Below are 144,179 nucleotides of genomic sequence, written 5' to 3'. Positions count from 1 at the left end.
GGAGCAGTAACAACTAGTCAGCATATCCAAAGTTATATGGGGAACACTCCGTTCAAAAGGGTGGGCTTCCTCTTTAGTCAGGTCAGGCTCCCCCAATGGTGGGTCTGAACTTAGATAGCAATTGCCAACTGGCAAAGCAGCTGCTGAATTTCCCGCAAGTCCTTTGGCCACAGCAGCCACCATGGTCCCCAATATCAGGTGGCTTTACCAAATTAATATGACAATCTGTAACTGTGTGCCTGCATTGTCTAGGGCCACAGTGTAATTTGTATCACCATGTCTCTGTTCTACTGTAATGGTCCAGCCCAGGTAACCTGAATATGAAGGAGTACACGGCCTGGGGGTCCAACAGAGGTTGTCACGTGCTGCATGGGGACTGGTCATGTGGAGCCTGCATGCCAGTTACACGGTACAATAACCCTTTTCATACACAATACAGCCTTCACTAGGTCAGTCTAGTTTGCAAATGACATTGCAGAGACTCACCAGGGAAGACACCATCCATTAAGCTTTCTTAAAGTTGTTTCTGCCATATCAACCGCAGAGTCAATCATGTCAGGGGATAAGTTATGCTGGGTACCAAGTCACACTATCTAGATATGTATGAGATCAAATCCCCATAGAGAGGGGTAAGGAGAGAGAAACCAGGTACAATCTGAGGTGCACTCAACCCAACTCACAAATTTTCATTATTGTGTATCATAATTGTTATTGTCTAAGTGTATATCCCCAGCAGTAATGTCAAATAAAGGCTCAAATGCCCAATAACCTGAATCAATGTTTAAAATTATTGTTATTATGGGACTCAATTGTCCTTTATTAATAATAGAGCGAAATATTTAAATCTCAAAGAAAAAGAAAATTAAATGTGACAAGAAATAAATGAAATGTGAATAAAGATTAAAAAACACAAAGCTAATGTGTTGTTCCCTTTATATGTTTACTTGTATTTGTTTTAAATGTGCATACACATATATATATATATATATTGCTGCAGCACTGTGCCAGTGCTAAATTAGTATGAGACCTATAATTTTCGTGTTGACTGGAACTTATACAATGTAATAGAGGGAGACGCTACCTTGCTTTAGAATCACAGACTGATGCATCAAATTGTAACCATGCTGTTCAAATATTGCAACAATGAATCAATATTCCTGCCCCTCAGGCTATGAGTGCAATGAGATATTACTGGTATTGTAAGTTAAGGAATAAATGAAACAGTGTTGCTAAATATGTGATTCAAGCCTTAAATCCTTGAACACCACACAGTGCAGATAGACTTGCATAATACTGTGTGAGTTATCTAGGCATAGAGAGAACTGATGGGGGAGGTGTCTTAAAGATGGCAGCACACGTAGAATCATGTACAGACAAATTGTATATCATATATATCGTCAGTTCACGATGATAAACTATATCTCTGCCATATAATAAATTGTGTCTACTTGGTAAATTACAGCAGCATTGATTATCCTCTGCTTATCTTTATAATGCATTGCAGAGAAATATTCAAAAGGTGTACAGGGAAAATAAGTTGGTGTCTCCCCTATGATATAAATCCACAGTGATTAATTACCTTGCTCCACTGTATTTAATTGTGTCCATCCGATATTTCACAACAATACTCAATGTCCACTAGTAAATCGTGCACCCCTTATTCCTGCACTGCATACATACATAGGTATTTCTTATAATGTAAATTAGCAGCAATGAGCTTTGATATTGAGCAGTGTTAAATTGTATTCATGCAAGACATATTAATAATTTTTGAGTATCACTGATCATATTCAAATATATGTGCATGCAATGATGTTACACTTCATATATGAATACCAGGAGGTCATGCCCCTATATGCAGGTAAACAGCAGTGTGTATATGATTTATAAATACACTGAATATCCGCTGTGTAATACGTTGGTACTTCATAAAATATAATAAGGGTTAGCAGCAGTAAGCTCTAACGCTGAACAGTATTAAACTGTGCCCATACAAGACATATTACTGACTCTTAAATATCGCTGACCATATTCAAATATACATTTGTGCAGATATATTGTACTTCATATGGATGCCAGGAGATAATACCCCCTTATGTGGATAAATAACACTGTGTATATGATTAACAATTACACTTAGTGTCCACTCAGCATGGGGACAATGTTACGTATGAATTATCTAAAAGAGAAGTTATTTTATTCTCTTCTTTATTTGACACAATCCCCCCATCGTCTCTCTTATTGAATATTAATGAGATGGTAGCCAACAGCGTGTACTTAAAGCCCTGCTGAATGTGGGACACTTGCATTTGAAAAAATCCCTCAATAGCTTAGACACATATGGCTCCTAGTAACATGCTATAGGTCTCAATTATATATCGTGTATCATTCGCACATAGATATTATTCATAAATTAGGGAACACATAGCTTTCAAGCCTATGTGCATTTCACTCCTATTGAGCTTCCTCAGGGCATATATAGTGCCCCGAGGAAGCTCAATAGGAGTGAAATGCGCATAGGCTTGAAAGCTATGTGTTCCCTAATTTATGAATAATATCTATGTGCGAATGATACACGATATATAATTGAGACCTATAGCATGTTACTAGGAGCCATATGTGTCTAAGCTATTGAGGGATTTTTTCAAATGCAAGTGTCCCACATTCAGCAGGGCTTTAAGTACACGCTGTTGGCAACCATCTCATTAATATTCAATAAGAGAGACGACGGGGGGATTGTGTCGAATATAGAAGAGAATAAAATAACTTCTCTTTTAGATAATTCATACGTAACATTGTCCCCATGCTGAGTGGACACTAAGTGTAATTGTTAATCATATACACAGTGTTATTTATCTACATAAGGGGGTATTATCTCCTGGCATCCATATGAAGTACAATATATCTGTACAAATGTATATTTGAATATGGTCAGCGATATTTAAGAGTCAGTAATATGTCTTGTATGGGCACAGTTTAATACTGTTCAGCGTTAGAGCTTACTGCTGCTAACCCTTATTATATTATATGAAGTACCAACGTATTACACAGCGGATATTCAGTGTATTTATAAATCATATACACACTGCTGTTTACCTGCATACAGGGGCATGACCTCCTGGTATTCATATATGAAGTGTAACATCATTGCATGCACATATATTTGAATATGATCAGTGATACTCAAAAATTATTAATATGTCTTGCATGAATACAATTTAACACTGCTCAATATCAAAGCTCATTGCTGCTAATTTACATTATAAGAAATACCTATGTATGTATGTATGTATGTATGTATGTATGTATGTATGCAGTGCAGGAATAAGGGGTGCACGATTTACTAGTGGACATTGAGTATTGTTGTGAAATATCGGATGGACACAATTAAATACAGTGGAGCAAGATAATTAATCACTGTGGATTTATATCATAGGGGAGACACCAACTTATTTTCCCTGTACACCTTTTGAATATTTCTCTGCAATGCATTATAAAGATAAGCAGCGGATAATCAATGCTGCTGTAATTTACCAAGTAGACACAATTTATTATATGGCAGAGATATAGTTTATCATCGTGAACTGACGATATATATGATATACAATTTGTCTGTACATGATTCTACATGTGCTGCCATCTTTAAGACACCTCCCCCATCAGTTCTCTCTATGCCTAGATAACTCACACAGTATTATGCAAGTCTATCTGCACTGTGTGGTGTTCTAGGATTTAAGGCTTGAATCACATACTTAGCAACACTGTTTCATTTATTCCTTAACTTACAATACCAGTAATATCTCATTGCACTCATAGCCTGAGGGGCAGGAATATTGATTCATTGTTGCAATATTTGAACAGCATGGTTACAATTTGATGCATCAGTCTTTGATTCTAAAGCAAGGTAGCATCTCCCTCTATTACATTGTATAAGTTCCAGTCAACACGAAAATTATAGGTCTCATACTAATTTAGCACTGGCACAGTGCTGCAGCAATATATATATGTGTATGCACATTTAAAACAAATACAAGCAAACATATAAAGGGAACAACACATTAGCTTTGTGTTTTTTAATCTTTATTCACATTTCATTTATTTCTTGTCACATTTAATTTTCTTTTTCTTTGAGATTTAAATATTTCGCTCTATTATTAATAAAGGACAATTGAGTCCCATAATAACAATAATTTTAAACATTGATTCAGGTTATTGGGCATTTGAGCTTTTATTTGACATTACTGCTGGGGATATACACTTAGACAATAACAATTATGATACACAATAATGAAAATTTGTGAGTTGGGTTGAGTGCACCTCAGATTGTACCTGGTTTCTCTCTCCTTTCCCCTCTCTATGGGGATTTGATCTCATATCCCAATTCAAACCAGTTGGTAGCACCTTTAGGAGCCTTCACACCTGTTGCATGTACATATGTTAATCCCTGAAACGAGTGGTATTCATGTGACCGCCGGTCAGCTGACCGACAGTCACATGACCTCCTCCGTGAGCCCGACGGCTCACTATCCCGATGGTCGGCATGCCGACCAACAGGGACTATTTCCACTCGTGGGTGTCCACGACACCCATAGAGTGGGAATAGAACCCGTGGCGACCGCAGGTCACCACCGAGCCCGCAAGGGGCTTGCTGCACTCGCCCCTCCCCGCCGGGATCCCGGCATCGGTATGCTGCCGGGATCCCGGTGTCGGCAAGGTGACCGGCGGTCAGGAGACCGCCTGTCACCAGTACTACACCCCCTGAAACAGGGGCTTAATTGGATATCATGAAAGGCACCCCAACTTTGTAATACACATTAGAATATATTTATCTTGGTGCGGGTTACTCTCCAGACCTGGTAGGAGCTTTTTTTGCTTGACCAGCATTGGAACTTCTAGATACACTATATAGATATGTAGTTTATTCAAGCAACGATAGTTGGTCGGTGGGTGTGTACAATAGATATTTCTGTCATTCACATATATATCGCGACAGCGATATGTGCTTTTCCTTCTCTTACTTAGACTTTCTTCTACACCATACAATGGCACCTAACCCTCAGTTTCTGCCATCTTAAAGCTTATTTCAGAGTCACGTCTGCTGAGGCAAAAAGCAGAGGTTATGGTAGACTTACCTAGCTAACCTTCTTTCTCTGAAGTCCACAGTGTCCACAGGATCTACCTTGGGATCTAAGATAGCGACAGCGGAACGGGCAACAAACAGTTAAGCTTTTCAGACTCCCAGGATGCAATGGGCCAGTCCCCTATATCCCAGCCTCCCAGCTCAGGCAATCCAGTTGGTTCCAAAGCTCAAGGCAGAAGCAGTTTTATAGATAGGGAGACCTATTCAGGCAAGAAAAACATACACATGTTTCCATACCAAAAGACAGGAAGAAATTAGTAAGTGAACAGATTCTAAAATCAGGTGTGTCAGGGTGGGATCCCTGTGGACTGCAGAGAAAGAATGTTATCTAAGTAAGTCTACCATAACCTCTGCTTTCTCTATCAGGGTCCACAGTGATCCACAGTATTTACCTTGGGACGTCCCAAAGCATCCGCTAAGGGAGGGGACACTCCTGATTGGACAGGAGAATCCTTCGCCCAAATCCAGCATCTTGAGAGGCAAATGTGTCAAAGGGGTGGTCTTCTGTATGCCGGCGGTCGGGCTCCCGGCGCTCAGTATACCAGAGCCGGGAGACCGGCAGCCGGCATACCGACACTTATTTTCCCTCGTGGGGGTCCACGACCCCCATAGAGGGAGAATAAAATAGTGTGGCGCGCGTAGCGCGCCACCGTGCCCGCAAGGGGCTCATTTGCGCTCGCCACGCTGTCGGTAAGCCGGCGGTCGGGCTCCCGGCGCCGGTATGCTGGTCGCCGGGAGCCCGACCACCGGCCAGCCGTAGTGAACCCGTGTCAAAGGCATAATGTCTAATGAATGTGTTAATGGATGACCATGTAGCTGCCTTGCAGATTTGTTCAGCTGAAGCACCATGGTGTGCTGCGCATGAAGAACCTACCTTAAGAGTAGAGTGGACAGAGACATTATCCGGAAACAGGAGATCAGCCTGGGAGCACGCTTCTGAGAAGGTCATTCAAAGCCATCTCGCCAGTGTTTGCTTATTAGCAAGCCATCTTCTCTTGTGAAAACCGTAGAGAACGAAGAGAGTGTCTGTCCTTCTGATTGCACTGGTATCATCCACGTAGATCCTTAGAGCATGGACTCTGTCCAATGATGCATCTCCAGCACAGAGGTCCGGTCCCTGAAAAGCCAGAACTTTACTATTTCTTCATTAAGATGAAACTTAAAGACCACCTTAGGAAGATATCAAGATTTAGTTAAAAGAACTGCTCTATGTGGTTGAAATACCAGAAAGGGAGAGCGACATGACAGTGCCCCTAAATCTGATACTCTTCTAGCTGAAGCAACTGCCAGACGAAAATGCACTTTAGCTGTCAACCATTTGAGATCCACACACAAGTGGTTCAAATGGGGCAACTTGAAGTGCCCTGAGAACTATTTCTAAGTCACAGGGAGCAGTAGGGGGAACAAAAGGAAGTTGAATGTGAAGCATTCCTTGGAAAAAAAGTGTGAAAATCCTGTAGGTCTGCAATTTTCTTTTGAAACCATACAGTTAATGCTGACCCTTGTCCATTCCTGCTTGAAGAAAAGCTAGAAATCTAGAAACTCTGAAAATTTTGGATCAAAACCTTTGGCAGTGCATCATTGGAAATATGAATGCCAAATACGATAATAGATTTGAGCAGAAGATGGTTTTCTAGCTATAAGCATTGCCTGAATTACCTCTTGTGAAAAACCTTTTGCTTTTAAAATGGATGTTTCAAGAGCCACGCCGTCAAAGACAGTTGATCCAGATGTTTGTAGAGACAGGGACCCTGAATCAGCAAATCTGGACGTTGAGGTAGTAAGGACGGAGGGTCCAACGACAGCCTCTGTAGATCTGTGTACCAGTTTCTTTTGGGCCACGCTGGCAATTATAGTATCATGGTGCCACGTTCCTGTTTGAATTTTCAAATCACTCTGGTTACCAGAGAGATTGGTGGAAACACATTAGCCAGATGAAAATTCCATCTCACTGATAGAGCATCCACAAAGATTGCTTCTGGATCCTTTGATCTTGACCCATGTGCGGGAACTCCGTTGTTCTGAGAGGGCATGAGATCCACTTCCAGAAGCCCCCACTTGACTACCTGAATCTGGAAGACTTCTGGGTGTAAGGCCCATTCACTTGCATGAATGTCGTGCCTGCTGAGAAAGTGCACTTCCCAATTTTGGACTTCTGATATGAAAACTGCTGACATGGCTGGATGATGAAGTTCCGCCCAGCGTAATGTGCGGCTTACCTCCTTCATTACCATTCGACTTCACGTGCCTCCTTGGTGATTGAGGTACTCTACTGCCGTGGTTTTGTCCAAGCTAATCTGAATCGGTTTGCCATGAAGTATTTCTTTTGCCTGAGTTCCAGAATATTGATTGGCAGACGACTTTCTTCCTTGGTCGAGCGTCCCTGTTCCGACACTGCTCCCCAGCCCTGAAGACTTGTGTCTGTTGTCAGAACCTCCCAATCTGAAATCCAAAAGGGTCGCCCTTTATTCAGGTGGGACGTCTGTAGCCACCAGCTAATGACCGACACACTTCCTGAGGAAGAATTATTGTCCGAGTTCTTATTGTCTGATGCTGTCCATTCCATTTGGAGAGAATCAGATGTTGAAGGGGTCTTGAATGGAATTGGGCATACTCTACCATGTCGAATGTCGAGACCATTGATCCCAGAACTCGCATTGCTGTCTGGATGGATACTCTCCGACTGTATAGCAATTCCAGAACCCTTGTCTTTAATGTGGTTAATTTGTTCAGAGGCAGAAATATTATCTGAAGACTGGTATCCAATACAGCCCCCAAATGCATCATTCTTTGTAATTGAACTAAGGAGGTCCAATTTATGAGCCAGATGTGATCCTGTAGGCAGGCTATAGTCACTTGTAGATGGCATTGCAGAGTTTCCGGAGACTACACCAGGATAAGCAAGTCATCTAGATATGGGAAAATCCTTATTCCCTGATGATGAAGGTGAGCTGCCATCACCACCATTATCTTGGTAAATACCCTGGGAGCTGTAGCCAGTCCAAAAGGTAGAGCCTGAAAGTGGAAATATTGTTAGAGGATAGCAAACCTGAGATAGCATTGATGAGAAGATGCTATAGGTACATGGAGATAAGCATCCTGAATAGCCAGGGACACCATAAAATCCCCCCGGCTCCATAGCCAGGATAATGGACCGCAAGGAATCAAGGCTCCCAGATATATTTGTTCAGAGTCTTGAGATTGAGAATGGGTCGGTAAGATCCATTTGGTTTCTGAACTAGAAATAGGTTAGAATAGAAACCTTGTTCTCTTTGTGCTGTAGGAACCGGCACTATTACCCCCGACAACAGTAGTTTCTGAACTGCGTCCTCTAAAGCCATAGCCTTCGTTCCACTGAAGACGGACTGGTACAAAAGAATCTTTGAGGAAGGTTTTTCCTGAAGGAAAAAGCGTAACCGTGAGACACCATTTCTTGCACCCAAGTATCTGCTGTGGACTGTATCCAAATCTGTGCAAAAGGAAGAAGTCGGCCTCCCACCGGGGGATCCCCCAGGTGGAGGTCCGCTCCATCAGGCTTCTCTTCTGGTTTAGAAGCTGGGTGTCTGGTTGACCAAGTCTGTTTCTTCTTAGTCCTACCAGATTTATCTGACTGAGACTGCTTGCTATAAACCTTTCCTTTTGCTTTACTTTGAGCACAAAAGGACCGGAAAGCAGGAAAACTTGGTTTAGCCTTATATGAAGAGGGAAACTTCACCTTTTTGGAGTATACTTCAGACACAAGAATGTTATCTAATTCTGGGGGAAATTCAGACCTGATCACTGCTGTGCGTTTTTGCACAGTGGGCAATCAGATCAGAACTGCGCATGTGTATGCACTGCAATGCACCGATGTGTCAGATGACTGCACCGGGCATCGGTGCCTAGCAATGAGACGGTGCGAAAAAAGCGATCGCACAGGCGATCGCAAGGTGATTGACAGGAAGAGGCCATTTGTGGGTGGCAACCGACCATTTTCCAGGAGTGTCTGAAAAAATGCAGGTGGGATCAGGCATTTGTAGGGAGGGTGTCTGACGTCAGCTCCAGCCCCGATCACCAGGAAACCATTGCAGTGGCTAAGTAAGTCCTGGGCTGAGCAGAGACTGCACAAACTAATGTTTGTGCAACTCTGCTACAAATGCGATCGCACACCTGCACACACCATATAAATTCCCCCTGTAGGCGGTGACTATCTGATCACAGAGATGCAAAAAACACACCCTAGCGATCAGGTCTGAATTACCCCCCCCCTGTTCCAAACAGAATATTTCCTACAAACGGCAAAGATTCCAGGACCTTCTTGGATTCCGAATCAGCCTTCCATGCATGCAGCCAGATAGCTCTGCAAGCTGCTATTGAGGAAGCTACGGCCTCAGAAGCTACTGTACCCATATCCAGGGCAGGTTCTTCCAAGAAAACAGCTGCCTGCTTGATGCATGTTATTTGGGAGAACTGTTCTCTTGTAGCTGTTGAAAGATCATCTTCAAAAGCTTCTGCCCAGCCTGCCACTGCTTTAACCACCCAGGCTATGGCCATAGCTGGGCTAGTCATTGCCCCTGCTAAAGAAAAAACAGTTTTAAGAAACCCATAAATCTTTCTGTCAGTTACATAATTTAAAGATGTTGAAGGCAGAGGTACAGTAGATTTACACACAAGTCAAACTACGTGTGCATCTACTTTGGGAGGAACCTCCCTTTTTAAACAGTCCACAGTAGGGAAAGGATAGAAAAAAAACCCTGTTTATGGGAATATTAAACTTCTTATTGGGTGTAACCCATGCCTCTTGCATAGTTTCCTTCAATTGATCTGAGTTATGAAATTCTGTTTTAACTGTTTTAGGACATTTAAACACAGGCGCCTTAGATTTTAGCATAGGTTCTGCTACCTCCTCGATTGACAGAATAGATTTGATTGCTTGAATTAAATCAGGTATATCCACTGAAGAAGGAAACTCCTTCTCTCTAGATGCAGATTCAGAATGGGAGGATTCAGCTTCATCACCTGAAGTATCCTCTGATAATGAACACAGTGTCAACAGTGAAGATGTAGCTCCCTGTCTATCTGACTTCCATTCCTTGGGTTTATCATCTTGTTTTTCCTGAAAAGTAGCTGAGGATTGAGCTAAATCTAACACTGGATGTGGCATGACCCAAGTGGGATGTTGCATGTAAGGGTTAATTGGGAACCCCATACCTGGTACCGATGCAGGTGCCATACGGTATGCTAATTTAGACATCTGTGCAAAAGCTGCCCAAGGAGGTTCCTGGGACTGAACAGGTACCTGACTTGGATCTGGTTTATTCAGAAAGTTTTTATGGAAATGTAGCAGTTTGCACACAAGTCATCTTGTACCAGATCCTGGGCAGTTAACCCAGCTTTACAGGGTAAACATGATGTTAATGTAGTTGCCTCGTCACCTCTTGGACATAGCAACAATTATTAACACAATAATCAGTGTAATTCATCACATAAATGTCACCATCCTCAGTTTAATACTTTAAAGTGAGTACAATCAGATCCTACCCAGATTTGCACCGGCATTGAATATCTGAATATCATAGAGAAACAGCTAACAGAAACAGTTTAAAGTCAGCAGTCACACTAGCAATCAGTCACACAAAAGAATGTGGGTATATATATATATATATATATATATATATACATTGTATATACACACACATACACATATACAGCATATGCAATATGAGCACATTTTTCAACAACACAATACATATAAGTAGGTAGGAAAAAACATTACCTCATACTGGAAACTAGCGTATTCAGACGCACAGCGAATAATACAGCAGTAAATGTTCACAACGCTCATTTGCATCAGGCACCTACTCAACTACTCAATACCCCAAGGGCAGGTAGGAACTCAGTGCTGTATCACCTGCCTCAGGAGAGCAGGATACAGGGAGATGTAAACCCTGCTTCCGTATGCAACCATGCCGCAAACAAACGGGCGTGCAAAGCGGACACACCAGTGTACCCAGCCGCACATGTGACTCTGACCGATATAATATGTTAAGTGTCTCAGATGGAAGCCGAATTCAGTTCATGGCGGAAAACTCGGCGGAACCTGATCGTGAACTGGGGGGAGGGATGACCAGGAAAGCATCTTACTCCCCACTGCTGACATCAACCTCAGGGATCACAATCTCAACTATTCTCCAGAACCTACGATCCCTGAAGCCTAGCACTACTGCACCCGAGGTGGCAGCCTCGTCAGCGACTGTCCAGTAGTCTCCACCCAGAACAGTAATGCTGCGTTATATGCGTCTTAAACCGCTAACCAGAAAAAGATGCCTTCCCTTCTCCCCATTCTCCTGCTGCAGCCTGGGTTGTCAGTATGGACTTGCTAGCACATCCAGTCTGGTGCCTGCCGAAACAGCAGTGTACTAGGAGTTAACAGTTGTCGCGACCTGGCAGAGAGTTGTTGGAGCGTCTTTTCTATTATGCGTTTTAAGACGCATAGAAAGCTCACTCAGAAAAAGAAAAAAATACTATACAAAATAACAAAGCTTGTGGCTGTGAAAAATTGCCTCCCCAAACAAAAAACTGAATTGCCTGAGCCCGCAGGCGGGGATATAGGGGGCTGGCCCATGGCATCCTGGGAGTCTGAAATGGTTTTGTGCCCGTTCCGCTGTCGCTACATTATATCCCAAGGTAGATCCTGTGATAGAGAAATATTTATAGACCATGTACTTATCTTACATTAGGGTCTATTCATGAATCAGTGAAAAGGGTGGAAAAGTGAGCCAGTGGAGAAGTTTCCCATGGCAACCAATCAGCATTGAAGTAACATTTATAATTTGCATACTATACAAATGTAAAGAGCAGCTGATAGGTTGCCATGGGCAACTTCTCCACTGGCTCACTTCTCCACTCTTTTCACTGCTTCATGAATTATTTATTATTATCCTTTATTTATATGGCGCCACAAGGGTTCCGCAGCGCCCAATTCCAGAGTACATGAATAATCAAACAGGAAAACAGCAATTTACAGTTGATGACAGTATAGGACAAGTACAGGGTAAATAGACCCCATTGTCTATGAATAGATGAATAGTGAATAATGAATAGACCCCATTGTCTTGTACAGTAAGTTGCTCCACAGTCATTTTGAGCTTTGTAAATTAAATAGTGTTTAACGGTTTCTACTGGATGTACACATGTGCACACATGTCTGCTGGTTACAATTGCAAATCTGTAATTCTAAAAGATACAGCCAGAAAAGTCACAAAAAACAATTTTTTAATCAAATTTTAGTTTTATTAGATATTTAACTAGAATATTTGTGTGTTAATCAAGTAGAGAAAGCACATACTGGATGTAGTCTTGGAGACCCATTTACCGAGAAGGAGGAATCATGGAATCCTTCAGCCATCTTGTACGTTCCAGTTGTGCAAAATCACTGATTTCTTTATTTTTCTTTTAACAGCAACGTTATTACAGGCAAATGACAAGGGCTTAAAAAAAAAAAAGAGAGGTTGTTAAAATCGGTGTGGTTTCATAAAGCTGGAAGCTCCCCCCCAAATAATAAACACATGCATTTATGACCTTTACACAATATGATGAAAGACACATGTAAAAAAACGGTTGGATGTTAAATATGTACAAATTATTAAACGTACAAAAACTATTTAAAACATTCTACAATAGTTTGTAATAATTTAATCAGTAATTGCACTACTCTACTTGTATTTTATGGAAGCCTCCAGGTGAAATGTATTTAACCCCACTAAGAAGAACCTCCATAGGCCCACACATAGAAACAGTGCAGTTTGTAATGCTATACATTTCACACCCACAGAACAAAGCTGTAACAAGTAGTCAAAAGGGATGTAATGGAACAGAGTTATGACTTGTTCAACGAGTTTCTACTAGTCTGAAGTAGGAGGGCTCGGAAAACAAAACAAACAAAAAAGGAAAACAATTGGCCTCAATTGTGACTGAGATTTCCAGAAACATTGTAATGTACATCTGTGAATGTTACGCTAAACTGTTAGCTGCTAGAAAATGCGAATGAGCAACTTATAAGTGGCCCTTGAATAAAAACAGGAATGTTTCCGATAAATAAGAGCTATTTAAGTGCTGACAGAGTGGTAAATTACAGAACAAGCCTGTTCTAAGACTTAAGAGGCTACACACTGCCATCTAGTGACATAAATTCACTCCAGGTTTGTTTTTCTCTTTTCTTCCCTGAGGCATCTGTGGTTTGTTGACTGTAATGCTGTTGAGGAGGGTGTGTGCCTGAGGACCAATCAGAAGCAGCAACCACACATATTGTGACTTCTGATTCATTCTTGCACTCAATATATGGTAATGTAGCTTTAATTTAAGTGTCACAAAGCACTAGTGACACAACTGACTTGTAAAGGACAATCTTAATTTGAGGCATCCTTGGAAGAAGGGGGAGCCATAAAATACCCTTAACCAGAGCCTAATACTCAATTGCAGGAAGTGGTAGTTTACGCCATGGCCATCCCTAGTATGTACATCAGTTGCCTGGTCTCAGACACACTGCAAACTAATTACTAGAAAGGTCACATCTGCTAGTGCTAGGGCCGGCAACAGAAATCATGGGGCCCCGTACAGTGATATCTCTGGTGCCCTCTCAGATATATATGAAAGCGCAATGGAAGTTGAAGCACTATATAAGAAACTGTCAAATAAATATTTATACAAATATGTATATCTCTCCTCCCTCCCCCACACACACCACAGTCTGGGGCCAATGTATTAAGCCTGGAGAAGTGATAAAGCAGTGATAAGTGCAAGGTGATAACGCACCAGTTAATCAGCTCCTAACTGTAAATTTACATATTGGAGCTGACTGGCTGGTGATTTATCACCTAGCACTTATCACTGCTTTATCACTTCTCCGGGCTTAATACATCTGCCCCTGTCTCTCATCAATGATTCCATGCTGCATTCCCAACTTCCCCACCCCGGCCCAAAGCCCTGTATCCTCTCACCAATCTATGCTTACCCTGGAAAGAGACTCACCTGTGCTGCACTCACCACTATCCAGAACCAAAGGCCGCACAGCAGGAACCCCGCGGCCCTCACACCAGAAGAGGCCAGCGCATGGCATGGAAATCCTGGCCAGCGGAGCTGCTGGCATGTCCCGTTACTGCCTGCAACAGAGCTGGACCCGGAAGAGCAGGCGCACACTGCGCTGCACAGTCCCTGTGTGTGAGAGGATCCTGTCACTATGAGGCTGCAGCCACACCTCCTACAGCTCGCTGCCCTATTTGAACAAGATGGCTTGCATCCCTGCCAGGCACTAAGCAGTGTATACTTGGGCCCCCTCTGATCCTTGGGGCTCGGTACAGGTGACCCCTTTGACCCCCCCTGTCACCGGCCCTGGCTAGTGCTACAGTATATATCGTAGCTTGAGGCTTTAAATGTAATGATGGAGATAAGTGGATTGCACTACTCCCCATTTCCCAACTGCGAGACAGCCCAAGGACACAGATATAGGACCAGGAACCTTTTCATTTCTATCCTGGCCCCACAAACTTTGCAGACAATACTTATAGCTGTTTGCACAGTACAATAGTATTTAAACAGTGGACAGAAAAGTAAACTCTCTTTGTTGGGGCACTCTTTTATACCCCTTTTCCACTAATTCAAAAAACACGGGTAAATGCACGGGGGCGCGCATTTACCCGTGTTTTTTGCTAGTGGAAACGGCTCCCTCGGCAAAAACCCGGATCAAGTGATTCGGGAATCCTACCCGGGTAGCTTACCGGGTTAACCACGAGTTCAACCCGGTAAGTTGTGCATTGTAAACGGAAGCCGTCTCACAGCGACGCCCCTGCCGCGTCACCAGCAGTGCAAAAGGGGCGCTGATGTTAGTAAAAATATATTCTTTATTGAAAATCACATTAAAATAATAAAAACATGACTTTTTTTTAGTTCACAAGAATCATATATCATAGAATTACATAGAAAATATATTTGTTTGTTGACAGAAACACAATTGTGATGATATTATGTCTACAATTTTTCACATTTCTGAGAGATGAGATCGCCTTGGTATGCTCCCTTGTTAATTTGATATGTCAAAAACAGTTAATCTGTGCATAAGTACAGTATCTAAACAAAGGAATGTTCCAGACAATGACCTCTTCGATTATATTCTCTGAATAATCCCATATCCTTCAAACACGTGTCAAGGTTGTGTTTATTCAATTATGTACATAACATAAATCATAATTCAACAAGGTATTAGATTCATACTTTACAGGTAGAAATATTCATATACAGGTGAAACTCAGAAAATTAGAATATCGTGCAAGAATACATTTATTTCAGTAATTCAACTTAAATGGTGAAACGAATATATTATATAGACTCGTTACATGCAAAGTGGGATATTTCAAGCCTTTATTTGTTATCATTTTGATGATTGTGGTTTACAGTTTAAGGTAACCCCAAATTCAAAATCTCTGAAAATTAGAATATTACATAAAATCAAGTAAAGTTGGCCAAGAGATAGATGAGAGACATGAGACCAAACAATGTAGAAGAGCTGAAGGCCGCTATTGAAGCATCCTGGTCTTCCATAACACCTCAGCAGTGCCACAAGCTTATAGAATCCATGCCACGCCACATTGAGGTAGTAATTCATGCAAAAGGGGCCCAAACCAAGTACTGGATACATATGCATGATTATACTTTTCAGAGGGCCCACATTTCTGTATTTAAAATCCCTTTTTTATTGATTTTATGTAATATTCTAATTTTCTGAGATTTTGGATTTGGGGTTTTCTTAAACTGTAAGCCACAATCATCACAATTATAACAAATAAATGCTTGAAATATCTCAATTTTGAATGTAATGAGTCTATATAATATTTTAGTTTCACCTTTTGAGTAGAGATGAGCGGGTTCGGTTCCCTGAGAATCGAACCCTACCGAACATCATGTCCTGAGCCCGGATCCGAGTCCGGATGAGGACTTCCTGCCAGACTCGGAAACCAGAACAAGGCAAAACGTCATCATCCCGCTGTCGGATTCTCTTGGGTTTTGGATTCCATATAAGGAGCCGCGCGTCACCGCCATTTTCACTCCAGTCCTGGAGAGTATAGCGAGAGGACGTGTCTCTCTCCTCAGTGTCTGTCTGTGCGGGAAAGTGAAGTGGCAACCTGCTCTGTCTTATGTGTGTCATTCCAGTGCTGTCTTGTGCTGCATCAGTCCAGTGGTGGTGTCTTGTGCTGCATCAGTCCAGTCACAGTGGTGGTGTCCTCTGCTGCCATATGTCCAGTGCTGCTGCATAAGTCCAGACCAGTGGTGCTGTGTTGTGCTGCATCAGTCCAGTGGTGGTATCCCTGTGCTGCTGTATAAGTCCAGTGGTACTGCCATATAAGTCCAGTGATACTGCCGTATATGTCCAGTAGTACTGCCATATAAGTCCAGTGATACTGCTGTATATGTCCAGTGGTACTGCCATATAAATCCAGTGATACTGCCGTATAAGTCCAGTGGTACTGCCGTATAAGTCCAGTCCAGTGGTGCTGCCATATAAGGTCAGTGGTGCTGTGCTGTATATTATTTACTTCAAATAAATGGGTTATTAATATTCAATCCAAATAATTTTTACAAGGTTTGCCCTGTGTGGTGTTGAGGTACGCTCTCCTGTGCTGCATTTTGTTATATAACTCCTGAAAAATAATGGAGAACAAAAATTTGGAGGATAAAATAGGGAAAGATCAAGAACCTCTTCCTCCTACTGCTGCTGCTGCCGCTGCTGTTGTTGCTGCTGGGAGTCGATCGTCATCCCAGAGGGGAAGTCGGAAGACCACTTGTACTACTTCAACTAAGCAAATTTTCCTTTACGAGGAAGATGAAATATGACAGCAGTCATCCTGTTGCAAAGCGGATAACGGAGGTCTTCACAGCTATGTTGGTGTTAGATGTGCGTCCGGTATCCGCCATTAGTGCAGTGGGACTGCAGTGCCACTCCTACATGGGCCAGGTGTTTGTGCCGCACACTTGTGTCACTTAGCTTAGTCATACAGCTACCTCATTGCACCTCTTTTACATCTTTGCATGATGTGCTGTTTGTGGACTAGTTTTTTTAAGTGCCATCCTGTCTGCCACTGCAGTGCTACTCCTAGATGGGCCAGGTGTTTGTGCCACTTAGCTTAGTCATACAGCTACCTCGGTGCAACTTTTAGGCCTAAAAACAATATTGTGAGGTGTTCAGAATAGACTGGAAATGAGTAGAAAAGGAGATTTATGGTAGACTTACCATTGTTAAATCTCCTTCTGCGAGGTACACTGGATTCCACAGGGAATAACATCGGGGTGTAGAGTTGGCACCAACAGGCTAAAAGCTTTGACTGTTCCCAGGATGCACCACAGCGCCACCTCTATATAACCCCTCCTCCGTGCACAGGAGCTCAGTTTTGTTAACCAGCCCGATGCAGTAGCAGGTAAAGAGACGGTAGATGTTAGTCACATAGAACCACGTTCTCACGACAGGAGAATGGACCAGCGGCTAATGCCATACAAACCCAAAGAAGCCTTGTGTGTCAGGGTGGGTGCCCTGGGGAATCAAGTGTACCTCGCAGAAAGAGATTTAACAATGGAAAGTCTACCATAAATCTCCTTTTCTGCAGTGGGGTACACTGGTATTCCACAGGGAATAACATCGGGGATATCATAAAGCAGTTCCTCATGGGAGGGGACGCACTGTAGCGGGCACAAGAACCCGGCATCCAAAGGAAACATCCTGGGAGGCGGAAGTATCAATGGCATAGAACCTGATGAACGTGTTCACCGCCTTGCACAATTGCTCTGCAGACGCGCCACGGCGGGCCGCCCAAGAAGGTCCAACAGACCGAGTAGAATGGGCCTTGATAGTAGCAGGAGCTGGGAGACCAGCTTGCGCATAAACTTGTGCAATCACCATTCTAATCCATCTGGCCTAAGTTTGATTATTTGCAGGCCAACCATGTTTGTGAAAAGCAAACAATACGAAGAGGGAATCAGACCACCGAATGGAGGCAGTCCTCTCCACATATATACAGAGAGCCCGTACCACATCCAAAGACCTTTCTTTGGAAGACAAACCAGTAGAGATGAAAGGGGTCATTCCGAGTTGATTGCTCGCTAGCTGTTTTTAGCAGCCGTGCAAACACTATGCCGCCTCCCACTGGGAGTGTATTTTAGCTTAGCAGAAGTGCAGACGAAAGGATCGCAGAGCGGCTACAAAATTATTTTGTGCAGTTTCAGAGTAGCTTCAGACCTACTTAGCCCTTGCGATCACTTCAGACTGTTCAGTTCCTGTTTTGACGTCATGAACTTGCCCTGCGTTCGCCCAGCCACGCCTGCGTTTTTCCTGGCACGCCTGCGTTTTTCCGAACACTCCTTGAAAACGGTCAGTTGACACCCAGAAACACCCACTTCCTGTAAATCACTCTGCAGCCAATAGTGCGACTGAAAAGCTTCGCTAGACCTTGTGTGAAACTACATAGGCAGTTGTGAAAGTACGTCGCGCGTGCGCATTGCGCCGCATGCGCAGAAGTGCCTTTTTTGCATCATCGCTGTGCAGCAAACATTTTCAGCTAGCGAACAAATCGGAATGACCCCCAAAGGCCAGAACCACAATCTCTTGGTTAAGGTGGAAAGATGACACCACCTTAGGCAGGTAACCGGGGCGAGTACGGAGAACTGCCCGGTCACGATGAAATATCAGGAAGGGCGGATGACAGGACAAAGCGCCTAAGTCCGACACTCTTCTAGCAGAGGCAATAGCCAACAGGAACAGGACCTTAATAGTAAGCCATTTTAGGTCCACAGAATAAAGAGGCTCAAAGGGAGACCCTTGCAGGGCATTAAGGACAACAGACAGATACCATGGAGCCACAGGAGGGACATAGGGTGTTTTGCGGATACAACCTCCCTGAGTGAATGTATGAACGTCAGGAATAGACGCAATTTACCTCTGAAACCACACCAACAAGGCAGAAATATGAACCTTGAGGGAGATCAGACAAAGGCCTAAGTCTAGGCCTTGTTGCAGAAAGGCCAGAAGCCATGAGGTTCTGAACTTATATACATCGTAATTCTTAGCAGCACACCAGATGAAGTAAGAGCTCCAGACCCAGTAGTAAATCCGAGCCAAAGCCGGTTTACGGGCCTTCAGCATAGTTTGGATGACCGCCTCAGAGAATCCTTTGGTCCTTAGGAGCCACGCCATCAACGCCAGTCTGGCCAGGTCTGGGTAGACACAAGGGCCCTGAATGAGAAGGTCTGGGCATTGAGGAAGTAGAGGACGTTCCATCAATAGACCCTGCAGGTCTGAGAACCAATGCAGTCTGGACCACGCTGGAGCGACTAGAAGTAGTATTCCTCCTTCTCGCTTGAACTACCGCAGAACCCTGGACAGGAGTGACACCGGAGGGAACACGTATGGCAGTCGAAATTTCCATGGAATTGCCAGTGCGTCCACGAATGCTGCCTGAGGATCCCTTGTCCGTGATCCAAAGACCGGAACTTTGTGATTGTGTTGAGATGCCATCAGGTCTACATCTGGTAGGCCCCACTTGTCCACTAGGAGTTGAAACATCTCCGGATGAAGGCTCCACTCTCCGGTGTGTATGTCTTGACGACTGAGGAAATCCGCTTCCCAGTTGAGGACACCCGGAATGAACACTGCCGATATTGCTGGCAGATGGCGTTCTGCCCATTGAAGAATTCTGGACCTTCCATCATTGCTTTTCGGCTTTGAGTGCCACCTTGATGATTTATGTACGCCACCACGGTGGCAGACCGTCCCACTTGGATAGGATTAACCGCTGGAGAGGGTGAGAATGGAATTGAGCATAATCCACCATGTCGAAAGCCGACACCATCAGGTCTAGTACTTGCATCGCCGAGTGAACGGACACTCTTGGGTGAGAGGGGAAGTATCTGATCCTGTCCTGAAGCCTCAGGACCTTCCCTGGAGACAGAAACAACCTCCAGCTGTGCGTATCCAGCAGAGCCCCCAGGTGCACCATGCGCTGCGCAGGGAGGACTTTTTCCAATTGAGCAGCCACCCGTGGGCTGTGAGGAATTGCACCATCAGCTGGAGATGACTCAGGAGGACATTTTGGGAGCTTGCCAGGATCAGGTCATCCAGATATGGCAGGATCTTGATTACCTGGTGACGGAGATAAGCTGTCATCACGGCAATGACCTTGGCGAAAACCCGAGGGGCCGTGGTCAGTCCAAACGGCAGAGCCCTGAAGTGATAATGGAGGTTGCCAACAGCAAACCGCAGATATTGCTGATGTGAAATGGCAATAGGTATATACAGGTAAGCATCCTGTATATCCAGGGATACCATGTAGTCCCCAGGTTCCATGGCCAGTACAATGGAGTGCAGTGTTTCCATACGGAACATGGAAACTGTCGCAAACATGTTCAGTGACTTGAGGTTGAGAATAGGCCAGAAAGACCCATTGGGTTTCGGTCCCAGAAACAGGGTCGAGTAGTAGCCCCTCCCTCTTTGAGAGATAGGAGTGGTGGTGCCGGTGCCTATCTCCAGGAGGGATTGGACAACCAAGTGTAGAGCCTGCGCCTTCAACGGGTCCGATGGGATAACCGTTGCGCAAAACTGGCGTGGGGGACGTCTCTTGAAAGAGATTGCGTACCCGTGAGAGACAACGTCCTGCACTCACATGTCTGAAGTGGTCCTTAACCAGACCTGGGTGAACTGCAGGAGTTGGCCTCCCACCCTGGGGTCCCCCAGGGGGAGGCCCATCCCGTCATGCTGCAGGCTTGTCCTGTTTGGAAGCAGGCTGACGGGCAGCCCAGGAGTGTTTAGATTTGGGCTTACTGGTCTTGGAAGTACGAGGCTTGCTCAAGTACACCTGATCCTTTGATTTACCTGAAGTCCGAAAGGAACTAAAAGTAGTACTTTTAGCTTTCGGAGCAGAAGGAGTAGTATTAGGAAGGCACGCAGTCTTAGCAGAGGCTAAGTCAGTCACGATCTTATTAAGATCTTCTCCAAATAGGATGTCTCCCTTAAAAGGGAGTACCTCCAGAGTCTTCTTGGAATCTAGGTCCACCTTCCAGGACCGCAACCATATAATTCGGCGAGCCAAAATAGACGTAGTGGACGCTTTGGATGATAGAATACCTGCCTCAGAGGATGCCTCTTCAATATAATGGGAAGTGGTGGTAATATGAGACAGACACTTTTTGGCAATGTCAGAAATATCCTGAGGTAGCTCTTCCTCCAAAACCTGTACCCACGCATCAACAGCTTTTGCAGCCCAGTAGGCCACAATAGTGGGCCTGTGAATTGCCTCAGTTAGGGAATAAATATACTTCAGGCATTCCTCCACACGCTTATCTGTCGGTTCCTTCAGGGAGGTAACAGTGGTGACAGGCAGAGAAGAGGATACCACAATCCGGGCGACATGAGAGTCAACCGGCGGTGGAGTTTCCCACTTGTTACATAACTCCGCAGTGATAGGAAAATGAGCCAACATCTTCTTGGATAGGGCAAACTTCTTTCCTGGGGAGACCCAAGCCTCTTGACGTATGTCAATTAAAAGGTCAGAGTGAGGAAAAACTACTTTAGCCACTTTCTGACGCTTGAATTTATCAGGCTTTTTTGATGCAATAGTGGGATCAGCTTCATCATCATCTGGAGAACCATTTTGATAGCTTCCACTAAGTCAGGGACATTAACCTGAGTGACATGCTCCCCATCAGAGGCCGCTGAGTCAGAATCAGTCGCATCAGTATAGGCCCCATCCTCATCAGAAGTATCTGAACATGAGTGGATTGAGAGGAGGGAAACACACGGTTAGAGAGCCCCTTAGCCTCAGAGGGCTGAGGAGTAGACTTCTGATTAACCAAAGATTTATTTAAAACCTGTATCTGGCTAGATAGTGTGTCCGCCCAAGGCGGATTTGCTACAGGGACATTTGTGGCTGAAATGGCACAGGAAGTCCCACACGGGGCATAAGATGTGTTACCAAAGTATTTAACATACAAGAGAAGGTAGCCCAGGGTGGCTCCTGATTGGCCACAGTGGAGTTGGAGAGGTAAGGGACCCAGCAACCACATCCCCAGCAGAAGGTTCCCCCCCTGGTAAATCCTTGGGATCAGCACTGGCTGAGGCAGGAGAGTCTGCGTAATTCCCGTCCTGTGTGGCAGACATTATGAGGAATGTAGCCATGGGGCACACAGTACAATATAGCCAAACAATATGAATACCGTAATCCCCTGATTTATGTGCTAATAATAGCAGGACAAACAGAGAAATAAATCAGTATGGGGTTACTGAAGCACACAGATAAAATACACTGAGATGTATACACTGTGTAGCACTATATATATATATATATATATGTGCAACCTGACGCACTTATCCTCACAGGGCTCAGAATATAGTAATAGCAAGGGTGTGATACACTAAAGGAAAACACACAGCAGCTATATGCACACTCGGTCACAAACACAATGCAGGAATAATGTACACAACAATAATACTGCACTGGATAGGCAATTTACATATAAAAGTAGATATGTATATGCAGAGAGATATAAGAATGCACAGTAGAACTGGATGTATATCACAGAATAATCGTACCACCTATTCTGTCAGCAGCACACTTATTTCTTAACTAACTCAAAATGACAGGTAGAGTACTCAAGTGGATATACAGAGGAGACAGCCCCCAGCAATCCCATAGAGAGCAGCCCTTCAGTTAAAAATTGGGCCTGGTCTCAGCAGGGAGTGAGGGGAAAGTGAAAGCAGCTCCAGGGCGGGAGCATCTGCAGTAGATGGTGCCCGGAGCCGGGGGGAGGGGCTACAGGCAGCGCTCTATCCCCACAATGCTGGACTTCACCACCGGTACTATATGGAGCCCGTGAAATATATGCCTGCGCTCCGTGACTGCCCTGGTGGATATAGTGGGATCCCTGAGCAGTACAGTGTCCACGCCAGTCGCGAGATCTGTCTCCCATGGACCATGGGTGAAGGGGACCCTCTAACCCTCTTCCCAAGTCCTGCAGCCACGCGATCCTGGAGGTGAGCAGCGGCATTGTGCCAAAGTACCGGTGCGTCTCCGCTGTAATTACCCAGGAACCAGGCCGCGGGAGTATACAGCACCGCATAGGGGAGGTGAAGGAGCCGCAGCACAGCATGTCCCCTGGATATAAAAGTGCTACGGCTCAGTCTTCTAATAAAAGCTTTCTTCAATTTCTTCAGGGCTGCCTAAGGCAGCCCCCACCTGTTAGTGACCTGCTATGCAGGCACCAACTTTAAAACTGAGCTCCTATGCACGGAGGAGGGGTTATGTAGAGGATGCGGTGCATCCTGGGAACAGTCAAAGCTTTTAGCCTGTTGGTGCCTCGGATCAAGATCCAACTCTACACCCCAATGTTATTCCCTGTGGAATACCAGTGCACCCTGCTGCAGAAATTAATGTTATTGAGGTTAATAATACCGTAAGATTACAATTACCCCCAAATTCTGTTATTTTAGCTATTTTTATGTTTTTTTCAAAAATCATCCAGATCCAAATCCAAAACCCGAAAAGGATGCTTTTGGCAAAACCTATCCAGATCCAAAACAGGAGCGGGGATCCAGATCCAAAACCCGAAAAGTGCCCGCCGCACATCTCTACTTTTAGGTTGAATTACTGAAATAAATGAACTTTTGCACGATATTCTAATTTCCTGAGTTTCACCTGTATACATAACATGTCATATGAGCAACCTGGATGATCAAAAATAAGATCCCCAGGTTTTCACAATGACTGTAGCATTGACACAAAGGAAAACAAAATCTACATATTGGTAATTTCGCCCTGGTAAAATAAACGTATTGGTAATTGGCGTTTCGCCCTGTAAAGGGTTATTTACCAAGTTAGTGACTACCTTGATGAACAAGCCTTACAGGGCAAAACGCGTGTCCATAACCTACCTGGGCATCAGAGGGTCAGTCCCTAGAACTGACCATCTGATAAGTATTGGAATTCTTTTTATAATTGTTTATTATTTCTATGATTGGCTCTTTCTCTCCTTTACCTCTTTTTGACTGGATAACAGTGTTCTTTTTATTCAAATAATCTTGTCTGCAACTGCCTCTTATAACTATTTTTCATTTGAGACACCCATTTAAGTAGGATCTTAGAGAGGCCATAAAAAATATGCACTAACAGATATTTAATTGTACTTACCTTAACTGTGAAAATATTCATGCGTAAGAACCTGATTGTGTTTTGCCAAAGATAGAGGTTAAATATTTTTGTTCTTCTACTCTCATTCTTTTATACTTTGAGGGACTCTCATTGGGGTAATTCAGACTTGATCATAGATGTGCTAAATTTAGCACATCTACAATCACTTTCACATACATGCGGGGGACGGGACGCCCAGCACAGGGCTAGCACGCCCCGCATGTCTGGCTCTGCCCCCCTCACACGGCGGCGATGCATTTGTACCTGAAGAGTAGCTCGCTACCAGTGCTGCTCCTGTGCCCTTGCAGGGAGCTACCTGTCGCTCTTCGGGTCGCAGTGGCTGCGTGTGATGTCACGCAGCCGCCCGCCCCCCACACGGTCTGGGCATGCCTGCATTGCCCAGACCGTGCCCTCATTACGGTGGCTCAGCGCAGCCGAACCGCCCGCCTCTGCCTGTCAATCAGGCAGAGGCAATCGCTGGGCATCTCTGGCATGCGCCGGCGCAGTTCAGACCTAATCGCCCGAGGTGCGAAAAATGCACAGCGGCGATCAGGTCTGAATTAGCCCCATTGTTCAGTGCCCTCCCCCTTTCCTTCTCTGCGCTGGCATACCCATCAGGTTTGGAGGAGGGTTGCTGAGAAAAAGCAGATCCCTCTCTCTTTAGCTATAAATTCCTCATCTCTGACCTTCCCCTGTGTGCACCCTCACCACCCTGAACAATGTCTCAACCCAACAAACAGGGAGGCAGCAGGAGCCAGGGAGAGGCCATATGAACTCTTTCATTTCAGCCACACGAATTCTAATCATGATTTTGTCACACTGAGAAATTACCAATATGTAGATTTTGTTTTCCTATGTGTCAGTGCTACAGTCATTGTGAAAACCTGGGGATCTTATTTTTGATCACCCAGGTTGCTCATATGACATGTTATGTATATATGAATATATCTACCTGTAAAGTATGAATCTAATACCTTGTTGAATTATGATTTAGGTTATGTGCATTATTGAATAAACACAGCCTTGACACGTATGTGATTGAAGGATATGGGATTATCCAGAGAATGTAATCGGAGAGGTCACTGGCTGGAACATTCCTTTGTTTAGATACTGTACTTATGCACAGATTGTATGTTTTTCACATATCAAATTAACAAGGGAGCATACCAAGGCGGTCTCATCTCTCATGAATGAGAAAAATTGGAGACATATTATCACTGTGTTACGGTCAACAAATATTTTCTATGTAATTCTATGATATATTCAATACCATGATTCTTGTGAACCAAAAAAAATGGCATGTTTATTATTATTTTAATGTGATTTTCAATAAAGAATATATTTTTACTAAAAGAGTGCTCCAACAAAGAGTTTACTTTTCTGTCCACTGTTTAAATACATGTTTTTTTTGACTCTCAGGGAGTACCACCAACAAATTTGTTTTTGTGCAGCCTATTAGCAGCCCTACTGTGGTTTTGTTGGTTACATTTATTGTTATATATATGATTTGATCAGGACAGTACGGATGGTGTAATACCAATATATGGATATACAGCGTTACACAATCTCAATAAATAAAATGTGTTTTTATTAAGCAGTTTTAAGAACAAAGATTAATAAGCAAGTGGATTATATAATCAGTTGATAATACACCAGTAGCTGGATTTGGAATGAGCTGCACATATAGTAGCTCCCTTTTTAAATGCAGATAATCTGGTACACAGACATAAGTAAAGTCAGCCAACCAATGGAAAGTTTCAAGTGGATATGTCAGTTGTTATACACTTTACCAGTCCTGTGTTCCACAATGGGGATCCAGAAAAAGAAGAAGAAGGGTCTTCCGTATGGCAACGGCAACAAATGAAAGGATAAAATATAACAGAACATGGACAAGGTTTATAAACATTTCTGCATTAGCAGTCATAGTACCCAAATAATAATCAGCGGGGCAGCCAAACCCAAAGGTTTGATGCTGTTGTTGGCAGTGGGGAGAAGATGATGGTATAAGTGGGGGGAAAATAAAAGCACATGACAGCAAAGGGGCCTTGCAAGTGAGAGCTCACAGTCTAAAGGGTTGGTTGGAATGAAAATCTGCTAATGTATGAGAGTTGGCTAGGTACAAAATCCCTGTGCTCAGCATACCAACGGTCAGAGTCCTGGCAGTGGGATCCCTATATTCAACAGATTTTAAGTATTGCAACACTACTCCTAATCCTCCCCTCCCGCAGCCTAACCATCCCCACCTGCAGCCTAACCCTTACCCTCCACCTAGTGCCTAACCCCAATACTTACCACTGGGATTTTGGACATCGGGATTCCACTGTTGGGTATGTGAGCGGTGGGATATTGACTACATCTCATGCTGGTAAATAAAAATTGACCATTTGCTCCCAAACACTGGGAAACAGACATAAACTGTCAGAAAAAATTGTTAAATCCTTTTTTCATTTTGCGGCATTTGGGAGCAAATGGTTAATTGTAATATACATTAGGAGATTTTTGTTCCAACCAGCCAACTAGTTGGATGGTTGAAAAGATAATCTTAAAGTCTATGTTCAGCTTTATAAAGAAGCATATTATACTTACCGATAATTTCATTTTTTCAAGATACTTCATGGCAGCCATTACTCTGGGATTACATCCCACTCCCCTAGGATTAGACAGGTAGTTTTTTTCACAACATAGGGACCGCCCACTCCAGGTGTATAGTTCCACTCCTCCCCTCTCACCTGTCTTTTGAGTGTCTCCTTACATTTATGGATCCTGTGAAAAAAACACACTGAGGGAGGGTATATTATAGGCTGCCATGAAGAATCTTGTAGAAACGAAATTATCGGTAAGTATAATTCGCTACTTTCTCCTACGCTACTTCATGGCAGGTATTACTCTGGGATATACCAAAGCCAAATATATATATATATATATATATATATATATATATATAAATAAAGGGAGGGTAATAATAATTCAAGAAACTCAATTCATGCTGAAAAATAGAGAAACATTTATTTATAATGCCTCTTTAAGGACATTACTCCCAAAGTGGGTGTCTTTAACATGTAATGCATAATGAACTGATGACCATGTAGCTGCTGCACATATGTCCTTTGCTGACACTTGCGCCTTCTTAGCCCAGGAAGCTGCCATAGCACTAGTAGAGTGTGCCTTCAATCCCTCTGGGATCTTACGACCACTTTCTTCATACATAAACGTTATCAGCTCCCTGATCCATCTGGAAAAAGACTGCTTTGTAGGTGTTCCACCTTTCTTTACACCTGCATGCAATACAAACTGTTTTGGAATTCTTTAACTCTTTCCAGATAAACTGAGATTGCCCGTACCAGATCCAAATTATGCAACCTTTCCTCTTCCTTATCTTGAGGTTGCGGATAAAAAGCAAGTAGAATAATTTCCTGATTCACATGAAAATCTGAAACTACCTTAGATAGGAATTCTGGATTTGTTCTTAGAACAACTTTATCTGGCAAAAAATTCAAGTAGGGTTCTTCTGACCAAAGAGCCTTCAGTTACCCAACTCTTTTAGCTGAGGTAATGGACGTCAGTAAAACTACTTTCAAAGCTAGTAATTACACTGGAATATCCTGCAATGGTTCGAAAGGAGGTAACATTAAAGCATTCAGGATTAAATTCAGATCCCATGGAGCTAGCACAGACCTGAATCTAGGTTGTATCCTCTTTATTGCCTGATAGAATCTTTTTACAAGGTCTTCTTCCGCCAGCCTTCTATCCAGCAATACACTGAGAGCCGATATATCTGAACTTTAATGGTTGACACTGCCAATCCTTTCTCAAATCCGTCCAGCAGAAATTGTAATGCTTGCGAAGCCTCTGACTTTCCAATATCAATTCTTGAATCAGCCCAAGAAATAAAATTGTTCCAAATCCTATAATAAATATCAGAGGATACTTTCTTTCTTGCCTGCAACAGACGTGTAATTACTTAATTACAAACCCTTCTTTCTTAGTAATTCCCATTCAATTTTCATGCCGATAAGCGAAGTTGTCGCAGATTTGGATGAACTAACGGCCCTTGACATAATAATTCCGTTGTTATTGGAAATATCCAAGGCTTCTCCATTGACAATCTGGTCACTGACGGAAACCAAACTCTCCTTTATTTTAATTTAATTATTATAACATGCACTCTCTCCTCCCTGATTTTCTTCAGGACACAAGTTATTATCGGAAATGGGGGAAAGACATATCCCAGATTGAAACTCCATGTCAGGGAAAGAGCATCTATTCCTGCAGTCCCTGGAAGGTGATATCGGGAGAAAAATAGAGGTACCTTCGTATTGAGACGTGTGGCCATAAGATCTATTTGTGGTTCCCCGAACCTCCTTACGTCACTCTGAAAAACCTTGCTGTTTAACTCCCATTCTCCTGGCAATACCTCATGCTTGCTGAGAAAGTCCGCCAATATGTTGTCTGTTTTGTCCAGAGCCTCCTTTGACTCTCCGCATATCAGAAGATCGTCTAGGTATGCCTATACCGTGATGCCTTGTACTCTTAACACCGCTACGAGAGCTGAGAGAACCTTTATAAACATTCTTGGGAATGTGGACTGGAAATGTCTTTCTTGGACACAAAATCTGAGATATTTTCAGAACTGTTCTGCTACTGGAACATGAAAGTAGGCGTCCTTTAAATCTATTGACACCACAAAGTCCCCTTTCTTCACCCCTGAAAGAATAGACTTCAGAGATTCCATATGAAATTTCTTGGTTTTTACATATCTGTTGTCGGAGATCCAGGATCATCCTGTATCCCCCAGTCAATTTCTATACTAGGAATAGTTGAAAATAGAATCCTTTCTTCATCTGTGATTGCGGAACTAACTCCACAGCTCCCGCAGAGATCAATTCCTTTAGACTGTTTTCTTAAACCTTTCTTTCTAAAATTGTCCCCGCCACCCTTGTTTGTCACGATCTGGAACTACTGAAAATTATATTTGGTATCCTTGAGACTGTCACGATCCGGGTATCTGGACGCCATTTCTTACCCATCAGATGCCTCCTAAGGCTGGCTCAGCGCTCCAGGACCGGATCCCATCTGTTATCCTGATGTGTACATTCCTGTATCCTCTCCTGTCACTCTGGGACACTGTCACAGTAAACGCCATATTACACCTGGCATGGCGTCTCCCGCGGCCTCCGCCCCTGAACTTCTGCATGCAGAGTGTCTGAGTGGCGATTACGTCAGCAGTGGCCTCCGCTGTGTCCGCGTGGTTGGATGTGCATCTGTCAGCCTGGCGCCTCCTGTCTCCAGTGGCCGGCGCCGCCATTGCTGTTTTCATTACCACATGGATTACAAACCAAACTTCCCTCCAAGTGTCTGCATGGGCGCAGCCATCTTGGATTCTGTCAGCTGATCATTTACTCCAATCTGTTGTCAGTATTGTTAATCTGCATAATTTCCTAGCCAATCCCTTCCTTGCTGCAGGTATAAATACACTGTGCCTGAGCAAGGAAGGCGTCAGTGCTTTGGTTGTCAAACCTAGTTCCTGTTTGTCTCTCTCCTGTGATTGTCTTCCAGGTTCCAGCTCCTGTCTCAAGACTTCCACCATAGAGACCCGCACCAGCATTCCACCTGCGGTGTAGCCTGACTCTCCAATCCATTGTGGATTCATCTGTTTCCAGCTACAACATTACCTGCTTCCAGCCCAGCTTCCAGCAGAGTACAGCTTCTCTTAAAGGGCCGGTGTCCTTTCTACACTTTACCACTCTCCACCAGTATTATTATTTCTCCGCTCTCAAGTTCTACATTTCAGTTCATATTTCATCGCTCCCAAGTTCATTTATTATTTAACTGGTTCCAGCCAGTATCCACTCCGTGCTAACAACAGTCTGGTTCCAGCCAGTATCCACAGCAGCCGTTTTATCTTCAGCAACCCAGCTTTTCCTGGAACACCAGCTGGTACAATCCTGGGTTATCTCCATTGCTACAGTCGGGCCTGGTAAGGACTTTCCATCTAGAAGATTATAAGAACTATCTCACACTACCAGTGCCCTGTGGCTCCTGCCACCCTGTAGTACCCAGGAACTGTATTTATTCTTTGCTGACTTTTATGTTTTCTTTTACTGCTGCTGTGTTGCGGAGTTGTCATAATAAACATCATTGACTTTTATCCAAGTTGTCGTGGTCACGCCTTCGGGCAGTTATTATTCATGTTACTTACATGTCCAGGGGTCTGATACAACCTCCCAGGTTCCGGTACATCTCAGCCCCTACAACTGAGGCTGCCTCCCGTCAGCTCAGGCCCTCAGTTGTGACAGTAAGCACTGACCTAATGAATCCAGCCGGAGACCAGGATCAAGCGGCCAGGCCGCTGCAAGAACTGGCAGCCCGACTAGAACATCAGGAGGCTGCACAGGGCCACATCATCCGCTGTCTCCAGGATTTCTCTACTCGGCTGGATGGGATTCAGACAACTCTCCGTGGATCAGGCGCGTCTGGTGCGTCAACCACAGTGACTCCAGCTATAACCCCACCCACCTTACCCATTTCTGCTCCACGTCTTCATCTTCCAACGCCAGCAAAATTTGACGGATCTCCAAGATTCTGCAGGGGATTTCTCAACCAGTGTGAGATTCAGTTTGAGCTACAACCTGGCAATTTTCCCAGTGACCGTACAAAAATTGCCTACATTATTTCTCTTCTCAGTGGCTCAGCCCTTGATTGGGCATCACCGTTATGGGAGAGGTCCGACACCCTGCTATCTTCCTACACTGCCTTCGTGTCAACATTCAGGCGCATCTTCGACGAGCCAGGCCGGGTAACCTCAGCTTCATCCGAGATTCTCCGTTTACGCCAGGGGTCACGTACTGTAGGACAATATCTGATACAGTTCCAGATCCTGGCATCCGAACTGGCATGGAACGACAAGGCCCTGTATGCTGCATTCTGGCATGGCTTATCTGAGCGTATTAAAGATGAGTTAGCTACCAGAGACTTACCCTCTAAGTTAGATGAGCTAATCTCACTCTGCACGAAAGTTGATTTACGTTTCAGAGAGAGAGCAACTGAGCGTGGAAGATCATCTGCTCCAAAATCTTCTGCTCCTCCTCCTCGCCAACTGTCACCAACTAAAGATGAGCCCATGCAAATTGGCCGTTCCCGTTTAACTCCTGCTGAGCGCCGAAGACGTCTCTCCGAGTCTCTCTGTCTTTATTGTGCAGCTCCGTCTCACACCATTAATGCCTGTCCCAAACGTCCGGGAAACTCCAAATCCTAGCTCGCCAAGGAGAGGGCCGGCTAGGAGTAATGATCTCCTCTCCATCTCCTCAAGATTGTAATCTCCCAGTCTCGCTTCAAGTTGCTCAACGTTATCGGAACGTCATTGCCCTCCTTGATTCCGGAGCAGCTGGGAACTTTATTACCGAAGCCTATGTTAAACGGTGGTCCCTACCCACCGAGAGACTTCCTTCGTCCATTTCTTTAACTGCCGTGGATGGCAGCAAAATTTTTGATGCAGTCATTTCTTTAAGGACTCTACCAGTTCGTCTGAGAGTGGGAGTTCTTCATTCCGAACTTATTTCTTTTTTAGTGATTCCAAGAGCCACACATCCTGTGGTCCTGGGCCTTCCATGGCTCCTTCTTCACAATCCTACAATTGATTGGACGACTACGCAAATCCTGGCATGGGGTTCCTCCTGTGCTGAGACATGTTTGTTTAAAGTATTGCCTGTCTGTTCTTCCTCCCCCAGGTCGTCTGATGTTCCACCTCCTCCATATCAAGATTTCACGGATGTGTTCAGTAAAGCTTCTGCTGATATCCTTCCTCCTCATAGAGAATGGGACTGCCCGATTGATCTCGTTCCAGGGAAGGTTCCACCTCGAGGCCGAACTTATCCGTTGTCTCTGCCTGAGACGCATTCTATGGAGGAATACATTAAAGAGAACCTAGCAAAGGGGTTCATTCGACCTTCTTCTTCCCCAGCCGGCGCAGGCTTCTTTTTTGTAAAAAAGAAAGATGGTGGTCTGCGGCCGTGCATCGACTACAGAGGTTTGAACGACATTACCATCAAGAACCGTTATCCTTTACCCCTGATTACTGAGCTCTTTGACAGAGTTAGCGGAGCTACCATCTTTACAAAGCTGGACTTGAGAGGTGCATACAATCTCATCCGGATCCGTGAGGGTGACGAGTGGAAGACCGCCTTTAACACCCGTGACGGACATTATAAGTACCTCGTCATGCCCTTCGGATTGAGCAATGCTCCAGCTGTCTTCCAGCATTTTGTCAATGAGATCTTCAGAGACATTCTATACCGTCATGTCGTGGTCTATCTAGACGATATCCTCATTTTTGCCAACGATTTAGAGGAACATCGCTTTTGGGTTAAAGAGGTTCTGTCCCGTCTCCGTGTCAATCATCTCTATTGCAAATTAGAGAAATGCGTCTTTGAAGTCAAGTCCATTCCGTTTCTAGGGTACATTGTGTCCGGTTCCGGACTAGAGACGGATCCTGAGAAACTACAAGCAATCCAAAATTGGCCGGTACCCTTAACCCTCACAGGGGTCCAGAGGTTCTTAGGGTTCGCCAACTATTACCGAAAGTTTATACAAGACTTTTCCACCATTGTGGCGCCTATTACTGCTTTCACTAAGAAGGGTGCTAACCCGTCCAAGTGGTCTGAAGAAGCCATGCAAGCATTTCATCTTTTAAAACAAAGGTTCATCTCTGCGCCTGTTCTGAAACAGCCTGACATCGACTCTCCTTTTATTTTAGAGGTGGATGCCTCCTCCGTTGGAGTAGGAGCGGTGTTATCTCAGAGGGCTAAAGATGGCCATTTACACCCTTGCAGTTTCTTCTCCCGGAAGTACTCTCCAGCTGAGCGCAACTATGCCATTGGCGACCAGAAGTTGCTAGCCATCAAGCTCGCTCTAGAAGAGTGGAGGTATCTGTTGGAGGGAGCTTCTCATTCAATCACCATACTTACAGACCACAAGAACCTTTTATATCTGAAAGGCGCACAATGTCTCAACCCTCGTCAGGCCAGATGGGCACTTTTCTTTTCCAGGTTCGATTTTAAACTCCAGTTCTGTCCGGGCTCTCAGAATCGCAAGGCCGATGCCCTTTCCCGCTCATGGGAGCAAGAAAATGAGTCAGAGTCTTCAGACAAGCATCCTATTATAAATCCGTTGGCATTCTCCACGGTAGGGATGGACTCTACGCCCCCATCAGGGAAAAGTTTTGTGAAACCGATGCTAAGGAAGAAGCTCATGCATTGGGCCCATGCTTCCCGTTTTGCCGGACATACAGGTATCCAAAAAACCCTGGAGTTTATCTCTAGGTCCTATTGGTGGCCAACTCTGAAAAAGGACGTCTTGGAGTTTATTGCATCTTGCCCAAAGTGTGCTCAACATAAGGTATCCCGCCAGTCGCCTGCGGGGCAACTGGTTCCACTATCTGTTCCCCGTCGACCTTGGACCCATTTGTCGATGGATTTGATTACAGATTTACCCATGTGCAACAAGTTCAATACCATCTGGGTGGTAGTTGACCGGTTCACCAAGATGGCACACTTCATTCCTCTCACCGGTCTTCCGTCAGCTTCCAAGTTGGCTCAAGTATTCATACAAGAGATCTTCCGACTCCACGGTCTTCCTGAAGAAATTATCTCAGATCGAGGAGTTCAATTCACAGCCAAATTCCGGCGAAGTTTATGTCAAGTCCTCCAAGTCAAGCTAAAGTTTTCTACGGCTTTCCATCCTCAGACCAATGGTCAAACCGAGAGGGTGAATCAGGACTTGGAGGCCTTCCTCCGCATCTATGTGTCCTCCTCTCAAGATGACTGGGTTCAATTACTTCCCTGGGCCGAGTTCTGTCATAACAACCAGTATCATTCTTCATCTGCTTCAACACCATTCTTCACTAACTTTGGATTCCACCCTAAAGTCCCTGAGTTCCAACCGCTTCCAGCAACTTCTGTTCCCGCAGTGGATATCACCTTGCATCAGTTTGCCAATATCTGGAAGAGCGTACGATCAGCTCTGCTCAAGGCATCGTTCAGGTACAAGAAGTTTGCGGATAAGAAGCGTCGAGCAGTTCCTGCTCTCAAGGTGGGTGATCGGGTATGGTTATCCACGAAGAATTTGAGGTTAAGAGTTCCCAGTATGAAGTTTGCACCTCGCTATATCGGTCCTTTCAAGATTGAACAAGTCATCAATCCTGTTGCTTACAGACTTCAGTTGCCTCCCTTCTTAAAAATACCCAGGACATTCCATGTTTCCCTGTTGAAACCGCTGATCTTGAATCGGTTTCATTCCTCACTTCCTCCAACTCCGAAAGTCCAAACTCAACGAGGCGTTGAGTATGAAGTAGCCAAGATCCTGGACTCACGTCACCGTTATGGTCAACTACAATATCTTATTGACTGGAAGGGTTATGGCCCTGAGGAACGTTCATGGACCAATGCTTCTGATGTCCATGCTCCTGCCTTGGTCCGGAGATTCCATTCCAAGTTTCCTCAAAAGCCAAAGAAGTGTCCTTGGGCCACTCCTAAAGGGGGGGGTGCTGTCACGATCCGGGTATCTGGACGCCATTTCTTACCCATCAGATGCCTCCTAAGGCTGGCTCAGCGCTCCAGGACCGGATCCCATCTGTTATCCTGATGTGTACATTCCTGTATCCTCTCCTGTCACTCTGGGACACTGTCACAGTAAACGCCATATTACACCTGGCATGGCGTCTCCCGCGGCCTCCGCCGCCGTCCCTGAACTTCTGCATGCAGTGTCTGAGTGGCGATTACGTCAGCCGTGGCCTCCACTGTGTCCGCGTGGTTGGATGTGCATCTGTCAGCCTGGCGCCTCCTGTCTCCAGTGGCCGGCGCCGCCATTGCTGTTTTCATTACCACATGGATTACAAACCAAACTTCCCTCCAAGTGTCTGCATGGGCGCAGCCATCTTGGATTCTGTCAGCTGATCATTTACTCCAATCTGTTGTCAGTATTGTTAATCTGCATAATTGCCTAGCCAATCCCTTCCTTGCTGCAGGTATAAATACACTGTGCCTGAGCAAGGAAGGCGTCAGTGCTTTGGTTGTCAAACCTAGTTCCTGTTTGTCTCTCTCCTGTGATTGTCTTCCAGGTTCCAGCTCCTGTCTCAAGACTTCCACCATAGAGACCCGCACCAGCATTCCACCTGCGGTGTAGCCTGACTCTCCAATCCATTGTGGATTCATCTGTTTCCAGCTACAACATTACCTGCTTCCAGCCCAGCTTCCCGCAGAGTACAGCTTCTCTTAAAGGGCCGGTGTCCTTTCTACACTTTACCACTCTCCACCGGTATTATTATTTCTCCGCTCTCAAGTTCTACATTTCAGTTCATATTTCATCGCTCCCAAGTTCATTTATTATTTAACTGGTTCCAGCCAGTATCCACTCCGTGCTAACAACAGTCTGGTTCCAGCCAGTATCCACAGCAGCCGTTTTATCTTCAGCAACCCAGCTTTTCCTGGAACACCAGCTGGTACAATCCTGGGTTATCTCCATTGCTACAGTCGGGCCTGGTAAGGACTTTCCATCTAGAAGATTATAAGAACTATCTCACACTACCAGTGCCCTGTGGCTCCTGCCACCCTGTAGTACCCAGGAACTGTATTTATTCTTTGCTGACTTTTATGTTTTCTTTTACTGCTGCTGTGTTGCGGAGTTGTCATAATAAACATCATTGATTTTTATCCAAGTTGTCGTGGTCACGCCTTCGGGCAGTTATTATTCATGTTACTTACATGTCCAGGGGTCTGATACAACCTCCCAGGTTCCGGTACATCTCAGCCCCTACAACTGAGGCTGCCTCCTGTCAGCTCAGGCCCTCAGTTGTGACAGAGACATTGAGACACTACGACCAATACCCATCTGTCCTGAACAGACTCTAAAGTACAAAAGGGACCAGAAAAAGAAATTTGGAAAAAAGACTCTTTTGTGGGAGCACTCTAATTCAGAGGTTATTAGTATAATTTGTGGATTATTAATAAAAACAATTTAATTAGCGAAAGTCAGATTCTGGGAGTGACTGTATGTGAAAAAAATAGCTTAGCGAAAATATTGATAATTTAAATTATTCGTGATCTCCAAACTCACGATTTACAAATTGCCAGGAGTAAAATTCTGTGATGCTTTTGTCACCATAATTCTGCATATTATATCTTATGAATTGTATGACCATCATTCATTCTGCTAATATCCATTACGGATTTTTATAGATGCAGAGAATAAAATCATTGGTCATGCGAATCCCAAAATTGGATGACATAAAGTTGAGTACCACTGTGTCCAATAGCCAATTTATTGCAGTACCAGGGTGTTCAAAGGAGGTCTCCCTTCCTCGTACTGACCCGGCCTTTCACTGCTTAGCTTCCAAGTTCAGAAGAGATTGGGCATCTCCAGTGAAGTGTGACCGCAATTATTGGACTCCTCTCTTTGGTCACTCCAAATATATGCCAAGTGGCTACTATAAGTTAGGAATGGAGAGCATATGTGATTTGTAACAAATGGGTTACAAATGAAAAAGATTACATGCAATCAGCTGATTAATCAGCATGTGACACAACGATCACTGAGGTTAATTATATATGTAAAATCACTTAGATATATGGAAAGAATTCAAATGTACCACATATAAGAAAATATGTGACACGGCGGTCACAAAAAAGAGGGAAATAAATGCGTACAATCACAAATATTCAACAGCTGATGAATCGGTGTGCGACATGGCGGTCACAGAAAGATGATCATAGGTGCAATCCCTTAATTTATACAGCAATCAGCTGATTAATCAGCATGTGACACAACGATCACTGAGGTTAATTATAAGAAAATATGTGACACGGCGGTCACAAAAAAGAGGGAAATAAATGCATACAATCACAAATATTCAACAGCTGATGAATCGGTGTGCGACATGGCGGTCACAGAAAGATGATCATAGGTGCAATCCCTTAATTTATACAGCATGTGGCTAAATTTTTAATTAACGTGCAGTCAGCTGATAGATAAATATGTGACACAGCGGCCACAAAAAAAAGAAATTAGATGCGTACAATCACCTTAACAATCACCAGCTGATTAATCAGCCTATGACACAGTGGTCACAAAGAGATAATTATAAATATAATCCCTTATATAAATATAATCCCTTAATTATACAGCATGTGACATGGCAGTCACAGAAGAAATATAAATTGGTTATTAGGAATAATATATGTGGGAAAATTCATAAATGCCACATATCATCACTAATTGATTAACCTTATATTTGAGCTTAGAAAAGGTCACCAGTACGGCCGTACCAATTATCTTAAGTGCCCAATTAAGTTTATGCTGTAGAAGACAGCGTGTAATTATGGCGTAATAGCAGACAAACGGACATATATCAAACGGATACCAGCTCTTTGTGGTGGACTCCTCTGGGTCACAAAAAGGAAGGGAGGGAAAGGGGAGGGGGGGGGGGGGGAGAAGGAAAGAAAGGGTGAAGGGAAAAAGATATGTATCACAGCAGGTTATATATGAACCTGCAGGGAGTATTCATGAAATTGTTACAATGCATAGAGCTCTTGTTGTAAGGCTGATTAGAAGTTGCTGCAATGAACAGTTAATTCCTGAATGGAAAATAGAGGCTGAACTTATATAGGATGTCTCTAATGTTCAGAGTTCTATATGAAAGATGTTTGCAGGAAAGGATAAGAAACAAATAGCTGTTCAGTCAGACAGTTGCAGCCTTGCAAATTTAAACTATGGAGTGAATAGGTTTCACATTACTGTGGGGTATATACGATACTAGTGCTGGTATATATGCTGTCCGTTCCGTTTTTGGCCGTGTAAGAGCTCCGGAGACTGCAGCGGCGTGTGTCCGTAATAGCGCTCCACGAGAGCGGTAGTTTGGGGCCGTTGCCGTGGAGATACTCCGGAAGCTGCAGCGGCGTGTGTCCGTGGTCTCGCTCTGGGAGAGCGATGGCTTGGGGCAGTTGCCTGGTGATCGTCTAAGCGTTCCGGCTAGCGCGGTCACGTGTGCGCATCACGTGATCGCCGATACTGACGTACGTTTCGCAAGATAAGCTTGGTCACAGGACGTCAACAGAACAGAACAGACTCTTGCCAATATTTGTAAAACTGTTGAAATCTGCCCCCTACCGGCAGGGAATCTGTGACCTCTTGATAGTCATAACCTTCTACCTCCTCTTCTATAAGATTGGCGAAAGGACTGTCTCAATGTCCCTGAGGCATATCTGTTACCATAAGAACGACCAGGCCTGTAGCTTCTGGCCTTTTTAAACTGCTGCCTCATAGCTGGGAAATAGTATCTACTCCTCTTATCCTGTTATTATGGCTTCAAATTTATTACAAAACAACAATGAACCTTCATATGGCAGGGAAACCAGTTTATTTTTAGAATGCATGCCTGCTGCCCATGGCCATAGCCACAAGGCTCTTCTAGCCATGACTCCGGCTGCCATAGATTTTGCAGCAAAATCCAACACATCCAGTGATGCTTTCCACAAGTATTCGATAACTTTCATCATAATAGATAAATTCCTTTGCAGATATTGCCTAGAGATTTTTTCCTCTAAGTCATCAGACATAGTTGATCCCCAAATCCTTAATGCTCTTGATACGGAAGCAATAGCAACACTTGATTTTAGGGACACAGCTGAGGAAGTATGCAGCTTCTTTAAAGCACTCTCCATACGTTTATCCATACCATCCTAATCTCTTATCCATATTCTGCCACTCTTTAGACCAGTGGTAGCCAACCCTGGTCCTCAAGAGCTACCAACAGTTCATATTTTCCAGCTCACCCAGCAGGTGCACAGGTGCAGTCATTCCTCACTGACACATTTTAAAAGATCCACAGATGGAGCTAATTACCTAACTTGCTATTCTGTGAGGAGACCTGGAAAATGTTAACTGTTGGTAGCTCTTGAGGACCAGGGTTGGCTACCCCTTCTTTAGACATAATATCTTTAAAAGCCTTGTGTACTGGAAAACATCTATTTCTTTTAGCTCTGTCCTCAAAAGGAACATCCTGATCGTAGGCCTTAACAGGCTCCTTATAATTCATAGTTTTGAAGATATTCTTTGACAAACTATCAACCAGATCTAAATTAAACATTTGCACATCCTCTTAAGGTTCGTCAGATTCATTACTAGACAGTTCCTGACAATCGTCTTCATAAATGAGCTCAAGTGAGACAGGCTCATAAACAGAATCCAAGCTAGCCTGGGAACTAGACCTCTTAACTCCCTGAAGATCCAATAACTCCTCCTCAGTAACAAATAATTTTTTCATCCAGTCCATCAAATCTTATAACTGCTTGGACTGACTTCCAATAGCCTCTCCTTCACAATTATGACATAACTTAGAACTTCCTTTTCCTGGGAATACTTGATCACATGCAGCACATTATGTGTTAGACTGCCTCTTCTTACAAATCCTCTTTCTTGGTAGAGACACACTGTTTAAGAAAATAGCACTAATTATCATCTGACTAACCAGCTTGGGGAGAAGGCTCCTTGTCCATGTCAGCGTTTCCAATCCAGCGCTTTATTGCCTGAATAAAACGAGCAGTGGATATTTTCTCCTCCTGCTCCGGTGGTCAGCGCCATTTTTATCCTTTACACATGACGGCGCATGCGCGGACCATCCCGCAAAGCCTCCTGAGCCGAACAGGAGCGATAGGATGAACAAAAGAGAAATACATATAACATTATAACATAACAGACAACCATAAAGTTGACACATAACATAACGGACAACTAGAAAATTGACGCGACAATAGATAACAATCACCTTAAAATATAAACAAATCGGTGAGAATGTGTTACCATAAGATCTACTGAACCTACCACAAGCTTGGTGAAACTGCTCTGGGTGAGCGTCCAGTGACCCCTATGGATTCAAAGAAAAGGATTTATCTGGTAAGTACCAAAATCCTATTTTCTTTTTCATCCACTAGGGGTCACTGGAGTACTCATGGGACATACCAAAGTATCCCCCTTGGGCGGGAGAGCTGTTTCGCACCTATAACACTAGACGGGCAAAGCTAGATGCTGATGCCGCAAACGTATCAAACTTGTAAAAGCGCACAAACGTGTGCACGGATGACCATGTAACTGCACAGCAAAGTTGCGTCGTAGAAGCTCCACGACCTGCTGCCCATGACGTTCCCACTGATTGTGTGGAATGAGCTGAAATAGATGCAGGCGGTTGTAGACTAGCATGAAAGTAAGCCTGTGGAATGGTCAGCTTAATCCATCTGGCCAAGGTCTGCTTAGAAGCTGGCCAACCTATCTTGACTTCATCATAGAGAACAAACAATGTATCTGTTTTACGTACGGTTGATGTTCGGGCTACATAAACGCGGAGTGCGCGTACCACATCCAAAGTAGCTGGAGTTCCTGCACCTTCTGATAACACAGGAACTACGATTGGTTGATGTGAAAAGAAGATACCACCTTTGGTAAGAAAGCAGGATTCGTCAGAAGTTCCGCTCTATCATGAAACACCAAATAAGGTGGCTTGCATGACAAGGCACCTAATTCTGAAACACGCCTTGCTGATGCTAAGGCCAGGAGAAAAACTGTTTTCCATGTTAAAAACTTAACATCCACGTGTTGTAAGGGTTCAAAAATCGAAGACTGTAAAAAATCTAAAACCAGATTCAAGACCCATGGCACTGTAGGTGGTATAAATGGAGGTTGATCTCTGAGGACACCTTAGAGGAAAGTTTGAACTGTTGGCAAAAGGGCCAAACGCCTTTGAAAGTAAACCGACAAGGCAGAGACCGGCACTTTTAGTGTAGCTAAACGTAGTCCTCCAGCTAATCCAGTCTGTAAAAATAGCAAAAGACGGGTTCATTTGAAAGAAGATGTCAGAAACATCCGAGCTTCACACCACCCTATATAAGTTCACCAATTACTATGATAATGAGCTGCTGTAACCGGCTTCCTAGCATGTAACATGGTTGGTATAACCGACTCTGGAATGCCCTCTCGTCTTAAGAGAGTGGTTAAGAGTGGTTTCAACAGCCGCCCCGTCAAAAGCAGCCACGCTAAATCGGGGTAATGGAATGGACCCTGTTGTAGCAGGTCTGGACGAAGCGGAAGCAGCCACGGATCATCTGCGAATAGACCGCGGAGATCCGAGAACCACGCTCTCTGAGGCCAATGAGGTTCCACTAGTATGACTGTTGTGGACTTTCTTTTGATCCGCTTTAGCAACCGAGGAAGCAGCAGAAATGGTGGAAATAGATACACGAGGCTGTACGGCCACGCGATTGTGAGAGCATCCACTGCCACTGCCTTTGGATGTCTTGTTCTGGACACATAGTAGGGTGTTTGATGATTTTGGCGAGATGCCATTAGATCCACCTGTAGGTAACCCCACCGCTGGACCAACATCTGGAACACTTCTGGATTTAACGCCCATTCTCTTGGATGAAAATCCTGATGGCTGAGATAATCCGCTTCCCAGTTGTCCACTCCTGGAATGAACACTGCCTACAAGACCGCTCGGCCCAATTCAGGATTCAAGCAACTTCTTGCATGGCCATGCGACGCCGAGTTCCTCCTTGTTTGTTGATGTATGTGACTGCCGTTGCATTGTCTGACTGAACCTGGACTGGTGCATGTGCACTGCCTGTCGCAGCACGTTGTAAATTGCTCTGAGTTCCAGGACATTTATTGACAGTAAACTTTCTCGGTCTGACCATAGACCCTGAAGCTGACAATTTAGGACCACTGCTCCCCAACCTCTGAGACTTGCATACATCATGAGAATTATCCAATTCCAGACTCTGAATCTTTTTCCCGTGGTGAGATTGTGTATGTGGAGCGACCAGAGTAGTGATACTCTGGCCCTTGGAGACAACCGCACCAACTGATGTATTTGTAGATGCGAGCCTGACCACTGAGCGAGAAGATCCAGTTGAAAAGGACGTCAGTGAAATCTTGCGAACTAGAGTGCTTCGAAAGACGCCACCATCTTGCCGAACAGTCGAATGCACAAATGCACGGAGACTGTCCGTGGTTTAAGCATCAGCTGTACCAGATGCCGAATACTTTGTGCTTTCTGTCGAGAATCATTCCTAGGAATTGAAGTCTTTGACACGGTATCAGTCTTGATTTCTTGAAGTTGACAATCCAACCGTGCTGAACTAGTACATCGTACATTAGTAAGGCATGTTGAAGGAGTATTTGTTGAGACAGAGCTTTGATGAGAAGATCGTCTAAGTATGGAACTATTAACACTCCACGGGATCTGAGATGAGCTATCATCACAGACACCATTTTTGTGAATACCCGAGGCGCTGATGAGAGGCCAAATGGTAGTACCTGAAATTGATAATGGTTTTGTTGCACCGCAAACCTTAAGTACACCTGATGCGGTGGCCAAATTGGAATGTGTAAGTACGCATCCTTGAGATCCAGCGAAATCGTGAATTCCTGTGCCTCTAAACCTGCAATCACTGACCGCAGGGATTCCATTTTGAATCTGTAGTAAGTGACGTACTGATTGAGCTCCTTCAGGTTCAATATCGGTTTGACAGAGACGTCCGGCTTTGGTACTACAGAAAGATTGGAATAATAACCTTGACCCTGTTGGTGAACTGGAATCAAAACCGCGGAATCTACGAGAGACTGAATCGCGATCTGCAGAACTGCCTTTTTGTCTCTTGACACAGGTAGGCCTGTCTTGAAAAATTGCATTTGTGGTAGACAATCAAACTCTATTTTGTTACCTTTGAACACTAAATTGCGGATCCACCCATCTGTGGATGTCTGAAACCACGCCAAGTGAAACGTCTGAAGGCGTGCTCCCACAACTGAAGATCCGAGATGGGCTGGAAGCCCGTCATGCCACTGGCTTGTCAGCGGCCTTTATGTCCTGATGACGAATAGCGGTTTGTTGAAAACCATGTCCTCTACCACGTTTACTGTATGGTTGTTCCTCTAGCACGGCCTCGATAGGACTGAGTTCTAAAGGATCTGAACACTGGTCCAGCGTATTTCCATTTTGGAACTGGTGTGGGCAATGGCAGGAAAACAGACTTTCCCCTAGTGGCCTGAGAAATCCATTTGTCTAATTCAGGACCAAACAACATATCGCCAGTGAAAGACAATGCTTCTATTCCTCGTCTTGACTCTGCCTCCGCTTGCCAAGAACGCAACCAAAGCCCCCGTCGGACCGCAACTAGTGAAGCTGAAAGTCGAGAACTAACCTGGCCGACTTCCATAGAAGCCATGCCTAAATACTCAGCGGATTCACCGATGTGATCAGCAAGAAGGATTAGCTGATCAAAGGGAAGATCTTGTTGCAAGCCCAACTTGAGCTGTGTTACCCATGCAACTACAGTCTTGTTGACCCAAACTCCAACTAAAGCAGGCCGAAGCAACACCCCTGCTGCTGTATACATTGACTTTAGCACAGTGTCCAGCTTCCGCTTTAACGGGTCTTTAGCAGCTGGGACTGGAATGGTTAACTACTTGGAAAGTTTTGACACAGAGGAATCCACCGCCAGTGGAGTTTCCCATTTCGTAGTCATAGACTCTGGGAACGGGTTGTTAGACAGAAACCATCTAGGCATAGAAAACCGTTTATCCGGATTCTTCCATGCTTCCGTTAACTGCTTATTAATAGAATCTGAATAAGTAAAACACACAGGTGCTGTGTTTTTTTTTTTGCAAATAAAACCTCATCATTTGAAAGAGGTTCTTCAGACTCAGTAAAATTCAAAACCTGACATACTGCCCTGATGAGATTATCAATGGCCGGGCTATCAGTAACCTCACTATCTGACTCCTGGCCCAATTCACCTTCGTCTTGTTCCTCTTGAGATAACAGGTCTGGCACTGAATAGTCAGAATGCAATGTTTGCATTTGTACCCGTATGTGCAAGACACACTGAGCAAGTGGTAGTTCCATCAGGTAACACACTCTCACAGACAAGCTGCTTTTTAAATTTTGCATTAGCTTTACTCATTATATACCCAGACAGACAAGTAGACAAAGACAGATAAGTCCCACGACTCAGTAAAAATGTAACTAAAGTGTGTATAAGCCAGAAGTGCAGTGTACATTGATACACATTAAAATCAGTTAAATATGTGCTGTACTGAATTCCTACTAACACCCCTGCTCCTCCAGTGGCTGAGTGTTTTAGTATCGCATCAAACTTCCTGCAAGAAGAACCAGGAAGTAGTGTTAAAATGGCGTCCAGCCATGTGCTTTACCTTATACACAATCCCTATGTATAACAAAACAACATTGTCCTTTTAGACTAATCACAGTACATACAGATTAGTTCATATATAACATACTTGTATCTACATTGATACATAAGTGGAACACAGGCTTAATAGCCTGATAGCAGGGTATGCATGTGCTGCATTAAAACACAGCTTAGTTTTTCTGTGCACCTCTATAGCCCGCGGCGCTGCTGTGGGCATAATCTCCCCCCCCCGCAGCATCGCAGCTCATGCTGGCAGCCCGCGGCAGCAGTGAAAGCTGTCCGCGGTCCGAGTGAGGACAGAGCCGCTGCAGCTTAACAGCTGTCCACAGCAGGGAGCCTTGGCAGGTAGCGGAAGCTAACCGCGGGAGAGAGGCGGCAGCTGCTGGCCAGCACAGCAGGACCAATTTTTAATAATAAACAAATAGGATTTTAATTACCTGCCGGTAAATCCTTTTCTTGTAGTCCGTAGAGGATTCTGGGGTCCATATTAGTACCATGGGGTATAGACGGGTCCACCAGGAGCCATTGGCACTTTAAGAGTTTAAGAGTGTGGGCTGGCTCCTCCCTCTATGCCCCTCTTACCAGACAGTCTAGAAACTGTGCCCGAGGAGACAATACACTTCGAGAAAAGGAATTACACAGATAGTGGCGACATTCATACCAGCTCACACAAACATGCGAATGCTGCCAACATGCCGGAACAACTCAGCAGCAGCTGAAACATAAATAACGCAGAACTTAACTAGGAACCAGGTAACACTGAACCATAAACCCAAGGCAGGAAAACGAAGCGCTGGGCGGGCGCCCAGCATCCTCTACGGACTACGAGAAAAGGATTTACCGGCAGGTAATTAAAATCCTATTTTCTCTTACGTCCTAGAGGATGCTGGGGTCCATATTAGTACCATGGGGATGTACTAAAGTTCCCAGTACGGGAGGGAGAGCGCGGAGGCTCCTGCAATACTGCCTGACCAAACTTGAGGTCATCAGAGGCCAGAGTATCGAACTTGGCAAACGTGTTCGAACCAGACCAAGTAGCAGCTCGGCACAGCTGTAAGGCCGAGACTCCCCGGGCAGCCGCCCAGGAAGAACCCACTTTACGGGTAGCCTTAACCGATTTCGGACATGGCAATCCTGCCGTAGAATACGCATGCTGGATAGTGAACCTGATCCAGCGCGAAATCGACTGCTTAGAAGCAGGACACCCAATTTTCTTGGGATCGTAGAGGACAAATAGAGAGTCAGATTTCCTATGACGAGCAGTCCTCTTCACATAGATCTTCAAAGCCCGTACAACATCCAAGGCCTTTGAAGCAATTGAGGAGTCAGTAGCCACTGGCACCACAATAGGTTGGTTGATATGGAAAGCCGATACAACCTTTAGGCAGGAACTGTGGACGAGTCCTAAGTTCCGCTCTGTCTTCATGGAAGATCAGATAAGGACTTTTGCAAGATAAAGCCCCCAATTCCGACAAGCGTCGGGCAGAAGCCAAGGCCAACATAGTGACCGCCTTCCACGTGAGAAACTTGATGTCAGCCTCCAGTAGAGGCTCAAACCATGCTGATTGTAGGAACTGCAACACCACATCTAGATCCCAGGGAGCCGTGGGCGCCACAAAGGGAGGCTGGATGTGCAGTACACCTTTCAAAATGGTCTGAACCTCAGGGAGGACAGCCAATTGTATTTGAAAGAAGATGGACAAAGCAGAGATTTGGACATTGATGGATCCCAATCTCAGGCCCATATTCACACCTGCCAGCAGGAAAAGGAGAAAACGTCCAAGTTGAAACTCCACCGCAGGAAACTGCCTGGCTTCACACCAAGAAACATTTCTTCCAAATACGGTGGTAATGTTTAGACGTCACCTCCTTCCTAGCCTGAATCAGGGTAGGAATGACCTCACCCGGAATACCTTTCCGAGCTAAGATCTGGCGCTCAACCGCCATGTCGTCAAACGTAGCCGTGGTAAGTCTTGATAGGCGAAATGGCCCCTGCAGCAGCAGATCCTCCCGAAGAGGTAAGGGCCTTGGATCTTCCAGCAGAAGATCCAGTAGATCCGCATACCAAGCCCTCCTTGGCCAGTTCGGAGCAATGAGGATTGCCAGAACTTTTGTTCTTTTTACCAGCTGAAGGACCTTTGGAATCAGAGGAAGTGGAGGGAACACATACACTGACGGGAACACCCACGGTGTTACCAGTGTGTCCACCGCCACTGCCTGCGGGTCCCTCGACCTGGAACAGTACCTCCCCAGCTTCTTGTTGAGGTGGGAGGCCACCATATCTATGTGAGGAACCCCCCACCAACCGGTTACCTTCTCGAACACCTCAGGATGGAGGCCCCACTCCCCTGGATGGAGATCGTGTCTGCTGAGGAAGTCTGCTTCCCAGTTGTCTACTCCTGGAATGAAGATTGCCGACATAGCTACAGCGTGCCTTTCTGCACAGAGGAGGAGTCTTGACACCTCTGACATGGCAGCCCTGCTCTTCGTTCCGCCTTGTCGGTTTTATAGGCCACTGTGGTCACGTTGTCCGACTGCACCTGAACAGCCCGATCATGTAGAAGGTGTGCTGCTTGCAGAAGGGCGTTGTACACGGCCCTTAGCTCCAGGATGTTTATTGGGAGAAGAGATTCTTGATTCAACCACCTTCCTTGGAAGGTTTCCCCTAAAACGACTGCTGCCCAACCTCTTAGACTTGCATCCGTGGTTAAAAGGATCCAGTCCTGAATACCAAACCTTCGGCCTTCCAGAAGGTATGGAAGTTGCAGCCACCAGGGGAGTGAAATCCTGGCTTTCGGAGACAGGCGCATCCTCTTGTGCATGTGTAGGTGAGAGCCTGACCACTGGTCCAATAGGTCCAGCTGAAAAGTACGAGCATGAAATCTGCCGTACTGCAGAGCCTCGTAGGTGGCAACCATCTTCCCCAGAAGGCATATGCATTGATGAACCGATACCCGGGTAGACCTTAGGACATCCCGGACCATTGCTTGAATCACCAACGCTTTCTATACCGGGAGAAATACCCTCTGCACTTCCGTGTCGAGGATCATTCCCAGGAAAGACAGCCGCCTTGTCGGTTCCAGATGAGACTTTGGAAGGTTTAGGATCCAACTGTGCCTCCTGAGCAGTTGTGTCGTGAGCGCGATGGACCGCAACAACCTCTCCCTGGACGACGCCTTGATCAGGAGATTGTCCAGATATGGAATTATGTTCACCCCGTTTGCGGAGGAGAACCATTATCTCCGCCATCACCTTGGTGAAGATCCTCGGTGCTGTGGAGAGGCCAAACGGCAGCGCCTGGAACTGATAGTGATCGTCCATCAGAGCAAACCGGAGATATGCTTGATGCGGCGCCCAAATGGGAATGTGGAGGTAAGCCTCCTTGATGTCCAGAGACACCAGGAACTCCCCCTCCATCAGTCCTGAGATGACAGCTCTCAGAGATTCCATCTTGAATTTTAACTCCCTGAGATAAGGGTTCAAAGACTTTAAGTTTAGAATAGGCTGTACCGAACCATCTGGTTTTGGTACCACAAAAAGGTTCGAATAATAACCCTTGTTCCACTGCTGAAGTGGGACCGGAACAATGATCTCTGACACCACCGATTTTCTGATGGCCTCCAGAAGAATTGTCCTGTCTGCCAGTAGGGCTGGCAAGCCTGACTTGAAGAAGCGGTGAGGCGGGGGATCTTGAAACTCCAGTCTGTACCCTCTGGACACTATATCCAGTACCCAGGGGTCCAGACCCGACGACACCCAGACGTGGCTGAAGTGCCAGAGTCTTGCCCCGACCTGACCTTCCTCCAGGCCGAGCTGTCCACCGTCATGCGGAGGACTTAGGGGTATCAGAAGCGGGCATCTGGGTCTTGGAACCTGCAGGAACAGGTTTTTTTCCTTTGGCACGACCCCCTCTGAAGAAGGTGTTCGAAGGCTTATTTTTTCTAGGCCTTGCGGGCCGAAAGGACTGACGTGGTAGAGGAAAAAGGCTTCTTCGTAGCCGGTGCCGCTGAGGGGAGAAAAGGAGACTTACCCGCAGTAGCCATGGCAATCCACGTATCCAGTGCCTCCCCAAAGAGAGCCTGACCTTTGTATGGCAGGCCCTCCACACACTTCCTGGATTCCGCGTCCGCAGACCAGTTGCGCAACCAGAGACCTCTGCGAGCCCAGACGGACATGGAGGAGATCCCCACAGCCATGGAAACCAGGTCCTTCATGGAATCCACCAGGAACCCTGCAGAGTCCTGAATATCAAGTAAAAATAAATCAACGTCACCTTTGTCCAGCGTAGTCGATTCCTCCTGCAGAGTGATTGACCACCTGGCAATAGCTTTAGCAATCCAAACACAGGCTATAGTAGGCCGCAATACAGCCCCTGAAGCCATGTAAAGGTATTTCAGTGTAGCATTCACCTTGCGATCTGCCGGGTCCTTTAACGCGGTAGATCCCGGGACCGGTAATACCACCTGTTTGGACAGCCTGGAGACAGAGGCGTCGACTATCGGCGGGGACTCCCATCTCTTCCTATCTTCCTCAGGGAAGGGAAAAGCCACCAAGACCCTCTTGGGAATCTGGCATTTCTTTTCCGGAGTTTCCCATGCCTTTTCAAAGACAGCATTCAATTCTTTGGATGCCGGGAATGTGAAGGGGGGCTTCTTATGATCTGTAAAGAAGGCCTCCTCCACCTGTTCCGGAGCCGTGTCTGAAATGTGTAAAACATCCCTAACAGCCTCGATCATCAACTGCACCCCCTTGGCAAGTGATGCCGTTCCCCCTCAACACATCCCCGTTACCGTCTGCAGCGTCAGAGTCGGTGTCCGCGTCATCCTGCATAATTGCAAGTGCCCGTTTTTGAGAATGTACCACAGGGGACCCCGAGGAAGCAGGATCAGACCATACCACCATAGAGGGGTGTGTCTTTAGGGTGGAGGGGTGTCTCTTTACGTAAAGCCGTTTTTAAAACCTGATATACGGGAAGATATTCAGGAGGGGACTGTAGACACTGTCGAGACATTATGGGTAGAAATTGCATGCGGGGAAAAAGGAATAAAAAAGTTAGTATTGGGTGTATGCTATAGGCCGCCTGGTATCAACGCATCTGATGAGGAATTGTTACTAAAGCAAATTGAAAGAGCAGCAGGAGTAGGAGACATAGTAGTGATGGGAGATTTTAACTATCCAGAGATAAACTGGAAAAACGATTCATGTGATACTGCTAGGGGAAATATGTTTTTAAACACACTTAATGATAACTACTTAGTTCAACTAATTGAGGAACCAACTAGGTACAATGCAATCTTAGACCTGGTGTTAACAAACAATGGGGATTTGGTATCAGGTATTATAGTAGGGGAACCCATAGGAAACAGCGACCACAATATGGTCACATTCAATATCAGTTTCCATAAACAGCCCTATACTCGCTCAACTAGGACTTTAGCAAAGCAAATTTTGAAAAGATGAGGGTATTTTTCAGGGATATTGAATGGGAAGGTTTGTTTTTAGGAAAAAAATACTACGGAGAAATGGGAGGTACTAAAATTCCTGCTAGCTAAAAATACACTCAAATTTATTCCTACGAGCAGCAAAAAAAAAGGAATAAAAATCATAAACCGATGTGGCTTAACAAAAAGATTAAGGAATTTATGGGCAAGAAAAGATGAGCATTTATAAAATACAAATCTGACGGGGAAGCAGAGTCATTTCAGCACTATATGGAATGTAACAAAATATGCAAAAAGGAAATAAGAGTGGCTAAAGTAGAAACTGAAAAACAAGTAGCAAAGGAAAGCAAAGCGAATCCCAAAAAATTCTTTAAATACATTAATAGCAAGAGATTAAAGAAGGAGAGTATAGGCCCTTTAAAAGACAAGTTGGGAGTCTTAAGCAAAAATGATAATGACATAGCGGACACACTAAATGAGTTTTTTTCAACAGTAGTTACTAGAGAGGACCCAATTCAGGGACTAACATATAATCTCAATAATGAGAATATCCCACTGATAGGTAGTTATTTAAGCGAGGAAGTAGACTGTGACCGATTAAAACATTTAAAGATTAATAAGTCACCAGGTCCCGATGGTATTCACCCAAGGGTTCTAATGGAGCTTCATTCTGAACTTGCAAAACCGCTATTTTTGATCTTTAAGGATTCAGTAATATCAGGTATGGTTCCCAAAGACTGGCGTATAGCAGAAGTAGTGCCTATATTCAAAAAGGGAAGTAAAGCTGAACCAGTTAATTATAGACCAGTTAGTCTTACATCTATAGTGAGGAAAGTATTGGAAGGTATTCTAAGAGACAGTATTCAGAAGTTCCTTGAAGTCAATAAGGTCATTAAAAGGAATCAACATGGGTTTATGAAGGACAGATCCTGGCAAACCAACTTACTTGGCTTTTATGAAACAGTAAGCGCAAACCTAGATCAGGGTAAACAGGTGGATGTAATCTTTTTAGATTTTGCCAAAGCGTTCGATACTGTACCACACATGAGACTAATCTACAAGCTACAAGAATCAGGGCTAGGAAGCACAATATGCACTTGGGTCAAAAACTGGTTAGATAATAGGGAGCAGCGCGTTGTGGTTAATGGATCTTTTTCAACTTGGACTGAAGTGCTAAGTGGTGTGCCGCAAGGCTCAGTATTAGGACCACTATTGTTCAATATTTTCATTAACGACCTAACAGAAGGTCTAGAGAGCATGGTGTCAATTTTTGCAGATGATACCAAATTGTGTAAAGTTATAAATGCGGAGAGGGATGCTGAGTCACGTCAGAATGACTTAGTTAAATTAGAAGCTTGGGCAGCGAAATGGAGAATGCGCTTCAATACAGACAAGTGTAAGGTAATGCACTGTGGTAACAAGAACAAAAATAACACCTACCTACTAAATGGGGTAAAATTAGGGGATTCTGTACTGGAAAAGGACTTAGGTGTCCACATAGATAGCAAACTAAGCAGTAGTACCCAAAGTAGGACTGCAGCAAAGAAGGCTAATAAGATATTAGCATGCATAAAACGGGGAATTGATGCTAGGGACGAGAGTATTATACTCCCGTTTGTGAGGCCATACCTTGAATACTGTGTACAATTCTGGGCCCCTTACTACAAAAAGGATATCCTGGAGCTAGAAAAGGTTCAAAGGCGGGCGACCAAACTGATTAAGGGTATGGAGACGCTGGAATACGAGGAAAGGCTTGCAAGACTAGGTATGTTTACACTGGAACAGAGGAGATTAAGAGGGGACATGAACATTTACAAATATATAAGGGGACAATATACAGATCTTGCGCAGGACATGTTTTTGGTTAGATCAACACAGAGAACTCGTGGACACTCGCTCAGGTTAGAGGAGAGGAGATTCCACACAATACGGCGTAAAGGCTTTTTTACGGTAAGGACGATACGTGTTTGGAATTCCCTGCCTGAGGGAGTTGTTATGGCCAACTCAGTCAACACCTTTAAGAATGGGTTAGATAAATTCCTAATGGATAAGGATATCCAGGGTTACGGGGCATAGTCACGCACTATGGTTATTATAAAAAAGAGGGGTTAATCGGAACGGCAGTCAGCAACTTCAGTCAAAATTTTATACAAAATAATCGTGCATAGGAGACCACAAATAGGTTGAACCCGATGGACAATTGTCTTTTTTCAACCTTAGATACTCTGTTACTATGTTAGGACTGGAGGACCTGAGTGGCATGCTCAGTCCTAGCAACTCTATCAGAAATCTGAGAAATAGTTCCTCTCAGAGAGACTAACCATTCTGTCTCTCTAGCTGGGATCTGCGCTAAAACAGTGCAATCCTGATTACATGGAATGGAGTCTTCCTGGGAAGATAAATCCTCTGCAGCATATGAAACAGTTGTTGTCACACACACTCAAACACCCCACAAACACACAGGGTATTATGTAGACAGAGTTTCCCCCCCAAGAATGGCAGAGAGACACAGAGATTGGAGCCAACCCACACATAGCGCTATCAAAGGTATAGGGAGTCCCCAACCAGCGCTTACTGTGTCCCTTAATAGGTGACACAGCCTGTTTACAGCCTCCCCTCCCCCCTTCTACAACCCCCTTGGTACCGTACAGATAGCTGGAGATTGCTCTGGAGGGACCTGGATCCACTTGGTAGTGAGTGCAGGCAGGAAAAATGGCGCTGAATGCTGCTGGGCCCGCTCTGAGAAGCTCCGCACCCTCAATGGCGCTGTCTTCCCGCTCACTGAAAGATTATACTGGCCGGAGTTGTGCTGGCCTGGATCCGCAGACCCCGACAGACTTGCATTGGACAGTGTAGGGTCCGGCGCTGGCCCAGGGCGCCCCTCCCAGCGCCGCACCGCAGTACCGCTGAGCCATCCAGGAGCACGGTTAAGACCGCGCTCCTTACCCTCTGGCCGCCTTCTTCACACTGTCCCCCCGCTTGCAAGGGGGGACAGTGACTCACTCGCCACATCTTCAGCTCCCTGAGGGGGTGGCGGACGGCTGCCGGGGCGAGCGTTCCCCTGCAGCAGGGCACGATCAGACCCCTCTGGAGCTTAACGTCCAGTCAGCGGGAGCAGTGGCTCAAGACCCCGCAGGGCGGACACTGCTCCCCCCCTCGGTCCCTCGCTGCAGGGAGGCTGTCGCCAGCAGCCTCCCTGTAAAATAAAAAACTCTGAAAAGAAAGAAAAAAACTTTTTACCTAAGAGAACTCTGTAGAGCTCCCCTAGCTGTGACCGGATCCTCCGGGCACATTTTCTAAACTGAGTCTGATAGGACGGGCATAGAGGGAGGAGCCAGCCCACACTCAAACTCTTAAAGTGCCAATGGCTCCTGGTGGACCAGTCTATACCCCATGGTACTAATATGGACCCCAGCATCCTCTAGGATGTAAGAGAAAACCCCCATAAAGGCCCCTTACATGGCGGGGCGGCAGCATGAGCTGACCGCCCCGTTCCCCAGTAACACAAAGCAAGTGAGTTGCGGCAGTGTGAGCTGCCTGCCCGCTCATTACCTAATAGTAGTGGAGGATATGACGGGGCTTCTCTCAGCAAGCCCTGTACAGCTCCTTCTGCAGCCCCAGGATTAAATCAGCTACTGCTGATTTTGGTCTGTGCCGGGGCTCCTCTCCTGAGCGCCGACAAGCCAATTGCTGCAGTCAGCAGCCTCCACAATCCCGGACCCACGCTTCTTAATAAGCTGGAAAGGGATAGAGTGTAAAAAGAAAAATCTTAAAAAAAAAAAAAATAGAAGTGTGGAGAACTCTCCACGTGTGCCTTCCCGGCTGAGGCACAAAAATACACTGAGGTACCTTTGGGAGTATGGAGGGGGTGGAGAGTTACTAATTTAAATATTTAAATTTGCCTATCCCTGCTAATGCCTCACCCATATCCCAAGAGTGACCCCTAGTGGATGAAAAAGACTGAGGTGAGAGGGGAGGAGAGGAGCTATATACCTGGAGTGGGCGGTCCCTATGGTGTGAAAAAAAAACCTACCTGTCTAATCCTAGGAGAGTGGGATGTAATCCCAGAGAAATGGCTGCCATGAAGTATCGTAGGAGAAATTTCTAGAAGTGGACAGTCCATACAATTAGATATATGTTTGTACAACTGGGCACAATATATGTTAACATGCAGTATAACATTTTAAGGATAGCCCTGCTTGAGCACAAATGACTTAACAAGTACCGGTCTAATGATTTAACCATCTGTGCTTAAACATAGACACCTAAAACCTGGACTGTTAGGGTGCCTTGAGAACGGAGTATGGGAAACACTGTACTACTTCATAACATTCAGTCCACATCAAGAGTATAAAGTCAGGATTTCACTTTGATGGCACGGCAGCAGATTATGTAGTGTGGCAGTGACGTAGACATACTTTGTGGGCCCCATAGCAATATTCTGAAGGGGTCCCTGTCCGACAGCTTGTAGAGAGAGGGATGTAGTCAGGAGACCGCCGGTCACAATACCGCCCCCGACATCCCCCCTCACAATCCCGACAGTCGGTATGCCGCTAACAGGGACTATTCTCGCTCCCCTCCCCAGTCTGCCGCTGGTATCCCATTACCAACCCTAGAGACACGTCTCTGCAGCAATTGTTAATTTTATGCTCCATTGCCCCAGTTCATTTTCTAACATCGCCCCAGTTCATTTTCTAAACAATAGGAGTGCCCTAGTTTATTTACTGAACCATAATAGCGTCCTAGTTCAGATTATGTTACATTGTAGGGCTGCCGGTGCATAGTATGCATCACAGTACCCTCAATTCATATACAGTGTCCTCAGTTCATATTAAACTACACTATCGTGCATCCACTTCATATTGTGCCACATTGCAATGCCACAGTTCATATTATGTAACGTTATAATGGCCTCCAGTTCATTTTATACCACACTATAATTAGCAGGTCCAGGGTCATAACTATATCTATTGTAGGCCCAAAGACAAATAATTGTAAGGACCCCCAATGGTGAAAAATGTAACACATGTCCCTCTCAACTCTGGGCCCCATAGCAGCTACACTCCCTGCACCTATGGTAGCTACGTCCTTTTAGTGTGGTCATCTTGGCTTCATGGCTATTGTCCCCGGCCACAGTCCTAATTACTTTTCATTGTTTGTGCTTACTGCCCTTAAGCAATCAGTTTATGCAAGATTTTTAAAAATAATGCTCTGGACAACAGGGTGCTACACACAGTCTTTATTTTCAATTCCTGTTAGTACAAATAACATTACAGTATAAAAAAATTAACATAAACCTACCTAATCAGGTAATCGATAATACAGTCTTACAGCCAGAGCAGCCCTGATTGACTTTGTACCTAAACAAATGCTAGGAACATACTTTACCACAGTAGTCAAAAAGTACAGCGAGAAGTCATTTCGCCATCAGTAGAAAAAGATGCACATTTACTTGTAAGCAAAATCAAGTTGTTACAACTTTTATGTTGACTGTTAAGGGGGGTACACATGGAGAGATCCGTGTTTAAAATCTAAGCAATCTGACTAGATTGCTTAGATTTTAAGCACGGATCTGCCGTGTCTATGCCCCCCAGCGATAGCGATGCGCGGCCCGCACATCGCTATCGCCGGTGCTAGATTGAGCCTGCATGCAGGCTCAATCTAGCGGGTCGCTCACTTCACCGCTGTGTGAAGTGAGCTGCCCCCCATCCGTCCTCCTCGCTCAGCACATCGCGCTGTGCTGAGCAGGAAGAGAGATGTGTGCTGAGCGGTCTGTATTAAGATCGCTCAGCACACATCTCTCCCATCAGTACCCCCCTTAAGTGTATTATATTGCAATATACTAACTGAGGTTATATGAAGTATATTATTTTGAAATGTGTGTGTGTGTGTGTGTGTGTGTGTGCAAGTACATAAAATACACTTTGGTTTTCAATCCACTTAGCAATATGTAAATACAAGTAATAACCAAATTCCGGCCAACATTGCATATCCTTACTGAAAGGCTCCATTGCTCCAAGCAGTTGAACTGTTGCTGCTGTCATATGCAAGATAGGCCTAACGATTTCTCTGATAAAATGAAAAGAATAACTTTGCTTCCATCAGTCATTTCAGAACCAAGTGAGCAAAAATCAGTTTTGTTTAATATATACACAATGGTTCAAAAAGATTAATTCCCTTCTGATCAAATGATAATTAAAGGCTAAAGCAAAGGAAGGAAACTACATGTGCAATGCAAGTGGATATATTGTAAGAGCAATGGCAATTATTGAGATGAATGCATAGATATGAAAAATGCTATTATTGGTTTCCAGCAGTTAAAAAACCCCTGTCATAACACCACCAAAATTAACTTTGAAGATATTATTTTCAATTACTAATATGTTGTTGATGGTTGATTTTCTACAATTCTGTTGATAGGAAAGAAGATTATTGTCTGATTTATTATCTGATTAAACAATTATCCAACTACGCGACAGACGAGACATTTTGTTGCACAGAATGAAAATATAAACAAACGCCCCCCCATAACAAAACAAAACAAAGATGACAACATACACAATATACTCTAGAAAAGATAGTAAATCCAACTGGAAACATACTATATATTCTGGCAACTTGGATGGGCCATCCCCCTGCAGGCACAGCACCATTATTATAAGGCACAACAATTAGGGTTCTTACAGTTTTGGCTTGGTCCATACAATGAAAATTAAGGATTTAGTGTTTTATAAGTCACTTTGGCCTTTGTGATGTATCACTGAGAGGGTCAGCTCTGCCCAGAGATATCAGCAGGCTGCACAGATGCATAGCCGTGAGTGGACTGTCGAGAGAAAAAGGATGCTGCTCTTTTGGGCTTCACACGCTTGATTTCAGTGCCTGGGGAGGGGAAACAAAATGTATGAGTAGTTGAACTATAAGGGGGAATTCAATTGGGTTTAAGGCAGGCATGTTCAAACTGCGGCCCTCCAGCTGTTGAGAAACTACACATCCCAGCATGCCCTGACACAGCTTTAGCATTTTCTGACAGCAAAACTGTGTCAGGGCATGCAGGGATATGTAGTTTCACAACAGCGGCAGGGCCGCAGTTTGGACATGCCTGGTTTAAGGTTTAACAAGGTGAAAAAAAACCTTGCGTACCTCGCACCGAATCTTGGATTACCGCAGGTATGCACGCTCACGATACCTGCAGTATCCAATTTAAAAAAAAATGGCGGCGGGGTTTTCAGCCGTGTGTGGATTAAAAACACAACCCCCTACCCCCCAAAAAATAAAATAAAAAAATGACACTGCATTTGGGCACATACGCACTCACAAAACACTACACACTTACCATTGCTGCAGAAGACCCAGATTCCGACGCTGGAGGAGAAGACATTGCTTCGGACGGTAATTACAGACTAAGTAAACTAACTGGAAGCTTCCAATTTGCTTAATTAGTCCTCAGGGGGTGCCACCAGGGTCCCAGAGCAAGTCCCGGTGATTTTTCCTAAAATTAACGATTTTAGGAAAAATCAGATCTGCCATGGGGGTGTGTGAATAAGACGCGGTCTCATTTTCTCACTTTAAATTGAATAAGAAAAACCCACAGCTGCAGGAAAAAAACTCAGTGCCGTAGGGTTATTCAAATTTCGTGCTGTAAATTGAATTCCCCAATATTTCCTGCAGCCACATAGCAAGCATGGTACCAGTGATTATCAATCTCTACTTCAATCAGATATTGTGCATCATTGTGCCACTGCTCCAAGACATCAAAAGATGTGATTCCAACAAAAATATACTGCACAGCTGACCCACCATCCCACAAAACCAAAAAATATTCTGGGACACTGTCTGGGGTCTTACACATATAAGTTGTGCAGAAAAATAGAGATCACTTGTTTTGGACAAATATTTGGTTCCAAACAGTTTTATAGTATCTTAAAATCTAAATGCATAATAATAATAATAAGAAGAATTTACTCACCGGTAATTCTATTTCTCGTAGTCCGTAGTGGATGCTGGGAACTCCGTAAGGACCATGGGGAATAGACGGGCTCCGCAGGAGACTGGGCACTCTAAGAAAGAATTAGGACTACTGGTGTGCACTGGCTCCTCCCTCTATGCCCCTCCTCCAGACCTTAGTTAGGGAAACTGTGCACGGAAGAGCTGACACAACAAGGAAAGGATTTGGAATCCCGGGTAAGACTCATACCAGCCACACCGTACAACTCGTGATAACTATACCCAGTTAACAGTATGAATAACAACTGAGCCTCACTGAACAGATGGCTCATAACAATAACCCTTTAGTTAGGCAATAACTATATACAAGTATTGCAGACAATCCGCACTTGGGATAGGCGCCCAGCATCCACTACGGACTACGAGAAATAGAATTACCGGTGAGTAAATTCTTATTTTCTCTGACGTCCTAGTGCAGGCCTGGCCAACCTGTGGCTCTCCAGATGTTGTGAAACTACACATCCCAGCATGCCCTGCCATAGTTTTAGCATTCCCTAATAGCAAAACTGTGGCAAGGCATGATGGGACTTGTAGTTGTACAACAGCTGGAGAGCCACAGGTTGGCCAGGCCTGTCCTAGTGGATGCTGGGAACTCCGTAAGGACCATGGGGATTATACCAAAGCTCCCAAACGGGCGGGAGAGTGCGGATGACTCTGCAGCACCGAATGAGCAAACTCAAGGTCCTCCTCGGCCAGGGTATCAAACTTGTAGAATTTTGCAAACGTGTTTGATCCCGACCAGGTAGCAGCTCGGCAAAGTTGTAAAGCCGAGACCCCTCGGGCAGCCGCCCAAGAAGAGCCCACCTTCCTCGTGGAATGGGCTTTTACTGATTTAGGATGCGGCAGTCCAGCCGCAGAATGTGCAAGTTGAATCGTGGAGCAGATCCAGCGAGCAATAGTCTGCTTAGAAGCAGGAGCACCCAGCTTGTTGGGTGCATGCAGGATAAACAGCGAGTCAGTCTTTCTGACTCTAGCCATCCTGGAAACATAGATTTTCAGGGCCCGGACTACGTCCAGCAACTTGGAAGCCTCCAAGTCCCGAGTAGCCGCAGGCACCACAATAGGTTGGTTCAAATGAAACGCTGATACCACCTTAGGGAGGAATTGGGGACGAGTCCTCAATTCTGCTCTGTCCATATGGAAGATCAGATAGGGGCTTTTACAGGACAAAGCCGCCAATTCTGACACCCGCCTAGCCGAAGCCAAGGCCAAAAGCATGACCACTTTCCACGTGAGATATTTTAATTCCATGGTCTGAAGTGGCTCAAACCAATGTGATTTTAGGAAATCCAACACAACGTTGAGAACCCAAGGTGCCACTGGGGGCACAAAAGGGGGCTGAATATGCAGCACTCCCTTAACAAACGTCTGAACTTCAGGCAGTGAAGCCAGTTCTTTTTGAAAGAAAATAGACAGGGCCGAAATCTGGACTTTAATGGATCCCAATTTTAGGCCCATAGTCACTCCTGACTGTAGGAAGTGCAGAAATCGACCCAGCTGAAATTCTTCTGTGGGGGCCTTCATAGCCTCACACCAAGCAACATATTTTCGCCATATGCGGTGATAATGTTTTGCTGTCACATCCTTCCTAGCTTTTATCAGCGTAGGAATGACTTCAACTGGAATGCCCTTTTCCATCAGGATCCGGCGTTCAACCGCCATGCCGTCAAACACAGCCGCGGTAAGTCTTGGAACAGACAGGGCCCCTGCTGTAGCAGGTCCTGTCTGAGAGGCAGAGGCCAAGGGTCCTCGGAGATCATTTCTTGTAGTTCCGGGTACCAAGTCCGTCTTAGCCAATCCGGAACGATGAGTATAGTTCTTACTCCTCTCTTTCTTATTATCCTCAGCACCTTTGGTATGAGAGGAAGAGGAGGGAACACATAAACCGACTGGTACACCCACGGTGTCACTAGAGCGTCCACAGCTATCGCCTGAGGGTCCCTTGACCTGGCGCAATATCTTTTTAGCTTTTTGTTGAGGCGGGACGCCATCATGTCCACCTGTGGCCTTTCCCAACGATTTACAATCAGCTGGAAGACTTCTGGATGAAGTCCCCACTCTCCCGGGTGGAGGTCGTGCCTGCTGAGGAAGTCTGCTTCCCAGTTGTCCACTCCCGGAATGAATACTGCTGACAGTGCTATCACGTGATTTTCCGCCCATCGGAGAATCCTTGTGGCTTCTGCCATCGCCATCCTGCTTCTTGTGCCGCCCTGTCGGTTTACATGGGCGACCGCCGTGATGTTGTCTGACTGAATCAGCACCAGCTGGTTTTGAAGCAGGGGTCTTGCCTGACTTAGGGCATTGTAAATGGCCCTTAGTTCCAGAATATTTATGTGTAGGGAAGCCTCCTGACTCGACCATTGTCCTTGGAAGTTTCTTCCCTGAGTGACTGCCCCCCAACCTCGGAGGCTTGCATCCGTGGTCACCAGGACCCAGTCCTGTATGCCGAATCTGCGGCCCTCTAGAAGATGAGCACTCTGCAGCCACCACAGCAGAGACACCCTGGCCCTCGGGGACAGGGTGATCAGCCGATGCATCTGAAGATGCGATCCGGACCACTTGTCTAACAGATCCCACTGAAAGATCCTTGCATGGAACCTGCCGAATGGAATTGCCTCGTAAGAAGCTACCATCTTTCCCAGGACTCGCGTGCAGTGATGCACCGACACCTGTTTTGGTTTCAGGAGGTCTCTGACCAGAGATGACAACTCCTTGGCCTTCTCCTCCGGGAGAAACACCTTCTTCTGTTCTGTGTCCAGAATCATACCCAGGAACAGCAGACGCGTCGTAGGAACCAGCTGCGACTTTGGAATATTCAGAATCCAGCCCTGCTGTTGTAGCACTTCCTGAGATAGTGCTACTCAGACCAACAACTGCTCCCTGGACCTCGCCTTTATAAGGAGATCGTCCAAGTATGGGATAATTATAACTCCCTTCTTCCGAAGGAGTATCATCATTTCGGCCATTACTTTGGTAAATACCCTCGGTGCCGTGGACAGACCAAACGGCAACGTCTGGAATTGGTAATGGCAGTCCTGTACCACAAAACGGAGGTACACCTGGTGAGGTGGGTAAATGGGGACATGCAGGTAAGCATCCTTGATGTCCAGTGATACCATGTAATCCCCCTCTTCCAGGCTTGCAATAACCGCCCTGAGCGATTCGATTTGGAACTTGAACTTGCTTATAGAAGTGTTCAAGGATTTCAAATTTAGAATGGGTCTCACCGAACCGTCTGGTTTCGGTACCACAAACATTGTGGAATAGTAACCCCGTCCCTGTTGAAGGAGGGGAACTTTGATTATCACCTGCTGGAGGTACAGCTTGTGAATTGCCGCCAGCACTACCTCCCTGTCCTGGGGAGTAGCTGGCAAGGCTGATTTGAGGTAACGGCGAGGGGGAGACGTCTCGAATTCCAGCTTGTATCCCTGAGATACCACTTGTAGAACCCAGGGATCCACCTGTGAGCGAACCCACCGGTCGCTGAAGTTCCGGAGACGGGCCCCCACCGCACCTGGCTCCACCAGTGGAGCCCCAGCGTCATGCGGTGGACTTGGAGGAAGCGGGGGAGGACTTTTGCTCCTGGAAACTGGCTGTATGGTGCAGCTTTTTCCCTCTACCCCTGCCTCTGGGCAGAAAGGACGCGCCTTTAACCCGCTTGCCTTTCTGGGGCCGAAAGGACTGTACCTGATAATACGGTGCTTTCTTAGGCTGTGAGGGAACCTGAGGTAAAAATGTCGACTTCCCAGCTGTTGCTGTGGAAACGAGGTCCGAGAGACCATCCCCAAACAATTCCTCACCCTTGTAAGGCAAAACCTCCATGTGCCTTTTAGAATCCACATCACCTGTCCACTGCCGAGTCCATAATACTCTCCTGGCAGAAATGGACATTGCATTAATTCTAGATGCCAGCCGGCAAATATCCCATTGTGCATCTCTCATATATAAGACTACGTCTTTAATATGCTCTATGGTTAGCAATATAGTGTCCCTGTCAAGGGAATCAATGTTATCAGACAGGGAATCAGACCACGCTGCTGCAGCACTGCACATCCATGCTGAAGCAATAGCAGGTCTCAGTATAGTACCTGAGTGTGTATATACAGACTTCAGGATAGCCTCCTGCTTTCTATCTGCAGGCTCCTTTAAGGCGGCCGTATCCTGAGACGGTAGTGCCACCTTTTTTGACAAGCGTGTGAGCGCTTTATCCACCCTCGGGGATGTCTCCCAACGTAACCTGTCCTCTGGCGGGAAAGGGTACGCCATCAGTAACTTTTTAGAAATCACTAGTTTCTTATCAGGGGAAGCCCACGCTTCTTCACACACTTCATTCAACTTATCTGATAGGGGAAAAACCACTGGTTGCTTTTTCTCCCCAAACATAATACCCTTTTTAGTGGTACCTGGGTTAATGTCAGAAATGTGCAACACATTTTTCATTGCCGTAATCATGCAACGGATGGCCCTAGTGGAATGTACATTAGTCTCGTCATCGTCGACACTGGAGTCAGACTCCGTGTCGACATCTGTGTCTGCCATCTGAGGTAGCGGGCGTTTTTGAGCCCCTGATGGCCTTTGAGACGCCTGGGCAGGCACTGGCTGAGAAGCCGGCTGTCCCACAGCTGTTATGTCATCGAACCTTTTACGTAAGGAGTTGACACTGTCGTGTAAAACCTTCCACATATCCATCCACTCTGGTGTCGACCCCGCAGGGGGTGACATCACATTTATCGGCACCTGCTCCGCCTCCACATAAGCCTCCTCATCAAACATGTCGACACAGCCGTACCGACACATCGCACACACACAGGGAATGCTCTGACTGAGGACAGGACCCCACAAAGTCCTTTGGGGAGACAGAGAGAGAGTATGCCAGCACACACCACAGCGCTATATAATCAGGGATTTACACTACACAAAGTGATTTTCCCTATAGCAGCTATACAAATACAGTTTGCGCCTAAATTTAGTGCCCCCCCTCTCTTTTTTACCCTTTGAGCCTGGAAACTGCAGGGGAGAGCCTGGGGAGCTGTCTTCCAGCGGAGCTGTGAAGAGGAAATGGCGCCAGTGTGCTGAGGGAGATAGCCCCGCCCCCTTCTCGGCGGGCTTCTCCCGCTCTTTTATTAATATTATGGCAGGGGATTTTTGCACATATATAGTTTATTAGACTAGATTATGTGCTGTTTGCCAATTTAAGGTACTCTAATTGCAGCCCAGGGCGCGCCCCCCCCATCAGTGACCGGAGTATGTGGTGTGCATAGGGAGCAATGGCGCACAGCTGCAGTGCTGTGCGCTACCTTAATAAAGACCGGAGTCTTCAGCCGCCGATTTCCAGGACGTTCTTCTTACTTCTGGCTCTGCAAGGGGGACGGCGGCGCGGCTCCGGAAGACCGAGGCTGGGCCTGTGTTCGATCCCTCTGGAGCTAATGGTGTCCAGTAGCCTAGAAGCCCAAGCTAGCTGCAAGCAGGTAGGTTCGCTTCTCTCCCATAAGTCCCTCGTAGCAGTGAGTCTGTTGCCAGCAGATATCACTGAAAATAAAAAAACCTAATAAATACTTTCTTTACTAGAAGCTCAGGAGAGCCCCTAGTGTGCAACCAGCTCGAGCCGGGTACAGATTCTAACTGAGGTCTGGAGGAGGGGCATAGAGGGAGGAGCCAGTGCACACCAGTAGTCCTAATTCTTTCTTAGAGTGCCCAGTCTCCTGCGGAGCCCGTCTATTCCCCATGGTCCTTACGGAGTTCCCAGCATCCACTAGGACGTCAGAGAAAATAATAATAATAATAATAATGTTAAGGTTATGTAGTCCTTTAGCACAACTTACTGACTTACCATCATCAACATAATCTATAGTAGTGAGGTGTTTCATGCGGTTACACAGGACACTGTCTTGTCTACGTAGTTTGTTGCCTTTCTCAGAAACTTGAGGATTCCTGGGAGCAGAGTCTGCAGACATTAACTCTGTACCTTGACCAAGCTCTATACAATACTCAATCAGTCCACTCATCAGCTCAGCCTGGAATAAGACATCTAGGTTAATGTATTTAATCAATTAAAATTGTGTATTAAGGGTTTTGTTTTTTAATCCCCCAAAAAATAAGACTAACTTACAGTATATGAGGTTCAACGGGGGCAAAGTTTGGTAAGTGTAAAGTAATGGGCAACATTTAACAGCAGATATAACTCGTAATATATTCCTTAAAACAAAATACATGCTAATTATACCTCCAATTGGTCAAAGTAAAACATTTTAATACCCCAGCCATGGACAACTGTACAGCTGACTCCTTGATGGTTTATAAACAGAACTTGACCTACTGTACACAAGGATGGTGATAAAAAGGTTAAGAAATATCACCTGCTTGGAATATATTTTAAGCAATTTGTTAACTTGTGTTCCTTCATTGTCACCATCAAATTCAAGCCATAGTATGTGCTCTTCTTCAGCTGGATATGTGTGATCCCAGGACAGCTCTGAAAACTTCAAACTTATCAAAATATGCTGAGATAAAGAGTAGAAAAGACCTCATTAGTAAAAGGGTGGAATTACCATAATAATAATAATAATAATAATAATAATAATAAGTTTGAATTTATTTTGAAAATTATATGGACTACACTATAATTAAAATGTTAAAACACATTAAAGTGAGGACAATATACACCATAAAATAAAATAATGTGTAAAGTCTGCGAAATATTACAATAAATAAAATTACATTTTATTTTATATTATCTATATATATCTATATATCTATATATATCTATATATCTATCTATATATATCTATATATATATATATATATCTATATATATATATATATTTATATATATATATACATATACATACACACATATACAATTTCCAAACAGTCCACACTCTGGCCTTTTGAGTATATGCTGGGGTGACTTCCATATAGTGATAGATAACTCTGACCCATCAGTTCCAATATAAATCCACAACAGAGGAGCACTCACCAGTCTTCAAAGTAGTTTTTCTTTTCTTTTCAACAAATCATGAGTGAAGGGGGTGTCGACGTTTCGGTCCCAGCTGGGACCTTTGTCAAGATCATATGGTAATGTGAATAGCCCCCATTTATACCCATACATGGCCCTCCCCCTAATTATCAAATTGGAGGAATTCCATATAGATACATTAAAATCACAAGTATTACAAAACATATACAGACATGACATACTTACATATAACATCTAGTGTGCAATAATATCATTATAGGAAACATAGATCCACTGTAGAACGCCGCTTAGGATGATACGATAGCGGCAGAAGCGGCGTGCGTTCCACTGCGTACCGCACTTCCGGTCCTTGGAACGCAAGTTCCGATCATATGACCGGAAGTACATAGGTCAACGTAGCTGCATAAAAGTAAAGTGTGTTACCTTAAAGCATCGTGTTTCCGGTCTCTGGAACGCAAGTTCCAGTTGCGTAACCGGAGGTGTAGAGTGTAGCAGTTTGTATTCATAGGCAATATATGGTAACACGGTTGCCATAGTGACCAGCGATCACATTGACAAGATAATGTCTGTAAAAGGAATATCAGTACACTTGTACATTGGATATATGTATCACAGAAGGAGCCATATTTGGCTAATGTTACATGGACTCTGGTATAATCTTTAATTATATTGTTTGGCTATATTATTTGACAAGCTCTAATGATTTTGGGTACAGACACAGACCATCCTATTTTGGAAATCCAGAAAAGCAAAAAATTTAAAATGAAAAATTTATAAATATGAAAATATAGATCATTCTAGAAAAACTCCATATTGGATGCCTTCATTTAGGCCCCGTGGGCGTATGGTGTCCAGTCGGTAGATCCATGATGCTTCTCGTTGAAGTAATAGCTTTGCTCTATCACCTCCCCTTTTCAGGGGTAGTATCCGATCTATAATCATGCATTTTAGTGATGCCAGAGTGTGTTTTGCCTCGTAGAAGTGCCTCGCTACAGGCTTGCCTAAGTGTCCAGCATTTATTGCTGTTCTGATGGATAGGCGATGATTCGCCATTCTGTCTCGGAATGGACGAATCGTTTTGCCCACATACATCAAGGAACATGGGTACATGAGTATGTAGATGATGAAATCAGAGGTACAGCTTACTCGCTGATGAATCTTAATTTTCTGTCCAGTATGTGGATGATGGAAATATTCACCAGAGTTCATACTTCTACATGTTGTGCAGTTTACACATCGAAAGCACCCCTTTTTCTGTGCTGGTAGCCATGAATCATATTCTGGTTTTAGTGGTCTATCAGGTTGCATGAGGATATCTTTTCAATTCCGCCCCTGTTTGAAGCTGATGAGAGGCTTAGCTGGTAAATGTTTGCTAAGAGCTGGATCACTTTTGACCACTGGCCAAAGATTTTTAACTGCTTGTCGTACGACTGGGCCTGCAGTGTCAAATGTTGTAGTGACTACAAATGGATTTTGTAACCTCTGTTGTTTCTTTAGATTTCCAGACGAGAAAATCTTTTGAGCTTTATGTAGACAGTTGTTGATAATCTGTTCACTATATCCTCTCGAGGAGAATCTCCATTTAATTTCTTCAAGTTGTATACTGGCTGTGTCTGGATCTGAATTGTTGAGGAGTACTCGCAAAAATTGTGAGACCGGCATATTTTGTTTAAGTGAACCAGGGTGATAACTTCCAAAGTGTAACAAAGTGTTGCGATCCGTGGTTTTCCTGAATAGCCTGTATCCATACCCAAATTCTGTGGCATAGATGGTCACATCTAAGAAATCTTGTGTAAACCTATTTTGGGTGAATACTTTATTTATTTTACATATTTGCCTATATGGAAAATATAGTATCAGCTGAACTCTTGTTTTCAGCTGAACATGAATTACTAGCACTGACAGATGAGGATGCAGAGAGGGTGCTATCTGAGTTCAGTGACTTTGAGAAATTACCGGCAGAAAGTGCATTGGTTTTGTATCATAAATTATTAAACTTACAAAAGAAGGAAGTGGACCTTCTGCTACATGGGCAATTCTTATTAGACTATTATCGTAAGAAACAACTACCAAGGGGCTTTCGTATAAAAAATACCCCAACAATTGGAAGAAACAATCCAGCCTTTTGCAGCAGATGGTGCACGGTCCTTAACAAATGCTCTTTCGATTTACTTTTGCTTGTAATAGAAGAAGTTGGGGTTGATTTAAAAAAAGTGAGGACTGAACTAGCTGCCTCTCGCTCCACAACAACTGATATTCTACATAGAGATGTGCACTTGAAATTTTTCGGGTTTTGGTTTTGGGTTCGGTTCCGCGGCCGTGTTTTGGGTTCGACCGCGTTTTGGCAAAACCTCACCGAATTTTTTTTGTCGGATTCGGGTGTGTTTTGGATTCGGGTGTTTTTTTCAAAAAACACTAAAAAACAGCTTAAATCATAGAATTTGGGGGTCATTTTGATCCCAAAGTATTATTAACCTCAAAATCCATAATTTCCACTCATTTTCAGTCTATTCTGAATACCTCACAATATTATTTTTAGTCCTAAAATTTGCACCGAGGTCGCTGGATGACTAAGCTAAGCGACCCTAGTGGCCGACACAAACACCGGGCCCATCTAGGAGTGGCACTGCAGTGTCACGCAGGATGGCCCTTCCAAAAAACACTCCCCAAACAGCACATGACGCAAAGAAAAAAAGAGGCGCAATGAGGTAGCTGTGTGAGTAAGATAAGCGACCCTAGTGGCCGACACAAACACCTGGCCCATCTAGGAGTGGCACTGCAGTGTCACGCAGGATGGCCCTTCCAAAAAACACTCCCCAAACAGCACATGACGCAAAGAAGAAAAAAAGAGGCGCAATGAGGTAGCTGTGTGAGTAAGCTAAGCGACCCTAGTGGCCGACACAAACAACTGGCCCATCTAGGAGTGGCACTGCAGTGTCACGCAGGATGGCCCTTCCAAAAAACACTCCCCAAACAGCACATGACGCAAAGAAAAAAAGAGGCGCAATGAGGTAGCTGTGTGAGTAAGCTAAGCGACCCTAGTGGCCGACACAAACACCTGGCCCATCTAGGAGTGGCACTGCAGTGTCACGCAGGATGGCCCTTCCAAAAAACACTCCCCAAACAGCACATGACGCAAAGAAGAAAAAAAGAGGCGCAATGAGGTAGCTGTGTGAGTAAGATAAGCGACCCTAGTGGCCGACACAAACACCGGGCCCATCTAGGAGTGGCACTGCAGTGTCACGCAGGATGGCCCTTCCAAAAAACACTCCCCAAACAGCACATGACGCAAAGAAGAAAAAAAGAGGCGCAATGAGGTAGCTGTGTGAGTAAGCTAAGCGACCCTAGTGGCCGACACAAACACCTGGCCCATCTAGGAGTGGCACTGCAGTGTCACGCAGGATGGCCCTTCCAAAAAACACTCCCCAAACAGCACATGACGCAAAGAAAAAAAGAGGCGCAATGAGGTAGCTGTGTGAGTAAGCTAAGCGACCCTAGTGGCCGACACAAACACCTGGCCCATCTAGGAGTGGCACTGCAGTGTCACGCAGGATGGCCCTTCAAAAAAATACTCCCCAAACAGCACATGACGCAAAGAAGAAAAAAAGAGGCGCAATGAGGTAGCTGTGTGAGTAAGATAAGCGACCCTAGTGGCCGACACAAACACCGGGCCCATCTAGGAGTGGCACTGCAGTAAGCTACTATAGTAGTATGTATCAAGAAGAAAGAAAAAAAAAAAAAAAACCACGGGTAGGTGGTATACAATTATGGATGGACCAGCGACTGCCGACACAGAGGTAGCTACAGCCGTGGACTACCGTACTGTGTCTGCTGCTAATATAGACTGGATGATAATGAGATGAAATCAATATATATATATATATATATATATATATATATATATATAATATCACACTAGTACTGCAGCCGGACAGGTATATAATATATATTTATTATGTACTAATGACTGATGACGGACCTGCTGGACACTGTCAGCTCAGCAGCACCGCAGACTGCTACAGTAAGCTACTATAGTAGTATGTATCAAGAAGAAAGAAAAAAAAAAAACCACGGGTAGGTGGTATACAATTATGGATGGACCAGCGACTGCCGACACAGAGGTAGCTACAGCCGTGGACTACCGTACTGTGTCTGCTGCTAATATAGACTGGATGATAATGAGATGAAATCAATATATATATATATAATATCACACTAGTACTGCAGCCGGACAGGTATATAATACAGGTTGAGTATCCCATATCCATATATTCCGAAATACGGAATATTCCGAAATACGGACTTTTTTGAGTGAGATAGTGAAACCTTTGTTTTTTGATGTCTCAATGTACACAAACTTTGTTTAATACACAAAGTTATTAAAAATATTGTATTAAATGACCTTCAGGCTGTGTGTATAAGGTGTATATGAAACATAAATGAATTGTGTGAATGTAGACACACTTTGTTTAATGCACAAAGTTATAAAAAATATTGGCTAAAATGACCTTCAGGCTGTGTGTATAAGGTGTATATGTAACATAAATGCATTCTGTGCTTAGATTTAGGTCCCATCACCATGATATCTCACTATGGTATGCAATTATTCCAAAATACGGAAAAATCCCATATCCAAAGTACCTCTGGTCCCAAACATTTTGGATAAGGGAGACTCAACCTGTATATATTTATTATGTACTAATGACTGATGACGGACCTGCTGGACACTGTCAGCTCAGCAGCACCGCAGACTGCTACAGTAAGCTACTATAGTAGTATGTATCAAGAAGAAAGAAAAAAAAAAAAAAAAACCACGGGTAGGTGGTATACAATATTATATATATATTATATACAATTATATATATATATTATATATATTAAACTGGTGGTGATTATTATAAACTGGTGGTCAGGTCACTGGTCACACTATCAGCAACTTGCAAGTAGTACTCCTAAGCAGACAATCACAATATATATTATACTGGTGGTCAGTGTGGTCACAATGGCAGTGTGGCACTCTGGCAGCAAAAGTGTGCACTGTACGTTATATGTACTCCTGAGTCCTGCTCTCAGACTCTAACTGCTCCCCACTGTCAGTGTCTCCCCCACAAGTCAGATATACATTATACAGTCACACTATCTATCTATCACTTCAGCAAGTAGTAGTACTCCTCCTAAAGTACTCCTCCTAATGCTCCCCAAAATTACTACTGTGTCTCTCTCTACTCTAGTCTCACTCTCTATAAACGGAGAGGACGCCAGCCACGTCCTCTCCCTATCAATCTCAATGCACGTGTGAAAATGGCGGCGACGCGCGGCTCCTTATATAGAATCCGAGTCTCGCGATAGAATCCGAGCCTCGCGAGAATCCGACAGCGGGATGATGACGTTCGGGCGCGCTCGGGTTAACCGAGCAAGGCGGGAAGATCCGAGTCGCTCGGACCCGTGTAAAAAAACATGAAGTTCGGGCGGGTTCGGATTCCGAGGAACTGAACCCGCTCATCTCTAATTCTACAAGCAGATAGTTCACAACAGTGGTTAAGTAAACTCAAAGATCAAATTGATAAAATACCATAAAGACCTAGTAACATTCAAAAGAGCCAAATTAATTAAAGTTGAACGGGACTACAAGGATCATAGAGTCTATAGGTGGCTCACAGGCAGTGATAATCCAGTGCCCTTTAGACACAGGAATAATAAATATCACTATAACCAGTCTCAACTTGATAGCTTTTCATCCTCAGATAGGGACTCTTTGGACTCCCAGACCGTTGGAAAACCACCACTACCTAAGGCCAATACTCGATCTAAAATCAATAATTCTGCTTTAAACGCAGCAGGTCCCACCTCCGGCGGGGCAAACACAAAAGAAAAAAAGAAAACAACAAAGACTCAAAAGAGTCAGTAATTAATCTATCATCACACAAACTCACTGAACCAGAGATTAGTTTACTATCCAAGGGATTGAGTTTCATACCAACACCTAAATTTGACAAATTCCGTTGGTCAGTTGATAAATTTAAGATAGGTAGAAAACTCAGACTCACTGAAAAATTTCAAGACACCAGCAAAATGAATTACACTAAAACAACATTTAAGAAAAAGAGCACATATGACCCGCCCTCACTAAACCCCAGTATTAAAACTTTCACTAGATTATTGGATCATAATATACAGGAATCACTTACTCAACAAAGACATATGAGATGTAATTTGAAACCTCTTGAAAAAAGAGCACTTAGAGATTTGAAAAATAACCCCCTATTGACAATACGCCCTGCCGATAAGGGGGGCGCGGTGGTGGTCCTAGATACTAAGGACTATGACAACGAGGCACTTAGACAGCTATCAGATAGTGATACATACAAGATACTGGGGGGGTGACCCCACAGTGTCCTTTTAAAAGCGCTTAGACACTAGTCTAGACATTGGTTTTACCAATGGTTGGATTGATACCGATACATTGACCTTTCTCAAGACTGAACACCCTATTTGTCCTATACTTTATCTGGTGCCTAAAATACATAAGACCTTAGTGAGACCACCGGGCCGACCAATTATATCATCCTGGAACTCCCTATTTTCGCCTGTGGCACAATATCTAGATAGTTTCCTACAAAAAAGTGTGAAAAACACATTGAGTTATATACAGGATACTAATGACTTCTTGAGAATGATCAATGCACTTCCGGCCTCCCAACATGGAATTCTAGTAACAATGGACGTAGCGTCTCTATACACTGTTATACCACACAATGAAGGACTGATGGCTGTCCGCCAAGCATTATCTCGAACACATATGGTCTCACCACCAATTGAATTCTTGATTGATTTGTTGGAATTAACTCTAACATGTAACTATTTCCAATATGGCGGCCGATACTATCTCCAAACGGCGGGTACTGCGATGGGCAGTAACATTGCACCATCCTATGCAAATTTCTTTATGGACGCTTATGAAAACACACAGATTTTCCCGCTGTTTGGAGATAGTATCGGTTTTTACCGCCGTTTTATAGATGATATATTTTTGATCTGGACAGACAGTGAGGTGGCACTCCAAAATATGTTGAAGTGCCTAAATGACCTGAATTCTCCTATTAGACTTACTATGGAGTACAGTAGAAAGGAGATTAATTTCTTAGATGTGACCATCTATGCCACAGAATTTGGGTATGGACACAGGCTATTCAGGAAAACCATGGATCGCAACACTTTGTTACACTTTGGAAGTTATCACCCTGGTTCACTTAAACGAAATATGCCGGTCTCACAATTTTTGCGAGTACTCCGCAACAATTCAGATCCAGACACAGCCAGTATACAACTTGAAGAAATGAAATTGAGATTCTCCTCGAGAGGATATAGTGAACAGATTATCAACAACTGTCTACATAAAGCTCAAAAAGATTTTCTCGTCTGGAAATCTAAAGAAACAACAGAGGTTACAAAATCGATTTGTAGTCACCACAACATTTGACACTGCAGGCCCAGTCGTACGACATGCAGTTAAAAATCTTTGGCCAGTGGTCAAAAGTGATCCATCTCTTAGCAAACATTTACCAGCTAAGCCTCTCATCAGCTCAAACGGGGGCGGAATTGAAAAGATATCCTCATGCAACCTGATAGACCACTAAAACCAGAATCTGATTCATGGCTACCATCACAGAAAAAGGGTGCTTTCGATGTGTAAACTGCACAACATGTAGAAGTATGAACTCTGGTGAATATTTCCATCATCCACATACTGGACAGAAAATTAAGATTCATCAGCGAGTAAGCTGTACCTCTGATTTCATCATCTACATACTCATGTGCCCATGTTCCTTGATGTATGTGGGCAAAACGATTTGTCCATTCCGAGACAGAATGGCGAATCATCGCCTATCCATCAGAACAGCAATAAATGCTGGACACTTAGACAAGCCTGTAGCGAGGCACTTCTACGAGGCAAAACACACTCTGGCATCACTAAAATGCATGATTATAGATCGGATACTACCCCTGAAAAGGGGAGGTGATAGAGCAAAGCTATTACTTCAACGAGAAGCATTATGGATCTACCGACTGGACACCATACGCCCACGGGGCCTAAATGAAGGCATCCAATATGGAGTTTTTCTAGAATGATCTATATTTTCATATTTCCATATTTATAAATATTTTTCATTTTAATTTTATTTTAATTTTACATTTTTTGCTTTTCTGGATTTCCAAAATAGGATGGTCTGTGTCTGTACCCAAAATCATTAGAGCTTGTCAAATAATATAGCCAAACAATATAATTAAAGATTATACCAGAGTCCATGTAACATTAGCCAAATATGGATCCTTCTGTGATACATATATCCACTGTTTTAATCGCCAATGTACAAGTGTACTGATATTCCTTTTACAGACATTATCTTGTCAATGTGATCGCTGGTCACTATGGCAACCGTGTTACCATATATTGCCTATGAATACAAACTACTACACTCTACACCTCCGGTTACGCAACTGGAACTTGCGTTCCAGAGACCGGAAACACGATGCTTTAAGGTAACACACTTTACTTTTATGCAGCTACGTTGACCTATGTACTTCCGGTCATATGATCGGAACTTGCGTTCCAAGGACCGGAAGTGCGGTACGCAGAGGAACGCACGCCGCTTCTGCCGCTATCGTATCATCCTAAGTGATGTTCTACAGTGGATCTATGTTTCCTATTATGATATTATTGCACACTAGATGTTATATGTAAGTATGTCATGTCTGTATATGTTTTGTAATACTTGTGATTTTAATGTATCTATATGGAATTCCTCCAATTTGATAATTAGGGGGAGGGCCATGTATGGGTATAAATGGGGGCTATTCACATTACCATATGATCTTGACAAAGGTCCCAGCTGGGACCGAAACGTCGACACCCCCTTCACTCATGATTTGTTGAAAATAAAAGAAAAACTGCTTTGAAGACTGGTGAGTGCTCCTCTGATGTGGATATATATATATATATATATATACATATATACACACACACACACACACACACACACACACACACACACACACACACACATATCTATATATATGCACATTCATAGATTGATAGATCGATATGGATGAGTCCACACTCCAGCCTTTAAAAGGACAACATAGGCGGTGGTCCGCAAGGGGCCACCAGGACCCAATACATACAAGAACCAAGGTGCAGGCACTCACCAAGGAAGAGTTCAAACAGGCGTTTATTGATAACTCACGGACATAGATACAAAAAGTGTCGACGTTTCGGTCATAGCATGACCTTCATCAGGACATCATATAGTACAGTGGCAAAGATGTTGCCCACTGGACCACCATGGTTGGTGGTCCATTGGGCAACATCCTTGCCGCTGTACTATATGATGTCCTGATGAAGGTCGTGCTATGACTGAACCGTCGACACTTTTTGTATCTATGTCCGTGAGTTATCATTAAATGCCTGTTTGAACTCTTCTTTGGTGAGTGCCTGCACCTTTGTTCTTGTGTGTGTGTGTGTGTGTGTGTGTGTGTGTGTGTGTGTGTGTATGTATGTATATATATATGTATATATATATATATATATATATATATATATATCTCTTAATAATAATATCTATCTCCTCAGATGTTCTACAGTCACATCAGTCTTAGAATCAATTAAAGGGTGCTCCCAATGGGCCTAACAGACGTAGGTCCACAAATATATTCAAGGTTCCACAGGATGTGGGGGGCACTCACAAGAGACAAATAGGAATCTTTAAAATTATTTTTTATGTATAAAAAAAAAGTTAAAATCCAAGCCATCGTACAACATTTTGATTCAACAATTGAATCTTTCTCAAGACTGGCTAGGTCGACATATCAAAAAATGGTCCATACAGGTAAGTACTAGCTTAACAAATATGTCACCTATCCATAAAGGTGGGCATCAGGCCCAACCCAGGAATGTGGTGCAATAACCAATTTCCTGGATGGCTGGATCCAGGAGGACTGTACCTCATCTGTTACTTTATCATATGCCCATACGCTCTCATCTTGGTTATTGGGATGACTTAGCCTAGGAATGGCCGCCTAAAAAATATATAACTGATCCTGAAGGCATGCATATTGTGGATGGCCCTGTTTGTAATCTGGATCATTGATTGGTTATTGCGCCACATCCCTGGGTTGGGATGCATACACACACACACACACACACACACACACACACACACACACACACAACATACCATGCAAAGTTACATCTCAGAACAGTAAATTAATATAGCAGTCAAAGAAGGGAGTGGACACAGACAATGTGCATAATGGGGCAGCTCAGATGGTGTAATGATTAGCATTACTGCATCACAGTACTTAGACCATGAGTTTGATTCCCACCATGGCCCTAAAGGCCATACACACTGGACAGGGGGGAAAAGCGCTCAGTGTGTATGCACCTTAACTGTGTGGAGTTGGTATATGCATGGTGTGTGCCTGTAGATGTGGTAGGTAATATAGATTGTAAGCTCCACTGGGGCAGGGACTGATGCGAATGGTCAAATATTCTCTGTAAAGCGCTGCAGAATGTGTGTGCGCTATATAAAGGACTGGTAATAAATAAATAAATACACATGCGAGTCCCAGCACACTATAGTAGGAATGCGCGGAAAACAGATAATATTAACGGATCAACCTAGAGCTGGTGAAACGCTCTTAATCAGGTCCTCATGGGGGAGTATACTTCGAGAAGAACCACCTGGACCGTATAGGGTTGAATTTAGATTCAGTTTACGAGTTTTATAAAAAATAGCAATCATGTTGCACTATCACATTAACCAGAGATTGTCATGCCTGAAAATCAGGACTGGCAGGGTCCATCCATAGTCTTTCTATACAGACCTTTGACAGTGTACATAGACTCACGGCATACTGTAAACTAGATTTATGTAGGGCAGTGATGGGGAACCTTTGGCAGGCCAGTTGTTGTTGAACTACACATCCCAGCATGCCATGCTACAGTTATAGCATGGCCAAATAGCAAAACTATAGCAGGGCATGCTGGGATGTGTAATTCAACAACAGCTGGAGTGCCAAAGGTTCCCCATCACAGATCTAGGGCATCTTCATCTATAGCCCCAAGACAACAAAACCCCAGAGTAAGAACAAAGGGTGAGATACCAGTGTCAGAGAGCACGCAAAGCACCCGAGTCCAAAAGGATTGCACCTTCGGACACTCCCACAATAAATGGCAAAAGGCATCTGAAGCCGACATTTAGGACAGGTGTCAGAGGCCCTTTAACCAAACCTCACCAATCTAGCTGGTGAAAAGTAGATTATGCAGACTAAATAGTTGAATCTGCTGAAAGTGAACATAAGCAGTAGACACATGGGGGCAAGCAAAGAATCTACTCCATTATTCTTCAGACAAACTACCCACCTCCGACTCCCAACTCTGTTGGAGAAGGGGCAGATTACAGGCATAATGGTACTATAATAAAGACTATAAACTTGACAGTCTGTATAGGAACTGTTTACTGTATTAAAAGAAAAACCTATTGAAGAGCCCTTGATGTTTTCATACACATGTACCTTTTCCTTTCGATCTATAACAGATACACCTTCCATGTTAATGGCCACAGATACTGTCTTGCGTCCATTCCTGTTCAGGATTCCTTGGCTAGGTTTTTCAATTTCCCCCATGAAAAAGGCACATCTGATGACAGACAAAACAAACAAAGATCAATGTAGCAAATGTCTGACTTCATTAGTGCTCTTCCTTTTTAGCCACCCAAGATCTTCCTACCCATAATAAGGGAGTTCATGGCATTTCTTCAGATACTCCTTATAATTTGTTGCCTCTCCCTCTCCACATGAAATGTTTTCTGTAACTGTTTTATATGTATTTAGCAGAGTCTGCTCAAAACTTGCTTGCCGATTCCCTCTATTCTTAAACGCAGTCAGCAGCCCATTCCTCTTTTTACATATATGTGATGGAAGAAAGTACTCCAACTTGGGCCTGAAAGGAAGAATCAAGAGAAGAGTTTTCAAACAATGACATTAAGTGGAAAAATAGGAGGAGTCAGTAAAGAAATACTAACTGACTGTTTATAATATAATTATTTAAATCACACACAGAAGCAGAATCTTCTTTCGTGTACATTTTTTATACAGGACTTCAGTTAACCCCATACCCTCCAACTGTACCTTTTTGGTAGGTACAGTACCTTTTTTTATGGTCTGTACTGGACAAAAAGGGCTTTGTACTGATTTTTTACTCTCCAAATTTATATTGAAAGTATAGGAAAGGGGGCGTGTCCACACCACCTTCCACATAAGGGAGCCGATAATGTCAACATTTCACACCCCAGTCTAGTCACTAGACCAGAATGGAGTTAGCAGTCAGCGGGACTGTATGTATTTTATGAAGGAAAGCACAAGTTGGGAAAGGCCAATTGCAGAGAACAGTTTCCTCAGCAGCATTTCTGAATGTCTCCAAAAACATTATTTAAAATAATGTGTACATAAATATACCTTTTATAAAGACACTTCCTGGTCAGATTTCAGATACTCCACCATTTGGATATTTCCTCCATATAATGCCTTACCCTATTATCAACATTTAACGTCAACATTTCTACTGCCTGTCGACAAAACTGTTGGCATTACGATATCAACATTTTGGGGTATATTCAATAAGAGTCGGATCCATTCCGACGTGCATTTGTCGGAATGGATTTGACAAGCCCTATTCAATAGACTGGCCAAATCCGACAGTCGGATTTGGCTGGTGTCCGTGCAGCTGCTGTCAGCAGTTCCCTGTGTGGGAGATCACAGGGAGCCGCACATCACAGCACTCAGCCATGTATCCCAGTGCTGTCCGGGGAGCACTGCAGGGGGACGCCCGTCAGGTACCTGCATGCCCTGCTGCCCCTAGCCCGCCACCCCGCTCCCCATAGCCTGCCACCCCGCTCTCCTGTCTCCTCACCTCAATCCGCCGATCCACATGTTTTCCGACAAGTCGGGAATTCCCAACTTGTCGGGAAAAAACAGCCCATATTGAATAGGTCGGAACACCTTCCGACTTAAATCTGTCAGAAGCTGCCGTCTTTCCAACAAGACGGCAGCTTCCAACAGCTTTTGAATGCACCCCTTTGACTACATTGCGTGTTTGTGTATAATATTATATATATATATATATATATATATATATACACACACACACACACACACACATACATACATACATAAACACACACACACATGCATAAATATACCAAAATGTTGTACTAAAGATTACAAGACCATTTACACACCACACACCCTCCTAAACAGGCAGCATAGTGATAGCACCCAATTACTTAATGTCTCCAGTCACAATATTGATATAGAAATCTTAGATGATGTCATGGATAGTATTCGTAGGATGAATTTTATAGAAAAAAACCTGATGATTCAAAGTACTGAGTATATGTATAAAAGCCAATGATTAGTCAATTGAATTCACCAGAAAACACGTACAGGAGGTTCTCACTCTAATGGTGATGTTTCTCCAATAGTTCCCAATCAGTAAACTATATCAATACTGTGATTGTAGACATTAAGTAATTGGGTGCTATCACTATGCTGCCTGTTTAGGAGGGTGTGTGGTTCAGTTTCTATTCCTGCTTTCAAACTCCAAATCATTCATCAGCCGGCCTAGCTTGTCACATCTATTAATGAGGTGCAAATGAAAACCCTGAGCAATCAATGCTAAGTGCTCGCCCAGACAAGCAGCAACAAAGTTCTACCCACCAGAGGAAAAAAGGACGGATCTATTAAGGATTGGGAAAGTTAGAGCGGATCACACTATCAACATAATGAACATTGCTTTTCGTACTGCCAAGACTGTCTAAGTATTCCAGGGGGTGCACAACAGCAAGTATTGGAACTTTTATTGAACTCTGTGGGGGTGAAGGTGACAACCCCAGTTGTCTGCTGCAGCACCATTGTTTTGAAGCGCTATCTTTTCAATTTTTGTTTTGATACAATTGCAGCTGCGATCGCTATATCGTCCGTCGATTAATCAAACGGCTCATGGAACACTTTATGTGATGGACCCGTTCTACACATGCACAGAATAAGTCCTGCGCAGACGCCCCACCATTGGAGATGTACGCAAACCAGAATTAAAAGGAACTATAGCAGCTTCTTGAATGTGTTATGATTTGTACAATAGAAAATCAGCAGGAAGTGGTAGGTGATTTTTGGTTGATTTCTATGTCTATTTGCAGTCGATGTTGAATGGAACTGACAGACTTTAAAAATCCACCAACATAGACATCGGTTTTAAAATGACTTCTTAGTAAATGCCAATTTTTGTCTCTTAAACACCCCGTCGATATTTATCGATTTTAGATCATTAAAAACCCCCAACAAATGAATGTAATTTTTTTAAATAAAAATCGATCCTTAGTAAATTGACTCCATAGTCTCTATATTTGATTGACAAACCCATAAGCATTACAGGAGCTTGGGCACTTTAAATATAACTCCAGGCCTTTTTTTATGGAGACTTAGCCTGGGCTAAAAACTGTGGGCCCGATTCAGAGTTGCAAGCAATTCTGAATGCGGATAGATCTGGGCGTTATTTGTGGCCTGCAAATGCAACTTGAAGGGTTACTATTGAGTTATACACATTCAGATCGCATCTTGTTTGTGGGTGGATGGCAATGGGGCATTTGCACGTAGGATAAGTCCGCCTGCGTGTAGACAGAATTGAGGTCAGAGGAGAGAGTATGCAGAAATCCACACAACTTCAGCCAATCTCCTGCACCAAGGATAAGGCTGGAGCAAATGCAGATAATAGGGGATGAAGGCTGCTCCAAAAATTTGAGGGCTGGGTGAGTTGGCATAGATGTGGCTGACTGTGATTACAGGTGGATGTTCACATTGACTTTCAATTGCAAGAGGCATCTGGACTTGTGACTGCTTCATGTCCCTCATTCAGGTCTGGTTGTTACTACTCAGACAGCAAAGTGCAAATTATTAATATTTTGCGCATGTGCAGGACCCGTTCTACACATGCACGAATGGGTCCCACAATGAAGCGTTTGGGGTGGGGGAGTCACGGGCTCCATTTTGCAAAATGGAGGTGTGTCGCCGCCGTTTAGGGGGAGAGAAGAGGTCAGGGAGCTCCGTCGTTGGAGATTTCCTGGCCTCTGTGACGGGCGGCAACATGGTAACAAGCTGCCTAATGGTGTGCGAGTGAAGCAATGCCTATGTCCTAGGATGCAGGTCAAATCACTACTGCAGCAGGAGGTGTCTACTAGTAATAAATGTCTCCTGCTGCATTACCATACAGATGTCACGTCAGGCTGATGGTGAGGCTCTGACGAATGGGCGTCAGCTGAAGTCGACAACACAGCGGGTAGGAATCGAGAAGGCCGGATGTAGTTCCTTCTTATATACCTCGGTGACTAAGAGGTCCAAAAGAAGAATTCTCCGCTAAGACTGGATTGCTTATAGGGTGCTACAGTTGAGGAGCTCAAACAACTACGAACAGAGATGACGGAGGAAAGAATTCTTGATGACTGTGGCTGGTGAACTCTAAAGGAGGATATAGAACGGACGACTAAATACTTGTCAATCGTGACTGAAGAGCTCAGAAGAATGAGGACTTGTAAACTGAAGAATGAATACTCGCCAGTCATGGCTGAAGAGCACTGAAGAATGGAGACTTGAAGACTGCAGATTGAGTGCTAAACAATTGTGGCTGAAGTACACTGAAGAATGAATGAGGGGAACACACAGCTGGAGCACCTGCACAAAGCAGTAACAAAGCACTGGCAGCATCTGAATCAAGGCAAACCCTTTTTAAAAGAAGAAGCTGCCCGGGATTGGGTGAATGCTTACATGGACCCCACCATTGGCTTACTGAGATGGGGTTGGTCTTCAACATGGTGGCTCCTAGCACAGCAGACACACAAGAGCGTGGTCCTTTTACCTGCCCAGTCCCCATCACTCCAGAGCCCGCACCAGGCACCACCACCAGACACCTCACCTCAGACTGCAAACAGTCCTCTGCAGCATCTCCCGGACGGGCAGTCTCCAGCCCTAATGCTGGTTTCTAACAACAGAGCTATCACTGCTGCTTCCAAGGATGCAGCAGTGCCAGCAACTCCAACCACATCTGAATTAGCCCCCACATGCAACTCCTAACCAAGCCCTGTTACACAATGTCCTGATTTAGCTGAAGCTTGGAGACCACTGTGGGCTGAAAGGAACGTTTCTCTGTCTTCAAGTAAGATGAGGAAAAGAGACCTACTAAACAGAGCCCCCATCTCCAAGACTCTAGCTGTGAAGACAGCCAAGAGCAAACCAATGTCAGACAAAGAACTTTAACTCCACTAAACCCACTGGTTCAAAAGGAGAGTTTGCCAGCACCAGGTTGTATATATATATCAGTGCATATAAAAAGGTTAGCACCAGTTGTGTCTATAAGAAAACAGACCTAAACTTTCAAAGAGTTCAGTTTTAAACCCCTTCCCACACCATCCTGCTGAAATGACAGTAACTGGCCCACATAAAAAGAAGGAAATCCCCATCACTTCATATTAGGTTATGATATAGATCTTCCAAACATATTCAGATCCCATAACACCTGCTACGGGATGTGCAAAGTATCTATTATCGGTACTTTGCGCATGCGCAGGACCCGTTCTGCGCGTACGCGAATGGGTCCTGCTATGAAGGTAGCAGGACAGCAGCAGACTGTCAGTGATTCAGTCTGCTTTTGTCTGGGGGGGATGGCCTCCATTTGTGAAAACGGAGGCGTGACGCCACCGTTTAGGGGGAGTGAAAGGCCAGGGATCTCCATCGTAGGACAGAGATTTCTTGGACTCTGTAATGGCAACCTTGCGCTGCACCTTGAGTGCCACAAGCCACCCGATGGTGAGAGATCTGATGCTGCGTCCTACTCCAGCAGGAGGCGTCTGCTTGTAATAGATACCTCCTACTGCATTACCATACAGCGCTATCACTACTGCTTCCAAGGAAGCAGCAGTGATAGCATCTCCAACCACATCTGAATCAGGCCTAATGTGATAATTATTAGCTAAAACAGACTTGTGAAACTTAAGCTTTGGCTGGATCATATACGTCAGAAAAAATAAGAATTTACTCACCGGTAATTCTATTTCTCGTAGTCCGTAGTGGATGCTGGGAACTCCGTAAGGACCATGGGGAATAGCGGGCTCCGAAGGAGGCTGGGCACTCTAGAAAGATTTAGGACTACCTGGTGTGCACTGGCTCCTCCCACTATGACCCTCCTCCAAGCTGTCAAAGTCAGAAAAATATCCCTATACACGCTGCCATATTTGCACCTCACGCTGGTCCGCGCTGCGCATGCGTGCGCTTTCCCGTGATAGCGCATACCCGCTGATGCGTGCACCCGCTCGCATCGGTATGCGTATTTACGGTAAAGAGTATGTAGTCGTAGCGTGCGACCCAATCGTTACATATTTCCACAATTAATGTAGTTTGTAGATCATGGTCCCTTTGATAGATTCTGAAAGTTTGGTTAATATAGAATGTCCCTGAACGGAGGAATCCCTCTTTGTATTGTACGAAGGGTCTAACAGGAGTCATACAGCAGTGTTTGGTACCCATCGGAAGAGTATTTAAATAGCAATATTCCGGTGTTGGTTTGGAGCGTATTAATCGCTCGTGCGAATAGTTATGGACATAAGAAGTTTATGTCCATTACTATTATTTACTCTTACTCAGGTATGCGGCGGGAAACCTAGTTTCCCACCCACCTGAGCTGTTTGAAATCGTCACAGCCCACCTGTATGAATCACCCTATGACCTTTTGTTATAATGCGAAGCCGAATTCCTTCGTCCAATGGACAATGGGATTGTAGGGACTATGAGATTGCATTGTGTGTGGGGCATAAATAGGCAGGCCGACCATATCCAACTTCACTCTCATCAACGGTTTTCCTGCTGATAATCGGGAGCTGGATATCGAGGCGCATGCGATCATACCCTTTGTGCGTAAGTTTCTCTCCGTAATCATTGTCTTACTGTGAGCCAATTTCTCTCATCTCTCTCCATTTCTCTCTCTCTCTCTCCCTTCTCTTTTCTCTCACATCTCCCCTAGACTAGTATTGTATTGTATTAGATAGTATCGTATTTTGGTTAGGAAGTATCTGTTATATTGTAGTGTATCATTTGTACTGTTATTCTCTTTTACAAGTATATTAGATATAATACAGTTAATAGGCTTTGGACCCTAAACCAGTATCTGTGTATTTCCTATAGTTTTAAGTGTTCACTTGAGCGTCGGTGACGCTCAAGCAGCTTTGTAGTTAGTCAGGTTACACAAGGTTGCACTTACACCCTGTATTCACATTAAGGTATTCTGTGTATTTCATTGATAAAAGGTTTAGACATAAAGGTATAGCGTTGTGAGCGTCTGCGCCGCTGGTGATCTCCTCGTGGTCTCGAGCGTCCGCTACGCCATAGCGAATCATTACTCTAGTCATAGCCAATAACGTGCTGTCCTGTGATCACTGGGCCGTGAGCGAACGTGACGCTTGAGCGTCTCGCCTACGGCTGAAGCGATCGTTACGCAACTAGCGTACCCTTACGGTATTTCTTAAGTAAACAGCGTACAGTGTTCTTAGACTTCATTTAGGGTTGTTTATACGACAAAAGAATTTAGCATTGTCAATTGGGGGCTCGTCCTGTCCTTCTCATATCTGCACTAGGTAGATCAGCAGACATTATCCCCCAGCAAAGGGTGGGAGGTTGTCTCGCAGTGCTGACGGGATAAGCGTCTGCTTCGCTTAGATAAAGAGTGCTGAAGGAATCCGGGAACCGGAAGTAGGAACAAAACACTTGTGTCTTTTAAAAAACTGTTTATTTCTCTTCTGTCTTGCGTATACACGCACGCATACATATATATCTGCATTTCTTTTTCAATTTCGTATATCACTATTCCTGTTTGCCAATTTTTATAGTTGATAGAAAGTGCTAAAAGAGATTTGCTGTTATTTCATAGTAGAGGTAATAGTTAAAGTATAGACCAACACACGGCTTGTCTGGGAGATAAGGCAGTCAGTGTGGTGTGCGGTAGATGATCAGGGATCATCTACATTGATAAAAGTAGAAATTGTGTTACGGTGGATCTTTTGTTTTGCGTACACGTGTCTCTAACAAAGACTAGCGTACGCAATCCAAAGGCAGACGCACGCAGCGTACATTACGCAACGTAGCGTCCGGTTACGCCCACGTAGCTCAAGTTGTGATAAGGCGATAAGTAACGCAAAGGCGATAAGTAACGCACAGCGGTAGATAACGCGACGCGGTAAATAACGCAAATCTATTTTTGGAAAATTTGAAATTTAGTTTAACAGATCCTGCTCCTAATTGGTAACACAGCTGGACTAAAGAAAATTTCTGCGCAGAAATAGATATAGAAACGAAAGTGTACATGTGTTGAGTGAGTGTGTTTTTGTATACATAAGTTTATATAACTTAGAGGTTGAACCAAAAAGAAATCGGGTACTCGTAAAGGACATACGTGTAAGGGACATATACGGTGGCTAGGGAGGCATCCCTGGTTAAATAATATTTGAGCATTAGAGTATAGCGGACCACAAGGTAACAAGACCAGGAGGTCACAAGGTACAAGACCAGGAGGTCATAAGGTACAAGAAGGTCCGCTATAAAGGTACAAGAAGCACAACCCCGGGGGTTGGTGCTAAAACCCATATAGGCCATTGGAAGCTCTGGCTGAAGGAATTCGCAGCCGCAATTTTCGATTCCATTGATCTCTCAGTACATAACAAGTAGTGCTTATGTACTGAACGATTGTACCGCACGTAATTGTGTGCAGTAGTTAGTAATCTGACCTAATACCATTAGAGTAAAGTGGTCACAAACGCTATTTGTACATTCTGACGTGATTTGTGTAATTTTTTATTTTTAAAGGGAAGTTCGCTGGTCACTCAGGAACTACCTAACAACCCCACCTTTACTGGAAAGAGTAAGTGTCCTTCGGGTAACCCTCGTATGTTCCAGTAAACAGAAGGTTTTTGGTAGGGCCCTGTATCGAGTACGCCAGCACCATATCGGTGTGATCAGGTCGTATTGGTCGAGGTGGGCGAGTGAGTGGGGTACTCGGTAAACCGCCACCGCCGGCCTAGTTTGAATAATTTGGTTTGCTGTAAGGGTTCGCTGAAGACCGTGATATAAAGATCAAAGGAGTAGTAAGCAACACCTGCAGATTATGGGGGCCAATTGTTCAGGTAGGGGGCGATCAACCTCGGTTTGGGTTGATTCAGAGAACCGACCAGTCGGGTCGGCAAGGTACATCATGTGTGAAAAATACGGAAGTCACACAGAGGTTTTATGTGATGAATGGGAGAGAATGACTGTACAAGACAGGGAGAAATTCCCAAGAATAGGTAGCTTCAGTCCAGAAGTGTTACAAAATTTAAGGAGGAGGATATGTCTCATAAAATCAACAAAGAGACGAATTCAGCATCATGATTATTTACAGTTGTGGCAACAGGAAGGTGAGATACAGAGAGGTTTGGCTCTGGCGGCGGGATCTGGGGCAGTCAGGAAACTGATAGCCACAGCCCCGCCACCACCATACATAGCAGGAGAGAAGTTGATTACGGAGAGAAACGCACTGGGTTGTAAAACACAAACACTTAGTAACCCTGTAAATGTTAATGATGTTAACCAAGTAACCCATGCAATTATTAACCCGTGCAAGTTGTACCCTGTTTTGAACTTTCCTCAGGAGTGTGATCAAGAAGACGATTCGGCAACAATTTCAGCTCTCTCTCTCGCAGCCACCATAGCAGAGACCACAGTAGGCACAGCAACACCCACGAGATTAGCGAAGGCCCCTAGCGGAGGGATAGGTGAGGTCGTGTCAACGGGTAAGTACGGCACCATGCATTATACTGAAACAATTTCACCACAAGTTGTAGAATCTACACAGAATGAGGTTGTTAGAGTTAACCCTGTTAGAGTAATAGCAGTTCCCAATGGGAAAACAGATGTATCAGGAGCCACTCCCATAAGGAACATTGCCATGTACACTCCATTTTCCCGAATGGAATTAAGAACAATAGTGTCCGAATTTCCTGACCCCAGGAAAGACTTAGTTGCTAGCCAAAAATACATCAGGGATCTAGGTAACACTGTAGAACCCAACAAGGATTGGCAGATACTGCTAAGAGCTTGTTTACCTTCCAATGTCGACTCAGCTCAATTCTTAGTTGACTGTGCATTGGATAAAGATGTACCGCTTACAGACGTGTACAACAAGGATAATGTAAAAAGGATAAATTTACAGCTAAAGGAGTATTTCCCAGCCGTTGTTAAATGGAACAAGATATTCTCCATTAGACAAAAAGAGTCCGAAACGGCAGCAGAATATTTCCACCGGGCACTATTAGAAATGGCAAAGTACACTGGAATAGAAGACATTAGGACCAACCCAAACCATCAAGACGTAGCAGTATCTGTACTGATGGATGGTTTAAAGGAAACATTAAAGACTAGGGTTCAGACCACGCAACCATGTTGGCGAGGTCTGTCGGTGTCCACATTGAGAGAGGCTGCTATTGATCACGACAGAAACATCACTAGACACAGGGAGTCGCAAAGTGATAAGTTGATGTCAGTAAGTATACAGGCGCTGACCACAAGGCAGCCTGCGTATGTACCACCGAATCCTGTGGGTAAGTCAAGTGTAATAACATGTTTTTCTTGTAACAAACAGGGACACTATGCACGAGACTGTAGAACAAAGAGTGTACAAAGATCTTTTCAACCCCCTAGACAACGACACGACACACGACATTGGGAGCAGGGTCCACAGAGGCGGAGTTTTGAGCCACATACAGGGGAAACAAAAAGATACCCCCCGAACAGAGATTGGCATGCCTCTGGTAGTTCCCAGCTAACTCCCCCACAAGTAGTTGCTGCCAACGGGATTCAGGGAGGTCAGCATACCCAATAGGGGTGTGGCCATACCTGTAATCTGCAGCCAGTTAAATTGATTGCCAGTCTTGGAAGTGAACCAGAGATTGCAATCAATGTAGCTGGTAAAACTTTAAATTTTCTTGTAGACACAGGGGCGGCCAAGTCAGTGATAAATTCGACAGTGGGCATGAGAACCACTGGTAGGACAGTTCCAGCCATGGGAGTAACAGGAGTAGTCCAGCACTACCCTGTTAGCAAACCAGCCGAGATTACAATAGGGCCTTTGCATACCAAGCATTCGTTTTTACTAGCTGCATCGGCACCAACCAATCTCCTGGGAAGAGACTTACTATGTAAAATGGGTTGCGTCATTTATTGTACTCCTGAAGGTGTATTCTTGGACATTCCTGAGAATCACGCTCAGGAAGTACGAGACATGTTAGACTCCCCATCAAAATTAATGTCACACACCATTATGACAAATAGGAATCCATCCCAAATAGAAGAGATGACATCTCAGATACCAGAGTCACTTTGGACAAAAGATGGACAGGACACTGGATTAATGGCAAACGTAGCTCCAGTAGTTGTACAAGTAAAAGATGGTAGGATAGCTCCAAAAATCCCACAGTATCCTCTGAAGCCAGAGGTGGAGTTAGGAGTTTTCCCAGTAATAGAGCGCTTGCTACAACAGGGCATTCTAGTAAGAACGTCCAGCACAGCAAATAGTCCCATCTTCCCTGTTAAAAAGAGTGGGGGGAGGGGTTACAGGCTAGTGCAGGATCTAAGGGGGATTAACAAAATAGTTGAGAGTCAGTTCCCCGTAGTGCCAAATCCAGCTGTCATCCTAATGCAAATTCCTCCCACTGCCAAATTTTTCACTGTTATTGACCTCTGCTCCGCATTCTTTTCGGTACCTCTGCACCCTGACAGCCAATATTTGTTTGCATTCACATACAGAGGAGTCCAATACACGTGGACTCGGTTACCCCAAGGTTTCATAGATAGTCCAAGTATATTTTCTCAGGCTTTGCATGATTGTTTACAGTCTTTCCAACCGGAGAGTGGATCAGTATTGATACAGTATGTAGATGATTTACTACTGTGTTCAGATTCGCTGGAAGCTTCCCTGAAGGATACGAAACAGCTCCTGTTTCATCTTTCAGACACAGGACATAAGGTTTCCAAAGACAAGTTGCAATTATGCCAAACTAAGGTAAAATATTTGGGACACTGTCTAACACAAGGACTGAGACACCTGACCGCTGATAGAATCCAAGCCATTAGAGACATGACACTGCCACAAACCCAGCAACAGATCAGAACGTTTTTAGGAATGTGTGGGTATTGCCGTAATTGGATCCCAGGGTTTTCCATATTGGCGTTACCTTTGCAGGAAATGGTCTCTTCAAACAAACCTGATCGGATTTCGCATACAGACGAATCCGAAACAGCATTTGAGAGACTCAAACAGTGCCTAACGCAGGCGCCAGCGCTAGGTATGCCAGACTATGGGAAACCCTTTGAACTATACGGAACAGAAAGTGCTGGTTGCGCAGCAGGTGTACTAACCCAAAAACACGGTGATGCCAACAGGCCAGTTGCATACTACAGCGCTCAGCTAGATACGGTAGCGCGATCCCTCCCCACATGCTTGCGTAGCGTTGCGGCGATAGCATTGCTAGTGACAAAAAGCGAAGATGTCGTGCTAGGCCACAACCTCACAATCCATACACCACATGCAGTGTCAGCCTTATTGAATTCTGCCCAAACCAGACACGTCTCATCAGCGAGGTTTACAAGATGGGAATTGGCACTAATGGCCCCAGTAAACATCACCATAAGGAGATGCAGCGCATTAAATCCTGCAACATTTCTCCCAGGTGTGCCTGGTCAGACACAAAGGGTGGAAGGTGAGAGTGATGGGGAAGGAGGATTTAATACAAAGGAAGATACACATGATTGTATGGAATATTTGACCCAAAATTTTACCGCAAGGCCTGACATCAGTGACAATCCACTGGAAGATGCAGAACTCACGTTCTACACTGACGGTAGTTGTCATAGACAGTCAGACTCGGGAGACTTGTGTACTGGATACGCAGTCGTAAATGACCAAGACACCATAGAAGCGGAACCGCTAGGTCCACCTCACTCAGCCCAGGTTGCTGAACTGGTCGCCCTAACCAGAGCATGTGAATTGGCTAAGGGTAAGTCAGCCAATATCTACACCGATTCTAGATACGCCTTCGGGGTAGTACATGATTTCGGAGCCCTATGGCGCCTCAGAAATTTCATGACGGCAGCTGGTACACCGATAGCGCATGCAGCTTATATAAAAAGGCTTCTAACAGCGATACAGGAACCCGACAGAGTGGCTGTTATCAAATGTAAAGCACATACATATAGTCAAGACCCAGTGTCACTTGGTAACAGCCGAGCAGACGAAGCAGCTAAGCTTGCAGCTGCTACCCCCATACAGACAGACACCACACAACTGATGGTATTTAATACCATCAACACACAGAAGTTGTGTGAGATGCAGAATTTGTGTTCCACACAGGAAAAGGCAGTCTGGAAGGCAAAGGGATATGGCCAGGAGTCCTCAGGGCTCTGGACGGATGGACATGGTAAACCAGTGGCCCCCAGGACATACCTTCCATGTCTGGCTGAAGCAGCTCACGGGCTGACTCATCTAGGCAAGGAGGGGATGTGCAAATTGGTAAGAGCATACTGGTGCGCCCCAGGATTCTCCTCTCATGCGGGTAAAAGAGCAATGTCATGCCTTACCTGTCTGAGAAAGAATATTGGAAAAGCAATACCTACAGAACCATCCCATATCCCACCTGCCGGCGGCCCTTTCCAGGTAATACAAATTGACTTCATTCAATTACCCCCATGTCGAAATTTGAAATATGTACTTGTTTGTATAGATGTTTTCTCGAATTGGGTCGAAGCATTTCCAGCAGCTACAAATACCGCTATGTTTACAGCTAAGAAAATTGTGCAGGAATTTGTATGTAGATATGGTATCCCTAGAATCATTGAAAGTGATAGGGGTACCCATTTTACCGGTGATGTCTTTCAAGGAATGTGTAAATTAATGGGTATTGATAGCAAGCTGCACACTCCGTACCGTCCACAGGCGAGTGCGAAGGTCGAAAGAGTGAACAGCACTATTAAAAATAAATTGAGTAAAGTAATGGCAGAGACAGGATTGACGTGGCCAGAAGCTTTACCCATTGTTTTGTATAGCATCAGAACCACTCCCAGGTCCCCTCTTAACCTGTCCCCTTTTGAAATTCTGTTTGGTCGACAACCGCATGTCATGATTAACCCTCAGGATGATTTGAAATGTAACAATGAAGTGACTGTAAAATACTTGATTAACATGAGTAAGCAGTTGAGGAATCAAAATGATAATCTGAAGTTGGTGATTCCTGATTTACCAGATAGTAATTGTCATGACATTGAACCTGGGGATTATGTAATGATACGAAATTTTCTACGCTCAGGTTGTCTTATTGATAGATGGGAAGGACCATACCAGGTCTTATTGACTAGCACCGAGGATCCGGTAGAGGTCATAGACCAAAAGATGGACGATATTCTCCAATTAAAGTGGGAATTTCGTCGAAAACACAATCTCACCCTTGCTGCTGTAGGTAATGAGCTGACTGGTTGGGTGTCATGGTTGAACCCGCGAAATTGGTTCTCCGGTTTAGGAGACTGGGCTCAAGGAGTCATAATGGATGTTGGAAAGTTTCTCCTATGTATTTTAGGTGTTGTTATATCTATTGGATTGATATTTAGATGCGGGCAGGCTTTAATGAGGTGCAAACAAAGTACAAGAGTGATGAGTTTGAGGAGTGAGGAAACTGTAATTAACCTGGATTTGATTTATGACCCAATGATAGAAACCATGATGTGATGAAAATGCGATTATAAGGTCCGTTTCTTTCACCTGTTTTTCTGCTTTTCACCAAGGTACAAAGACCCCCTTGGACGAGGAAGTTGACGAGACGCTATACAGACAACAGACAAGCACCAAAGATGAAGTTTTGACAACCTATGATATGGACACTTGATGAACTTTGCCATGGATCCCCAGTTTCCCTAGTATTTTTAAACTCACGCTAGCCCAACATTTTTGTAAATCTGATGGCACTGACAAAGCTATTTGCTCATGCCCAAGGAGCAATACAGCGCAAAGAAGACGACTCTCAACAGATACCGAACAAAACTTCAACAACAGATGTACATTTCCCTGACATAGAATATCATTGCATTTTCCATAAGTGTTCTTTATCTTCATCTCTACAACCCTCAGGTAATAACACACATAGTATAGGGAATACAGGCACAGATATCAGCAATCACATATTCCCCCATTCATGTATCATCAACTAAAATGTGCTCCCCATTTTGTTCAAAAGCCGAAAAGAGCTCGGTAAAGTTTGACAGCCCATCCACAGACCTGTACCACGGGATAAGAAGGAATTCAAATGTATACTTCGCAATACCTCGAAGCTTGATTTACAACACGTACGGCACGATGATACATGACCCCCCCAAACATGGACTCATACACACATGCTTCTGCTATCTCACTAGGTCATACCCTTTTCACACCTACTCCTCTCTTCTTCCTTACCCAACCATGGAAATGAATTAACCCCTGACTTATATTTTTCTCCTTTTGAAATGTTTTAGAAGGTGGCAGTTATTATTGACTGCCAAAGGGTGGACTGTCAAAGTCAGAAAAATATCCCTATACACGCTGCCATATTTGCACCTCACGCTGGTCCGCGCTGCGCATGCGTGCGCTTTCCCGTGATAGCGCATACCCGCTGATGCGTGCACCCGCTCGCATCGGTATGCGTATTTACGGTAAAGAGTATGTAGTCGTAGCGTGCGACCCAATCGTTACATATTTCCACAATTAATGTAGTTTGTAGATCATGGTCCCTTTGATAGATTCTGAAAGTTTGGTTAATATAGAATGTCCCTGAACGGAGGAATCCCTCTTTGTATTGTACGAAGGGTCTAACAGGAGTCATACAGCAGTGTTTGGTACCCATCGGAAGAGTATTTAAATAGCAATATTCCGGTGTTGGTTTGGAGCGTATTAATCGCTCGTGCGAATAGTTATGGACATAAGAAGTTTATGTCCATTACTATTATTTACTCTTACTCAGGTATGCGGCGGGAAACCTAGTTTCCCACCCACCTGAGCTGTTTGAAATCGTCACAGCCCACCTGTATGAATCACCCTATGACCTTTTGTTATAATGCGAAGCCGAATTCCTTCGTCCAATGGACAATGGGATTGTAGGGACTATGAGATTGCATTGTGTGTGGGGCATAAATAGGCAGGCCGACCATATCCAACTTCACTCTCATCAACGGTTTTCTTGCTGATAATCGGGAGCTGGATATCGAGGCGCATGCGATCATACCCTTTGTGCGTAAGTTTCTCTCCGTAATCATTGTCTTACTGTGAGCCAATTTCTCTCATCTCTCTCCATTTCTCTCTCTCTCTCTCCCTTCTCTTTTCTCTCACATCTCCCCTAGACTAGTATTGTATTGTATTAGATAGTATCGTATTTTGGTTAGGAAGTATCTGTTATATTGTAGTGTATCATTTGTACTGTTATTCTCTTTTACAAGTATATTAGATATAATACAGTTAAATAGGCTTTGGACCCTAAACCAGTATCTGTGTATTTCCTATAGTTTTAAGTGTTCACTTGAGCGTCGGTGACGCTCAAGCAGCTTTGTAGTTAGTCAGGTTACACAAGGTTGCACTTACACCCTGTATTCACATTAAGGTATTCTGTGTATTTCATTGATAAAAGGTTTAGACATAAAGGTATAGCGTTGTGAGCGTCTGCGCCGCTGGTGATCTCCTCGTGGTCTCGAGCGTCCGCTACGCCATAGCGAATCATTACTCTAGTCATAGCCAATAACGTGCTGTCCTGTGATCACTGGGCCGTGAGCGAACGTGACGCTTGAGCGTCTCGCCTACGGCTGAAGCGATCGTTACGCAACTAGCGTACCCTTACGGTATTTCTTAAGTAAACAGCGTACAGTGTTCTTAGACTTCATTTAGGGTTGTTTATACGACAAAAGAATTTAGCATTGTCAAAGCCTCAGTTAGGACACCGTGCCCGGACGAGCAGACATAATAAGGAAGGATTTAGAATCCCAGGTAAGACTCTTACCAGCCACACCAATCACACCGTACAACTCGTGATACTATATCCAGTTTGACAGTATGAAAACAACTGAGCCTCTCAACAGATGGCTTAACAATAACCCTTTAGTTAACAATAACTATTTACAAGTATTGCAGACAATCCGCACTTGGGATGGGCGCCCAGCATCCACTACGGACTACGAGAAATAGAATTACCGGTGAGTAAATTCTTATTTTCTCTAACGTCCTAGTGGATGCTGGGAACTCTGTAAGGACCATGGGGATTATACCAAAGCTCCCAAACGGGCGGGAGAGTGCGGATGACTCTGTAGCACCGAATGAGAGAACTCCAGGTCCTCCTCAGCCAGGGTATCAAATTTGTAGAATTTTGCAAATGTGTTTGCCCCTGACCAAGTAGCTGCTCGGCAAAGTTGTAAAGCCGAGACCCCTCGGACAGCCGCCCAAGATGAGCCCACCTTCCTTGTGGAATGGGCATTTACAGATTTTGGCTGTGGCATGCCTGCCACAGAATGTGCAAGCGGAATTGTACTACAAATCCAGCGAGCAATAGACTGCTTAGAAACAGGAGCACCCAGCTTGTTGGGTGCATACAGGATAAACAGCGAGTCAGATTTTCTGACTCCAGCTGTCCTGGAAACATATATTTTCAGGGCCCTGACAACGTCCAGCAACTTGAAGTCCTCCAAATCCTTAGTAGCCGCAGGCACCACAATAGGCTGGTTCAGGTGAAACGCTGACACCACCTTAGGGAGAAACTAGGGACGAGTCCTCAATTCTGCCCTATCCATATGGAAAATCAGATAAGGGCTTTTACATGATAAAGCCGCCAATTCTGACACTCGCCTGGCTGAAGCCAGGGCCAATAACATGACCACTTTCCACGTGAGATATTTCAGATCCACGGTTTTTAGTGGCTCAAACCAATGTGATTTTAAGAAACTCAACATCACGTTGAGATCCCAAGGTGCCACAGGAGGCACAAATGGGGGCTGAATATGCAGCACTCCTTTCACAAATGTCTGAACTTCAGGTACTGAAGCTAGTTCTTTTTGAAAGAAAATCGACAGAGCAGAGATCTGTACTTTAATGGAGCCTAGTTTTAGGCCCATATTCACTCCTGCTTGCAGGAAATGCAGAAATCGACCTAGTTGAAATTCCTCTGTTGGGGTCTTTTTGGCCTCACACCATGCAACATATTTCCGCCATATGCGGTGATAATGCTTTGCCGTAACATCTTTCCTGGCCTTAATAAGCGTAGGAATGACTTCTTCCGGAATACCCTTTTCCTTTAGGATCCGGTGTTCAACCGCCATGCCGTCAAACGCAGCCGCGGTAAGTCTTGGAACAGACAGGGCCCCTGTTGTAGCAGGTCCTGTCTGAGCGGTAGAGGCCACGGGTCCTCTGAGAGCATCTCTTGAAGTTCCGGGTACCACGCTCGTCTTGGCCAATCCGGAACCACGAGAATGGTGTTTACTCCTCGCTTTCTTATTATTCTCAATACCTTTGGTATGAGAGGCAGAGGAGGGAACACATAAACCGACTGGTACACCCACGGTGTCACTAGAGCGTCCACAGCTATCGCCTGAGGGTCCCTTGACCTGGCGCAATATATTTTTAACTTTTTGTTGAGGCGGGACGCCATCATGTCCACCTGTGGTTTTTCCCAACGGTTTACCAGCATCTGGAAGACTTCTGGATGAAGTCCCCACTCTCCCGGGTGGAGGTCGTGTCTGCTGAGGAAGTCTGCTTCCCAGTTGTCCACTCCCGGAATGAACACTGCTGACAGTGCTAGTACATGATTCTCCGCCCATCGGAGAATTCTTGTGGCTTCCGCCATCGTAATCCTGCTTCTTGTGCCGCCCTGTCGATTTACATGGGCGACTGCCGTGATGTTGTCTGACTGGATCAGCACCGGCTGGTGTAGGAGCAGGGATTTTGCTTGACTTAGGGCATTGTAGATGGCCCTTAGTTCCAGAATATTTATGTGAAGGGAAGTCTCCTGACTCGACCATAGTCCTTGGAAGTTTCTTCCCTGTGTGACTGCCCCCCAGCCTCGAAGGCTGGCATCCGTGGTCACCAGGACCCAGTCCTGTATGCCGAACCTGCGGCCCTCTAGAAGATGGGCACTCTGCAGCCACCACAGTAGCGACACCCTGGTCCTCGGAGACAGGGTTATCAAGCGATGCATCTGAAGATGCGATCCGGACCACTGGTCCAACAGGTCCCACTGAAAGATTCTGGCATGGAACCTGCCGAAGGGAATTGCTTCGTAAGAAGCCACCATCTTTCCCAGGACCCGCGTGCAGTGATGCACTGATACCTGTTTTGGTTTCAGGAGGTCTCTGACTAGAGATGACAACTCCCTGGCTTTCTCCTCCGGGAGAAACACTTTTTTCTGGACTGTATCCAGAATCATACCCAGGAACAGTAGCCGTGTTGTCGGAACCAGCTGTGACTTTGGGATATTCAGAATCCAGCCGTGCTGGTGCAGCACATCCTGGGATAGTGCTACTCCCACCACCAACTGTTCCTTGGACCTCGCTTTTATTAGGAGATCGTCCAAGTACGGGATAATTAAAACTCCCTTTCTTCGAAGGAGTATCATCATTTCCGCCATAACCTTGGTAAATACCCTCGGTGCCGTGGACAGTCCAAACGGCAGCGTCTGGAATTGGTAATGGCAATCCTGTACCACAAATCTGAGGTACTCCTGGTGAGGATGGTAAATGGGGACATGCAAGTAAGCATCCTTGATGTCCAGGGATACCATGTAATCCCCCTCGTCCAGGCTTGTAATAACCGCCCTGAGCGATTCCATCTTGAACTTGAATTTCCTTATGTATGTGTTCAAGGATTTCAAATTTAGAATGGGTCTCACCGAACCGTCCGGTTTCGGTACCACAAATAGTGTGGAATAATAACCCCGGCCTTGTTGAAGTAGGGGTACCTTGATTATCACCTGCTGAGAATACAGCTTGTGAATTGCCGTTAGCACCGCCTCCCTGTCTGAGGGAGCAATTGGCAAGGCAGATTTTAGGAACCGGTGGGGTGGGGACGCCTCGAATTCCAGCTTGTACCCCTGAGATACTATTTGCAGGATCCAGGGATCCACCTGTGAGCGAACCCACTGATCGCTGAAATTTTTGAGGCGACCCCCCACCGTACCTGGCTCCGCCTGTGGAGCCCCACCGTCATGCGGCGGACTTGGAAGAAGCGGGGGAGGACTTTTGCTCCTGGGAACCTGCTGTTTGTTGCAGCCTTTTTCCCCTACCTCTGCCTCTGGACAGAAAAGACCCGCCTTTTCCACGCCTGTTTTTCTGGGTCCGAAAGGACTGAACCTGATAAAACGGCGCCTTCTTAGGCTGTGAGGGGACATGGGGTAAAAATGCTGACTTCCCAGACGTTGCTGTGGAAACTAGGTCCGAGAGACCATCCCCAAATAATTCCTCACCCTTATATGGCAACACTTCCATGTGCTTTTTAGAATCTGCATCTCCTGTCCACTGGCGAGTCCATAAGCCTCTCCTAGCAGAAATGGACAATGCACTTACTTTAGATGCCAGTCGGCAGATTTCCCTCTGTGCATCTCTCATATATAAGACTGAGTCTCTTATATGGTCTATGGTTAACAGGATCGTGTCTCTGTCTAATGTGTCAATATTTTCTGACAGTTTATCTGACCAAGCAGCGGCAGCACTGCACATCCAAGCTGACGCAATAGCTGGCCTAAGTATAATGCCTGTGTGTGTATATACAGACTTCAGGATCGCCTCCTGCTTTCTATCAGCAGGTTCCTTGAGGGCGGCCGTATCCGGAGACGGTAGTGCCACCTTTTTAGACAAACGTGTGAGCGCTTTATCCACTCTAGGGGGTGTTTCCCAACGTGACCTATCCTCTGGCGGGAAAGGGAACGCCATTAGTACCTTCTTAGGAATTACCAATTTTTTATCAGGGAAAGCCCACGCTTCTTCACACACTTCATTTAATTCATCTGATGGGGGAAAAACTACGGGTAGTTTTTTCTCTCCAAACATAATACCCTTTTTAGTGGTACCAGTAGTTATATCAGAAATGTTTAACACCTCTTTCATTGCCTCAATCATACAGTGAATGGCCTTAGTGGGCATCAGGTTTGACTCATCGTCGTCGACACTGGTGTCAGTATCAGTGTCGACATCTGGGTCTGCTTGAGGTAGCGGGCGTTTTAGAGCCCCTGACGACCCATGCGACGCCTGGGCAGACACGAGCTGAGAAGTCGGCTGTCCCACATTTGGCATGTCGTCGATTTTCTTATATAAGGAGTCTATACGTGCACTCATTACTTTCCATAAGCCCATCCACTCAGGTGTCTGCCCCGCAGGGGGTGACATCCCTTCTAAAGGCATCTGCTCCGCCTCCACATCATTATCCTCATCAAACATGTCGACACAGCCGTACCGACACACCGCACACACACAAGGAATGCTCCGAATGAGGACAGGACCCACAAAAGCCCTTTGGGGGGGACAGAGTGAGAGTATGCCAGCACACACCAGAGCGCTATATAATGCAGGGACTAACTGAGTTATGTCCCCTATAGCTGCTTTTTATATTATATATGTATTGCGCCCAAATTTAGTGCCCCCCCTCTCTGTTTTTACCCTGTTCTGAAGTGTAGACTGCAGGGGAGAGCCAGGGAGCTTCCTTCCAGAGGATCTGTGAAGGAGGAATGGCGCCAGTGTGTCTGAGGGAGATAGCTCCGCCCCTTTTCCGCGGCCTATTCTCCCGCTTTTTTCTGGATTCTGGCAGGGGAATTTACCACATATATAGCTTCTAGGGCTATATATTGTGGTATTTTTGCCAGCCAAGGTGTTTTTATTGCAGCTCAGGGCGCCCCCCCCCCCCCCAAGCGCCCTGCACCCTCAGTGACCGGAGTGTGAAGTGTGCATGAGGAGCAATGGCGCACAGCTGCAGTGCTGTGCGCTACCTTGGTGAAGACTGATGTCTTCTGCCGCCGTTTTTCCGGACCTCTTCTTGCTTCTGGCTCTGTAAGGGGGACGGCGGCGCGGCTCCGGGACCGAACACCAAGGACTGGGCCTGCGGTCGATCCCTCTGGAGCTAATGGTGTCCAGTAGCCTAAGAAGCCCAATCCGGCTGCAAGCAAGCGAGTTCGCTTCTTCTCCCCTTAGTCCCTCGCTGCAGTGAGCCTGTTGCCAGCAGGTCTCACTGAAAATAAAAAACCTAAAACTATACTTTCTTTCTAAGGGCTCAGGAGAGCCCCTAGTGTGCATCCAACCTCGGCCGGGCACGAAATCTAACTGAGGCTTGGAGGAGGGTCATAGTGGGAGGAGCCAGTGCACACCAGGTAGTCCTAAATCTTTCTAGAGTGCCCAGCCTCCTTCGGAGCCCGCTATTCCCCATGGTCCTTACGGAGTTCCCAGCATCCACTAGGACGTTAGAGAAACCTTTTACTCTAAAAGGATCATGGCTTCAACAGCCACACCGCTACAGCCCACCAAGAACTTTGGTGATAAAAGGTGCCCTAAATAAAAAGATTGGATATAGGAGGCAGGCACCACATTGGGCCCTCTGCCATGTTTTGAATGTCTATGCAGCAAGAGCGTATGATGCGACCATGAATCATCTTTTACTAGACTTACCTACTAGAAATGCTTATGGATCATTTGTCCTGCAGTGGAAGTGCTCCATCTCCTGGTTCACCTGTGATGCCATCACATTGAAATCTGTTTGATCCCAGCCATCTGCAGCTGTTCAAAGACCGTAGGATGAAGACACCAATTCCAAGGGTGAAGATTTTGTATGCTGAGGAAGTCTGCTTCCCAGTTTTCCACACAGGCTTGAAAACCAATGCGATACCTTAAAATGCACTGCTACAACCAACTCATAATTTTGAAGTTCCGGGGCATTCTCTGTGTCCACTTGGTGAATTACATAAATATTCAAAGTTCCTGTTTATTGGGTTCTTTGATGCTGCTGGAGACCAAAAACCCTGTATCCAAATCTCAGGAGTGATGACACCTCAGCTTAGAAGGCTGGCACCTGTTGGCTCTATTGTCCAGTCTCAGATGGAGAATGGTGCAATCCATGTCTAACACTTAGCTCAGCCATCATCTGAGTGTTCTTTATAACCTTGGGAAATAAATGAAGTCTTGACTAGACAAGTTCTGGTGAGACTTGTCCCATTTCGTTATTAATTAAATCTGAAACATCTTAGAAGGTAATGGTGTAAATTGACTGGCATTGAAGTTGGAAACTATCTTACCTACCTAGGATTTTCATGCAAAGGTGAACAAAAATCTGTATGGGAGTTAGCAGGGACCAGTCCTTGTAGCAAGAGTACCTTGCCCTTTGGCAAGTACACCCTCTGCTGATGGGTGTTGAAAAGGCTACACTGGAAAATTACCCTCTAGGAAGAATCGGGTTGAATTTAATAAAATTGACAGATTTCAATGTTAGGCCTGTCTCTAGAAAATCACACTGCAGCAGGGCCAGATAATCTGCCAGAAGAAAATTCAGACTCCACGACTGGCGTTCCCCATTAGGAAGTATTCCCACCATGCTGGCTGTTTGCCACTTCGTAACGTGGCTGCAGTGTCCATTCTTGTATGAGGGGTGTGCAATAAGTTTCCGGATGTGTAATGCATTGGTTGAGTATACACAATTTGACTGTCTGATTGTAAAATTTAATCTCTGACTAAAGATTACGTGAAATGTCAAGGCACAGAACCGTATATAAGCAGCACTGCACACCGATGAAGTCAGCATGTTAATTTGCATCTCGAACTTGAGCTCACCAGAGGCCACTGGAGATTCATGATCTTCTATGATTATGGGGGTAATTCAGACCCGATAGCTAGAAAGCGATTTTTGCAGTCCTGCGATCAGATAGTCGCCACCTACAGGGGGAGTGTATTTTTCCTGTGCAAGTGTGCGAACACATGTGTAACAGAGCTGCACAAACTGATTTTGTGCAGTCTCTGCGCATCCCAGTATTTACTCAGCCGCTGCAATCACTTCAGCCTGACCGAATTTGACCTCAGACACCCTCCCTTCCAACGCTTGGATACGGCTGCGTTTTTCCAGCCACTCCTTGAAAACGGTCAGTTGCTACCCACAAACGCCCTTTTCCTGTCAATCTCCATGCGAACTCCCGTGCGAATGGATCTTTCGCACCATCCCTTTGCTGACAGGTGATCCCCGTTGCTGCGGTACGTTGTATACGCAGTTCAGACCTGAAACACACAGCAGCGATCAGGTCTGAATTATCCCCTATAAACGAGTAGTCTGCGACAGCAGGCTAGTTTTGACTGACTGAGAACTGCTTTTGGGGAGGAAGCACCACCCCGAACAACTGTTTATGAGTGCTCTGCAGAATATTGGTGTGGCATGCAGACCCTAGAAGACAAGAAGCACTGCAGCTGACCTGTGTCTGCCATCACCGAGGACAATGTTTCTGCCGTACAAGTCATAGTTGAGGTGGATGTCAATGTGACCGTGGCCAGTTAGAGAAAGAGACAAGCATCTCATCGGGATCCATCCGCATGATACGCCATGAAAAGCTTGGCTTGAGCAAGGTTTCTGCATGCCGAGTGCTCCATCAGCTGACTTGAGAGCAGGAGGAGGCTCGGGTGACTTGATGCCACAACATGCTGGCCAGGTTTAATAGCGGTAACTCAAACTCTGTCTGGGAGATTAGTTGCGATGAATCCTGCATCTGCAGTTTTAATAAGAGACCAGACAACAGTCAGCCCAGTGGTCCTCAGTTGGAGGTGCGCCGCCACAAAATTCCTATGCAAATGCAGCGTGCCAAGCAGATGGTGGCTGTTATTGTGACAAAGCCTGGTCATGTAGCTACCATACCACTCATGCAGCTGCGCACCAACCAATTCCTGCCGCATGTACTGGAAGCTATTTTCAAGCATCGTCCAAGAACTCATCATGACAGTGCACAAGTCAAGAAAAGTAGTGTATTTTCCGGCCCATGAACGCATCCCGAGCTTGGTCATCTGCCGTACAGTCCAGGCCTAGCTCCATGTGACCTTTTCATGTTCCCACAAATCAAGCGGAGAATGCGCTAAATTCATCTTGAGTCAACGGAAGCTGCAGTGGAGACCTTCACCCAGCATGTAGAAGACATACCTTCTTCGGACTGGTCCAGGTGCTTCATCAGGTGGTTTGAGCGCATGCAACTTTGCATAGACTCCACTGGCGAATACTTAAAAAAAAATGTAATGTTCACTGTGTTTGTAAATATAATACTTTTGTGCATCTGGAATCTTACTGCACACCCCTTGTAAGCTTACACTTTCCCACAAAGCCCGTCACTAAGAGACAGAGGCCGACTAAAGTACAGCACGCTTTCCCACCCTATGCCTAAAAATGCAAAGATATTTACTTGATTATGGCGCAAAAATATTGCCCTATCTATCCCTAAATCACAAGCGCAGCATTACAAGAACATCAGGCAAAATAGTTTAAGGTCAAGGATGTTTGAGGGAGTGGAAAATGGAAACATTGAATATTGAATTACGATATATGCTATAAGGTTAGTTTAGGAAAGAATGAGCAAAGCTGCAGAAGAAAATCATTTTTTCTGATGTTACTTGCCTACTGTTGAAATAATGCCCCTGGTTTATATGTGGACACACAAATTTGTTGGTCCAAAATTAGCCATATACAGGGAAGCAAAAGCTTGTAATATCCAATGGAAGACGTCTGCCAGATATAGGATGTCCTTACTGATGGCTTTGTTCAGAGTTAGAAATAAAATCTAAACAAAGCAGGTTGCTAATACAAACGCATTCATTTTTGTACCTGCAGGGAAAATACTGATTGCTTTTGCATGTAGCAAATACTGGGCAGCTATATTTTTATACTGAAATTTGGAATTAAGCTAGGATACTGCCCTTCCTACCTTAAATCTCTCTGCACATATTAAGTCTGCCGAACCTGCAGTGCAACCTGCTTTTACCTTTACTTGATACACCTCTGAATAAGGCAATCAGTGTTGTCAAGACCGCTGAGAAATCTACAGTGCCCTAGTACTGAGGGGGCTGGGCTAATCCAGTGTGCATGGCTACAATATAAGGATTTAAAAATGGGAGAATGGTAATTGGGAAACATAATACCATACCTTAATGTAGAAGGTGTATGTTTTTCTTGATTATATGGTCCCAGTTCTAGCCGGCAAGCTAGACCACCCAAAAATTCACAATCCTCTACATCACATGGGTACCTTCCTTCCAGGACATTGTACTTTGCCTCGTCATACAGCAGCCGTAATATTTCCTCATTACAAATCTGTACAATCATCATGTAAGAGTTAGATATAAAAACCTATTCCCTCTAATTTTAACTACAAAGCATATAAGGTTAACATATTAAACATACTGCAAAAGAAAATGTCTGATCAGATCCATGTCCCACACAACAGTTAAACAGTTTAAAATTAAGTGTATATGTTTTGAAATGTAATAAACATTATATTTCATATACTTAAGGTTTAAAATATATTTCTGAAGGTGTGCCAAGGATTATAATAAGATTTTAAACCTACCGGTAAATCTTTTTCTCGTAGTCCGTAGAGGATGTTGGGGACTCCGTAAGCACCATGGGGATAGACGGGCTCCGCAGGAGACATGGGCACTTTAAGAAAGACTTTAGGTATGGGTGTGCACTGGCTCCTCCCTCTATGCCCCTCCTCCAGACCTCAGTTAGAGAAACTGTGCCCAGAGAAGACGGACAGTACGAGGAAAGGGCAAGATTCATACCAGCCCACACCATTCACACCGTATAACTTGTGATAAACTAACCAGTTAACAGTATGAAAAAACAACATAGCATCAGTCGTAGACCGATGAAAACTATAACATAACCCTTATGTAGCAAAACTATATACAAGTCTTGCAGAAGTAGTCCGCACTTGGGACGGGCGCCCAGCATCCTCTACGGACTACGAGAAAAAGATTTACCGGTAGGTTTAAAATCTTATTTTTTCTTACGTCCTAGAGGATGCTGGGGACTCCGTAAGGACCATAGGGATTATACCAAAGCTCCCAAACGGGCGGGAGAGTGCGGATGACTCTGCAGCACCGATTGAACAAACCGGAGGTCCTCCTCAGCCAGGGTATCAAACTTATAGAACTTTGCAAAGGTGTTTGAACCCGACCAAGTAGCAGCTCGGCACAGCTGTAGTGCCGAGACCCCTCAGGCAGCCGCCCAAGATGAGCCCACCTTCCTAGTGGAATGGGCCTTGACCGATTTTGGTAACGGCAATCCAGCCGACGCATGTGCCTGCTGAATCGTGTTACAGATCCAGCGAGCAATAGTCTGCTTTGAAGCAGGAGCGCCAACCTTGTTGGCTGCACACAGGACAAAGTGCTTCTGTTTTTCTGACTCTAGCCGTTCTGGCCACGTAAATTTTCAAAGCCCTGACCACATCAAGGGACTCGGAATCCTCCAAGTCTCGTGTAGCCACAGGCACCACAATAGGTTGGTTCATATGAAAAGATGACACCACCTTAAACAAAAATTGAGGACGGGCCCGCAATTCCGCTCTATCCATATGGAAAACTAGATAGGGGCTTTTATGAGACAAAGCCGCCAATTCCTACACTCGCCTAGCCGAAGCCAAGGCTAACAACATGACCACTTTCCAAGTGAGATATTTTAACTCCACCGTTTTAAGTGGTTCAAACCAGTGCGACTTAAGGAAACTCACACCACGTTAAGGTCCCAAGGCGCCACCGGAGGTACAAAAGGAGGCTGAATATGCAGCACTCCCTTCACAAAAGTCTGTACTTCTGGGAGAGAAGCCAATTCTTTTTGAAAGAAAATGGATACGGACGAAATCTGAACCTTAATGGAGCCTAATTTTAGGCCCAAATCCACTCCAGTCTGTAGGAAGTGAAGGAAACGGCCCAGATGGAATTCTTCCATGGGAGCATTCCTGGCCTCACACCAAGAAACATATTTTCCCCATATACGGTGATAATGTTTAGCTGTCCCTTCCTTCCTAGCCTTTATCAGAGTAGGAATGACATCATCCGGAATGCCCTTTTCCGCTAGGATCCGGCGTTCAACCGCCATGCCGTCAAACGCAGCCGCGGTAAGTCTTGGTACAGACAGGGCCCCTGTTGCAACAGGTCCTGTCTTAGAGGAAGAGGCCACGGATCTTCTGTGAGCATCTCCTGCAGATCCGGATACCAGGCCCTTCGTGGCCAATCTGGAACAATGAGAATTGTCTGTACTCCTCTTTTCCTCATTATTCTCAACACCTTTGGAATGAGAGGAAGAGGAGGAAACACATAGACCGACTGGAACACCCACGGTGTCACTAGGGCATCCACCGCTACCGCCTGAGGGTCTCTTGACCTGGCGCAATACCTCTGCAGCTTTTTGTTGAGGCGGGACGCCATCATGTCTTATCTGGGGCAGTCCCCACTGACTTGCAATCTGTGCGAAGACTTCCCGATGAAGTCCCCACTCTCCTGGATGCAGGTCGTGCCTGCTGAGGAAGTCTGCTTCCCAGTTGTCCACTCCCGGAATGAACACTGCTGACAGTGCGCTTACATGATTTTCCGCCCAGCGAAGAATCCTGGTGGCTTCCGCCATTGCCACTCTGGTCTTTGTGCCGCCCTGCGGTGATGTTGTCTGACTGGATCAGAACTGGTAAGTCGCGAAGCAAGGTTTCTGCTTGACGAAGGGCGTTGTACATGGCCCTCAGCTCCAGGACGTTGATGTGAAGACAAGTTTCTTGACTTGACCAAAGACCCTGGAAGTTTCTTCCTTGTGTGACTGCTCCCCAACCTCGGAGGCTCACGTCCGTGGTCACCAGAACCCAGTCCTGAATGCCGAACCTGCGGCCCTCTAGAAGGTGAGCACTCTGCAGCCACCACAGGAGAGATACCCTGGCCCTGGGGGACAATGTGATCAACTGATGAATCTGTAGATGTGACCCGGACCGCTTGTCCAGTAGGTCCCATTGGAAGGTCCTCGCATGGAACCTGCCGAACGGAATGGCCTCGTAAGACGCCACCATCTTTCCCAGGACTCGAGTGCAGTGATGCACTGACACCTGTTTTGGTTTCAATAGGTTCCTGACCAGAGTCATGAGTTCTTGAGCCTTTTCCGTTGGAAGATAAACCCTTTTCTGGTCCGTATCCAGAATCATGCCCAAGAAGGTCAGACGAGTCGTAGGAACCAGCTGCGACTTTGGGATATTGAGAATCCAGCCGTGTTGCTGTAACACTCTCAGTGAAAGTGACACACTGCTCAGCAACTGCTCTCTTGATCTCGCTTTTATGAGGAGATCGTCCAAGTACGGGATAATTGTGACCACCATCATTTCCGCCATTACCTTGGTGAAAATCCCGGGGCCGTGGAAAGCCCAAATGGCAACGTCTGAAATTGGTAATGACAATCCTGTACCGCAAATCTCAGGTACGCCTGATGAGGTGGATATATTGGAACATGAAGGTATGCATCCTTTATGTCTAGGGATACCATAAAATCCCCCCCTTCCAGGCTGGCGATGACCGCTCTGAGTGACTCCATCTTGAACTTGAATTTTTTCAAGTATAGGTTCAGGGGTTTTAAATTTAAAATGGGTCTGACCGAACCGTCCGGTTTCGGGACTACAAACAGGGTTGAGTAATATCCCCTCCCTTGCTGCAGTAGGGGAACCTTGACCACCACCTGTTGAAGATACAATTTGTGAATCGCATTTAACACTAACTCCCTCGCTGAGGGAGAAGCTGGCAGGGCCGATTTGAAAAACCGGCGAGGAGGCACCTCTTCGAATTCCAGCTTGTAACCCTGAGAAACAATTTCTACTGGCCAGGGATCCACCTGTGAGTGAACCCAGATGTGGCTGAAAAGTCGAAGACGTGCCCCCACTGGGGCGGACTCCCGTAGCGGAGCCCCAGCGTCATGCGGTGGATTTTGTAGAGGCCGGGGAGGACTTCTGTTCCTGGGAATTAGCTGTGTTGTGCAGCTTCTTTCATCTGCCCTTACCTCTGGCAAGAAAGGACGCACCTCGTACTTTCTTGTTTTTCCGTGACCGAAAGGACTGCATTTGATAATGTGCCGCTTTCTTAGGCTGGGAGGGAATATAAGGCTAAAAAAATTGTATTTACCAGCTGTAGCTGTGGAGACCAGGTCCGAGAGACCTTCTCCAAACAATTCCTCACCCTTGTAAGGTAAAACCTCCATATGCCTCTTTGAGTCGGCATCACCTGTCCATTGCCGGGTCCATAGGACTCGTCTAGCAGAAATCGACATAGCGTTGATTCTAGAACCCAATAGACCATCTCTTTGAGCATCCCTCATATATAAGACAGCATCTTTTATATGTCCTAGGGTCAATAAGATGGTATCCTTATCAAGGGTTTAAATTTCCGCTGATAAGGTATCCGTCCATGCTGCTACAGCGCTACACACCCAGGCCGACGCAATAGCCGGTCTGAGTAAGGTACCCGAATGCGTGTAAATGGACTTCAAGGTAACCTCCTGCTTGCGATCAGCAGGATCCCTGAGGGTAGCCGTTTCCTGGGATGGCAGTGCTACCTTCTTGGATAAGCATGTCAACGCTTTGTCCACCCTAGGGGAGGATTCCCACTGTATCCTGTCCTTTGGCGGGAAAGGATACGCCATAAGAATCCTTTTGGGAATCTGCATTTTTTTGTCTGGAGATTCCCAAGCCTTTTCACATAACTCGTTCAGCTCATGTGAGGGAGGAAAGGTTATTTTGGCTGTAACTTTGCATCATCATAGTCGACACTGGAGTCAGAATCCGTGTCGGTATCTGTGTCTACTATTTGGGATAGTGGGCGCTTTTGAGACCCCGAAGGTCCCTGCGACATAGAGACAGACATGGGTTGATTCCCTGGCTGTTCCCTAGCTTCCGCTTTGTCTAATCTTTTGTGCAATAAATTTACATTAGCACTGAAAACATTCCACATAACCATCCAGTCAGGTGTCGGCGTTGTCGACGGAGACACCACATTCATTTTCTCCTCCTCCTCCCCCGGAAAGCCTTCTACCTCAGACATGTCGACACACGCGTACCGACACACCACACAATCAGGAGAATCCTCTTATCTGAAGACAGTTCCCCCACAAGGCCCTTTGGAGAGACAGAGAGAGAGTATGCCAGCACACACCCAGCGCTGTATGACCCAGGAAAAAACACAATATGTTTACCTAGATAGCGCTGTAATCTGTATATTGCGCCAATATGTGCCCCCCCCCCCCCTTCTTTAAAACCCTCTTTCACCGTGGATAAGCAGGGGAGAGTCCGGGGAGCTTCCTCTCAGCGCTGTGCTGTGGAGAAAATGGCGCTGGTGAGTGCTGAGGAAGAAGCCCCGCCCCCTCGGCAGCGGCCTTCTGCCCCGCTCAAATATGTAAAAACCTGGCTGGGGCTCTTTGTGTGTATATATATATATATATATATATATATATATATATATATATATATATATACATATATATACATACACAGTGTCCAGCTGTATATATCTATTTTTGCCAGAAAACGAGGTTTATTGCTGCCCAGAGCGCCCCCCCCTGCTCCCTTACAGTGTCTGCCTGTGTGTGCTGTGTGGGAGCAATGGCGCACAGCTTTACTGCTGTGCGTTACCTCAGTGAAGATCTGAAGTCTTCTGCCGCCTCTGAAGTCTTCTTACTTCTCATACTCACCCGGCTTCTATATTCCGGCTCTGCGAGGACGACGGCGGCGCGGCTCTGGGACGGACGGCGAGGGTGAGACCTGCGTACCGATCCCTCTGGAGCTAATGGTGTCCAGTAGCCTAAGAAGCAAAGCCTTGAAACTCACAGAAGTAGGTCTGTTTCTCTCTCCTCAGTCCCACGATGCAGGGAGTCTGTTGCCAGCAGGCTCCCTGAAAATAAAAAACTTAACAAATATACTTTTTCAGGAAACTCAGGAGAGCTCCCTGTAATGCACCCAGTCTCCTCTGGGCACAGTAGTAAACTGAGGTCTGGAGGAGGGGCATAGAGGGAGGAGCCAGTGCACACCCATACCTAAAGTCTTTCTTAAAGTGCCCATGTCTCCTGCGGAGCCCATCTATCCCCATGGTCCTTACGGAGTCCCCAGCATCCTCTAGGACGTAAGAGAAAAATAAAATCTGCAAATGTTAGGGTTAATAAATCTGAAAATGCTAACATACGATATACCGGCGCTGGGGATCCCGGCACCTAGCATAGCAGCGCTGGGATCCCGACCACCAAAATGCCGGCAATGGGGCGAGCGTAAAGGCTTCTTGCGGGCTCACTGCGCTCGCCACACTGCAGACACGGTGGCTCGCTCCGCTATTTAGTCTCCCTCCAGGGGTGTCGTGGACACCCCAAGAGGGAGAACAGTTGTCTGTTTCCTGGCTGTCGGGATCCAGGCGTCGGTAAGCAGAGCGATGGGATCCTGACAGCAGGGATATCGAGTGCCTCCTATAGCAAAGGACTGAGTGATTGCTCAGTATTTAGGAGCGATGGGACTCTACATTTTACTTTATAGTGTAGGTTACAATGTTACAAACTATTCTGGTAATGTCTTTAAGAATTACAGAATACCACTGTACCATGCTTGATCCAAAAAACAAAACAAAAGAATAAAAAAAATTAAAACACAAGAAAACCTCCTCCATGATGTTCTACAGCATAATGATATTCGGAAAGTTTGACAGTACATGTTTATGTAATGCAAATCCCAAACATGTAAGTACAGAAAATGTACTTATTTGGAAATTATTACTAAATCAAGGGTAGTTGTGCGTCTCTGAGGTATAGTCAGATTATTGTTCATTTCAGTTCCCTGAAATACTCCATGGCAGCCACAAGGTATAGGTCAAATCCTTAGTCAGATGAGTAGAAACAGGGGCAATAAATTACCGGACTCTCCCAGAAGATATGTAGTGAACATCTTCCCAAACTGTATTATACAACATAAAACAACACAGATGGGAATATTTGATTGCTGAGTAATTCAAAGGAAGTCACATTTTAAGCAATAATTTAACAATTTCCTTTTCAGCTCCATGGCATTCAAAACATATGTGCCAAGCAAATTATAAAAGAAGCGAGGGGGTTAAGTATAACCAACGGTACTAGTACAAATAAAGTGCAACAAAAGATATTTTATTTAACAATATTTTAAAAGGTTTTCTATTCAAAATGATCATCAGCAGCAGTACATGTCACAACTAGATGCTAAATTCCGGGAAATGTATGAAGCGATGATGACCTACAGTAGCTGCCTTGCCTAAATCGTAGGTCACCACTGCCCACATAAAATATACTTTTATTACTTCTGGCATCTCACATCCATTCCCCTCATTAGCCTGCACAATTACATTCTTGATCCCATCTTGCTAAAACATGTTTGGACAATGCATGTCCTTCACAAGTTCACACAGGAAGAACTAAAAGATATGTTTTGCAAAATTCTTTTGTGCAAACAAACAGATGCAAAAATTGCCTTGAGAAATTCTAGAGTATATAATAACAGGGAGGGAGGGAGGGAGGGAGGGATGCAAGGAAGAAAGATTTCCTGATTAATATGTAGGAAAAAGAAAAAAAGAAAAAAAAGAGAATCCAGAGAGAAGCTGGATGGAAAAACCCCTGTGAAAAATAATTTGTGCCTCCTCTCCAACGATATTTAAAACAGGGATATTGCGCGCCAAATGCGTGTGCCAAAAATATAGGGGCGTGGCTTATGGGGAAGGGGTGTGGCCACAGCATAGTAAAAATTTCACATTACATGGCATAGAAGTGTCCATTATTCACATTACACCACACTGCAGTACCCCTTACACAAATTACACCCCTGTAGAAGTCCTGATACACATTACGCCAGGTAGAGCCCCTTATACACATTAGAGTATGCCAGGTAGAGCCCCTTATACCAGGTAGAGCAGATGACACACATTATGCCAAGCAGAGACCACATTATGCCACATAGAAATACACCAATACACATACAAATACACCAATACACAGGATGCCGACGCCGGAATCCCGAGCGCTCAAAATGCCGGCAGTCAGAATGCCTACCCGCAAGGTCTATTACCACTTGGGGGTGTCCATGGCACCCACAGAGTGGGAATAGAACCTGTGGCAAGGGCAGCGAGCACGCAAGGGGCCTTGTTGTGTTGTGCTCAGCACCCATTTTGTTGCCGGGATCCCAGGGTTGGTATGCAGACCGCCGGGATCCCGGCAGCCGGCAACGCATGCCCAACCCCAATACAAATACACATATAAATATACCTATACACATATAAATACACACATATATACAAATTTAAATACACCAATACACATACAAATGCACATATACAAATTTATATACACCAGTAAACATATACACACATAAATACACTAATACAGATATAAATATACCTATACACATATAAATACACACACACACACACACACACACACACACACACACACACACACACACACAAATTTAAATACACCAATACACATATAAATACACCAATACACATGTAAATACACACATACAAATTTAAATACACCAATACACATGTAAATACACACATACAAATTTAAATACATCAATACACATACAAATACACCAATACACATATAAATATACAAAATTAAATATACCAGTAAACATATACAAATATAAACATACCTATACACCTATAAATACACCAATACAAATCTACACATATACATACACCAATACACATACAGGTATACCATCACACACATACAAATAGACATACAAAAGCTACTACAATACTAAGGGAGCAGGACAGGAGAGAAGAGAGTTGCAGGAAACTGTATAGGGACACCTGCCTCTGCTACCACTGGCTGGAACCTCGGGCGCCACAACCAGACCTACTCCACCTACCCTCCCACGTCACACACAGGCACGGCAACACAACACAGAGTAGCGAGCAGGAGAGGAGACAGAGCGGCATCCGGCAGCTGTCCGGATTCTAAGCGGCAACAGCCTGTCGGTGGTGGGAAGTAAATGATGCATTAATTAAACAAAACTCTCGCAGGCCTCCTGTGACCCACCGGCTGCTTTACCGGCATAGAGGTAAATCTGCTACTGCCAAGATGGCCGCCCCTGTGACACCACCATTATTCCAGCCCTGCCTGCGGGTGTTGCCTGCGGTCCTGCACCCACAGTGCACATACGTTGTGTTCCAGGCACCACTGGCACACATTTAGTTACGGCCTGGACGTCTGGACCTCACCCATAGCAGTCAAACACTTAATCATGCAGCCCAACCAAGGATTCGTAATCAGTCTTGGCTAAAATATTGGCCTCTGTTGCAACTAATTTGGGTGAGTACCCGGAGCGTACAATACCCTAGGAAGGGAGTGAACAACATTTAAGGATTTATCAGTTTACAGCAGTAAATTGAGTTTACTGCAAAGCCACCAACACATACCAAGGAGAACAACTTTACCTGCACACACAGGACCATGAGCACCTATGTTATATGCTTCTAACTGCCCACTGGACTCACACATTTTTATAGGACTGTGTCACATCACAATTATTTACCTCCGATTCATAAGAAAAGGTTTGGGGATTTTAAGACATTCCATGAAATAGGATTTTAATTACCTACCGGTAAATCCTTTTCTTGCAGCCCGTAGGGGATATCCATTTAGTACCATGGGGTATAGACGGGCCCACTTGGAGCCATTGGAACTATAGAAGTTTGATAACGTGCGCTGGACCCTCCCTCTATGCCCATCCTACCAGACTCAGTCTAGGAAACTGTGCCGAGGAGACAGACATACTTCGAGAGAAGGAAATATATCAGGAACGTGGTGAGATTTCGAACCAGCACAACCAGAACAAGAGGAAAGCCATGCTAACCAAACTTGAAAACAGGAACAACAACAGTATTTAAACAAGTAACCATGCAGGAAGAACGAAGCACTGGGCGGGTGACCAGTATCCCCCACGGACTACGAGAAAAGGATTTACCGGTAGGTAATGTAAATCCTATTTTCTCTTAAGTCCTAGGGGATACTGGGAATCCATTTAGTACCATGGGGAAGTACCAAAGCTCCCAAATCGGGTGGGAGAGTGCTGAGGTTCTTGCAGGGCTGATTTACCAAACTGAAGGTCCTCAAAGGCCAAAGTATCGAACTTGGCAACCTGGTCAACGTGTTCGAACCCGACCAAGTAGCTGCTTGGCAGAGCTGTAATGCCGAGACCCCTGGGCAGCCACCCAAGAGGAACTCAACGATCCAACATGCAATTGACTTCTTAGAAGCAGGACACCCAATTTTGTTGGCATCATAAAGAACGAACAACGAGACCGATTTTCTGTGACGAGCAGTTCGCTTTACATATACCTTCAAAGCCCTTACGTCCAAAGACTTTGAAGTAGCAGAGGTGTCAGTAACAACCGAAACCACAATTGGCTGGCTGATATGAAACGCCAACACCATCTTAGGAAGGAATTGCTGACGAGTCCTGAGTTCAGCTCTGTCCTCACGGAAAATCAAGTAGGGCCTCTTGTGAGACAACGCCCCAGCTCCAATACGCGCCTTGCCGAAGCTAAGGCCAACAGCGTGACGGTCTTCCACGTAAGATATTTACAATCTACCTCCTGTAACGGTTCAAACCAGTCCTATTAGAGGAATTTTAGAACCAAATTAAGATCCCAAGGTGCCGTGGGAGGCACAAAGGGAGGTTGGATACGAACACCCTTCAAGAACATCTGGACCTCAGGGAGAGAAGCCAATGGCTTCTGAAAGAAAATAGAGAAGGCCGAAATCTGAACTTTTATGGAGCCTAAGCGTAGGCCCACATCAACTCCTGACTGCAGAAAAAGCAGGAAACGTCCCAGATGAAATTCCACCGTAGAATACGGTCTGCTCTTCACACCAAGAAACATATTTCTTCCAGATACGATGGTAAGGTTTTGACGTTACCCCCTTCGTGGCTTGGATTATAGTCGGGATGACATTATCAGGAATCCCTCTCCTGGCTAGAATCAGCTGTTCAACTTCCATGTCGTCAAACGTAGCCGTGGTAAGTCTTGATAAACGAACGGGCCCTGTTGCAGAATATCTTCTAGAAGAGGTAGAGGCCACGGATCTTTGATTAGCATCTCGAGAAGATCTGCATACCAGGCCCTTCAAGGCTGGTCCGGAGCAATGAGAATTGCTTAAACTCTTTACCTTTTAATTATTTTGAAAGGTTTTGGGATCAGAGGATTGAGAGGAAACAAGTACACCAGCCGACAGGCCCACAGAGTTGTCAGGGCGTCGATCACTACAGCTTGTGGGTCCCTCGACCTGGAACAATACTGCTTGAGCTTCTTGTTGAGTCGAGAGGCCATCATGTCGATTTGTGGATAACCCCACCGACGCGTCAGCCACCGGAACACCTCCGGGTGGAGGCCCCATTGCCCTGGGTGCAGGTCATGTCTGCTGAGGAAATCTGCTTCCCAGTTGTCTACTCCCGGAATGAAGATTGCCGACAACGCCACAGCGTATTTTTCCGCACAGAGGAGAATTCTTAACACCTCTGACATTGCGGCTCTGCTTTTCGTTCCGCCCCGTCGGTTTATGTAAGTCACCGCTGTCACATTGTCCGACTGATCTTGAATGGCCTGATTCTGAAGAAGAGAATAGGCCTGCAGAAGGGCATTGTAGATAGCCCTGAGTTCCAGGATGTTTATTGAAAGAACGCTTTCCTGACTTGACCATCTTCCTTGAAACTGCACCCCAACCTCTGAGGCTTGCGTCTGTGGACAGAAGAATCCAATTCTGAATCTCAAACCTTCGATCCTCCACTAGGTGAGAAGTTTGTAGCCACCACAGGAGGGAGATCCTGGCTTTTGGTGACAGACTAACCCTCTGATGCATGTGAAGATGCGATCCGGACCATTTGTCCAACAGATCCAGCTGGAAGGTCCTCGCATGAAACCTTCCGTACTGAATTGCTTCGTAAGAATCCACCATTTCCCCCAGAAGGTGGATGCACAGATATACGGAGATTCGGGTCGGCTTCAAGACAGCCCAAACCATCGACTGGATCACCATTGCCTTTTCCAAGGGAAGGAACACTGGGGGTCAATCCGAGATTATCGTAGATGTGCTAAATTTAGCACAGCTACGATCATCACACTGACATGCGGGGGGACGCCCAGCACAGGGCTATCCCGCCCCGCATGTCAGTGCTGCCCCCCCCCGCAGAAGTGCAAAGGCATCGCACAGTGGCGATGCCTTTGCACTTCAAGAGTAGCTACTGACCAGCGCAGCTTTAGCGTGCTGGCCGGGAGCTACTCATCGCTCCCCGGACCGCAGCGGCTGCATGTGACGTCACGCAGCCGCTGCGGCCCGCCCCCAGTTTGGTCTGGCCATGCCTGCGTTGGCCGGACCGCGCCCACGAAACGGCGTCCAAATGCCGCCGTTCCGCCCCTTTCTGCCCAGCGACCGCCTCTGCCCGTCATTGAGGCAGTGGTGATCGCAGCGGCCGTCTGGCATGCGCAGTTATGACCCGATCGCATCGCTGCGATAAACTGCAGCGTGCGATCGGGTCAGAATGACTTCCACTATCAGAGACTCTGTGTCCAGTATCATTCCCAGGAAATGAAGCTTCTTTCTGCGTTGGTTCTAGATGAGATTTTGGTAGGTTCAGAATCCACCCATGCTCCAGGAGTAATCTGGTCGTGAAACCAATGTTCTCCAACAACTGCTCCCTGGGCGCAGCCTTTATCAGACGATCGTTCACTCCCTGTCTGCAGAGTAGCATCATCATCTCTGCCATCACTTTGGTGAACACCCTCGGTGCCGTGGAGACACCAAATGGCAGGGCCTGAAACTGGTAATGACAGTCCTGCAGTGCAAACCCGTAGATAAGCCTGATGAGGCAGCCAGATCGGAATGTGAAGGTACGCATCCTTGACATCCAGAGACGCTGGGAATTACCCCCTCTTCCAGACCTGTGATTACCGCTCTCAGAGACTTCATCTTGAGCTTGATCACTCGTAAGTATGGGTTCAATGACTTGAGATTAAGAATCTGTCTTACCGAACCGTCCGGTTTCGGAACTACAAACAAGTATCCCTTGTTTGTAGATGAGGTGGAACTGGAACAATGACCTGGGTCTGTAACAGTTTTTGAATGGCTTCTTGTAAGGTTATTCTTGTTTCCTGTGAAACTGGTAAGCCTGATTTGAAGAATCTGTGAGATGGGAGATCCTGGAACTCCAGCTTGTAGCCCTGGGATATAAGGTCTATGACCCAGGGATCCTGGCAAGATCTTGACCAGGTGTCAGCCGGGCTCCCCCCTGCCTGTCTCCCAGGCATCGCAGTCTATTGTCATGCGGAAGGCTTTAAGGAGGCAGAGCCAGAGCGGTGTTCCTGTGAAACCCGCTGGTTTGCGTGGTTTACCTCTAGCACCTCTGGCGGCGGTAGAGGAACCTCTTGTCTTTCCCCTAAACTTTAAAATCCGAAAGGACTGTAAATTGGGTCCTGAGTAGGCCTTTCTAGCTGGTGGAGCTGCAGAAGTTAGATATGTGGATTTACCTGCAGTAGCTTGCGAAATCCACTTGTCGAGTTTGTCGCCAAATAAGGCCTCACCTGTGAACGGCAGGCTTTCCACACCTTTCTTGGAGTCCGTGTCAGCAGTCCACTGACGCAGCCATAATCCCCTGCGTGCCGACACTGCCATAGCTGTAGTGCGTGCATTAAGCAAACCTATCTCTTTAACGGCTTCAACCATAAAGTTCGCAGAGTCTTGTATATGTTGCAGGAGTAAAACAATTTCCTCTTGAGGGAAGGTGTATAACCCCTCAATTAAATTACCATAACATCTAGCAATGGCTCAAGTAATCCACCCACATGCTATAGTGCAGGGCTGGCCAAACCGGTCCTCGAGATCAACCAACAATTCATGTTTTCCAGGCCTCCTGGAGATCTGTAGAATTGTCAGTTAGGAATTTATTGCAGCACATCTTAATTAGTAATGACTACACCTGTTCACCAACTAGGTGGTCTGGAAAATGTGAACTATTGGTAGATCTTGAGGACTGGTTTGGCCAGCCCTGCTATAGTGGGTGTCTGGGCCACCTCTGCAGCTGTATACAAAGATTTGAGTGTAGCCTCAATTTTACGATAAGCTGTATCATTTAGGGAAGCTGCACCAGGCACATGTAGTACTATTTTACGTGAGAGCCTGGAGACTGATGTATCCACTATCGGTGGATTTTCCCATTTTTTCCAATCCTCGGGAGGAAAAGATGATAATAATCGCCTAGGAATTTGAAATTTCTAATCTGATTAACCCACAGAACTTCAAACAGGGTATTTAGTTCCTTAGAAACAGGAAAAGTGGCTGAGGATTTATTTTTATATTAAAGTAAGATTCCTCACACTCCTCTGTCACCTTATCAGGGATATTTAGGACTTCTCTGATAGAATCTATGAGAGCCTCTACACCCTGCGACAGAGCACCCTCCCCTACTTCTATGTCCACCTCCCCTTCCTCCATTTCTGACCCGTCATTATCAGAGTCAGAATGCAGGATATGGGCCAAAGTATGTTTTTGCGGACCAATGGTAGAGGACTGAGACGCTGGTCTGAGTACCGAGTCCCTTTGCATAAACTAAGCCATAGACGGTCTTAAGTATTGCGTATCTTTCTCATTACGAGATAACTTAGTAGAGATGGTAGAAATCATCCCCCTAATGGAGTCCAGCCATGCTGGCACCGCCCCACTAGCCTGAGAAGGGATACTACACTGAGTACACACTAGTGAACCCCCTGGAGAAGAGGAACTCTTTCCCTGACATACTGCAGCAGGGACAGCACACACACAGGAAAAAGTTAAAAGCACAATTAACCCACAAAGAGCCCTTCCCGAGAGACACAGAGAGGCTAGAACCAGCACACGGCACCCTTATTGCTAAAGCCAAGCTTAGCTGGGTCGCAGACTAAGTACCCAGATTAGGGATTTAGTACACAAGTACAACTCTCCCCCTGGTACCTCTGAGGTAATCTGGAGGCTCTATGGAGGAACTGCGCGTCCCTGCAGTCGTCGTCTGTATTGCTACAGTGAGGGAAAATGGTGCCTGTGAGCAGCTGGATCCGCTCATAGTGAAGCCCCGCCCATGTAACGGCACGTGGTCTTCCCGCTCTTCTTTATACTGGCTAAGTGTCTAAGTGCATAAAATGGAGTAAGCCCCCTTTAAGCCTGTATTGCCAGTCTGGGTACTGTGTACACTACAGTACCCTAATGCCACCATAATGGCCAGCGACCCGCTATCTGGGATCGCTGGCTTAGTACTCACCACTCTTCATTCTTCTGGATCTGTTAGGGGTGGCGGCGTGCTGCGGGAATGTATGCTTGCCATTGTGGGGCTAGCGAATAGTTCCCTCAGGAGCTAGTGTCCTGTCAGCGGGAAACCAGACCATTAACCCTTAGTGGGGTTGGACCGTCATCCCCGTCCCACGAATCAGGCAGGCTGGTGCCATCCAGTCCTGCCTGAAAATAACAAAAACTTTAAAAATAAATGCAGAATACTCTTCAGGAGATTTCGGAGATGTGACCGGCTCCATTTTCTAAAATGAGTCTGGTAGGAGGGGCATAGACGGAGGAGCCAGCACACATTATCAAGCTTCTATAGTGCCTATGGCTGCAAGTGGACCCGTCTATACCCTATGGTACTAAATGGATTCCCAGTATCCCCTAGGACGTACGAGAAAAATGTTTATGTTTTAAGTTTTGTACAATGTTGTATACTGGTATTGAGTGCACCTTTCAGTATACAGTGCTGTAGAGAATTGTGAGCTGCAACTTTTAAATAGCTTATTTACCCACCCATCATGGTCTTATACTGGCCATACATCAAACCAACTTTCCTCCAACCATCCAACTGGTCAACTTGTCTGTCCAACGGAAAAAACAATACCCCAAACACCTGACCACTTTTTTTTTTTTTTATCAAACTTTTTTTTTAGCAAAGAAAATGTTTGCATATTTTGAAGTATATTGGTGTGAAAACTTAAATACTTACTTTCTGTTAAAACGAGATTTATGGTAAGAACTTACTGTTGTTAAATCTCTTTCTGCGAGGTACACTGGGCTCCACTTGGGGTGTAGAGTAGGATCTTGATCCGAGGCACCAACAGGCTAAAAGCTTTAACCTTCTTCCCAGAATGCATAGCGCTGCCTCCTCTATAACCCCACCTCCATGCACAGGAGCTTAGTTTTGTTAACCAGTCCAATGCAGTAGCAGGTAAGAGAGACAACAACCATTAGTAGCAACATACACCACATTCTCACTACAGGAAAAAGTGTCAGCGGCTAATGCCATACCAACCCAAAGAAGCTACGTGCGTCAGGGTGGGCGCCCTATGGAGCCCAGTGTACCTCGCTGAAAGAGATTTAACAACGGTAAGTTCTTACCATAAATCTCGTTTTCTGCTGCGGGGTACACTGGGCTCCACAGGGAATGACATTGGTGATGTCCTAAAGCAGTTCCTAGGGGAGGGGACGCACTGTAGCGGGCACAAGAACCCGGCGTCCAAAGGAAGCATCCTGGGAGGCGGAAGTATCGAAGGCATAGAACCTTATGAACGTGTTCACTGAGTGCCACGTAGCCGCCTTGCACAATTGTTCAAGGGTCGCACCACAGCAGGCCGCCCAAGAAGGTCCAACAGACCGAGTAGAATGGGCCTTGATGGTACAGGAGCTGGAAAGCCAGCCTGTACATAAGCATGTGCAATCACCATTCTAATCCATCTGGCCAGGGTCTGCTTGTGAGCAGACCAGCCACGTTTGTGAAAACCAAACAGTACAAAGAGAGAATCCTTAGGTAAGTATACAGGGACGTGTTCTAAGAACCGCCCGGTCACGGTGAAAAATCAGATATGGGGACCTACAAGACAAGGCACCCAGATCCGACACCCGTCTAGCAGAGGCAATAGCCAGCAGAAACAATACCTTAAGAGAAAGCCACTTAAGGTCTGCCGATTCAAGAGGCTCAAATGGAGACCCTTGCAACGCCTCCAGAACCACCGACAAGTCCCAAGGAGCCACAGGCGGGACACAAGGAGGTTGAATCCGCAACACACCCTGAGTGAACGTATGAACATCAGGTAAATTTTTCTCTGAAACTAAACCGACAAGGCAGAAATATGAACCTTGATGGAGGCCAGACGATGGCCCAAATCTGGCCTCCATCAAGGAAGGTAGGAAGGCCAAAAGTTTGGCCGTACTAAACTTGTAAGCGTCATGATTATTAGTGGCGCACCAAGCAAAGTAAGAATTCCAGACACTATGATAAATCAGAGCAGAAGCCGGTTTCCGGGCCTTTAACATGGTGTTCCGGGCCTTTAACATGGTTTGAATGACCGCCTCAGAAAATCCCTTGGCCCTCAAGACAGAAGCTTCAAGAGCCACGCCGTCAAAGCCAACCGGGCTAAATCCTGATATACACAGGGGCCCTGAACGAGGAGATCTGGGCGCTGCGGAAGTAGAAGGGGACGGTCTATCAAGAGACCCTAAAGGTCTGAGAACCAATGTCGTCTGGGCCACGCGGGAGCGATCAGAAGTAGGAATCCTCCTTGCTTGAACTTTCTTATTACTCTGGGCAGGAGTGACACCGGAGGGAACACGTATGGCAGCCGAAAGTTCCATGGAATTGCCAGTGCGTCCACGATCGCTGCTTGAGGATTCCTTGTCCTTGCTCCGAAGACCGGAACCTTGTGATTGTGTCGAGACGCCATCAGGTCCACATCTGGAAGGCCCCACTTGTCCACAAGGAGTTGAAACACTTCGGAATGGAGGCTCCACTCTCCGGCGTGTACGTCCTGATGACTGAGAAAGTCCGCTTCCCAGTTTAGGACCTCCGGAATGAATACTGCCGATATGGCTGGCAGATGGTGTTCTGCCCACTGAAGAATCCAGGATAGTTCCCTCATTGCCATGCGGCTTTGAGTGCCGCCTTGATGATTTATGTGCACCACTGTGGTGGCGTTGTCCGACTGTACTTGAACAGGTCTGTTCTGTATCAAATGCTGGGCCAAGTTCAGCGAGTTGATCACCGCCCGCAGTTCCAGAATGTTTATTGGGAAGAGAGACTCCTCCCTGGTCCACCAAACCTGAAGGGAATGTTGCTCCAACACCGCGCCCCAACCTCTCACACTGGCATCCGTCAAATTTGGAGATCCAGAAGGGACGACCCCTGCTCAATCGATGGTCCTGCAGCCACCAGTGTAGTGACAGACGGACCTCCAGGGACAAGGAGATCATTTGCGACCTGATCCGTTGAGGCAGGCTGTCCCACTTGGCAATAATCAGTTTCTGCAGAGGGAGGGAATGGAATTGAGCGTACTCCACCATGTCGAAAGCCGACACCATGAGACCTAGCACTTGCATCGCCAAATGTATCGACACTTGTGGACGAGATAGGAAGCATCGAATCCTGTCCTGAAGCTTCAGGACTTTCTCCTGAGACAAAAACAACTGCTGGCTGTGAGTGTCCAACTGCGCCCTCAGGTGCACCATGCTCTGAGCAGGGACCACAGAAGATTTCCTCCAGTTGATGAGCCACCCGTGGGCATGCAGAAACCGGATAGTCAGATTCGGATGCCGTAGGAGAATTTCTGGGAAATTTGCCAGGATCAACAAGTCGTCCAGATACGGCAGGATCCTGACCCCTTGACATAGGAGTACAGCCATCATTACCGCCATGACCTTGGTGAAGACTCGCGGAGCCGTGGTCAAACCGAAAGGTAACGCCCGAAATTGGCAATGGAGGTTGCCAAACCGCAAACCTCAGGTACTGCTGATGCGACATTGCAATGGGAATATGCAGGTAAGCATCCTGTATATCCAGGGAGACCATATAATCCCCATACGAAACTTGAAAACCCTCACAAAGTTGTTCAAGGACTTGAGGTTGAGAAGGGGCCGAGAGGACCCATTCAGTTTCGGGACTAGGAACAGCGGTGAATAGTACCCCCTGCCCCTCTGAGCCAGAGGCACCTGTACAACCACTCCCGTGTCCAGGAGGGACTGTACCACAGAATGAAGAGTCTTTGCCTTCACCGGATCCAAAGGGACGTCTGTCAGGTAAAATCAATGAGGGGGACGATTTTTGAAGGATACGTAGTATCCTCGACTGACACCTTCCGTACCCAGGCATCTGAAGTGGTCTTCAACCAGACCTGGGTAAACCCTAGAAGTCGGCCCCCCACCCTGGGATCCCCCAGAGGGAGGCCCGCCCCGTCATGCAGCAGGCTTGTCCATTTTGGAAGCAGGCTGACGGGCAGCCCAAGCCCGTTTAGGTTTGGGCTTACTGGGTTTGGAAGTGCGAGCCTGTTTCGGGTACGCCTGACCCTTTGCTTTCTCTAAAGGATGAAAGGAGCTAAAGGAAATACGCTTAGCCTTAGGTACCGAAGGAGCAGTACCAGGTAGACATGCTTTTTTAGCAGAACCTAAGTCAGCCACTATCTTGTTGAGGTCTTCTCCGAAAAGAATGTCTCCCTTAAAAGGGAGCACCTCCAAGGTTTTCTTAGAGTCCAGATCCACAGACCAGGACCGCAGCCAGAGAACCCGGCAAGCCAAAATGGACGTAGTAGAAGCCTTGGCCGCCAGAATACCGGCATCAGAAGCCGCCTCTTTAATGTAATGAGAAGCTGTGACAATATACGACAGACATTGTCTAGCATGATCAAAAGCGTTGGAAGGCAACTCAGCTTCCAACTCCTGAGCCAACGATTCAATAGCCTCTGCAGCCCAGGTCGCTGCAATAGTGGGCCCATACGCAGCACCAACTAAGATGTAAATAGCCTGTAAACAACCCTCCACACGCTTATCCGTCGGTTCTTTTAGAGACGTGACGGTAGTTACAGGCAGAGCGGAGGATACCACCAGCCGCGCCACTTGCGAATCCACTGGTGGGGGTGTCTCCCAATTTTTACTTAGCTCTGCCGTGAGGGGATAGCGAGCCAGCATCTTCTTGTGAGGCGTGAATTTCTTTCCTGGATTTCCCCAGGATTCCTGACGTATGTCAACCAAATGGTCAGAGTGAGGTAAAATTTGTTTAACCACTTTCTGATGTTTCAATCTGTCCGGTTTTTTAGGGGTAGTATCAGGCTCTGGGTCATCAGTAATTTGAAGAATAAACCTGATAGCCTCCAATAAGTCAGGAACATCCACCTGTGAAACAGAATCCCCATCAGAAACATCAGAATCAGTGTCTGTGGGTCAGTATATACGCCATCCTCATCAGACGAGGTGTCTGGGACGTTAGTGGATTGTGAGGAAGTAATGACCCGCTTAGAGGACCCCTTGGTCTTAGGCGGGCGAGGGTTAGACTTCTGTTTAGTCAGTGATTGGTTCAATTGCTGTAACTGAGTGGACAGTTGATCTGCCCACGGCGGATTAACCGCAGGGACCATAAGCGGTTGTACCGGTACAGGAGGTCCCATAGGGGGAGCAAGCCTAGTTACCAGCTTATTCAATAACATAGAAAAAGTAGCCCAAGGTGGGTCATTTTGAACCCCCGTTGCTACAGTCCCACTGGGAGGTAAGGAACCCCCCGAACCTGAACCCTCAGCTGCTATATTCTCCTCAAACGTGTCTGCAGCGTCACCACCACGCAATGTGGGATCAGCCCCAGCTCAGTCACCCCTTGTAGCGGACATATCTGAAAGCTCAATTCAAGGCAACCTAGTACAATATCAGCAGCACAACACCTGACAAGAACCCCCTGAGTAGTGTATCAGCACAGAGAGTTCCAAAGGTGACTAAAAATCAGAGAAAAATACACAATAGGTATATCTTGTGAAACACCTATATTAATAATAACCCTGACGCACCTAGCCCCCTCAGGTCACAGAATATAGGGATAGCAATCTGAGTGAGATACACGAAATGGAGGTCACACAGCTGCTATATACACACACACACAGTCACACTGTACAATGCAGAAATGATGACATGCAATAAAACTGCACTGGACTAGTAATACATAGTAATACTAAGTATAGCTATACACTTAATAGATATATCAATGCACAGTAAAGACTGGATGTATATCACAGGGTACACTGTCAGCAGACATGTAGAATACTTAAGTGTCCTGTAAAATGCACAGCGCTGACATGCAGGCGAGTTTACAGAGGAGGATTTTCCCAAACAGTCCCAGGATCAGCTCAGCTTGTCCTAATGGCGCCCAAACGCTGACAGGGAGTGAGGGAGAGAGAGATATGCAGCTCCAGGGCGGGAACATGTACTCTAAATGGCGTCCTGGGGCTGGGGCTACAGGTCAAAGCCTTACCCCCTTGCTGGACTTCACCACCGGGTACTGCGGGCTTAGTAAAACCGACCTGTGCCCTTGCCCTGGTGGTCTAGTGGGGTCCCTGTCCTGCCAGAGCGTCCACGCAAGCGCGCGGCCCGCCTCCCACTGGCCGCGCAGGATCGTGATTTCCAGCGTGTCCCGTAAGGGGGACCCTCTTATCTCCTACCTGAGTGCAGCCACGTGATCCAGGAGAGCTGCGGTGGGGTGTGTGACTGACAGGAGCAAACCAGAGCCTCCGCTGTAAGTACAAGGCAACCACGGCGCGGGAGTATACAGCGCCGCTGGGGGAGGTGATGGAGCTGCAGCAGGAGTTGTCTGACTGACATCTAACACTCACAGTGTCTCTGCTGCAGCCCTTGAAGTCTTCATTTTTCACTTTAAAAAAAAAAAAGCTCTTCTGAGGGCTGCTGGAGCAGCCCACCTGTTGTATGCCTGCACTGCATAGCACCAACTACAAAACTGAGGCGGCGCTATGCATTCTGGGAAGAAGGTCAAAGCTTTTAGCCTGTTGGTGCCTCGGATCAAGATCCTATTCTACACCCCAATGTCATTCCCTGTGGAGCCCAGTGTACCCCGCAGCAGAAATGCAGGTAAATGACCTTCTCAATACATACTGATCTTTATATATGACTCAACTGCGGTGGTGTTTGCCTAATATTTAATTCTGAATCTACTGAATTGCAATGAATCTTTCCTCAGCAGTACAATCCTTGGTCCTCCGTCCGGCTCCCGTACTACTGCTGCCACCAACATGGATCCCGGGGTGACAGGGGCAGCCCAGCAGTAGCATTGGATTGCTGCAGTTGACCCTGGTCCTCCTTCGGGGTCCCGTACTACTGCAGATCCTGGGCTGTCAGGGGCAGCCAGGCAGTGATAACCATGTGGATGGTGACTAAATTAGGTGGACACTGCAGGCGAATGTCCGCCTACTTATCGTTCAGTTGGGGGGAAAGCGGTACGGTTATGCTCCGCAAGCATATACATTTGCTAAGAGAGGTTGGAAATGCTGAATCACTATACTGCCCTCATTTCTAATGTCTGTGTGTAGTTTATTATGGAGCCATAATCCTTGTACCACATGTATAACTTGAGACAGGATCAAATCAGATTTAACATGTTGCTTTTGCAAATAAATAAACTATTATCTTTGTTGCACTCTCAAATAGGATGCTTAGTCATACAAATGGTCAGTCCAAGAACATCAGCTCCATCAAGAGCTAAATAGTCCAGATCAATTCCTCATTCAACCCATAAAGAGTCTGAATTCAATGTCTAAATTAGTGAACAGACCCTTGAGAAAGGTACGGACCACAACCACAAGAAAATGCAGTTGGGCTGGGGCTTCTTTATGTGTCAATAGAGACTACCCATGATTAGTACAAGGCTTATTCTTTTTGGACAGGATGGCTATGTTGATCTTGCTTGGACAAGTGGTGCAATGTTTTTGCATTAAGTGCTGTGCTGGCCTCTTTAGCTTCTGATGTGATGGAGCTGATGTTCTGGTGTACTACATACATATGACTAAACTGTTAACCCATACATTAATATTTTATGGCTGCCATGGAGTTGAAATGGAAATTTCTTCATGCTTTGCTGAACATACATAGAACTCAAACTCACCTGAAGTTCTCGGGACTTAGGAAAGAAAATATTTCTGCGAAACTGAAGGGAGGGTTCATCTGAATAAAGAATATACAACAGATAAAAATAAATGTTCCACTACGCTGAATTTAATCAAGTTGACTACAATACGAAAGTCCCAAAATTATCCCTGTCGTAAATTTTTTAGACTATGTTCAGCTACACCCTTAATAACAACATATTTTAACTGGGAGAGTTATATACAGTATCTATTAATAGCTACATATAAAAATGATACAACACTTCTAATACTACTCATTGTTACGACTGTAGATCTGTAAGGCACAACAGCACCTGGCAGCAGGGAATACAGGGCATACATAAAAGAATATAGATGGTAGGCAAAATAAATGAAGACATGAAAACAAAGAGAGGGCCCTGCTCATGTCACGAGAGGAAATATTCAGTGCCTTCCCATTAGGAGCTACTGTTATCAACCGTCAGTCTCTTAAATGTCTTTGGATCCACTGAATTTTTTCCCCTTGTACGGTCTGTTTTAACTTTTTTTTTTTTATACTGTATTGATTATGCATATTTTTGTAATTTTCCTCGTATGGCACTACAGACACTTGGTGGCACCATACCTGTTTACATTAGAGATGAGCGGGTTCGGATTTACTCGGTTCTTAACGCCAGAATTATCGCAAGTTCTTTTTTTCTGGATTTTTCTTATTGGCTAACCAAAACACGTGACGTCCGTGAGCCAATAAGGAGGTTCGGGTAAATCCGAGTAAAACCGAACCCGCTCATCTCTAGTTTACATAAAAGAGAGATCTAATTAGTAAAAGGTACAGCTGAAACAAGAGGAGCGAGAGTGGCTTAGCGTGGAGATCCATACAGCTGTGAGGGTGCACTAGCATGGGTAATAAAGTTGGGAGCTAATGGCCTGATTCACAGATGGACACGGTTCAGGACGAGACAAAAACAAAATTCTTCCTATAGAGCAAAAAAATGAAAGATGAACTTGCATTGGCTATCAGGCGTTGCACTCAAACCGGACTGTTGGCTGTCAATCTAGCAGGCTGCGCATAAGACATTCCTTCTTAAGCAAATTAAATGTCTATTTTAAACATGCATAAAAAGTTACTGATTAAGCACCTTCAGTTTTAGACCTAGAATAACTCCCTTTATAAGACATGATAAATAAAAAAGGAGAAAAATTAAATACACAATATGGAACAGGGACCACTGCACAAAATTTTGGATGCAACAATCGGTCAAAAATCGCACAATTATTGGCTGTGTTTAATCGGCCAAAAAAGGACCCACGATCGTGCAATAACACATGGTATACAGGATAAGTTTCTGATCACACGTGTTATCGTGGCTCCAATGGTTGCTCATCGCAGATTATGCTTCGGGAGCGCATAATCCCCAATAAGTGCTTGGGGCTAATCGGATAGCCCCGGCTGGATCCATTAACTGCGGTAAATTTATTGCTGACTGGATTCCGGCCATAATATTTAAACACTTATTATCTGACCATGCCACATGTCACATCAATGCCACTAAGACCACCCCACATACTCCATCAATGCCAATCAGACTAACCCTCGTATTCCATCAATGCCAGACTACCCCACATACCCCATCAACCAACCAGACAACCCCACATGTAAGGTGCAATGTAATAAAATGCGGTCTGCTTCTGCTTGGAGGGTAGCTCCTGGGAGGAGGGGTGACTACCAGAGAGGGAAAGTGCAGTTTCAGGCACAGTGGGCTGGATTTGGATTTGTATTTGTATGCAAACCTAATGGTTTACGTACAATCTGATGTTTGGCGGTCTGTGCATATGCAGTACGGGTACTGTTTTGTAGGTGTGATGGGCTCAGGGTCTGCATTGTAAAACACAGATTGCCTGGACCCGCTGACTGGATCTGATGGCCAATCTGAGTAAGCTTCAGCTTGCGCAGACTGACCGAGGGTAGCTACCATCACAAGACGCTGCAGATGGTTGTGATGGGAATCTGATGCTACATTCTTGGACGCAGCACTGGGATCTCGCAGATGTATGCAGGAGGTGTCTTTAGCCTACAGTTGCATCCTGCTGCATTTGCATTTTTGTGTACGTTATTGTACAGCGACTTACCTATGGCTGTGCAATACCTTACAAAGCAGAATCAGACCCAGTGAGCGATGATTAGTGCATTTAATCAAAACCACCATAGGCTAGAGATTACAGTCCTGCTCTGCATTGTGGAGATCAGAAGAGAAGGTCCGGAAAGGGTTATGCAGCAACAAGAGGTCTATGTACTGCAAGAGAACTACATGCCACAGCTCTGACACACTGCAGCTCTAGAACGTCCATGGCACAGATCGCAGACCAGACCGCATAGAGCTCATCTCAGGTAGGGTAATCACAGGGGATAAAGGAAGTGCAGAACGCGCTGCTTTCGAGAGCAAGTAGCCACTGTGCCAGGGTCTTCCAGGCCAAGCCACGCCGCTACTCCTCGTTCACTACTGAACTAGATATTAACAGTGCCACATATAAGGCAGTGCACCACCTTGGGTCTCTACTATCACCCCTACTAAATATGTGTGATGGGCACTGGTGTTGTCTGCCACAGAGGTTACTAAAATGTCTACTTGCAGCTCTGCATAAACTTGTATCTTTTTAACTATAATAAACCCTGTCCCTATTAAAAGATATCTACATAATACTACAATTGATTTTTATTATAGATGTATATAAAACATACAAACCCCACAAAGACTGAACCCACACCTCCTAGCCTCTTACTAATGTCATGGTGGTAATGTCTTTTCAGAGCTTGACTTACCAAACCTCAGTTAAACTACTCTTTGAACTGTGTTTATCTTGGCTTCCGTATGTTGTAGTGCACAGGTTCTCAAACTCGGTCCTCGGAACACCACACAGTGCATGTTTTGCAGGTCTCATCACAGAAATCACAAGTGAAATAATCAGCTCCACCTGTGATCCTTTTAAAATGTGTCAGTGGGTAATAAACCTACCTGTGCATCTACTGGGTTACCTGGAAAACGTTGACTGTTTGGGGTCCTGAGGACTGAGTTTGAGAACATATGGTGTAGTGGGTTTTGAGAACACAGGCCCCAGCGAATCTTAAGGGCCCCATACACTAGAAAGATAATGCCCGATTTCATCCGATTTCGGCCATTCGGACCGATATATCGAATGAAATCGGGCATTTCGGATGTGGTTTACATCCGATCCGATGCGCGGTCTCGTGAGCACCGGATCGGATCCCCTAGATTGACTGTGCTGCACTAACGACATGTCGGAACCCGCAGGCATGGCTGGGATTGCACAAGATACATTGTAAGTAAAAGGACCACATACGATGTATCTTATGCGATCCTGCCGCCCGGGAGGCTGCCGGGCTGATCGCTTGCGACATGAGGGTCTGACATGTCGCGTTAGTGTATGGGGTCCTTTACATAGCAGTGCTGTGTCTGTATCCGAGTCATATTAGGTCATGTTATTTTGTAGAGATTGCTACACCTCTAAAATGAATGACCACATTCACTTCACATTAGCGGGCCCCTGTCGTAGCTCTCCCCTGGTGGGCCCTTCATTCCCAAGTCTGACACTGAGCTTAGACATTTAGTGCACAAGGAGAGTGGCACAGCCACACAGACCGTCATCTCAGAGGCTACACATTATACAATTATTGGGCCAATTTGGCAATAAATCGGAAGAACGACCAAAGTCATTGTATATTATTTCTGAAAAATCTTGCCCACACACACACACACGAATGATCGAGTTTCCGATCTATCGTCCCAAACCAAAAATCTCGGCCACAATCTCCTGATATCGACCAGTGTGTGCGCATTCTCAATAATTTGCCCAGATTTCCTTTGTTTACTGTACCTGTCACTATGTTATCCTCCTTGTGGGCGGATAAATGCAAATGCAGTGTGATGTGACAGAAAATTGGTAACTATAAAAAAGAAATCTTTTAGTGCGTAGCTCAGATATTGGTGCCTACAATTTGGGTATCAAACCTATAGAACTTTACAAACGTGTTCGAACCAGACCAAATAGCTGCACGGCACAACTGTAAGGCCGAAATACCCCGGGCAGCCGCCCATGAAGAACACACCGACCTTGTAGATTGGGCCTGAATAGAACTCGGCAGCAGCGATGCTGCCGATGAATAAGCTTGTTGAATGGTCAACCTGAGCCAACAAGCAATGGACTGCTTAGAAGCAGGACATCCAATTTTGACAGCGTCGTAAAAGGACAAAAAGCGAATCAGACTTCCTATGATGAGCTGTCCTCTTGACGCAAATCCTCAAAGCTCTCACAAAGTCCAAGGACTTCGAAGCGACCGATGTGTCAGACAGTATCGGAACCACTATCAGTTGATTACTGTGAAAAGCCAATACCACTTTCGGTAAAAACTGCGGGCGAGTTCTGAGCTCCGCCCTATCCTCGTGAAATATCAAATACGGGCTCTTACAGGATAAGGCCCCCAATTCTGACACATGTCATGCAGAGGCTAAGGCCAGTAACATGACAGTCTGCCAAGTAAGATATTTCAAGTCCACCCCGTGTAAAGGTTCAAACCAGTCCGACTGGAGAAAGGTCAGGACCACATTGAGATCCCATGGAGCCGTGGGAGTGACAAAGGGTGGTTGAATGCGAAGAACTCCATTCAGGAATGTTTGTACTTCCGGAAGTACAGCCAGCTGTTTCTGGAAGAAGATGGAAAGAGCAGAGATCTGAACTTTGATGGAGCCTAACCTTAGGCCCATATCCCCTCCTGCTTGTAGTAAGAGCAGAAGACGGCCAAGCTGAAACTCCACAGGAGAATATCTTCTACCCTCACACCAAGAAATATTTTTTTTCCAGATATGGTGGTAATTTTTTGACGTGACCACATTACGGGCCTGGACCATAGTTGAAATAGCCAAGGAGGGAAGTCCTTTTGTGGCTAGAATCTACCTCTCAACCTCCAAGTTATCAAACGTAGCCGCAGTAAGTCTGGATACGAACGGCCCTTGTTGAAGAAGGTCCCTGAGGAGAGGCAGAGGCCAGGGCTCCTCCAGAGACATGGTTAGGAGGTCTGCATGCCAGGCCCGTCAATCAGAACTGCCTAAACGCTTTCCCTTTTGAGTCTTTTTAGAACTCTTGGAATGAGTGGGATTGAAGGAAACAGATACACAAACTGGTAATTCCACAGTGCCTTCAGAGCGTCCACAGCTGCCGCCTGTGGATACCTCGTTCTGGAACAGCAACGATCGAGCTTCTTGTTGAGACGAGAAGCCATCAGGTCTATCTGCGGGCAGCCCCACTTCGGAACCAGCTGTTGAAACACCTGATGGTGAAGGCCCCATTTCCCTGGATGGAGGTTGTGCCTGCTGAGGAAGTCCATTTTCCAGTTGTCCACTCCTGGAATGAATATGGCTGAGATGGCCCTTGCGATGGCCTCCGCCCAGAGGAGTATCCTTGATACCTCTCACATCGCGGCCCTGCTTCTTGTTCCTCCCTGTCGGTTTATGTAAGCCACCGCCGTGGCATTGTCCGACTGCACTTGTATGGCCTGATTTTGGAGAAGACAGTAGGCCAGCATTGTAAATTGCCCTGAGTTCAAGGACGTTGATTGGTAGTGAAGATTCCAGACTCGACCACCTCCCCTGAAACTGAGCTCCCTGGGTTACAGCCCCCCCGTTGTCAGCAGGACCCAAGATTGAGTACTGAAGCTCCGACCCTCCACCAAGTGAGAGATCTGGAGCCACCATAACAGGGAGATCCGTGCTTTTGGCGACAGGGTTATACACTGGTGCATCTGCAGGCGAGACCCTGACCACTTGTCCAGAAGATCCAGCTGAAACGGACAGGCATGGAATCTGCCATACTGGATCGCCTCGTAGGAGGCCACCATCTTGCCCAGTAGACGGATGCAAAGATGAATCGAGACCTTGCGAGGTTTGAGTACCGAGCGGACTATAGCCTAGATTGTCAAGGCCTTGTCCATTTGGAGGAATACCTTCTGAGCCACCGTGTCCAGTATCATCACCAGGAACTGAATTCTTGGTGACGGTTCCAGGTGAGACTTCTGAAAATTCATATCCACCCATGTTCTGTAAGAAGGCGAGTAGCGAAGTCCATGCTGTGTAGCAGACGCTCCTTGGACGCCACCTTTATCAGGAGATCACCCAAGTAGGGGACTATGTTGACACCTATCATGCGCAATTGCAGCATCATCTCCGCCATGACCTTTGTGGACACCCTTGGAGCTGTGGAGAGACCAAAGGGTAAGGCTTGAAACTGGTAGTGGTGGTCTAGTATAGCGAACCGGATGTAAGCCTGATGAGGAGGCCATATCGGGACATGTAGATATGCATCCTTGATATCCAGGGATACCAGAAACTCCCCCTCCTCCAAACCAAAGATCACTACCCTGAGGGATTCCATCTTGAATTTGAACACACGAAGATACGGGTTCAGAGAGTAGAGGTTCAAGATTGGCCGTACCGAGCCGTCCGGCTTCGGAACTACAAATAGACTAGAGTAAAATCCCTTGTTGTGCAGTGGAGGAGGAACTGGAATAATAACTCTAGTTAGAAGCAGTTTGTAAATGGCGTCCTGCAAGGTAACTCTTGCTTCAGGTGAAGCTGGTAAGCCGACTTGAAGTATCTTGGAGGAGGCAGTACTTGAAATTCCAACTGATACCCTTGGGATATGAGGTCCCTCACCCAAGGATTCCGACACGACTTTTCCCCACACATGGGCGAAGGCGAGCACCTACCTGAAAGTCGCATCGCTGCTGGGGCCAACCGTCACGCAGAGGGCTTAGTAGATGAGGGGCGGAAGCCTGGTCCAGACATCCAGCCGCCGCTGGTTTACGGAATTTACCTCGATTTCCTCTAGCAGCATTTGAGGCACCTCTGGCTCTGCTTCTGAATCTGGCCACACGAAAGCAGAGAGGGCCCAGGAGAGGGACGTCTAGCAGGAGGTGCGGCAGACGGCAGATATGTGGATTTATCCGCCATTGCCTGAGAAATCCACTTGTTCAGTTTTACCCCAAACAAGGCCTCTCCTGTAAAGGGAAGATTCTCCACACCTTTCTTGGAATCAGCATCCGCTGACCATTGTCACAGCCACAGAGGCCTGCGAGCCGCGACCGCCATAGCTGTGGCACGGCCATTGATGAGACATAATTCCTTAATGGCCTCACTCATAAAATTTACAGCATCCTGGATACGATGCAGTAGTGTAATGATCTCATGCTGAGGTAGGGAGTCACTCCCTTATTATATTATGAGACCATTTTACCATGGCCCTTGAAATCCAGCCGCAAGCTATAGTGGGCCTTTGAGCTACGCCCACCGCAGTATAAACTGATTTGAGAGTAGTCTCAATTTTGCGGTCAGCTGGGTCTTTGAGAGAGATAGCTCCAGGTAAAGGGGCAGCACAATTTTACGTGACAGCCTGGACACTGAAGTATCCACGGACGGGGGATTTTCCCATACTTTCCTATCCATAGGTGGGAAAGGAAGGAATTTAGTAACTGTTTAGGAGTTTAGAATTTCTTGTCAGGATTAACCCACGCCTCTTTAGAGAGGGAGTTTAATTCCTTTGAGAGAGGAAAGGTGGCAGAGGACTTTTTGTTTTCACATTAAAAAACAATTCCTCCTCTGGTTCTGTCACCTTATCCGGTATGTTGAGGACTTCTCTAATAGAATAAACCAGGGCCTCAACACCCGGAGACAGAATGGTCATCTTCCACATCTACTTCTACTTCATCCAGCTCTGGTATTTCAGTATCAGAGTCAGACTGGAGCACCTGTTGGGGCGTGCGTTTATGAGAGACCAACAGAGGGGGCTGAGAAGCCTGTCTGTGGTCAGCAGCCTTAACAAAAAAAATAATCTACAGATTGTTTAAGGGTCTGCCTTTTCCTGTCTGGCAGTAGATAAGTCTGTATTAATATTAGTAATCATGCCGTTGAATGATTCTAACTACTCAGGTTCCTGCATACTACTACCCTGTGAGGGTAGAGAACACTGGGTACATAGGAGAGACCCTCCCGGAGAAGGTGTAAACCTAATGTTACATGAGGGACATACAGTCTTTTTCCCAGACATTCTTATCGCTGAAAGACAGAGTTAGGTGAACAAACACACACAGAGAGTGAATATATATATATATATATATATATATATATATATATTTATTTAGTTAGTAAGGCAGCTGTTTTACAACAGCTTATATGCCCCCCTTCATATAAAGCCCCCTGGTACCAGTACAATTGGTGAATCAGTAGGGCCTGTGGAGGAGCGGCTCTAGTTTGCAGCCTGGCAGTCAGCAACAGCAGGAAATTACGCCTTTCAGCCTCTGGTCCCGCTCTCCGGGAAGCACCGCCCCTTCAATGGCGCACGGTCCCTCACCGTTTTTACTGTAAGCATGAATTTAGTGCAAAAAAGGAGTTTAATAACCCCCTTTACCTCAGTGCCAGTCTGGGGTCCGCAGTGGGCACAGCAGCTCGCAGCCAGGTGACCGCCGCGCCCTAATGCCGCCACTTGTCAACGGGGACCAGCTAATCGGGACCCCAGTGTTATCACTCACCGCACCGCGTCTATTGCAGCATCTGTTAGGGGTGGCACAATGCTGCCGGCGTGTATGCACACTCTGGGGGTATGTGAAACATCGCCTCAGGAGCTTAGTGTCCTGTCAGCGGGGATACAAACCATTAACCCTATAGGAGGTTGGTACAGCCCCCCCAAGTCCCACGACGCAGGCAGAGTGGTTGCCAACCAGTGCTGCCTGCAAATAAGTAACTAAATAAAAAGTTTTGAAGAAAACTCTCTGGAGCTCCAGGGGAACATTTTTCTAAACAGAGTCTGGTAGAGGTGCATAGAGGGGAGGAGCCAGCACACACTAATGATTTCTTAAACTGCCAGGCTCCATTGGACCCGATCTATAAACCATGGTGCTAATGTCATCCCAGTATCCCCTAGGACGTAAGAGAAATATATTTTTAAATAATGGCTCATCTTGTATTTTAGATTTAAATCTGTATGGTGTTATACATAGGCAATATGTGTCATAATCACGACAAGCAGCCCTGAGTACAATATCGAGCTGCAATATATGAATAAGAAAAACAATTGTCCCTAATTACTGCCAATACCATGGAGGTAAATTCACAATTAAGCAATAATTTACCTTGCTGAATGTCCTCTGTTGAACAGTTTGTGAAACGAGACAAGAGATCATGCCACTGTCTGCAAACTTTGTAAGGCTGATGTTTTGGTTTAAGTTGTACCTCTGGAACAGAAAATAAAATGTCAACGAACAGATCATTGCTAAGAGTTTAGCTATGTACCATGCCACATTTATTTGTATGCTCCTTACCCAGGAATGGAGAGATAAGCCACAAGGCAAACACTTCCTGTGCAATATCAGGGAGATGCAGAGAGTCACGGATGATTCGGTGCAACTCATGAGCTGTTATAACGGATAGGCCATCCACTGTAAGTGGAATTGCCTCTTCATTCATTAAGTAAACAATCACATCCATGGCTGAGAAGGGAAGAGATGAGAAAGTTACATTTATTTTGGAACAATATACACTAATACCCTACTGGTAATATTACATTGCAGCTGCTTATTTGGTGTCACCTGAAAGGGCCCTACACACTAGGCGATTTGGCTGATGTAACCGACCAACGATCTTATCGTTGGTCGATTTTTCAACAGCGATTTCTAGCATACACGCTGGACGATATCTATGGCCGATATGACATTACATACATCGATATCGTCCAAATTAGCTTGTGTGTATAAATGATGATCGTTCAACGATGAACGATTGTGGGCACATGCATTGTTCTTGCATACACACTAAACGATATAAACGATTTATCGTTCATCTTTGAACTATATCGTTTATATCTTTCAAAGATATCGCCAAGTGTGTAGGGCCCATTACTTTGCTTTCAGGACAGATATTTATTCAGGAAATAATTTGTTTCATTCCTTGCAGCTCAACTGATGGAAGTCTGTACCATAAAGTCACTGACTTGGGTTCTATCAGAATAGCTTAAGATGGTATTATTACTGGAATTAGCAGACCCTTTCCCTGTTTACAGCTCCACATATAATACGTTTTCCTTTGAAATAATGTACATACAAATAATGGGCTTCTTGCGGCATTGGCTTGCCTCCTTCATCCATAGTTAATGTTATTAATAGCAAATAAAGTTGCATCCAGCACTTTAAAAATAATTTGTTTTGATTCATTAAACAAAGCCTAGCTATTTTATTAATAATGGCTACAAGTAGGAACACCAAGCTGTAAGTTTTTTTTATATCCATTTTGGGATTACTAGCTTGTCACATGCCAGGATACACTGTACACAGCATTGTGCCTGACACAGTCAAGAGGGGCAATACAATGCTTGGAGATGTGTGCAAATGTATACATTGCAGAGAATTATAGTGGTTATATTGAACTCTCTGTTGCTGTGTAACTGGCTGGCCACCAGAGCCATACAGCAAACTGCAGAGATTCTGTGCACCAGCCAAGAGTTATTTCAGCGTCTTGGAATCCTCAGGAAACATTCCATTTCATTCTTGAAAGAGACTTTCTAGCAGGGTTTAAACCTTAACTAAACAGTATAGATGCGCACTACTGATCGACTAATGATAAATGCTGTGTAGTATAGGATCCTGTTTCTTATTGTACTAATGATATTCAAAGTTACTTATCTGATGCTTATTGCACTAAAGTTATTTCCGGTCTATTGTTTACACTACTAACCTTAGGATCTCTAGGATGGTGGATTTTACAGAATAAACTTTCAAAGTGATTAAGATCTCATGTTCAAGTTTTGTTTATGTAGATGTGTTTTCAAAGCTCTGCAGGTTTAAATCAATATTAGTACTTTCATTCAGGTCATACATCTACGGGTTGATTCTCTGATGCTGATCAGCGAACCTATCTACTAATCGGTAGACTCCCAACATCGGCGATTTGTCGGGGGATCAGCAAACAGAGCATGTTAAAGATCCCCAACTTGCGAATTCCAATCATGTTTGGGTCGGAATTGGCAAGTCCAAGATTGCCAACATGTTGGATGTTGAGGATCCTCTCCACCGACCCAAGCATCAGGAGAATGGTGAATAGACCAGACACACTCCTAAGCTTTTATAAGCTTGCAAGAGCAGGGCCTTCTTTCCTCATGTGCCTTTCCTTTTCTTACTTACACTATCTTACACTCCATACTCCCTGTGATGGCATCAGACCCCTGGTTTTCCATACTTGTCCTATATTGTCTCGAACTGTAAGTGCTGTTTTCTTGGTGGCTCATTTGATAAACGTACTCTGTAATGGGCACTGTGGATCCCTTGTAGCGCCATATAAATAAAGGTTAATAGGCTAGTTCTCCATCTTGTTTTTGAAAGAGATACACACACATTGTATATTAAACCCACGATCAGCATTTTTTTTGTAGTTTTAGATATTGACAGCATCCTAGGAGCAGTTTGTTTGTTTATTCTGCGTTATGGTGATACTTGTTTGCAATAAACACATAGAATATGCCAATGTTCTACATACACCGTGCTCCTGAAGAAGACACACTGCCTCGCAATAAATATTCATTCAACACCGATGGTGGCGATGCTCCGCTTCCATCCATCTGAACAACAGGTAAACATAATTTGTTTCAGAATAATGACATGCATCAATTATTAAATAATCACCATAATTAATGCCATAAGCACATATTACTATACAGTAAAAACGGAGGGCGTGTTACATTACAATAATTACACTATAGAATAAACAAAGGTGCAGTGTGTGTGCCATCGTCTACATGAAGAGATGATTCATTGAAAGATAACAAAAGGACAAGAAACAGAACTTAATAAGTAATGCACGAACTACTGTCCACCATGTCTGATGCGCGTTCTTCAGTGTACAGAGCAGACATCCTGAGACAGTACTGACCGATCTCTACACTTGCACCATTTGTCCGTTTCTATACTCCATTGGAGTGGAAATGTAATACTAATAGTGGTAGATGTGGGGACCATTTAGTAATTATCTATTTCTCTGTGATGCCAAAATATATATATATATATATTTTTATTCTGTAACTTTTTATTGTTTATTATACCTGTGTGAAAATTGCATATTTATGTATATGATACTAAATATTTTGGGTACACTCAATATGTTTAAGTGTGATTTTCAAAGCTCTTGGCTCACTTCATAAATGATTAAGCTGGTGTGCTGATTGTGCACAGGTGATACCCAAATTGATGGAACTTTCTCCATTGGCTGATGGACCTTTAAAAATACACCTCACAAGGGCACCTGTACTAATCTCCTGAGGAAACCACCGACTATAGCAGCGGAGAAACGCGTAGAGACAGCTCCGGTGTGCACACTCTAAGCTCCAGCCGACTTAAGCCATCCCAGTTGCTGCCTCTCCACATGGTAGCCTGACTGTGAACACCAAACTGTGAGGAAAAAGAGCCGTGACTGCCATATCCGGTAAATCCTCCGTTGGATATCCTTGTTCATCAGGCGCATCACGGGGTCAACTGAACAGCTCTACAGTGCTTGTCCGAGGGATAACAGCAGTTCGGTAGATAGAGTTCCGTGACAGCCTGGTCTGGTAATTCCACCTCTCTATTTTTCATTGTTCAAACGGACACTAATTAAATTTATACTCCGCACTGAGCACTACATAAGTTTCCCAGAAAATTGTCGGCATGCTAATTAAATCTTTATATGAACATTGGATACATTAAAAAGTCTATGAGAGGCAACCTGGACTTTGTCTAAGCTCTGGCTGACATTAATTCTCTAGACACAACCTCTAAGATCTTTTGTTTGTGTCCTAATACCGGAATCAAAATATAATCAATGGACATGTGTGATTCAAGCTTATAATCTAGAATTGTGTGCATCAGCTTTTTTTTTTATTTACTTGAGATTGTTTAATCTATATGTTTTTTAATGTTATTAAAATAATTATGTTGTACTCATATTAAGCGCTCCTTATCATTGTCCTTTCAATGATTAATTATATATAACAGAGCACATTGCTAGCTCTGATTGGCTCTTACGGTCTCAGAGAGCCAATGAGACTGCAGCCTTTGCCCTGCAGCAGTCACTCACACAGCAGAGCAGAGCAGCAGTGACAGGGTCTCTCCTCACTGCCTGGCTGTAAACACTGGACTCACTTCAGCAGCAGGTATAGTGTACCCTCCAATCCGAGGCACAGCAGAGTAGCGCTGCTAGTTACACTACTAGAGTTTGTCTGTTTCTCAAGGCTCCGCCCCAAACCTGCCCCTAGTCACGCTCCTAGTCATGCCCCAATCCCACCCTGTCAACCGCGTTGCAAAGGTTTTTGCGCATGCGCAAATCATATAGTTTTTACCATTGAATATTTTTGATGCGATGGTTAGTTACCATTGCATCGAAAGTTTCAATGCTGGAAGCCTAGCCATCATTTGATGGTTTGCTTCCGATGTCCATCCCTACTCTGAATCTGGAATCGGGATCATCTGTCTGTCCGCCTTCCTTCTTAAGAACATCTGGGTTAGCCTAACGCCGAGCTGTATGCCTTCCTGGGGATTCTTGTGATATGCTGTTTTAATCTGCTTCTTTTGTAAGTGCAATTTGAATTAAAATCACTTCTTTAAAAAATAAATACTGCACTATGGGCCTAATTCAGTAAGGATTGCAATCCTTTGGATCGCATGCTGGGGGCCACCCAGCATGCTGACCGGAGCCCCTCCCCCCGTTCAACAAGCAGAAATTGCAATGCTTGTTAGTAGAAACTGTGAAAGCCTCCTGCTGGCGCAGCTTAGCTGCACACGCAGGAGACCCACCACCATGTTCGTGATGGCTGCGTGTGACCTCACACATCCGCCTTGATCATGCCCCCGACACACCCGTTTGGCCACCTCTGCGCCGCCCCAGCAACGCTCCATCTCCTCCCTAGAAACGGAGCGTTGCCCGCCCACCCCTGCCTGATTGACAGGTAGAGGTGATCGCATTTTCTGCGTGTCCCCCCGCAGAAAATGGCATGCGCAGGATGGGCGTTGCGCATGCGCCCCGCATCCTTTTCTCAAACATTACGGTTGGATCGCACACTGCGATCCAACCTGAATTAGGCCCTAGATTTGCTTTTACATGTCTATCAACCATACTCTGGATAACATTGTGTGAAAGGCAGACAAACTCTGTTTTCAGATCCCAGTGTTGAGCTGTGTGCCTCCTTGAGGATTCTTTTGACATGCTGTTTTAATCAATCACTTTTGTAAGTGCAATACCGTATTCAAATAACTCATGTTAAAGGAATACTACACTATATCTGTTTCTATGTGTCCATTTTAACAATATTTTCTAAATACTATGTTGAGGCATTATATTCACAGATATTGGAGGATTAAGAAAATTCAAAAAGTATTAGAGGATCCATTATCTACTCACCCTGTGAATTCTAATTTATAGTGATTGTCATTTCACTAGTCTATTTATGTGTATATCATAGCTTTTTCTCAAGGTTACTGTTTTATCTGAAGAGCACTCTCTGGTTTACAATATTTCTCCTTTATTTACAAGACTTTCTGGAGTGTTTTCTGTATGTATACACAATAGCTGCAATTTCTGATTTAATTGCACACGAATATCCTAATCTTTTTATATCAGTCCATATCGGTAGAAAAGATAGGAGGAAATTCAAATCTGATCGATACAGTGCGTTTTCGCACAGCAGGCAATCAGATCCAAACTGCGCGTGCACAGCAATGCACAGGCGCGATGGACGGTTGCAAAGTGGCATACCGGTCAGAGATGGGTTTCTGCGAAGGATCCATTTGCATGGGCGTTCGCAAGGAGATTGACAGGAAGAGGGCGTTTGTGGGTGGCAACTGACCATTTTCAGGGAGCGTCTGGAAAAATGCAGGCAGCACCAAGCGTTTTCAGGGAGAGTGTCCGACGTCAAATCCGATCCCAAACAGGCTAAAGTGATCGCAGTGGCTGAGTTAAGTCTTGGGCTGCACAGAGACTGCACAAAATCAGTTTGTGCAGCTCTGCTACACATGCGTTCTCACATTTGAACAGCGAAAATACACTCCCTCGGTAGGCGGCAACTATCTAATCGCAGGACAGCAATTTTCGCAGCGCAGCAATCAGGTTACTACTTCGCATGCACCGCAATGCGCACGCGCGTCGCACAGGTACAAACAGCATAGTTGTTGTGCAAGGCTTCTAGCGACGAATCCATTCGCACAACCGATCGCAAGGAGATTGACAGGAAGAGGGAGTTTATGGGTGTCAACTGACCGTTTTCTGTAAGTGGTAGGGAAAATGCAGGCGTGTCCAAGCGTTTTCAGGGCATGTGTCTGACGTCAATTCCGGGACCGAACAGGCTGAAGTGATGATCGCAGCGGCTGAGTAAGTTCAGACCTACTCAGAAACTGCCAAAAACTTTTTTGTCCCGCTCGGCTGCACAAGTGTTCGCACACTTGCAAAGCAAAAATACACTCCCCTAGAGGCGGCAACTATCTGATCGCTGCTCTGCAAAAAATAGCTAGCGAGCGACCAACTCTGAATGAGGGCCCATGTGTATACAGCTTGTGATGCCGATGCACGCTCCCGTGGGATCGGTATCGAAAGAAAAAAATAGACTGTGCAGGCAGGTCAATTTTGACTAGAAAGTGTACAATCTAGTTTCTAGCATACTCAAAATTGAACATAGCCAAAATTGCACCATGTGTATAGTCAATATCTCTAGTTCTGGGCTCCGGGGAGTTCAAGGGAAATCGCAAAGTCAAGATCAGCCTTTAGGCAGAATTCCACCATGTGTACGCCCCTTTAGTGGTGAAAGTACTGGTTGCAGGGATCACTAGGGGGTTGTGTCTATGTAACCTTCGTGCTCAGGACCTGGAAGTGATAAAACGAGAGGGCAGGAGAGAACTTCTGCCCTTACAGCATCTAAATGTTTTCTCCGTTCATTTGGGGTAATTTTTTTTTACTATGCAGTATTGGACCCTCGCGGGCTCGATTCACTCGCCACGCTTCGGGCTCGGTGTCTCGCTCCGCTCACCACAGGTTACTATTCCAAATAGTTTGTGACATGGACCAAAATGGGGCCATGATAAATTGGCCCAAATTTTCTAAAATAACTGCATGTAGTCTCGATAAAGAATGGTAAGTTTCAGGACAATCACTTTTTTTGATAAATAGGCCCTAACAGGCACAAACAAAATGGAAAAATAGATTTACAATAATTGTATGTAGTTTGAAATATAAACGTTTTTATGTATGAAAACTATAACCAGTCAGCCATGACACCTACAGGCATTACCCTCTAGAGGGGTACCGCACCAGCAAAGACAACCCTCGGGCAATGGCAGCGCCAAAGACAACACTGGGGCAATGGCAGCGCCAAAGAAAACCCTTGGGCAATGGCGGCACCAAAGAAAACCCTTGGGCAATGGCGGCAGCAAAGAAAACCCTTGGGCAATCGCGGCACCAAAGAAAGCCATGGGACAATCGTGGCACCAAAGAAAACCCTGGGGCAATCGTGGCGGGAAAGACATCCCTGGGTCTATCAAACCCACAAAGACAAACCTGTAGCAATCACGTCATGAATGGGCCCCTGGGGGAATGCGTCAGAAATGAGCCCCCTGGGGGCAATAGCACTAAGGGGTCTATTAACGAAGCAGTGAAAACCGTGGAGAAGTGAGCCAGTGGAGAAGAACCAATCAGCATTGAAGTAACAGTTATAATTTGCATGCTATAAAATCATACAGAGCAGCTGATTGGTTGCTATGGGCAACTTCTCCACTGGCTCACTTCTCCACTCTTTTCACTGCTTCATGAATAGACCCCTTACAGAGCCGAATAAAAGGTGCCGGTCTGATACACAAACAAGCGCAGTATGACAGCCTGACGGGAAAGTAACGGATTACAGTATAAAGTACCGGCAGACGGCAGTATTTGTCTAATGCAGTGGAGATACTAGTGAGCACAAAGCCGAGCAGCGGCGGCACTCACCGTGCACGTACGGAAGATATAGACGATCACCCGTTCCCGTTTTATTGTTTCCCAGGTCTGGCACAACCAGGAAGCTGACGTCACGCAGCCGCCACTGCTACAAGCCAATAGAATCGTCCCGTCTGCGTTACACGCCTCGCTGTGGCTGTTAGACCAGCTATGGTTTAACCAATCGTGTCGTTGTTACCGGTCCGTCTCTGTAGCCAGCCAATGGCAGCATGCGAGGCGCTGTCTGTTTAAAAAGTTCTCCGTACACGATTACCTCAGTGGTGACGTCTCTGAGCAGCTCCACGGGCGCAGGTCCCAGCTGCTGCCTTCCCGCTTGAGCTGCCGGCTGGAATGCGTGGAAACTGGAACATATCCAGGTCCCAGAGACTGACTGCGAGGAGGGAATTACCTCTGCTAAGTGACCGGGGCGTCCTGCGTGATGTGTGCGGGCAGAGGGGCACTTACTCTACTGCAAAATCTAAGCTGATAGCCATATAGCGGATGGATTCCGCCTGTCGGGATTTCTGCATCGGTATCCTGGACGCAGAGATTCCGACAGCCGGCAATGTTACATGCAACCCCTGAGTACACAGTAATAAAAGTGTGGTGAGGAAAGGTCTGTGTGTGCGCGTCATCCGGTCTGTGTCGTGATGCTGTAATACGGAGCGCATTTATACCTACAGTACAGCACGCAGATGCGCAGCTAGGCGACGCATGTATATGAGCAGCGCAATCACCATCAGCCCCTGATCCTCCCAGACAGTGTATGCAGCTCTGGCCATCACAGCGCCCCCTGTCCCATCTGCGGGGGAGGTCTGAGGTACCTGTCCCCCACTCGCCACTACTTTGTTCCCACTGACTGTTTGCAAAGTGCAAATAGCTCTGCTGGTCGCATTGGGGGCCCTGGTCCCCTGTTGCTAGGAATGTGACCCTCACCCTTAAATGTGGCCACGCCCCCTCCACATAGCTCCGAATCGATCGATAGTGAGTAGAGAGTTCTACTGTAGTCTGGACCTTGGACTGCGAGATATGATGCGCACATTGCACAATTCGTGTATCACATATGGCTGTTATCTAGTACTTTTACCTATATTTGAGAGGTTAATAGAGGTCACTTACCTCAGTATGCTTAATATCTGTTCTTCAAGTCACCCTCCCCACCAGGGCTGGTACTAGACTTTGTGGTGCCCAAGGCAAAAGTTTCCTCCGCCCCTCCCCCTTGGGACGCAGAAATGGGGTTTGTGCGCACCTTTGGTGCTTGTAAAAAATGGGGGCGTGGCTTCACAGGAAAGGGGCGTGGTCAGTTTTGCTCCCTGTAGTTTTGCCCCATGTAGCGTTGTGCACCTTGTAGAGCTGTGCCCACAGTAGCTGTTGTGCCCCCTGCAGCTGTGACCCAAGTAGCTGTTATGCCCCCTGCAGCTGTTGTGCCCCCAGTAGACTGTTATGCCCCCTGCAGCTGTGCCCCCTTTAGTTGTACCCACTGCAGCTGTGCCCCCATTAGTTGTGGCCCCAGTAGTTGTGCCCCCTGCAGTTGTGCCCACAAGTAGCTGTGCACCTAGTAAAAAAAATACCAGCCCCGTTCCTGTTCCCGACCACTGCACTCTGTCTCCGCCGCCGCTCCTCTGATCTATGGGAGAGACGTCATGACGTCTCTCCCATAGCGTTGCACAGAAAGGTCCTCTACGCGAAGGGAAACTAGACGCTACCCTCACTGCGCGTCTAGATTCCCTTCGCGGAGAGGACCTTTTCAAAACCACCGTCGCCGCCATCCTAGTTAATAGCGGCTCTTGCCACGGCAGAAGCACCCCCGGGACAGCGGCGCCCCGGGCAAAAGTACTGCTTGCCCGTGCCAAGAGCCGCTACTGCTCCCCACAGTAAGTACTGCAAATATAATAGGATTTCTCTATCGTCCTAAGTGGATGCTGGGGTTCCTGAAAGGACCATGGGGATAGCGGCTCCGCAGGAGACAGGGCACAAAAAAGTAAAGCTTTTACCAGAT

At 45.4% G+C, this 144,179-nt stretch overlaps 1 protein-coding gene and 1 pseudogene across 5 annotated transcripts; both read right to left on the bottom strand.

Annotated features, from left to right (window-relative positions):
• Positions 1 to 36,651: 36,651 nt before the first annotated feature.
• LOC134971135 (5S ribosomal RNA) lies at positions 36,652 to 36,771 on the bottom strand (annotated as a pseudogene).
• Positions 36,772 to 55,259: 18,488 nt separating this feature from the next.
• FRMD8 (FERM domain containing 8) lies at positions 55,260 to 143,368 on the bottom strand. Of its 5 annotated transcripts, none has more exons than XM_063944810.1 (11): positions 143,300 to 143,368; positions 136,730 to 136,811; positions 134,524 to 134,691; positions 134,335 to 134,436; positions 125,159 to 125,217; positions 102,341 to 102,507; positions 76,804 to 77,016; positions 76,590 to 76,713; positions 64,396 to 64,539; positions 63,870 to 64,053; positions 55,260 to 56,914 (listed from the first exon to the last, which is right to left on the bottom strand). In XM_063944810.1, exons 2-11 carry the CDS (start codon positions 136,809 to 136,811, stop codon positions 56,805 to 56,807), a joined length of 1,353 nt encoding a protein of 450 aa, XP_063800880.1. In that variant the 5' UTR covers positions 143,300 to 143,368; the 3' UTR covers positions 55,260 to 56,804. The 5 variants fall into 5 exon arrangements, with proteins under 5 accessions (XP_063800880.1, XP_063800877.1, XP_063800876.1 ...); XM_063944807.1 differs by lacking the exon at positions 143,300 to 143,368 and adding an exon at positions 142,455 to 143,054; XM_063944806.1 differs by lacking the exon at positions 143,300 to 143,368 and adding an exon at positions 142,193 to 142,445.
• Between the last annotated feature and the right edge of the window lie 811 nt (positions 143,369 to 144,179).

This window comes from Pseudophryne corroboree, chromosome 11 (genome assembly GCF_028390025.1).
Source record: "Pseudophryne corroboree isolate aPseCor3 chromosome 11, aPseCor3.hap2, whole genome shotgun sequence".
Taxonomy (NCBI): Eukaryota; Metazoa; Chordata; class Amphibia; order Anura; family Myobatrachidae; genus Pseudophryne; species Pseudophryne corroboree.
This window is presented reverse-complemented; position numbering and strand designations above follow the sequence as displayed.

What these genes read in the sequence shown, in the direction of transcription:
- FRMD8 (XM_063944810.1), bottom strand. Translation starts at nt 136,811, where the DNA reads ATGGATGGAAGCGGAGCATCGCCACCATCGGTGTTGAATGAATATTTA. An exon ending in GTCTTCTTCAGGAGCACGGT is followed by an intron (nt 134,692 to 136,729) that starts GTATGTAGAACA and finishes TTCCCTTCTCAG; the next exon opens with CCATGGATGTGATTGTTTAC. An exon ending in CATACACCTTCTACATTAAG is followed by an intron (nt 77,017 to 102,340) that starts GTATGGTATTAT and finishes TCTTCCTTTCAG; the next exon opens with GCCCAAGTTGGAGTACTTTC.